This window comes from Moschus berezovskii, chromosome 4 (genome assembly GCF_049115385.1).
Source record: "Moschus berezovskii isolate FMDL1 chromosome 4, NW_MosBer_1.0, whole genome shotgun sequence".
In the NCBI taxonomy this organism is placed as follows: Eukaryota; Metazoa; Chordata; class Mammalia; order Artiodactyla; family Moschidae; genus Moschus; species Moschus berezovskii.
In genome coordinates, this window is record NC_142463.1 from 889,637 (window position 1) to 1,027,049 (window position 137,413).

At 61.3% G+C, this 137,413-nt stretch overlaps 3 protein-coding genes across 10 annotated transcripts; 2 read left to right on the plus strand and 1 right to left on the minus strand.

The window, feature by feature from the left end:
• The first annotated feature begins 5,720 nt into the window (after window positions 1–5,720).
• On the plus strand, window positions 5,721–90,964 carry KIF1A (kinesin family member 1A). Of its 6 annotated transcripts, XM_055402905.2 has the most exons (49): window positions 5,721–5,820; window positions 26,681–26,848; window positions 33,821–33,897; window positions 34,900–35,079; window positions 35,940–36,005; window positions 36,408–36,586; window positions 37,537–37,648; window positions 38,976–39,053; window positions 39,394–39,459; window positions 39,904–39,921; window positions 41,644–41,719; window positions 43,009–43,087; window positions 43,648–43,790; window positions 45,219–45,352; window positions 46,244–46,323; window positions 46,941–47,016; window positions 49,168–49,247; window positions 49,630–49,736; window positions 50,607–50,690; window positions 52,540–52,720; window positions 52,794–52,866; window positions 53,008–53,101; window positions 53,833–53,981; window positions 54,528–54,706; window positions 55,832–55,969; window positions 56,611–56,871; window positions 62,906–63,024; window positions 64,659–64,744; window positions 65,331–65,469; window positions 65,582–65,750; window positions 65,885–65,975; window positions 67,316–67,434; window positions 68,169–68,224; window positions 69,024–69,132; window positions 69,336–69,402; window positions 69,522–69,606; window positions 72,242–72,347; window positions 74,338–74,364; window positions 81,366–81,480; window positions 82,563–82,696; window positions 83,455–83,516; window positions 83,717–83,862; window positions 84,338–84,538; window positions 84,936–85,013; window positions 85,633–85,757; window positions 86,426–86,578; window positions 87,095–87,287; window positions 87,967–88,085; window positions 88,379–90,964. In XM_055402905.2, the coding sequence occupies exons 2-49, from the start codon at window positions 26,743–26,745 to the stop codon at window positions 88,419–88,421; spliced, it is 5,358 nt and encodes a 1,785-aa protein (XP_055258880.1). In that variant the 5' UTR covers window positions 5,721–5,820; window positions 26,681–26,742; the 3' UTR covers window positions 88,422–90,964. The 6 variants fall into 6 exon arrangements, with proteins under 6 accessions (XP_055258880.1, XP_055258882.1, XP_055258881.1 ...); XM_055402907.2 differs by lacking the exon at window positions 56,611–56,871 and having other exon boundaries at window positions 45,141–45,352; XM_055402906.2 differs by lacking the exon at window positions 74,338–74,364.
• Window positions 90,965–106,776: 15,812 nt separating this feature from the next.
• Window positions 106,777–117,538, plus strand: LOC129541608 (aquaporin-12-like). Its single transcript, XM_088834814.1, is given in 6 exon segments — window positions 106,777–107,383; window positions 108,378–108,494; window positions 109,554–109,801; window positions 110,913–111,111; window positions 116,902–117,109; window positions 117,322–117,538. Coding segments are annotated over 6 exon segments (1,596 nt in total).
• A 3,062-nt stretch (window positions 117,539–120,600) lies between these two features.
• GPR35 (G protein-coupled receptor 35) lies at window positions 120,601–129,402 on the minus strand. 3 transcript variants are annotated; one of them, XM_055402589.2, is made up of 2 exons: window positions 129,327–129,402; window positions 120,601–121,926 (listed from the first exon to the last, which is right to left on the minus strand). In XM_055402589.2, exon 2 carries the CDS (start codon window positions 121,914–121,916, stop codon window positions 121,008–121,010), a length of 909 nt encoding a protein of 302 aa, XP_055258564.1. In that variant the 5' UTR covers window positions 121,917–121,926; window positions 129,327–129,402; the 3' UTR covers window positions 120,601–121,007. The 3 variants fall into 3 exon arrangements, with proteins under 3 accessions (XP_055258564.1, XP_055258566.1, XP_055258565.1); XM_055402591.2 differs by lacking the exon at window positions 129,327–129,402 and adding an exon at window positions 127,106–127,365; XM_055402590.2 differs by lacking the exon at window positions 129,327–129,402 and adding an exon at window positions 127,097–127,364.
• Between the last annotated feature and the right edge of the window lie 8,011 nt (window positions 129,403–137,413).

The following is a 137,413-nucleotide window of genomic DNA, read 5'->3' on the forward strand; positions in this document are numbered from 1 at the left end:
GGAAACTGACACACAGGTCACCTTGGGGCCTGGACACGCTGGAGCCAAAGTTGGGAAGAAAACGGTCCTGGCTGGACTGGCAGGATCCTGCCTGGACACCAGCGTTTTGACTTGGAGCAAGTCTTTCCCTTTCTGGCCTCAGTTTCCTCTCACCGACTCAATGGATATGAGTTTGAGCAAGCTCCGGGAGTTGGTGATGGACAGGGAGGCCTGGCGTGCTGCAGTCCACAGGGTCACAAAGAGTCGGACACGACTGAGCGACTGAACTGAACTGAAAATGCAGCTAAGGGCCTCGCGGCGTTGGACCTGGAACCCCACCGCCAGGCAGCTGGAGCCCACAGAGCCCCCCGGCGAACTGGCCTCAGTTCCGCGTCTGGCTCGGTATCCCGAGGGTCCTCTCGTCTCAGGAGCAACAGCATCTGCATCTGCGGGGCTGAACGCTCCGCTCCCGGTGCCAGGCCAGACACGCCCCACCGTTGCTGTGGCAACCGCGTTCCCCTGCGGCACGCAAAGCCCGGAACTCGGCCGCCGGGGTTGCCAAGGCAACCAGACAGCACCTCCAATGGGCGGGCCTCCAGTGGGGCGGGGTCTCGAGGGCCTGGACCGAAAGAACAGCAGATGCTCTGTGGTCCTCGCGGGGCAGAAGGCTTGGGTAGACGAGACCCGGGTTGAGACAGTGCAGCAGTTCAAATTCCACGTGTTCCCTCAAACTCCTCCAGGGCCCCCACCTAGCTGCATAACCGCTCGCCACCCCCCATCCCGCGACTGTGGCTTCTTTTCGGGTAACTTGTCTTTTGACTCCATCCTTCGCTCATTCATTGTCTCTGGTTTCTGCAGATTTGGTCTTTTCTTTCCTATTTGGGATCATACTGAGTCCTCACTGAGCACTTCTATCTACAATCCTGGAAAAGTCTAAGCCAGTACTTCTGCAAATATTGTTTCAATAATCTATTCCTCCTTCTTTCAGGGATCCTTCTCAAGCACAGGTCACAGGCTCGACCTAGCTCCCTGGTTCCCCAACCCCACTACTGACCCTTGACTTTTCTGTTGAGCCATGACTCCGCCTAGATTTTGGTTGCCCGCCAGGCAGTAGCCCCGGCCCAACCCTTTTCTTTCCAACTTTGCTCAGAGGACTCAAGTAGGTTCAGCCCCCGAGGATGACCCGTGTTGGACAGTCGTTTTCCTGACCTTCCATCCTGCCCACAGAGCTCCTTCAGCTGGACCCCTTATCCACCTGACTCACCTGGCCCCCTCTGCACCTGCCCAGTTGCTGTCCAGACGAGACCATCCCTGTCCACTGTGGCAGCTCGCCTCGGTGTAGCCGCCGCCACTGTGTGTAGTTCCCTTTTGGTTGGTGACACCTGGGTTGTTTTTCTTTCCTCTTTGCAAGGACTTGGTTTGTGTACTTTGAATTTCGTGATATATATTTTTTTCTACATTCTTATGAGGCTAAACCATTTAAAATGACTATTTTTCATGATTAAAACTAGTTGAGCAGCAGCAATTTTATGTAACTTAACGTAGTATTTGGATGGACTGGGGTCTTTCTAGGTTTCTCAGCCTTACCGAAGCCTACAGCTTTGATAAGATTTTTAAAACTTAAACAATTTATTGCAGTATTTATTAGCACTGTGAATGGTACCCAAAAAAGTGAGAAATGAAAATGGGTCTTAATGTCTACTCTTAGGTAGTGCCGCTGACCTACAGACATACCTGAGTATGAGAGAGCGCTCGCACTGCACACACAGGAATTTACATGTGAGTGTGTCCTTGGCGTCCCTCCCCAGCGGCAGCCTCCACCACGGCAAGCACTGCGCACAGTGTCCTGTGATTGGTGGGTAGTTAGGCACACTCTCCTGTGCTCCTTTTAAGTAATTTAACAAACACCTTGCTCATCTTTCCACGTCAGCGCATAACTTTTAAGACTCATGCTTTTCAGTACCATCAGAGAAATCACTCCTGTTCAGCCTGATGCATTTAGCCAGTGCCCATGGGTGACCCCCTTGCTGATCTTGTTTCTTGGGGGAAATTTTCATATGTGGATACCGTAGGCAAATTTCTAGCCATGGGATTACTGAATCAAATAGAGGGGCACCTTAGCTGCAGACGCATTCAGGGAAATCACACAGCTGATGCCAAGCACAGCCGCAGTGCGGAGAGCTCATCTCCCCAACCCTCACCACACAAGCGTCACCCAACAGTTTGGACAGTGCACTAGGTCAGAAACAGTATTGCACTGTTTTGGCCTGCGTTTCTTTAAGTAGGATTCTCTCTGCTTATGGAGCAATTTTCTTCCTGTAGTGTCCCTTCATCCCCTCATGGTTCCTGGCCATTTCTCTGGTGGTTACTTACAACTTCTGCTATTAGTTTACATAAGCCTTTTACTCCTTTAGGAAGTTCCTTTCATCATCATATGTTTTGAAATATTTTTCCAGGGTGGGGTTGGTCTCTCGGCTTTGTTTGTGATGTTTGGGCCATGTAGATGTTTGGGTTTTTTTAATTATTGCTTTTATTAATTGATGCTTAATTTTTATGTAGTCCTTCTGTCTTCTTTGGAGCAATCAGCTTATGTATCTTGATTTCTGCACCCCGAGATGCTGAGTGCATCCATTCACACTGCATCCTAGTCTCCTAAAATGTCATTGTTACAGATAAATGTTTACCTCATTGGAAATTTATCTTGATGCTGTGTCAAGGGGGATCCAACTTTATATATTTCCTATATTAGCCTGCACCAGTTATACAAATCAACTACTTTCTTCAAATATTTTGAAATGATGCCTTTATCATAGACTTTTGATCTATTTCCTTTAATACTGTCATCTTTTCAATTATTAGAATTCCATGACATGTTTTAATGCCTAACTGGGCAAACCCTCTTCACTCTTTTTCTAACAGACTTCCTCACTAGTCTCTCACGTTTGCTTTTTCTTTAACTTGAGATTGCAACAAATGCGTAGCTTTCATTTAGAAAAACGGACCTGCCCTCCTAGTGCAGTAGGCAGCGCAGCAGTCTCATAATTTAGGGAAAACTGGACCTTAAGCAATATAATTCTTCCTTTTCAAGAGTATATAATGCTTTTCCATTAATTGATCTCTTTTCATGGATTTTCAAGGTTTTCCTATATACTTTCTTTATCAACAAGAAGCCTGCACATTTCCTGCTATTTCTGGGCATTTGCCTTCCTTGGTACTGTTGTGAGTGGATTTTTCCATTATAAGCTCTACTGGTTATGGTCTGTCTTTATGGAAACTGTTGTCTTCTTGGTGATAATTTTTCTTACCTTTCCATTACCATACTGTTTCCCATAGCTTTTCACTCATCCCTGAAATTTTCTTAGTAGAGAATTACATCATCTGCAAATATTGATAATTTTGTTTCTTTTTTGCTTCAATGTTTTAACCTCTGATACTTCTAAATAAACCAAAGACAACACTGTATATCCCTCTTTAAATGGGAATTCTTTTGCTGCTTCACCATTACAGCTACTGTTTGTACTAGGCTTGCTGTGTGCCCAGCCCCGGACCCAGCACTGCACATATGAATCCTCACCACTGCCTTTTGAGGTTGGCACTGTTCTTATCCCACCTGCAGGAGAGGTGACAGACACAGGTGCTGGTGAACTTGCCTGGAGTCACACAGCTAATGCAGAATGAAGCCAGACACGAATTCTGGCTAGACTCTTATCCTTCAAGACCCTGAAGGGCTGCTTTTCCTCAAGTGAAAGAAGAAGGCATCTTTTCCCCAAAGGGTGTAATTACTTGCTTTTTAACCAAAAAGTGGGTGGCCCTTTGGTCAAAAGCCTTTCAACATCTACTAAAATAATCCTATTTCTTTTTATCCTTTGACTTACTAGAATGGTAGTTTATACTGACGGAGTCCTTAATACTGAACCATCCTTGCATTCCAGAAAATTTAGTCAAGGTATGGGATCGTTTTACTGTTATTTAGATTGCAAGCTGCGTGTGGCTCCCAGTCTCTGAGGGTGGCCTCCTTCCCACAATGCAATGAGGTGAAAGCAAGGAGGTTTGTTATGCTGTGGACATTTCTGATACACGGGTCTGATCGTTTCAAAACCTGTCTGCAGGAAGGAAGAAGAGCAGCAACCTCCAGCCAGAAACATGGAGACTCCTTGACCTTCATTCTGAACCTGTCAAATTTACCTGGTGCAGCCAAATAAATAAATATTTTAAAAATAAATATTCAGATCTGAAGAAAATGAAAACATTGATCATCCAAATTTTGTGAGACCCAGCTAGGGCAGTGCTGGAGAAGGAATTTTGTGTCTTTAAAAAGGTCAGAAATTTAGAAGGTTTACAAAGCTATGGTTTAAAGGTCAAAGCAGTAGATATAAGAATATTCTAAAATCTCAGTGAAATGGATTAATTCCTAGAAACATGCCAGATTTAGCTCAAGAAATAGAACACTTGACCAGAGGGATAAGTATGAAACAGAAGGAACGATTAAAGATTCACCTCCTTGGGGCCCACATAGTTCTGCTGTTTCCACCAAAAATTTGGAAGAACAGTAATTCCTCTTTTGCAGGTAGTTCCAGGAAACAGAGGCTCTCTGAGGCTTCGGAGGGTAGGGTGGTTGTATGTGCCTGCGCCCTCGCCACTTTGAAGGCCCAGGCCCCACGGACGCTGCACGTGGAGGCGAAGCATCTCCCTTACGCGCTGGCTGAGGATTAAATGGTTAATCCAGGAAACCCTTGGGGTAGCGCCTGGCACCTGCTGGATGCCGCAGAGGCTTGGCCCTGGGGATGAAGGGTGCAGGCGCCAGGGGCTGCGTGGGAAGGGGCGGCATGACGTCACCGCAGTTCCGGTGGGCGAGCTGGCCGGAGGCTTTGTCAAAACTGCCCAGCGGTGGGGCTGCGGATGGAGGCCGGTGGCAGGCAGAGATGCCAGTCCGTCCCTGGCGACCTGCTTTCCGGCCTGGGGGCTGACTAAGGCTGGAGTTTGCCGGTGTGGACCGAGGGCCGCCAGCGACTTGGTCTCAGCCAGCTGAGCTGGAGAAACAGGGTGTGGGGACCGGGGCGTGGGGGCCAGGGGATGGTGGGGGTCTCCCTCCGAAGCATGCCGGGAAGAGAGGAGGCCGGCCCGCTGGCCGGACGGTTGCATCATCCCCGCGCTGAGGGCTGTCAGCGATGCTCTGGCCAAACGCCAGGCGCGATCGAAAAACCCACCTGTTACACCTCGGAGTCCGTTTCCCCACACCCCTTACAGCCCCGCGCCCCTCCCCGAGCGAGGAGCCCACCCGGGTTTGTCTCTCCTGGTCGACGCGTTTGTGCTGCCGGCATCGCGGGTGGGGCAGGTGGGGATTTAGTGGTTGCACGCGAAAGGGCTCCGAGCTGGGGAGGGCCAGGCGCGCGGGGCACGCGGGCAAATGCAGGTGGGTGGTCGCGGGGCCTCGGGGTTGCCCCGTGAGCTGGGCTTGCGCTAGAGGAGGGGGCGGCGCGTCCCGGCTGCGCTGCCGGGCCCCCACCTTCCCACCAGGGCGCCGCCCGTCAGCGGTGATGTCACACCCAGGCCCCAGCCCCCTCCGGCCCCAGCCCCCTCCGGCCCCGCGGCGGCCGCGACACCCGTCCCTCTCCCCGCGCGACAAACCAGCTGGCGGCTGGGGCTCGGGCGCCGCGCGCAGCCAACCAGCGCGGCGGGAGGGGCGCGGGGCGGGCCGGGCCGGGGGCCCGCAGCCGTCACGCGGTGCCGCCGTCAGAGCGCCCAGCGCAGCCGGGGAGCAGCAGCCGCTCTGCGCTCGCTCGGGACCCGCGCCCTTGCCGGTGCTCATGCCGCGCCGCCGCCGCCAGTGACGCCGGAGAGGTAGGGCCGCGGCTCGCCGGACCTCCAGGGCCGCATCCCGCACCTGCGTCCAGCGCTCCCCGGGCGGGGAGCTCGCGCCCGGAGCCCTCGGCGCGGCCTCTTCCCTTCGCCCGACCCTCCCCCGTCCCTGCAGAGAACAATGGGGCAAATTCAGGGGTGTCCGCCCTTCTTGCGCAGCGAGCCACGGCCCTCTGGAGAGGCCCTTTGGTTGCGGTCCCGGCTGCGGGGGGACTCTGGTCTGGCGCGGGCGGGGTCGCTGCGGGGAGGGCGCAGGCAGCCGGCAGCATCTCGATAAACCCTCCCCGCTTTCCCGATCTTCCACTCGCCCGGGCTGGAGCCGACACCCGGGATGCGGCCCGGGCTGGGACTGCACCGGCGGGGGAGGGGAGGGATGGAGCAAAGGCGAGAGAGGCGGAAGGGGCGCCCCGGAGGGGGCGCGGCTGGCGCGGCCCGGCCGGAGGGGAGGGTGTCCGGGCGGCGGGGCGCAGGCCGGGGCCCTGGTCCCCGGGGTGGGGGAGGGCGGATGCTGGAACGGAGAGCAAAACCGGCGGGCAGGCGGGAGGGCGGGCAGGCGGGGGATGCGGCGGGAGGGCTGGCCGCCGGCTTGGTGCGCGCCGCCGGGACTGCCCAGCGCTCGGCCCAGGTCGTATCCTCCTCCCAAAAGACCCCTTCTCCCTTCCAGAAAGCCCCACGGTTTGGGAGGGCCCGCCTGCGGACACGACTTGCATCCACGCAGTGGGCGCCCCAGTAACAGGTGTGGCCCGGCGGCAGGAGGGGAGGGGTCTGCGGGACCGCAACGACTCGGCTGGAGGCGCTCTCCGGGCGCCGGGCTCGGGTGACAGGGGCGCCGTCGCGCAGCCCCTTTGGCTCGTCCTTTAAGCCGCCTCCCGCCCTAGCTCTCCCGCAAACCCGGCAGGCTTCTCTCGCGCTCGGGGAGGGGCCCGGACAGCATCCCGGAGGGGAGGGAGGGTCAGCGGTCTGCCCGGCGCCGGGTGGGCGGGGGGACCGCGGGCCGCAGGGCCGGGAGGGGGAGGGAAGGAGGGAATGCCGAGTCATGGGGCCCGCCGGGCGCGGGCGCGTTGCGCGCCCACGTTCCCGGGGATGGGGGATCTCTCGCCGAGACCCGCGGACCCCACCCCAGGCGGCCGCCCCTCCCGGAGATGCCAGCGTTGCTGGGGTAGAAGACCGTTAGGGCAAAGGGCTGGCGGGAGGCGGTGGTGCGGGGAGGCCCGTGCGCGCAGGGCCGTCTGCGTCCTAACCCCGGGGAGTCGCCCGGCGCGCTTCTGCAGCACCGCCGCCTCCGCCCCCCTCACCCGCCCCCGGCTCGCGGGCTGCAAGAGGGGCCTTTACCGGGACGCGTGCCCAGCCCCCTGAGCGAGCCGCTGGGGTCTGGAGTGGGGGCGGGGGCTGTACCTGCGGCGGCCATTTTGCAGGTGTGGTTGGCCACCCGCCCCGGCCGGGGGCGCGGGGCGCGGGGGTCTGGAGTGAGGCGGGGGCGGCGCCGGCAGCGTCTGCAGTGTAGGGTGCAGGGTGCTGCGGGCCGGGTCAAGTCTCAGGTCTGCACTCGACTGCGGTCAAGGCCCAGGAACCTTCTGGGGCTGACCGTTGCAAAGAGACAAGTGACTGGGAGCCGGAGATGGAGTGAACAGGGACGGCCCGCTTCCCGGCTGGGAAGGCTGCTGAGGGGTCGGGTCCCAGCCAGGGCGGGGACTCAGAGCTCATCCGGTGCTGGACCTGGAGCTGAGGGTGATAGAGGGCTGTCCGCGGGGTGTGGCCCACAGGGAGACGGAGCGTCCGGTGTGGAGTCAGGGTCTTGAGGAGGGCTTGCGGGTGCCCGCCACCGGCGCGGCCCCTCCTGCGTGTCCTCCCTTCCGTCCACCCCCGCTGGAGTCGCCCACAGACTGCCCTCCTGCGACCTCCCGCGGGGCCGGCCACACACATCCAGGTGGAGGCTGGTGTGCAGCCAAGCTGGCAGTCACACCGGACACACGGACCCCAGCCACCAACCTTGGCCCCCTTCAGCCCCTGGGTGTCACCGCTGCTGACCCAGGGCTGACCGCATCCTTTGGAAGCAGAGCAAGGAAAAGGGCCCTGCGGAGGTGGGATGGGGTTGGGGGAGGGACCAGGAATGGGGGGACAGACCTGAGTGGGAGGTGGAGATAGGGGTGCCCAGCCTCAGGAGCAGGCCCCTTCAGCTCAAATGGGCCAGCCAAGGCGAGTGAGCAGGGCACGGGTCCTGCTGCCAGGGGGCCAGGAACCTCACCCTGGCCTTTAGTCCTTCAGGCCTGAGACCCTTCGGAGCCTTGAGGGGCCTGGGCCGCCTCCCCTGGGATGGAGAGCGGCTGGCTGGGGTCACCCCCGTGCCCAGTCCCGGGTGCTCCCCAGAGCGCTCTCCAGTCAATATTCTTAGGCCAAAGGCCCGGGCTCCCCACCCCTACCCGGTGTGCCACCTGCACCGCCTCCCCCGCCCCACAACCAGGCTCCCCTTTGAGAACTCAGGGCCATGCCCTCCCCCAAGCTCTCCGCGGCTGGGGTGCCCAGGGACACGGGCAGGCCGCTGGGCTGTCCCCGTCGCTGAGGGGACCCTTCCCACCTGGCGTCACCCGCAGAGGCAGCCCAGGGTAGGGGGAGGGCGAGATGGCAGATGGGGTGACTGGCAGGCCCGTGCTTCCTGCCCCACGTGCTCCAGCAGGTTAGCGTTTGAACTCCGGAGCACCGCCAGGACCCTGGCTTCTGGCCCAGCGGTGACCCCAGGCTCCCCCAGGGCTCCCGGCCTAGCGCCTCCGGGCCTCGGTGAGGGGGCCGCCGCGTTGGAGACGTTGGAGTGGGGAGGGCACACTCAAGGTCAGCGGTCAGCGGAGGCCGAGCCTCCTGAGCCCTCTGCGTTTCCCCCAGCCTCCCTGCGGGCTTTGGCTCCCCCACCCACACCACCTGAGCTGGCTCCCCACCCCTGCCCGGCCCCCTGGCAGCTTCGTAGGTGCCACCGGACGGAGCGGGACACACTGTCCCCTCCTCTCTATCCCTGGGATTTACTCTCCTAATCCCGCTCAGCTCTGGGCCGAGCCCCGCCCCGCCCACGCTCACCCACGCCCCGCCCCTCCGACCACGCCCCGCCCCTCCGACCACGCCCCGCCCCCGCTCCGACCACGCCCGCCCACGCCCCGCCCCCACACGGCTCCTGGGGGCCCGGCCGCCTTTTCTCAGCCATCACTCTGCTCCCCATCGCCCTTGGGCAGACTGGAGACACACTCACAGTCACTTTCACACGATCATACACTCACACACACTCTTCCACACTCACATTCTCACACAAACACCCCTCACACACACACACACAGTCTCGCACTCACACACACGTACTCACACACTCGCTTCCACACTCACATTCTCTCACACAAACACCCCTCACACACACACACTCTCACACACCCCTTCACACACACACTCTCTTCCACACTCACATTCTCTCACACACACACTCACACACACGTACTCACACACTCGCTTCCACACTCACATTCTCTCCCACAAACACCCCTCACACACACACACACAGTCTCGCACTCACACACACGTACTCACACACTCGCTTCCACACTCACATTCTCTCTCTCACAAACACTCTCACACACACTCACATACACACATCCCCTCTCGTTAACTTTGACACCTCTGATACACACACCCATGCACACACACTCCCCACCACTCTCACACACACTCACACACACACAGACTGCAGCCCTTACCTGGCTTGAGCCTCCACACCCGGGGCTCCAGCCGGCTGCAGCCCCTGCCCCGCCCAGCCCTCGTCCTGCCCTGGGAGGGGGCAGGTGTCCGGAGTCCTGTGCCCGCCTCCAGTCCCAGCCCTGCCAGCAATGCTCAGTGGGCTTCAGCTCCCTTCTCCATCTGTCATTAGCTCAAGCCAGGAGGGCGAGGGGCAGGGCTCAACCATCGAGGCCCAAGATCCGTGGGTCCGTGGGGACCATGCTTCTGGGGGCCGTTGTGGGGCTGGAGCACGGGGTTTCTCAGCGGCTCGTGTCACTGCTCCTCATGCCCACCTGCTTCTGGGGCCGCACCCTGGCTGCAGCCCCGCTGCCCGGGAGGGCGGCAGCTCCAGGCTGAGCGGTGCCGGGGCCGGGCCCAGATCGGGGCAGAGCTCAGCACCCCTTGTTACTGAGTGCCTGTGCTTTGTCCTCCCCCACCCCACTTCCCAGTCACCCCGGCTTTCCTGGCATCCTCGGCCCGGAAACCGCCTCCTTCCTGCTGCTCTCTGCGTCCCCTGGGCTGGAGTTCTCTGATGGGCCCCAGAGCGGCTGCTTTCCTGGCTTCCTGTGTTGCTTTTGCTGGAGCACATCCTTGTGTGACTTCCTGAAAAGGGTGGTGAGTCCTTGGCTGCTTGAGAGCGCCTTCGCTCTGTCCGCGTGCTGGGCTGCTGCTCCATCCAGGGCCCTCCTTGTCCGTAACTCGTGCTGAAGGCTTTGTCATCACCACCTGCATCCAGGCGCTCAAGAGAAGTCTTTGTCAGGAACTCACTTCCCTCCCTGGATCTCTTAGCATCCTCTCTTCATCTGTGGGTTCCTGACCAGCCACGTGGGCGGGTTCAGTGTGGTTTTTGTGTTCATTGGTGTTCAGCGGGGCCTTTCAGTGTGGTCTGTGCTCACGGTTGCTCCGCGGGGCCTTTCAGTGTGGTCTGTGCTCACTGGTGCTCCGCGGGGCCTTTCAGTGTGGTCTGTGCTCACGGGTGCTCCGCGGGGCCTTTCAGTGTGGTCTGTGCTCACGGGTGCTCCGCGGGGCCTTTCAGTGTGGTCTGTGCTCACTGGTGCTCCGCGGGGCCTTTCAGTGTGGTCTGTGCTCACTGGTGCTCCGCGGGGCCTTTCACTGTGGTCTGTGCTCACTGGTGCTCCGCGGGGCCTTTCAGTGGAAGGCAGGCTTTATTCTTCCGTCGGTTCACGCCTCTCCCCTCTCACTTTTTCTGTTTTCTTCCGTGAACTCACGCGTTGGTCTTTGGTGTTCTGTCTCCTTTATGTTTTATGTCCTATTTTCTGGACAATTTTTGGACTTCATTTTGGAGTTCTCTGGGGGAATTTTGTGTTTCAGCATCTACAGTTTATCAGTAAGAGCGCCATCTTCCTTGCCTCTGTGAGCTCCCATTTCACAGCACCCTATTCTTGTTTCGAAAATGCAGTGCCTTCTCAAAACACTCTTAAGTTTAGAGAGGTTTATTGTTTGTTTAGTTGTTTTCTCACAGGGCCTGTTTTCTGCCGGTTTATTTTATGCTGAAGCTGTTACTCCCCTCATGCATGTGATAGGCCTTGGCCCATTCATCTTAGGGGCCCTGTTGGGCAGTGGATGTGTTCCCACCGTCTTGCGGGGGGAGTGGGAGTGCCGCTAGCAGGTTTGCTTTAGGTGAAGGGGTGGCAGCTGCGAGCCAAGCTGTGCCGTCAGTGCCAGACTCGGGGGGCTGCAGCCACATGGAGGGCCTCGTGCTTCCTGGGTGTTCTCTCCCATCTCTGCAGAGGACAGCCTGCCGCTGTTTGTGGGTGGGGGCAGGGAGCGGGATGAGGGTCTCCCCACTGGTGTGGAGGTTCTGCAGCAGACTTGCACCCAGGGCCCCTCTTCAGCCTCACTCCCCACTCCTGCCCCCAGCTGGGCCCATGAGCCCCCCCAGAGCCCCCTGCTGTGCTGCACAGGCCCACGCCCCTAATCCTCACAGCAGGAGGAGGAGGGACTATCCTAGCCACCCTGCAGACGGGCCCACAGAGGCGGGCAGGGCTCTGTCCCCAGTGCTGACGTGCTGGGGCTTCACGCTGGGGCCTCAGCGTCAGTTGGATGGACCCCTGACCTGGGGCGTCCCCACCGCCCTGAATTCGGTGTCAGCGTTCTCGGAGCTCCCTTGTTTCCCCTGCTCTCAGCAGTGTGCCAAGGCGTGAGGCTCTGTGGGCTGACCTCACCGTGCACATTTGTCTGCTCCTCTCTGAATCGAGTTGTCGGATTCCCCAGGACGTTTGTCCACTTTCCCGCCTGGACAGCGCTCCAGTGAGACTGAGCGGCCTCCGGCTGGGGGCAGTTAGGTGCCTCTGTTCCCTCCCTGTCACCTCCTGGGCTCACGCACAGCATCTGCAGTTATGCAGCTGCTCTGCAGCCTTACTAGAAGTTGCCCTGTTCTCAAAGTGGTTGAACCAACAAACGTTTCCCCCATGATCCCAAGTTGCTGCTGTTCTATCCTCACAGCAGCTGGGGTTGCAGACATTTTAATGTTCACCTGATGGATGTGCTTTTAAACAACACTTTCTTAATTACTGTTGTGGGTGAGTATCTTGTCCTGTAAGGCGAAATAAGTATCTTGCCTGTTCATTTCTTTTTGCCCATTTTTTCCTTTCGTGTCTCTTTGACTTTGTTCTCTGCATGTTCTGCGTGTGAGTCCTTATTGATCGTATGGCTGGATGGGTGGACTTCTCTTCTCCTTTTAATAGGATTTTGATGCCTGGACTTTTCCTTTTGGCATCTTCCATGGGTTTAGAACCCTTCTTAAAGGTGAGCATGGAGAGAACACGTTTTGTTTTCTTCCGAAACTGTATTATTCACACTTAGGTCTTCAGTCCACGTGGAATGTTTCGGTATAAAAGGGGGTCTCATTGTGTATTTTTCCACGTGACTGGCCAGTTGTCTTAGCCTGTCCAGGCTGCTGTAACAGGACAGAAGCACAGACTGGGGGCTTACAAACCGCAGAGTCTGCTTTCTCACTGTTCTGAGGCTGGGAGTCCAGGATCAGGGCACCAGCGTGGTCAGGGTACAGCACGGCCAGGTTCTGGGGAGAGCCCTCTTCTGGGCTGCAGATGGCTGACTCTGTGTCTTCACAAGGCTGAGAGCAGACAGGAAGCAAGCCCCTTGGAATGTCCTAAGGTCACGAGGCCCCCAAGTGCCCCGCCTCCTAACGCTGTCACACTGAGGGTAGGGTTTCGACATAGGACTTTTGGGGGACACAGGCACTCAGCCCATGACACGTTTTCTCAGCCCCCCTTTCTCTTCTCATCAGTCTGCAGGGCCCCTTCATCTGCGTTAGAAGGCTGGGTGTGCAGCTCTGTTTCTGGTGTCCCTTCTGTCACGGCTGTGGTGACTTATTTGTCCCAGCCACCTTGTGTTACTTCCGTTTTATCCTAAGTCTTCTTATCAGACATGCTGTCTACCTTCTGTGTTTCTTCAAGCTTGCTATTGGTATTTGTAGCATCTTACTCTTTAGAAATTCTTAGAAGCAATCTGTCCAGTTTCACACACACAAAACCCCACCTGATTTTGTTTGAAGTTATATCTGAATGTTTTGATTCATTTGGGTGAAAATACACATTTTCAAGATATTGAAATTTCTTTTTTATGACCAGATTATAGTTCTTCATTTATTCAGATTTTCTATACTATATGACCTGGAGAAGGAAATGGCAACCCACTCCAGTATTCTTGCCTGGAGAACCCCACGCACAGAGGAGCCTGGCGGGCTGCAGTCCACTGGGTTGCAGAGTTGGACTCAACTGAAGGACTTCACTATACTATATGATGTATCCTTTGCTACATTTATTCCCACAAACGTACTTTGTACTTTTGGTTTTTCTCTAAATGGTACCTTAAAAAATACTGTTTAAACTCTTTGTCTCTAGGGCATACCAACATGATTGGTTCCTAGCAATTCTGCTGACCCTTCCCCCTAATTCAAATAATTTGTCTATGGATCCTCTTGATTTCTGTGTAGATAAGCAGATGGTCTGCGTATAATGGCAGTTTGTCTTATTCTGCTCCAGTCCATGTTTGCCACTGTTATTCTGCCTTCCTGCCTTATCACTCCGGCAAGAGCCTCTGCTACAGTGTTAAACAAGAGTGGTGATAGTAGCTTTCCTGAACTTGTTCCTAAATTTAAAGAAAATGTCTGCAGTATTTCAGCGTTAAGTATGCTATTTGGGTAGATTATCAGTAGATACGTATTGTGAGATTGGCTGCCCAGTGGCTCAGTGGTAAGGAACCCATCTGCCACTATAGAAGACCCGAGTTCAGTCCCTGGGTCGGGAAGACCCCCTGAAGGAGGGCATGTCAGCCCACCGCAGTGCCCTTGCCTGGAGGATCCCCTGGGCATGTCAGCCCACCGCAGTGTCCTTGCCTGGAGGATCCCCTGGACAGAGGAGCCCGGCGGCTGCAGTCCGTGGGGCCACGTACCGAGACACAAATGAAGCAACTTAGCACGCACACATTATGAGATTAAAGTTTTCTTTCCTCCTCACGTCACCGAGAGTTTCACCATAAATGGGTTTGAAAATTGTTGAGTCCTTCTTCAGTACCTGTGGAGAGCTGCACCTGACCTGTTTTTCCCTTTAACCTGACATGTGGTGAACTGTCTTAACAGCTGTCCTAACATCGAGCCATTACATCACCACACTGGTACTCCTGAAATAAACCTCTCACATTATCCTTTTTATTTTCTGTTTGACTTTCTTGCTAGATTTTGAACTTTTGTATCTTATGTTCATCAGGGACACTGGTCTAAATCTTAATTTCTTAAATTTTCTTTATCTGACTTGATACCAAGGTCATTTTAGCCTCAGTGAATGAGTCAGGGATATAATCTTTCCCCTTCTGCTTCCCTCTCTTTTTCTTGTTCTGTTACATAGTTTGTATAAGATTGGAAGTATCTGGGTTTTTTTGTATGATGGTAGAACTCCCTTATAAAAGTATCTGAGTCTTCTGATTTTCTTTTGGTGGTTAGAATTTTAAACTATTGAATCTATTTCTTTACTGGCTGTAGGATAATTCAAGCTCCTACTGAATTTTTCTCCTAGTTATAGATCATCTTCTCCTGCAACTTGGCATGTGTGTAGTCATTTTTTAAAATTGAATTTGAGCCATTTCTACATTGTGGAGCATCTGAGTTATGCTTTCTTCTATGAAGAATGTTGGCTTTGTTTTGTTAGGCAGTTAAATTGTTTGAAGACTTATTTGATCCTTCAAGTCCTGGTTTTCAGCTTTTCTAGAATTACTTTAGGGTAGATGTCACTGCAGGGATAGTTAAGCCCACAATAAACTTGTTTTATTTGGGGTCTCTACTGAGTGGCTGGGAATCTGAGATGGAGGGATCAAAAGATTGTATTCTGACTGGTGGAAGCGCAGATGTCTGCTGATTTTGAGCTTTGGGAATTATTCAGTCTACTTTGCCTGGACCACTTGGGCCTGGACTGGGAGTCTACACATTTCCCTCATGGCTCAGCAGTAATAAATCTTCCTGCCAATGCAGGAGATGCAGGTTCAATCCCTGGGTTGGAAAGATCCCCTGGAGAAGGAAATGGCAACCTTCTCCTGGGAAATCCCATGGACAGAGCAGCCTGCCAGGCTACAGTCCATGGGGTTGCAAACAGTCAGACAGGATTAAGGCACTAAACAACAGTAGTAAGACAAGTGAATCCCTAGCAGATTTCTGGAGCTCTGTTACCAGCAATGCTTTCCTTTCCAGACTCTGAACCTCACATTCCAGCTGCGGCCACCCACCCAAACTCTGACTTTCACCTCCTTAACTCATCAGAGTTGCTGAGCTGTTCAAGCGCCCCTGCCAGTGCCTGGGGTCTGTAAATCGCCTCTGGGCAGATCTGGCGATGCTGGGGCTCATCCCCACGTGTTTCCCTCCTCTGGGTGCCTTCCTGTCACGTCTAAAAGCAGTCACTTGCATCCGCTTTGTCCAGCTGGCTAGTTGTCGTCTACAGTGCGGGGCTGAGCGTGGTCCTGACAACTTCATGGCTGGGTGTGGAAGTCTGCCAGTTTTGCTGGTAGTATCTCCGTGATCATTTACGACTGACTTCATTTGTTACTCTGCAGTGGATTTTTCTTTTGTGCACTGGTTGTTTGGATGTTGGGACTTCCCTGGTGGTTCACTGGTTAAGACGGGACGCTTCCACTGCAGGAGGCATCGGTTTGATTCCTGGTTGGTGAACTAAGATCTGGCATGTCTCGTGTCATGGCCAGAAACATTTTTTAAAAAGAAGTTTATTTTTAAAAATTTCTTAACATATAGATTCTTAATGATCTTTTATTGATTTTTTGATTTCATTGTATTCAAATTACATCATCCATTTGATACAGAGTCTACATGGTAAAATATTGTAAATGTTCCCTGTGTTTTAGAAAAGAATGTGTTTCTCTAATTTTTGAGGGCAAGAGAGAGCACATGTGTTCATTAGTTCATGATTATTATGTTCAGATCGTCTCCATCCTTGTTAATTGTGTGCCTGCTTGGTCTATCAGTTAGTGAGAGGTGCATTAAACCTCCTGCCATGATGAATCGGTGAACTGTTCCGTGTGGCATGGCCCCTAACCTTGGTTTTCTGGTTTCATCATTTTGTCTCTTTGGGACCATTCTGGGTAAAATTTTTCCTGACATTTTCCAGTTCATTAATTCCCTGTTCAGTTCCATTTAATTTGCTAATTAATGTCAGTTAAACTTTAAAATTTAAAGGATTACATTTTTTAAAGTTCTGCCTGGCTTACCCCCATATTTTACATTCCTTTTCCATTCCTGCTTATTTCTGTTGATTTATTTTAGGTGCACTTATTTTGTAATCCGAATCTGACAACTGCAACATCTGAGGTTCTTGAGGATCTAGTTCCGGTTTTCTGTACATTTTCCCCCTGACTCTGGTGGTGAATTTCACCTCGGGTGTTGGGTAGTTGTCACCGTGAGCACCCATTTAACTGATCTTCACCTCTGGGAATATTGGGGAGCCTAGTGGAGGAGGCTCTTCTCAGGGAGGGTGTGTGTCTGCTTTTGTGAGATACTTTGGGTGCAAACACCTGAGACTACTCTGAGCTACTGTCTCAACCTTGGGCTTCCCTGATCACACAGGCTCTGTGAATTTTAGACCCAAACCTGCGTGAGGTCAGGTCTGTGGCCTCAAATTCTCAGAAGCACTGGCTTTCTCACCACAAGGAGCTGAGGGCCGTTCAGAACAATTCCCACGTCCCTTGATGGCCAGTGGCTGTCCCCCACTTCCAAAGGATCCGGATTTTTGTGACACTGGGTTCCACTGCTGGCCGCCTGCCTTTGAGGTCACGCCTGCCAGCCCCCACTCAGCAGGGAGACCCGCTTCTCTGCCTCTCTGCTGCTTCCTCTGGGGTGGGCCGGTGGAATGGGCTTCCCACTTCCGTTTCAGCGCCTCTCCTTTCTCCCCTTTTCCAGAATTCCCTTCTTTTATTCTGATGCTTGTTATATATCCCAAATTTCATGGTGATTTCTAACGGGAGGATATCTCACTCACCATACTGCCAGATATGGGAGTCTTTCATTCACCTTTCCCCCCATCCGTTTTGAAATGAAATCTTAATGAGCAAAACCGGTTTTTGTTTTCACGCACTTGGCACTTGCCAACCAAGGTGAGCCAGCTTTCTGTCTCTCCACTTTCCCTGAACCACTTGGTAAGTATTTTAGAAATAGCTTCTAGGTTAAGTATGAACACCATTTAGAAGAGTCAGATATACCTACAAGACCCATGTCGGAAATCGGCAGTTTCCGCTCTCTGTGCCCGACCACTCTCAGCTCCCTGTAGCTGTTTTGTTGCTGCCGTTGCTGTTCAGCTGTGTATTGCTAAATGGCGTGCTCGTTCTGCTCATTTCGGGCCTGTGTTAGAAGTTCTGTGAGTAGAGTTATGCAGAGTTTAGTATTTGGTTCGCCACTTCTGACCTGTCTTGTCTCCCTCCTGAAATGCCAGTGAAAGACCTGCGGTTGCTCAGTCAGAAAGTCATGCCTGGCTCTTTGTGTCTCCGCAGACTGCAGCACAGAAGGCCCCCCTGTCCTCCACCATCTCCTGAGTTTGCCCAGATTCGTGTCCATCGAGTCGTTGATACGATCTAGCCGTCTCATCCTCTGCCACCCGCTTCCCTGTTTGCCTTCAATCTTCCCAGCATCAGAGTCTCCAGTGAGCCAGCTCCTCTCATCAGGCGCTGAAACACTGGAGCTTCAGCTTCACTATCAGTCCTTCCAATGAATATTCAAGGTTAATTTCTTTTAGGATGGACTGGTTGGATCTCCTTGCAGTCCAAGGGACTCTCAAGGGTCTTCTCCAGCACCACAGCTCAAAAGCATCAATTCTTCGGTGCTCAGCCTTCTTTATGGTTGGTTCAGCTCTCACATCTGTACATGACTACTGGAAAAAACCATAGCTTTGGCTACATGGAACTTTGTCAACAAAGGATGTCTCTGCCTTTTAATACGCTGTCTAGAGGTAAACTAGGAAGAACTGTGGACGGAGGTTAACAACATTGTTCAGGAGGCAGTGACCAAAGCCACCCATAAGAAGAAGAAATGTGAGAAGGCAAAATGCTGTCTGCGGAGGCCTTACAAATAGTTGAGAAAAGAAGAGGAGCGAATGCAAAGGAGAGAAGGGAAAGATGTAAGGATCTGAATGCAGAGTTCCAGAGAATAGCAAGGAGAGATAAGAAAGCCTTCTTAAGTGAACAATGCAAAAAAAAAAAAAAAACCAGAGGAAAACAACAGAATAGGAAAGACTCGAGATCTCTCCAAGAGAGTTAGAGACAGCAAGGGAACATTTCATGCAAAGATGGGCTCAATAAAGGGCAGAAACAGTATGCACCTAACAGAAGCAGAAGAAATGAAGAAGAGGTGGCAACAACACACAGAACCGTACAAAAAAGATCTTCACGACCCAGAAAATCACGATGGTGAGATCACTCACCTGGAGCCAGACATCCTGGCGTGTGAGTCAAGTGGGCCTTAGGAAGCATCAGTGCAAACAAGTGGAGGTGATGGAATTCCAGTTGAGCTATTTCAGATCCTGAAAGATGATGCTCTGAAAGTGCTGCACTCAATATGCCAGCAAATGTGGAAAACTCAGCAATGGCCACGGGACTGGAAAAGGTCAGTTTTCATTCCAATCTCAAAGAAAGGCAATGCCAAAGAATGCTCAGACTACCGCACAATTGCACTCATCTCACACGCTAGTAAAGTCATGCTCAAAATTCTCCAAGCCAGGCTTCAACAGTTCTTGAACTGAGAAATTCCAGATGTACAAGCTGGGTTTAGAAAAGGCAGAGGAACCAGAGATCAAATTACCAATATCCGATGGTTCATAGAAAAAGCAAGGGAATTTTAGGAAAACGTCTATTTCTGCTTTAATGACTACACTAAAGTCTTTGACTGTGTGGATCACAACAAATTTGGAAAATTCTTAAAGAGATGGGAATACCAGACCACCTTACCTGCCTCCTGAGAAACCTGTATGCAGGCCAAGAAGCAACAATTAGAACTGGTCATGGAACAATGGACCGGTTCTCAGTTGGGAAAGAAGGACATCAAGGCTGTATAGTGTCACCTTGCTTATTTAATTTCTATGCAGAGTACATCACAGGAAATGCCAGGCTGAATGAATCACAAGCTGGAATCAAGATTGCCAGGAGAAACAGATATGCAGAAGACACCACTCTTATGGCAGAAAGTGAAGAGGAACTAAAGAGCCTCTTGATGAGAGTGGAAGAGGAGAGCGAGAAAGCTGGCTTAGAATTCAACATTCAAGAAACTAAGATCGTGGCATTTGGTCCCATCACTTAATAGCAAATAGATGGAGAAAAAGTGGAACCAGTGACAGATTTTATTTATCTTGGGCTCCGAAATACCACTGAGGATGGTGACTGCAGCCACGAAATTAAAAGACATTTGCTCCTTGAAAGAAAAGCTATAACCAACCTAGATAGCATATTGAAAAGCAGAGACGTTACTTTGCCGACAAAGGTCTGTCAAGTCAAAGCAATGGTTTCTCCAGTACTCATGTAGGGAGGTGAGAGCTGGACCATAAAGAAGGCCGAGCACTGAAGAACCGATGCTTCCTAATTGTGGTGCTGGACAAGACTGAGAGTCCCCTGGACTGCAAAGAGATCAAACCAGTCCATCCTAAAGAAAATCAACCCTGCATATTCATTGGAAGGACTGTTGCTGAAGCTGAAGCTCCAATTCTTTGGCCACCTGATGCAAAGAGCTGACTCACTGGAAAAGACCCTGATTCTGGGAAAGATTGAAGGCAGGAGGAGAAGGGGATGACAGAGGATGAGCCGGTTGGGTGGCATCACCGACTTGATGGACATGAGTTTGAGCGAGCTCTGGAAATCGGTGGAGGACAGGGAAGCCTGGGGTGCTGCAGCCCATGGGTCTCAAGGAGTCGGATACGAGTTAGCAACTGAACAACAGCAACAGTCCTACCTGTGGTTCTGCCCTGCTTTTACAGTCTGTGCCTCTCAGGGTTTTTTAGATCAGGTGCTGGTGTGGTTGCTGAGGCCCCTTCTCCCCGGGGACCTGAACTGTGACCTCTGTCTCCTCGGCACCTGAGGCCATGGGAGAATTCTCATTGATTTCCAGAGGCTTTCTGCTTGAGTTCGAAACTTCCACCCTTCCTGCCTTTGGAATTTGGCAAGTGTCTTAAGGGGAGAACTGACCATTTGTTCCATTTAAGTCTCTGCTTCTTTCTCCTGGGATCTTGGCCTCTTAAGTGTTGTTTGTCTCAACCAAAAAGCTCTGCAGGTTCTCCATCCCTCGGCAACGGCTTTCTGCGTGGGAAGACTCCGGACTCCCAGCCTCGTGCCTGTGACAGGAATGCAAAGCGCTGGGGGAGAATGTGCTGGGGGAGAATGTGCTGGGGAAGTCGTCCCCTGCCCCACAGCAGCCCCATCCCTGGAATCTCCGCCCACCAGTCTGCGTGGCTTCTGTAGCTCCTAGATTCCTTCAAGCAGATTTGAAAACTGTGTGCAGCCCCTCCCATTGTGAACGCCGGGGTGGGCGGGCCGGCGGGGCGGGGGCAGGAGGGAGCAAGCCTCTCCCTCCAGCCAGCGTTCCCCCACCTGGACGCACAAGTCCTCCTTTGTTTTTCCTGTTTGGTGTCTGTGCATGGTCTCCCCTGAGGGCCGTGAGCAGAGGCTCCTGTGTGTTCTTGTCAATGCTTTCCCAGACTAAGATCTAGCTCTTGTCTCTTGAGCCAGTTGTCCAACACCCACCTTGTCCCATCGCGTGACGCGGCTTTATCACTGTTGGGCTTTGGGTCTGTCTGTCTGTGTGTGTCTGTGGCCCAGCTTCATGTTTCCCACTTTCCTCTGTTCTTGCGTCACCACTAGACTTCGAGAACTACTGCAGCTGTAGAGTAAATGCGATAGCTGGTGGGCTGTGCTCCCCGCTTTCTTCTTTGTCAAAACTCTCTTCCAAACTCTTGCCAAATTTCACTGAAAATCCTGTTGGGATGTTTTGCTTATTGGAATTGCACTGAATGAATATAGCTAAATAGGGGAGAACTGAAAATGTTTTATTATCAACTCGAACATCTTTCATGAGCATTTTCTCTGTTTCTAATTATCACCTGTTTCAGGACTTGAGATCCCGTATTCAGAGGACCCAGCCTTTGCTTTTCAGGCATGGGGCCTGTTGCTGAAGGTGTATTGAAATCCTCATCCTAGTTTGCGTTCTCACTAGGAAGTCACCACCCGTTGTACTCTTCCCACCCCAGCCAGAATGTCCTAAGACTTCTCTCAGTTTCAAAAGTGCAAAGATTTCCCCACGTGAGGCAACATGCGTTCTCAGAGAGGTGCGCCCCGCAGTCCACATTGGATGGCCGTCCATGGGCGCAAGAAGGTGCGCGTGTTGGAAAACATCCGTGGTGTGTGGATGGAGGTGCGCTGGTGGCTGGGAGGGGCTGCGGGGGGAACTGGGTGAGTCCAGCCCCCGAGTTCGGCCCCCACCACCCTGGCTTTCACGCATGTCCGGAGCTTCTGGCCTTGGTTGTTGGCCGGCCTGGTGCCTTCTCGTCTCCGTGTAGCCTTGGATGAGCTTTGTCGCCTGAGAGGACAGCCCTGCTCCTGTCCAGCCTTCTCTGGGGAGTCCCGGGGCACCGAGGAGCTGGCCCTGGGGGTTTGCAGGACCGACCCCAGCCCTGGCCGTGCCCTCCCGCCTGTAGAGAGAGGGGCTCCTGGTCTCCGCAGCCCCTCCTGCTCTTGGTCCTGTGTCCACGCAGAGGCGCCCCCCATCCCGGAAGGGGGTCTTTTGGTCAGACCGTCCAGAGGGTGATGATCACAGGGGAAGCTGAAGCAGATCTTTTCAGAAGCGGAGGTGTCACGGACCCTCAGCGTGGGCGGGCCTCAACGAGACCGCAGGCCTCTGCTCTGCTTGGGTGCCTCTGGTGACAGGAGCCTCAGGACGTAACGGGCAACAAGCTCACTTCAGACAGTAGCAGGGGAGCCCCGGCAATTGAATGGCTGAACGACAGCGACGAGGAGGAGCCACCGGAACTCCGGGCTGCCTGTTTGCTGGGGCTCCTGGCCGTCGCTTTCCTTAGCCGGCCCGCTCCCCTTTCCCGGGAGCCCCTCCCCAGCCCCGAGTCTCCGCGGGGGGCAGCGATGGCATGGCCGCTGCCCTGCAGCCCTGGGGAAGGAAAAATTTCCTACTTACTAGAAATCCTTATCAGCTTTCTATTTCATTCCTTCCATATGCCAGGCCTTGTGCTAAGGGATTTATCTACATTTTGTTTTAATAATGCATGAAAAATCATGCATCTTTTTTCCCACTAGGGAAGCTGTTCCTCATTTGGCCTATTCCGAGTGACTCGGCCACGGCCTCTCCCTGCAGCCCTGGGGAAGTCGCTCTGGAGGTCCGGGACCGCAGAGCGCAGTCACTCTGGGGTCAGCCTCCTCATGGTGCAGATGGGCACACTGAGGCCCAGGGACCGAGCCACACAGCTGAGACAAAGGCAGGAGCGGGGCTGGCCCCACCCCCAGGCCTGCACCGAATCGCTGCGATGCGTAGTGACTCCAGCCTGGGCGTTGCCTCAGGACCCCGGGATCTATGGGAGTTAGGACAGGCGGCATGGTGCAGACGTCCGTCCCATTGGTTAGGACAGTCTACCCCACCCTTTCGGTTTGCTGAGTCAATCGCCCCTTTCCTACTTGGAGACCACACCAAGTCGTGGCCGCCAGCGGGAGCCCAGGGGAGGGTACGCACGGACACCCTGCTGTGAATGCCCTTGCCATGTTGGTGACTTAAAGGTCCGGCCAGGCAGGGGTCGTTTTCACTTGCAGAGAGCCCAGCTGGTCACTGCCCCTGTCGCAGGTGAGGACGCATGTGCTGGGCCTCATGCGGGCTGGCGGCTGGACTCGGGCTCCAGGGAGGAGTCACAGGGAGGCTCCCGGCCGGGCTGAGTCCCCTAGGACTGGCCCCCTGTGGCCCCTGATGGCCTGGGGCTGACCGACCCTCTTCCTTCTGCGCTGCGGAGGCTGCCAGGGGGCAGCTCTGGGCACTGGCACCCGGGCACTAGCCTCTGGGCACTGGCCTCCCTTGGGGGCTCCCAGGGCAGGGGCACTGTCAGGGCTCGAGGAGCTCGGGAGGAGGTGAAACAGCTCTGCAGAGGCCAAGGCTCGGGGCACACTTGGTTCCCGTGGATTCTGCCTTTCTGCCACATGGGGCTGAGACTCTGTGTGCCCAGCACCATGGGCTGGCCCCGTGCTGGTGACTGGGCTGCTGTCCACAGGGACACTCGGCCCCGTGTCCGCCGCCTTGGAACCGGGGGTGACACCTCACCACACCCCCCGTCTCCTGGCCTTTCAGGGCCCCGGGCCGCTCCCCTTGGACACACCCGCGCCCTGACTGTGGCCCGTGGGGGAGTGGGCCACAGCCCGCCGTACTGGACAGAGCTCACTTTCCTTGCTGGGTCTCCAGGGCCCCCCTGGGAGGGGGAGGGACGGGAGAAAGCAGGTGCCCTGTGTCAGGTCCTGCCCTCCCCCGGGTTTCCCTCCTGGGAGTCTGGGAGCTGCCCCGTGTTGGGTGGATAGGTGGGTGCCCACGGGCCACCCTCCTAAAGGGGAAGGGTGGGGCATCAGGTGGGCCCCCCGCCACATACAGGCCTTGCTTCTGCCCAGGTCCCCACCTCTTCAGCCTAGAAACCAAGCCCCTCCTGCCTGCCCGCCCACCTTATCCCAGTCTTGGGCACTGCTCCGTCCACTCAGCTCCTGCCTGTGGGCTTCCAGCCCAGGGAGTGTCAGCCCTCCCAAGCTGGCACAGACCTAGCCGGGAGCCTGCCCTGGCCCGCATCCCCAGGAGGACTGCCTGCTCCGTGTGCGTGTGACCCGCAAGTGGCTGTGATGGCCAGCATCACATTCACACCCAGGTGGCAGCGGCCGCACCCCTGTCCCCTTCCTCAGACGTTGGCCCCGAGCTGGGTCTCACCGTGGGTCTTCAAACCTCCGTTTGCTTTCTGGCCCTTCTCTTCTCTTTGTTCTTAAAATATCAGCAAACAACACATTGCGGACGTGGCATCGAGGTCCGTCGGGGCTGGGAGGGTGTCTGTGAGAAGCAGCCCCGCCGTGCCCCCGACCCGGAGTCCCCGTGGCCTGGTTGGTCTGCTCCATTTAGCTCCCCCGGGACAGTCAGCGTGTCTGCACCGTTGCGCCATCAGCGGCGCCTCGGCACTCGCCAACCTCTCCCGTCTTCCTGCCACGCTTCCTGCGTGCTGATGAGTGTAGGGTGCCGTTTACAACAGCAGGACTGGCGAATAGTATCTCCTGCTGCTCGAGTGCACTCTGCTTGTGTGGTTTTTTTTTTTCAATATTTATTAATCTGGCTGAGTCGGGTCTTGGTTGCTGTATGTGGATCTTCCTTTATCATGCGGATCTTTCGTTGGGGCTCACAGAGCCTCTAGTTGTGGCGCTTGGGCTTAGTTGCCATGTGGGGTGTGAGATCTTAGTTCTCTGACCAGGGATCAAACCCTCATCCCCTGCACTGGAAAGCAGATTCTTTCCCTCTGGACCATCAGGGAAGTCCCTATCGTTTCCTTCTTATAGAAGATGTTGTCAGAAAAAACTGACAGCTGATGCCTGGGTTCTGACGGACGCTTCTCTGCATGGGACACCCCTCCGGCCTTGCAGCGCCGTCTGGCCCCTGGGTGGGTCCCCTCCACTGCCCTCTGACTGGGGGTGCCCCCTCCAGGCAGCCCCAGGGCCCTCCTGGGACCCCTTCACCGTCCTCTGGCTGGGACCCCACCCACGTCTTCCTCACGTGTGGAGCACAGGTTCCCGCCTCTTCCAGAGTCTTCCTGGGTCTCCCTTTCACCCTCCCCCTGGCTGTAGTTTGCCTGAGCTCAGAGTTCTAGGCTGAATATTGCTGCTGTTCCTCAGCAATCTGAAAGTGTTTCTTTCTCCAGGGTCCATGAGATGACGGTGCCGTTCTGAGTCTTCCTCCTCTGTGGCCTGTCCTTCTCTCTGGAATCTTCCCTTTAGCCCGGAACTCTTGAAAGTTCACCATTTGCCGTGGTTTCTGACTTTTTATAGCAAGTGGGGTAAGGGAAACCTCTGAATTTGGAAACTCATGACTGGCAGTGCTGGGAAGTTTTCTTGACTTATTTCTTTAATAGTTTCTTTTCATTGATCCTCTTAATTTTATCTCTCTTCTCTCATAGAAAATTACTTAATTTCCAAGCTTTTTGTTTACTTTTAAAGGTTCTGTTTTCATATTCTTAATTTCCAACAACTCTTTCTTACTCATTAAAAGTTCCTGTTAAAAATAGTATGCGTCACTTGCTCCTGGATGAGTAACTTCTCTTTCTGAGAATATGAATTACAAAGTGTTTAAAATTTGTGGTTCAGAAGGTAAAGTGTCTGCCTGCAGTGCAGGAGACCTGGGTTCAACCCTTGGGTTGAGAAGATCCCCTAGAGGAGGGAATGGCAACCCACTTCAGTACTCTTGCCTGGAGAATTCAACGGATGGAGGAGCCTGGTTGGCTACAGTCCATGGGTTTGCAAAGAAGGGTGTGATCCTGCTCAGTCTCCCCTGGCGGCCAGCACACTAGGGGCCCCGAAGCAGGAGCAGGAGGCTGGGGTCCCCCTGCGGCCGTCTCACTGGGCTGTTGACATGCACCCTCCGCTGGTCCTCAGAGCCCCAGGCTGCACAGAGCCTCAGTCTCCCCGAGGGTAGCCTCTGGCCTCCTGCCTGGCGGGGGCAGTGGTGTTGGGGGGCACGTCTCGGCTGTTCACGGGTAGGGGTCTCAGGATCTTCGTTACTCTGCTGGAGCTAGCAGCTGCTGTCACAAAGTAGCACAGACCGAGGGCTTAGACAACAGAAGTGTATTGTCTCTGAGTCTGGAGGCTGCATGTCCCGGTCCAAGGGGTCAGCAGGCTGGTTCCCTCTGAGGCTGTGGGCGAGAACTTTGCCTGCGGTCTCTTGCCTTCAAAAAAAACTATTTCTTGATTTATTTTTGGTTGTGCTGTGTCTTTTTCTGTGTGGGCTTTCCTCTAGTGTGGCAAGCAGGGGTTACACTGACTGCATTGCACGGGCTTCTCTTGTGGCAGAGCACGGTCTCTTGGGCTCGCAAGCTCAGTAGAGGTGGTGCGTCGGCCATGTGGGATCTTCCTGGGCTGGTGATGGAACCCGTGTCTCCTGCACCCCTGAGCCGCCAGCGAAGCCCTGTCTCCTGCCGTTCGGTGGTTTCCGCGCGGTCCTCCGCTGGCCGGCCCCGTCTTTTCTCCCATGGTGCTCCCCCCATGTGTCTCTCTAGGGCGCCTTGGGCAGTCCCACTCAGGCAGCGAACTCCAGAGGCATCTGGATGGAGTCTCTCCGGGCCCTGGAGTGAATTAGCTGCTTCTTGTTAGTCTAACGCTTTCCCACCCCGTTGACTCTCTCTCCTAAAACTCAAGGCATTTCTCGCCCGCAGCTGCCTGCTCCGTCCCTCCTCCTCCTGGACTGGTCATCTGAATGGGTGTCACCGGGGCTGGACCAGAGGGGGTTCCATTGCCAGAAACACCTGCTCCGCCTTTCTGGATACTGTTTCTGACTCACGTCTCCCTTTTCCCCAAGGTGTCTCCCCTGCTTGCCGGGGCTCCCACCGCTGCCAGGAGTGACCCACAGAGGCCGCAGAGATGGCCGGGGCCTCGGTGAAGGTGGCGGTGCGCGTCCGCCCCTTCAACTCCCGGGAGATGAGCCGCGAATCCAAGTGCATCATCCAGATGTCGGGGAGCACCACCAGTGAGTACCGCGCGGCCCCGGGGCCCCCTCGTCCACAGCGTGCATGGTTTCAGGGGCTGCAGGAGCAGAGGCCACACATCGGGTGGCTTCAAACCACAGAAGTACATTCTCTCGCAGTCATGGGAGCCAGAGTTCAAATCCGAGGTGCTGACAAGGCGGGCCTCCGGGTGGCAGTGCGGGAGGAGGACTCTTGCTGCCTCTTGTGGCATCCAGCTTCGGCCACGCCTGCACGCCTGCCCCCCCACACTCTGTCCTCCCGGGGCCGCTGCCCTGCGTCTCTGTGTGGCCTCACACGGACACTGACCACTGGACTTAGGAGCAACCCCGATCCAGTGTGACCTCGTGTCAACAGCTACATACATCTTCAGAGACCCTGTTTCTCCCATTCTGAGGCTCGGGGAGACGTGAATTTGCGGAGGGTACTTTTCAGCCCAAGACACAAGGTTCTTGATTTCTCATCTTGTGTCTGCTCTTTTATTTCTAACAGTAAGTCATCTCAAACCTTTCTGAGCAGTAGGAGCATGGGGTCAACAGGAAGGTGTAGTGAGAGAGGATGGCGGTTCTGAGAGGTCAGCGTGGCCTCCAGGCCCCTCTACTGCACACACCCGGCTGCCGGAGCCGCAGGCTCAGCCCCACACCCCGCGCTCTGGGGCCTCTCCGTTGACTTGGGGCGTGTTGGCAGAACAGTGGACAGAGCGTGTGCCCCCGGGGAGAGGGGACAGGGCGCGTGCCCCCGGGAGAGGGGACAGGGTGCAGGGGTGCATGCTCCCAGGGAGAGGGGAGGGGACACGTGCCCCCGGGAGAGGGGATGGGGCGCATGCCCCCGGGGAGAGGGGACAGAGAGTGTGCTCCGGGAAAGGGGACGGGGCGTGTGCTCCCGGGGAGTGGGGACAGGGCGTGTGCTCCCGGGGAGAGGGGACAGAGAGCGTGCTCCGGAAAAGGGGATGGGGCACGTGCCCCCGGGAGAGGGGACGGGACACGTGCCCCCGGGGAGAGGGGACAGAGAGCGTGCTCCGGAAAAGGGGATGGGGCGCGTGCCCCCAGGAGAGGGGACGGGACGCATGCCCCGGGGAGAGGGGACAGAGAGTGTGCTCCGGGAAAGGGGACAGGGCGCATGCTCCCGGGGAGAGGGGGCAGAGAGCATGCTCCGTGAAAGGGGACGGGCCGTGTGCTCCCGGGGAGTGGGGACAGGGCGTGTGCTCCCGGGAGAGGGGACGGGGCGCGTGCCCCCGGGAACAGGGGACAGAGAGCATGCTCTGTGAAAGGGACGGGCCGTGTGCTCCCGGGGAGTGGGGACGGGACGCATGCCCCTGGGGAGAGGGGACAGGGCGCATGCCCCCGGGGAGAGGGGACAGAGAGTGTGCTCCGGGAAAGGGGACGGGGCGTGTGCTCCCGGGGAGAGGGGACAGGGCGTGTGCTCCCGGGGAGAGGGGACAGGGCATGTACTCCCGGGAGAGGGGACAGGGCGCGTGCTCCCAGGAGAGGGGACAGAGAGTGTGCTCCCGGGGAGAGGGGACAGGGCGTGTGCTTCTGGGGAGCACTCAGCCCCACCCAGACAGAGAAGCAGGGTGTTGCTGACACCTGGAGGCCTCCCGCCCCAACCCCTGGAGCAGGCATCTTTGCTTCTCACACTGGGGACCAGCGGGCTTGTTTGGGGCCGCGGAAGTGGAACCAGTGTTTGGATCACTTCCTGCTGATCAGGAGCCGAGCCCCACGCTTGGTGTCAGGTGGGAATTCTGTCTCCTGGCTGTGTGGTTGGCAGGCTCGGCGGGCGGCTTGCACCTGGAGCTGTGGCCTGCAGCTCTTTGGTGGAACCTGCACCCAGCAGTCCTCAAGTTGTCGGAGAAGCAAGGGGAGCCCTGGAGGTGGGGGTGGGGACAACTTCTGTCGTCCACAGCATGGGAGGAAGGGTCTGCCCCGGGGAGGGGCACTTGGGGCGGATGCTGGCTGCCTCCCGGGGCGGAGGACTGACGATTCGGGCGTGGCTGGGGGTGTCCTATCCTGGGGGTGTCCTGGGACCCCACTGGGCTCTGTAGAAGGGGGTCTGGGTTGTAGAGGCCCCACTAGGAGCCTGTGAGGGGGCACTGTTGAGCACGGCACCCAGGTACATCTGGGGCTCATAGTGACTCTCAAGAATGGTGTTGTCTCCACCGGGTGCCCAGAAGCAGGCCTGAGATGAGGGTTCGGGTGCCGACAGCTTACCTGGGAGGTGGTCCTTGGTCGCACTGTGGGGGCACAGAGGCTGCGAAGGGGCGTTGCTGAGCGGGTAGCCACCGCGGGCAGCAGGAACAGGGCCCCGCTCGCTGGGGCCTGTTAATAAGGGACACACTTCCAGGCGTCCTCTCCAGGAAGCTGGGGTCTTGTCCAGCTGCTGCCCTGACGCAGGCAGAGAGTCTGTCCAGGACCCGGCTCTCTTATATCTCCAGCCTGGCCCTCATGTGGGTGGGGGTCTGTCCAGTCTGGCCCCCTTGAGGCTGGAGGAGGTGTTGCAGCAGGGACCCTATTTCTGTAAGGTCATAGGTAACATTCTGAGGTTCCGGTGGACAGGAATTTGGGGAGGACGCTGTTCAACCCAGGCCAGTGCCTATGGCGGGGTGGACACCTTCAAGGCCAGGCCCTCCAGCCCCGCCAGGCCCCACAGGCCCTCACCCAGCCTGGCCTTCCTGCCTGCAAGGCTGGACCCTGGCTAACTGGGCCTGCTGTGTGTTTCAGGGAATGGACTGCCATTCTGGAAGGTCCATCGGGACCCCCCTGACGGCCTCCTCTGCCCACACAGACCCTGCTGGTTGCACAAAGGCTCTTGTTGACCAGCAGCTCGTGTGCATTCTCAACACCCACGTCCTCAGAGAAGTTGGCCCCACTTGCCATCACTATTCTAGAATGTTCTGGGCTCCAAATAGAGTGAGACTGGGCCTGGGAGACCACAGAAGGGAGCGTGGGTGTGGCCAGGAGGTGGTGACACAGCTGTGGGCCTGTGCATTGGAGGAACGGCTCAGACACGGTGTCAAAGGCGGGGCCCTGGCCAGCAGCCTTGGCGAGGGGCTGGGGGCCTGCTGGCACCGGCCGGCCCCAGGCCAAAATGCCCTGGGCGCTCCCTGCCTTGAGCTGCCTCTCCCTGGGGCCCACCTGTGAGGGTCGAGACAGGCTGTCTACTTGCAGGGGCCACAGGGCCTCCTTTTCTGCCTTGAGCCCCTCAGGGCCAAGGATGCTCCCACAGCACAGGTGGGAAAGGAGGCTGGGTGGGGTCAGGTCAACACCCCCCAGCACTCGGGAGGAGAAGGTGGGGGTTCCTTCACACCCACGTCAGAGGGGACATCACTGAGCCCCAGCCTGCACCAGGCTCCACTCCAGCGTCAGGCCTGGGGAGCAGGACCAAGGCCCCCACTGCCCGGGGAATGACGTTCCCATGGGGACACGGAGATGGAACTAGATGGGTCAGGGACAAGGCCATGGCTGGCGGAGCCTCGCGAGGGCCTTGCTGGGGGCGTGGGGGCGCTGCTGGGCAGGAAGACTCCTGTTACCCGGAGGGCTCTCCTGACACGAGCTGGATGCTGAGAGAAGGTCCCCCAGGCCCCTGACACCGATGTTTCTGTCTCTGTATCAGTGAGGCCAGTTCCTAAATCTCGCTGGTGGTGAGCAGCGGCCTGTCACTGAACTAGCCCCTCACTTGCTCTGGCACACACACGCACACACACACGTACATGCACACATGCACACGTGCGCACACACACACACACACACACACATGCACCCTCTGCCCATTTCCGTGGTGTAAATACTGCCCCCATGTCAGTTCCAAGCCCCCAGGGGTTTACCAACAGACTCACGGAACTCCTCAGCGTTGAGCACATGCTCCTGGAAGGAGTGAAGGCTGCTCCCGGCGTGTGGGGCCTTCAGACTCTGAGAAAGCAGCTCATCGTGGTTCAGCCCCCGCCCTGCTGTTCCCACCCCCACGGCGCCCATCTTTGTGCCCCCGTGTGCCCGCAGCAGGGGCCGAGGTGCTGAGACCCCGACAAGCCCAGGTCCTGGCCCCTCCTCAGAGCCTCAGGAGGAGGAGACACGAGCCTACATGGGAAGCCCCCTCCCTCCACCAGATCGCCTCGGTGCTGGGAGATGGGTGCTGACGTGTCCCCCTGGCCCAGGGAGGTTGCCCTGGTGAGGGCTCAGAGGCGTCAGTGGAGAGCAGGCCTGGGTTGGACCCTGGGGAGGGCCGTCCCCTCTGAAGCCCAAGACCGTCTGTGATGGGGACACCACAGGACCCCAGGGTCAGAACAGGGTGGGGTCTCAGTCACACGTGGACTGTGCCAGCCGGGGGTCAGGTGTCTGCAGGTCCGGAGCCAGAGTAAGTCTGCCCACTGGTTCCCCCGGCGGGCTGTCCTTGAGCCCGCTCCCCACTCTGACCCTGGCAGCGGGCTGTCCCCTGCCCACGCAATGTTCCTTGAGCACGTCTGTGCCCTGTCCCTAGGGGGGCTGGGGGCCCCAGTGCAGGCAGACACCCCAGCGCCCGGACAGCGTCAGCACCTGGGGGGCAGGGGTTGCGGTCGGGAAGGAAAGGGGGCTGGGAGGGTTGGGGTGACAGGGTGGGCTGAGCTGGGGCGCTGGTGGGTGCCGGGGCCTGTGTGCATCGGGGGGGCGCTGTGATTGTCGTTTCCACGGCGCCGGCATTATCTGTGCCGAAGTTCCGGCGGCCGCGTCCCCACGTCCAGCAGGAGTTGAAACCTGGGCAGCTAGGTCTCCTCTCAGCCTGACTCCTGGAGGCGGCATGGATGACGTGACCCCCTTTCGGCTCCAAAGAAAGGGCTGTGATGGTTGGTCACCTGCTCCCTCCTGCCGGCCTCCCCAGGGTGCTGAGTCATCACCAAGAACTCCTCAAACCTGGGGCCTGGGGCCCGAAGCCGGGTCAGCCCTGGGGACCGGGCTTCTGGTAACACCTGGGCCGTGAGCAAGACCTTCTGGAGCACACAGCAGGGGGCCTGCCTGCCGAGCCGGTCAAGGCCAGGGTGGCCAGGGTTGTGGGGCAGGTCCCAGTGTCCCAGGGCTCCAGAGCAGAGTGCTGCAGATGGGGCAGCTTAAACAGCAGGTCCCAAGGCTGTCGAGTCCCCGATCAGGGTGTCACCAGCTGACGTCACGGTGTTCCTTCTGAGGGGAGAAGACTGTTCTCCCACCTCTTTCACCCCGTTCTCTTCCTGTTCAATCACTCAGCTGTCTCCGACTCTCTGTGGCCCCGTGGACGGCAGCACGCCAGGCCTCCCCGTCCTTCACCATCTCCCAGAGCTTGCTCAAATTCATGTCCACTGAGTCGGTGATGCCATCCAGCCATCTCATCCTCTGTTGTCCCCTTCTCCTCCCGCCCTCAATCTTTCCCAGCATCAGGGTCTTTTCCAATGAGTCAGCTCTTCGCATCAAGTGGCCAAAGTATTGGAGCTTCAGCATCAGTCCTTCCAAGGATTTCAGGGTTGATTTCCTTTAGGATTGACTGGCTTGATCTCCTTGGACTCCAGGGGACTCTCAAGAGTCTTATCCAAACCACAGTTTGAAAGCATCAATTCCTTGGCGCTCAGCCTTCTTTATGGCTCTCGCCTCTAGTGGTTTCTGGAGATGCTAGTGTCTCCTGGCCTGGAGAAGCACTGTCCCGGTGTCCACCTCTGATTTCACACGGCCTCCCCCGTGTGTGTGTCTGTGTCACGTTCCCCTTTTATAAGAACAGCAGGCCCGTGGGATCAGGGCCCATCCAACTCCAGTGCCACCTGCTCCTTACCAGTTCCACCTGCCAGGACCCTGACTCCAAGTAAGGTCACATCCCAAGCCCTGGGGTCAGGACTCCATGTGTGGATTCTGAGCGGGGTCAGGACTCAGTGATGTGTGAATTCTGAGGGACGTAACTCCGCCTGCCGCAGGGGTGGAGTCTGCTCCCAGTGAGTTACAGGACACCCAGGGCAGGCTGGCGGGGCAGGGTGTGGGGTCCTGGAGCTCAGGAAGGCGAGGGCCCCAGTCCCCGGCAGCTGAGGAAAGCCGGTCTGAGGGGTGGGCAGCATGGCCCGCATCTCCAGGTATGGGGAGGAGGGTGCCACGCAACTCAGATGGGATGCCGTGGCGGGGAGTGGCCTGGAGCCCTCTCCCCCTGGGACGGCCCGAGTTCCTGGTGGAGGAGAAGCCCCAGGGAGGTGTCTGTCCCTGGCCAGGTGGGCTCTCGGGTTCTTGGGGTCCTCTATCAACACAGGCTTCGGGATTCAGACAGTGTCCCAGGGGCCTCAGTCCCTGCTGCCCGGCCACGGCAGACATGCTGCTGGCCAAGCCCAGGCTTCCGGGAGCCAAGGCCCATCCAGGCTGTGGGAGCCCTGGGGTGCTTCGGCCTTGGGCTGGACACAGGCGTCAGCAGGCCTGCCAGCGGTGTTGCTCGTCGCTTGATGAACTGACGTTTTGTGAGAGCCGCCTCCTGCCGGCCCAGGCATGGCTGGTGGAGGAGGGGAACCTGGGGGGAGCTGAGCAGAAGATAGCCCCATGGCCCCCAAGAGTGGACGTGCAGGCCCCGCAGGAGCAGAATGCGTGGTGTCCCCCAGAGGGACAGCCAGCACGCCCTGGACACGGGCGAGCGCACGGGTGTGCCGGGCCCCAGAAGCAGTGGGGCCGCGGCGGCGACTGACGGTCTCCCGGGCCTCCTAGGGCCCGTGCGTGCAGCACAGACGGGAGAGACCAGGGCTGGGGAGGCGAGCAGTGTGGACCCAAGGGGAGGGGATGGCCATGGGCTTACGTTTCGCCCGGTCCCTGCACGGAGGGACTGCTCTGCACTGCCTTCATGACAGAGGATTATCTGCCTCATCCCTGCCCATTTCTGGGAAGGGCTGGATTTTCTGGGGCTAGAGGCCTCTGAGGACCCTTTCTCCCTGCCCTGGGGTTCCTCTTGGGCATGTCCAGAGTCAGTGTGTCCCTGCAAGGCAGCACTAACCATTATGTCTGTCTCCCTCCCCGCAGCCATCGTTAACCCCAAACAGCCCAAGGAGACGCCCAAAAGCTTCAGCTTCGACTACTCCTACTGGTCACACACCTCGGTAAGCCCAGGGCTGGGGTTCCGGGGGTGCTGGCCAGCTCCGCCCTGCTCGCTGTGTGGCCGTCTGCCAGTCCCTTGACCTCTCTTAGCCCGCGGGGTGAGGGACCCACCCGCTCCCCGCAGGGCCGGTATGGGAGGTATGGGCTGGGTGGAGGCCCGGGGGAGGGGCCTGCTCCCCTCAGTCGCCTTGTGTGTGGAAGGTCATAGCGCAGGTGCCCTGTGCACGGCCCCACTGGGACAGGGACCAAGGGGCTGTCAGCCCACCAGCCTCCCCTCTCCCCAGACGGCCCAGGCTCAGTGTGTGAAGCTGAGCCTGCCCACCTGGCACCGGCCTGCCCACGCCCTCCTTCCACTTCCCCTGGGAGCCTGGGAGGCCTCTGGGCTGTTCACCCCCTGCCTCTTCCATCCTGTCCACACCCAGTCCTGCCATCCTCCAGCCCTCTGCAACCTAGACAGCATCCAGGCCCTCTGCCCCTGGGCCAGGGCCCACATTGGGTCACATCTCTGAGAGCCTGGTCCCACAGCTCCCCATTTCACCTTCCAGCCCCTCCTCTCCCACAGTCAGGGTGACCCCCCCTAAAGAGACCAGTGTCTTCAGGACAGTGTCCAGGAGTGATAGCCCAGCCCACGGGCTCCTACCCTGCCACCTCTCCAGCCCCATCTTGTCACCCCACGGCTGCCACACCAAGCTTGGTTTCAGGCACCACGTCATGTACTCCCGCTTCCCAGCCTTTGCACGTGCTGTTCCCTTTGCTGAAACGCCCTTCCACTCTATCCGGCCCTAGACTGACGGCTCCTCCTACCGCTCCCTCCGGAAGCCGCCCCCCCCAGATTATTTTCCCTCTCCAGGTGTCTTGTGAGGGGGTGGGCGGGCAGGCGTCCTCCATACCGCACTGGCCCTGGCCCCCAGAGGCCCCTGGTGCGATGCGGGCGCTCAGTGAACCTGGCGGGCGGAGGGCTCGGCACCCCAGCCTCCTGCAGCTGCTCCCCTCTCGTCTTGCAGCCGGAAGACATCAACTATGCCTCGCAGAAGCAGGTGTACCGTGACATCGGCGAGGAGATGCTGCAGCACGCCTTCGAAGGCTACAACGTCTGCATCTTCGCCTACGGACAGACTGGAGCCGGCAAGTCCTACACCATGATGGGCAAGCAGGAGAAGGACCAGCAGGGCATCATCCCACAGGCACGCGGCGGGCGGGGCGGGGCCTGGGGCGGGGCCTGCAGAGGGCTGCGCGGATGGGGTGTGGCCTGAGGCTGGGTGGGGCGGGGCGGGGCCTGAAGAAGACTGTGCAGATGGGGTGTGGCCTGAGGCTGGGTGGGGCGGGGCCTGGGGCGGGGCGGGGCCTGAAGTGGGGCAGGGTCTGAAGAAGGCCGTGCAGATGGGGTGTGGTCTGAAGCTGGGTGGGGCGGGGCCTGGGGCGGGGCCTGGGGAGGGTGGAACAGGCCCTCCAGAGAGCAGGGACCAGGAAGGAGGGTGGGGCCTGGGCGGGAAGCAGCATGGGGCAGACTGGCTGTGAAGAGGCTGGAGACCCGGGTCCATGGATGGGGAGTTGCGGGAGCGGCCCGGCCCTGGCCAGCGCCCACAACGGTCACACCCATGACAGGAAGGCTGGGACAACTGCTGGTGGGGGCAGGCTTTCCCGGGGAGAGCTGTGAGGGCTGGTGGTCCAGGCAGGGGGAGGTGCTCAGGACAGGGGGTGCCCGCTAGGCATGTCTCCAAGCCTGAGCTGGTCAGCACTGGACTTGGTCAGGGAGGGGAGAATTTCAGGTGGTCTGCAGCATGGTAGATCCTCTACCGCATGCAGGTGAGGATGGCGGGAGGAGCAGGAGAGGATCAGACGTCAGCCGGGGGGCCCCTGAGTTATCAGAAGACAGTGACTCCTTGGCTGCAGGCCTTCTCGGTGCCTTTAAGGTGGACCATGAGGGTGTGGGAGGGGCTTGGGGAGCAGAATCCTTGCTGGGGTGCAGGAGCCCATTACCTCGAGAAGCAGGACTCTGGGGACAGCCCAGCCTCACGTCTGCCTGTATCCTCTCTCCCGGCAGCTCTGCGAGGACCTCTTCTCCCGCATCAGCGACACCACCAACGATAACATGTCCTACTCCGTGGAGGTAGGTCTCCCCCGGCCCGTCCCTTGGAGCGTGGCTTTTCTGACCTAAAGCCAGTCCCCGCACTGGTCTGTGCCCGTATCTTGTCATTCTCACATGTATGTTGCAAATATGCCCGCCCCACGCTGGACACTGGAAGGGGCAGTGTTATCGCCATGGTGTTTATTGAGCAGCTACTCGGAGCTGCATGGCTTGGGCGGGGCTGTGGGCAAGGTGGCCCCAGTGTGACCTCCTTGGGCCAGCCCCCAGCATGGCCGTGGGTGGGCAGGGCCAGGCAGGTGGGGTGGGCTGATACCTCTACTTACACATTCCAGCAGGGGCCCTGGTCCCAGCGGGTGACTTGGGCACATGGTATACCCAGTTTCCCCCACCTCGGGGGTCCCTGATGTCAACTCTGTCCTGCAGGTCAGCTACATGGAGATTTACTGCGAGCGTGTCCGTGACCTCCTGAACCCCAAGAACAAGGGCAACCTGCGTGTGCGGGAGCATCCGCTGCTGGGTCCCTACGTGGAGGACCTGTCCAAGCTGGCAGTCACCTCCTACAATGACATCCAAGACCTCATGGACTCAGGGAACAAGGCCCGGTGTGTGCGGGTCCCACCCTCCATGCCCCTCCATCACAAGCGCAGCCTCAGGCCTCTCCGAGGGAGCCTGGTCCTTGCGCCTGTTGGTGTCCCCATGAGTTTGTCCAGGGCCCCCATTGGGCTTACGGCCATTTAAGGCACATGCCAGCCTGCGAGGGACCTCCAGCGTGCACAGTGCAGGGGACGCCTTCGCCTACACAGGGTCTGTTCCTCCTCGAGGGTCTGGTGATGGCTGCCCTGGGTGGGGCCAGGCTGTGAGGCCCAGCCCTGCCTGCTCGGGGCATGTGGAGAGGGTTAGCCTCAAGGCACTGCCAGCCACAAGCTATTGGTCTCTGTGGCTGCAATGCCCTGGACCTCCCAGCCCAGGAGGGTCTGCCCTGGTTGTCATGGTAACAGCCACCCATCTACTACCCAGGGGCTCCTGGGAGGGTGAGGAAGACTGCGTCGGTAGCTGACACCCGCACTTGGTTGTGGCCCCGCGGGGGCCTCTCTGTGCAGGGAGCTGTCCGGCAGTGAACCCAGCCTGGGGGCTTCCCCGGGGGCTCTGCAGGTCGGTGGCATTGGGTCCAACACTGGCCTCTGGTCAGGCAGCCTCAGACCTTCTCCTGGAGCAGCTGGCGTGGCATGTGAACCCTCTTTCCCCTCCTGGGGGGCCTTTCCACGTCACTACCCACAGACCACTGCCCCAGGCGTTGAGTGAGCAATAGCTGGGCTCTGCTGAAGCCCTGGAAGCTGAGAGATGCCCCCCTAGTCATGGTGCCCTGAGTGCCAGGCTCGAGCTGGGGGCTGCAGAGCCGCAGTGGACGAGAGTATGGCATGGGCCCTGCCCGAGCTCTGACAGCACGGCCCCGGCGGCCCTCGCATGTCCTTGCCAAGCAGGCTGGCACCACCGGCGGCCCTCACGTCCAGCCGTGGGACGCCGGTGACCGTGTGTGGCTTCGTTTCCCCAGGACGGTGGCAGCCACGAACATGAATGAGACCAGCAGCCGCTCGCACGCCGTCTTCAACATCATCTTCACACAGAAGCGCCACGATGCGGAGACCAACATCACCACAGAGAAAGTGAGCTGTGAGGGCGGGGCGGGGCGGGGCGGCCGGTCAGGCGGGCGAGGAGGCCACGCTGGGCGTCGACCGCAAGGGGCAGGTGGCGCCTTCACGGGGCGCTGACCGTCCACTGCCCAGCTTGGCCTCAGGGAGAGGCAGCCAGGCCTGAGAGGCCCCCTCATCTCGGCCTTGGGTGCCACCTGGGAGTGGACGGGCCTCAGCTGAGGGGCCGGGACCTTAGATGAGCCTCCTGCCAGGCAGTTATCGTGGAACCCACGGGGCCTGGGAAGGGTGTCCCTTGGGCTGCACCGTAGGACAGCCCCGCTGCCCAGGGACGCCTTGGGGCCCTCCCAGGGCGGAGTTGAAGGCCTCAGGTAGAGTGAGCGCCTGTCGCTGGCTGACTGTGGGCCATGGTACAGGCTGGGGGCACCCCCTGACCGTGGGCGCCGGCCTCTGTGAGCACAGAGGAGCGCTTGTGCTGAAAACCCCGCCACGCACCCACCCCAGATGCCTCTCCTACGCGCCCTGGCCTTGTGAGTGGACCAGGACAGGGGCCTCGTCTCCTGGGGCCTTTACCAGACACGCTGACTGAGGGTGCCGGAAGGGGCAGCAGGGCGGGCGCCTTCTGTGGCCCTGACGCTCAGCATACTGTTTTCTCTGGTGGCCCCTACGCCCACGCTGCTATCCAGGCCCTGTTCCCGGGACAGCTCGGCTGCCTCCTGTCGACAGGGTTCTCGCAGGCATCTCCCTGGGGTCGGCAGAGGGGTCCCTCAGTCCCTGATGATACTGCGGTCGCTTCCGCCTGGCCCCATCCTCCGGGGACCTGGGAGGGCGGGAGCACAGAACAGGGCCTGAGCTGGCCAGGCTGCAGGCTGCCTGCCACTCCCGCCCCTCAGGCTCTGGGCACTAGGGGGGTCCTGCCTGGAGCCTCCGCAGACCGAAGGGCGTGGGCCTCTCCCTGGAGCATGTGGCGGCCCGCCCAGCCTGGGCAAGTGCCGGGGTCCCTACCCATTGCTGGATCAGCTGCACCACCACCCCGACAGGGCAGCTGACCAGTGGCGGAGGGGCTCCCGGAACTGGGTTCAAATCTCACTGTACAGTGAACCTGGCCTGTGGAGTGGCTGACAGTGAAGAGCAGCCAGCACGCAGGGGCCAGCAGGGCGCCGGGTGCGGGGTGGGGCGCAGCCTACCCGGGGTGGTGGGCTTGTACGGCAGAGTGGGAAGAGCTGACGGTGGACGACACTGGCCCGGGAGGGTGGGCCCTACAGGCCGTACCCATGGGAGACTGGCCCCTTTGGGCATCGCAGCTCCCACATGTGTGCATGTGACGCCTGTGTCCTCACAGGTGAGCAAAATCAGCCTGGTGGACCTGGCTGGCAGTGAGCGGGCCGACTCCACGGGGGCCAAGGGCACACGCCTGAAGGTAGGGCCACCCCCACGAGGGTCCACACCTGCCACCACCGACTGCCCAGTGGGGCCTGACGCCCGGGTGATCTGAGGAGAAGGGGGCACTGCAGCTCAGGGGAAAATGGACTGACACCCAGTGGGGGCAGCCACAAAGGGTGGCGGGAAGGGGAGTTGATTTCCTACACCACCTTTGGTCCTGCCATCATGGGCTGGGGAGGGCGGGAGGGTTCACAGGCCCCCCAGGCCATGGGGCTGGGCGCTGGGCCTCCATCAGGGCAGCCCAGCTCAGGTTGGGGTCCCACGGGAGCGAGGGGCTCCAAGGCCACCTGACATCCGGCCGTGTCATCCCCGTGCAGGAGGGAGCCAATATCAACAAGTCTCTGACCACCCTGGGCAAGGTCATCTCTGCGCTGGCCGAGATGGTGAGCGGGCCCCGGGTGCTGCCGCCCGGGGGACGGGGCGGGGGTGGGGGATGCTTAGAGTGGCCCCTTGTCCCGGCCCTGTCCGTGCTATGGGGCTGGGCCCACGGGAAAGCCTCAGAGTGTGGGGAGGGAGTCCCTGGCTGGCGGCCTGTGAGACCAGGACATGCCGTCTCCCTCACGCGTCCTGAGGGTGGCCTTGGGCTCCGGGTGCTGACCCTGGGTGCCCCCCAGGCTGCCCGTCAGGAGCTGAGACCCTCGAGTGAGGGCTCGGCCTGCTGGAGGGTGTGGGGTGCAGCGACCTCACATTCTGCTCCATCGGGCTGAGGGCAAAGCAGGGGCTGGCGGCCATGAGGGGCAGCTGTGGGGTGCGGGGGGTGTGGGCAGAGCTGGACCTTCACCCCAGGCCCAGAGCTCTGTCCTCAGACTCTGTCTTTGCTTTTGCAGGATTCTGGGCCCAACAAGGTAAGCAGCACTTCCCCTCTTCTGGGGGAAGGTCTCAGCCTTTGGTGGGGAAGGGGGAGGCCGTGGGAGCCCAGGACACAGCAGCCCTGCCCGGAGCTGGGCTGGGCCCGTGAGCAGAGAGCAGCCTGCGGGTGGGTGAGAGACGGCAGGAGACCAGGAGATCACTGTGAACCAACAGGGACGAGCCTCGTGAAGGACAGGGCTGGGCTGTGAGCGTGACCCGAGTGGGAGCCTCTTGTCGGCATGGCCTGGGGGGCGTCACGGGGGAGGCGGCCCCAGGTCCGGGGCCTGGGGCTCGTGGAGGAGCCGGGAGGGCAGGCAGTGCCATGGAGCAGCTGTGAAGCCCCGAGGCGTGAGCTGGGAAGAGCTTGGTCAGCGTGGGGGGCAGCGGGAGGATGCAGCTTAGGACTGGTGAGGAGGCAGGAGAGGAGCCCCACGGCGTCTGAGAGAGCGGGCCCGGCTGTGCAGGTGCCGAGCGGGTGTGTGTGAGGAGCCGTGGGAGGAGGCTCGAGCCGTGGCGGGGGTCCCGCAGCGGCTGTGAGGGGCTCTGTGAGGGGAGCGGGCAGGGAACGGGACGCTGTGCAGCTCTGAGGAACCGGAGACGCTGCGGGCGCTGGGGGCTGAGGCAGCGTCAGAGGAAGCGTGCGAGGCGCTGTGTGAGGGACGCGCGCGCAGCGTGTGGGAACCGTGGGGCCTAGAGCCGCGTGAGGGATCCCGTGACGAGCCGTGACAAGCTGTTCGGGGAAGCACGAGAAACCGCGTGAGGAGGCGCAGAGCTCGGCATCGCGGGGCGCGCCGGCGGGAGGAGCCGCGGGGAGCCGCGCCACGGGCCGAGGGAGGGGCCGTCAGGCGCCGTGCGCACGTCCAGGAGCTGGGCAGGACGGGTTTGAGCAGCCAGTTGAGGGTCGGCCCTGGACGCAGCAGCGTGGGTGCCTGCAGGTGGTGAGGCCCGAGGGCCCGGCCTGACCTGCTCCCAGCGGCATCGGGAAGCACTGGCTGGGACGTGGTGGGAGGTAGCCATGGGTCAGCTGCGCGCTGGTGAAGACTGGCGGCATCTGGACGCGCCCTCGGGCCGCCATGTAGGGAGCAGCGGGCGGGGGTGGCCGGGTGGCAGCAGGACGAGGGTCAGGGGGACGATGGTCCTGGGGCTGAGGTGCTTGGACAACACAGGCGGAGCAGAGGGAAGAGCCTGTGAGGGAGCTGCCAGCTAGGACGCCTCATGGGGCGACTGCGTGAGCAGGGGGCATTTACTGTGGAAATGAGTCTGACAGAGGCGGCAGAGGTTCACCCTTGAAGGGTGAAGTAGTAGAAACGCAAGGTGCACGTCGAGTCTGTCACCACCAAGTTTGCCAAGGAAAGCCTGCCTGGGCCAAGGAGGAGTTCTGGGGGCTGGGTGCTCTCAAACCCGCTCAGTAACCCTGCCCCACAGCCAGGACTTCCAGGACTCTCTCGGTCCTGCAGGCTCCCCTTGGGGCCTGAAGAGCAGCGGCCCGTGTCGGTGTGGCTCCCAAGGGGCTGGGACAGATACGGGGGAGGCTGAGGAACGTGCTGGCAGGTTCCCGGCTCCAGGCCCAGCGGGGGCGCCCAGGGTCTGGGGGGAGTGGCCGTGAGGGCAGGCCCGGCCCCGAGCCCTGGGCAGCCATCCCGCGTGCCCCGTGCATGCCCCCCCTGATCCCACCTCAGGTGGGCTCGGGGCTGACCTTGGATGTCTGTCCCCTACAGAACAAGAAGAAGAAGAAGACAGACTTCATTCCCTACAGAGACTCGGTGCTGACCTGGCTCCTCCGGGAAAACCTAGGTGAGGACTCGCCCGGCCTGGGATCTGACACCTGCCGGGTGCCACCTTCGCCCCTGCTCCGTCTCAGAGGGCGCCATCCTTCCCTGGTTGAGTGGTGAGCCCGGGGGCTCCTCCCAGGGGACCAGGGCGGTGTCAGCCGTGGGTTTACGCCACCAGGCTGGGGGCAGGTGGCCCTCGGGGCCACAGACCTGCAGCCCCCGTGTTGGTGCCCCGGCTTGGGGCAGTGGCGCCCTGACCATCTCAGGGCCTTGCCTCCCGCCGTCTGTGACCCCTGGGAGCCCTGCTGGCTATCTGGAGCTGCCTTGCTTCCCCGCCCTCCCCTCCAGCTGAGCTCTGAGCCAGTGAGAGGGAGATGGAGCCTGAGACACCCCAACACCCATGTGTTCCACCTAAAATGGCCTTGGGGTCCTCGCTGCCTACACTTATAGCAGGGCGCGGGGGTTGGGGGGACTGATGTCCAGAAGGGTAAGCTGAGTCCTGGGTGGTTGTGGACAACTGGGGCTCTGGGGCCTTCCTTGGCTGCATGGCTACCAAGGGCCGTGACCCTGACCCCCAGAAGCAACCTGGCTGGTCTCTGGCGTGGGCCACATCGGGTGCAGCGCCAGGCAGGTGGGAGACAGGGGGAAAGTGCCCCCCGGGGGGGAATACGAGAGTCACAGGTGTGTGTGTCCCTTCACCTGGCCTCTCCCCCGGGGCCACACCCAGGCCCCATCCCAGGGTGGGCATTGCACTCCTAGTCCTTCATACTGTCAGCTTGCAGTCCCTGGGGGGGCTGCTCCCTGAGAACGCGGCCCTGGGGTCAGTGCGTCCAGAGCCCCAGCGAGGGCAGGGCAAGCAGCAGTCCTGGGGCCACCCCAGCCCTGGCCCAACAGGACCCGCTGCCCAGAGGAGAATGGAGTCAGATGGCTGGCTTCCTCACGCCACGCTGCATCTGGGAGACCCGGGCCGGGAGTCTGATGGGAAATACATCTCAGATGACAGGGACCAAAGTGAAATCTCTGTTGGACAGAAACAGTCCTTATCCACCAGTAAATGCCGTAAAACCTCCACAGCGTGCCTCTTTATCGTAGGGAGGGGGGTGGCTGCTTGTTGTAATGTGACCCCAAACGTGAGAAAAGCAGTTTTATACGTAGAATACAGGCAAGCCAGGTGCCTGGCTCAAGAGGGAGGCCGGCCCCCTGCCGTCTGCTCCCTCCCAGTGGCCTGTTGTGGGGGGCGCCAGGAGGGTGGGGGATGGGATGGTGGGCGGGGCTGACCTTCGGCCGGGACCACTGGGTCTCTTCCCACAGGCGGGAACTCCAGGACCGCGATGGTGGCGGCGCTGAGCCCCGCGGACATCAACTATGACGAGACGCTGAGCACCCTGAGGTGTGTCCCGAGGGGGCTGGGGGGGGCGGGAGCGGACCCTCCAGGCGCCTCCACCGGGGGCCGGCTCTGCTGGGCCCCTTGCTCCCAGTGGCCGGCAGGGCCCTCAGGACTTCACTGGCCTCTTTGTGTGTCCCATCGCTTGTGGCCTCGAGTGGCCCCGGGCCCTCGAAATGAGGCCGGGAGAGCAGTGCTCTGGGCTGAGTGGGTCACCCCGACCATGGAGCCACTGGGAGTCTTTAGTGAACCCCTGGGGACAGGCGTGTCTGTAGGTGCCACTGGCCAGGGTGCTGCTCAGTGGCCTGGCTGGGCGCTCTCGCCTCCTCTCCAGGAACACAGGGCTGGGGTGCAGGTTAGACTGCTCCGTGCACCCCGGGGTCACAGGGCCAAGTGGGAAAGGTTCCCCATGGGGAGAAGATCCCCCCGTCCCGTCCCCTCCTGGGGCCTTGGTTTCCCCGAGTGCTGAGCCCCTGTGGGTCGGTGCCCCCGCAGGTGGGTGTGGGTGGGGCTCCGGGTGCCCCCGGCCGCCAGGTGCACAGCCCCCAGCCCCCCTTGCCCCCCAGGTATGCCGACCGGGCCAAGCAGATCCGCTGCAACGCCGTCATCAATGAGGACCCCAACAACAAGCTGATCCGAGAGCTGAAGGACGAGGTGACGCGGCTGCGGGACCTGCTCTACGCCCAGGGTCTGGGCGACATCGCCGACAGTGAGTGTCTGTGCCCGCCTGTCCCCGCAGGGCGGTGGGGCAGTGGGGCTGCGGCCCAGCTCCTTCCTGGGACCACCGCCCGCCGATGGCGGCCCTTCTGGCCCGAGGCCCAGGCTCTGCGGCGGGTTCTAGGGCTGAGTGGCCTCTGGGTGGGGGGCCAGGGTCCTGGAGGGACCTGGGGGGCTGCGTGTTTGGGTTTGCGGCTGGCCCGAGCAGGCCAGCGACGGCTTTCCTGGAAGCCGCGTGGGCAGGAGGCGCCGGGCCGTCCCCGCGCCCGCCGAGGACCACCGCCCCGCCTGAGGCCTGGCCTGGGACGTGCCCTCTGGAGACAAACCTGCTCTTCTGTTTCTGTCTCTCCCACGCCTGCCCCGTAGCCAGCACTGTGCCCGGAGGACCCAGATGTGTGTATCCCCTGCTCTCTGTGCACCCCGCTTCCTCCGGCCCGCGGGCGTAGGGCAGCACGGGGCGGGCGCACCCCCTCTGAGGCCGTCCCCTCCTTGGGGCTGGAGGACCAGCGTCCTCTCGCTCACGCGCCCTGTGGGCCGTGCTCCTGGCTCACCCCCGTGTCTGCTGGGTGACTAAGGCAACGGGGAGCCCCGGAGCAGCCAAGGCCTCTTGAAGTTGAGCGTGGCTGAGGTCAGGCTCTGACCCCCGTGTTTCTAGAGGCCTGGGAAATGCTGAACATCAGCACAGAGGCCAGGACAGCTTGGTGGCTGGCTCTGTCCCAGCCTCCCCTGACCTTACCCAGCCCAAGCCCCCTCCCTTGGAAATGCCAGGAGTCTGCTGCCAGGCCCCTCTGGCCTGCGTCCCCCACTGGCCCTGGGCAGGAGAGGAGCTTGGTGCCCCCTCCCCACCCAGGAGCTGCAGGCCGCCCTGGCTTCCCAGCACCCCGTGCTGCCCTGCGTTCACGGCCGCTCTGCTGTCTGCTTCTGCCGGGGGGGGCCCGGGCACCCCCTGCCCCAGGGGTGTCACAGCCCCCGCCTCTCAGCCGTGGGGGGTCTCAGAGCAGTGTGTGGGGTGGAGGAGGTCCCACGGCTCACTCTCTGCCAGGGTGCTCAGTGGGGTCGACAGTGCAGCCCGGCCCCCACAGCTCGGGGTCGCAGTGGGCGCGTGGGGTGGTGGAGAGGGTGAGGGTGAGCCTCAGGGCCTGGGTTCAGGGGGCCGCCAGGTGGGGCCGGCAGAGGGCAGTGGGGCTTGGCGAGCCGGTAGGGGAGCAGCGGCCCCAGGCGGGGGCAGCCTTGCATGTGCGCCTGGGCGCCAGCTCCTGGTCCTGCGTGCTGCCGTCTCCCGCCTTTCCCACCTTGGTCCTCTTTTCTCTCCTCCCGTCTGTGTGCCCCGCCTCCCCCATAGGCGTGTCCGACCTTGAGAACAACAACCGCGGCCGCGGCGGGGTGGCGCTGAGCCCAGCCCCTGACAATCTCTTCACAGTGACCAACGCCCTGGTGGGCGTGAGCCCCTCGTCCTCGCTCTCGGCCCTGTCCAGCCGCGCCGCCTCCGTGTCCAGCCTGCACGAGCGCATCTTGTTTGCCCCGGGCAGTGAGGAGGCCATCGAAAGGCTGAAGGTGAGGCAGGGCCGGGCTCGGGCGGCGGGCATGGGGTGCGAGACCCCTCCTCTCGGACGGTCACAGGCAGAGGGTCAGAGGCGGCGTGAGCAGTGCCGGGGGACGCAGCTGCATCCTGGCCCCAGACCCACCGGTGCCCGCCCAGGAGCCCAGTGCTCCCTGTCCAGGATCACGGGGTCCATCTGCTGACCAGGGCGGGCAGGCGTCCCAGGGCCTCTGCGCCCCCTCCCGGGTCTCTGTGCTTGCACCCACCCTGGCATGGCCGCCCACCCCCTGGCTGGCCATAGGCGAGCTGCGTGTAGGGTTCTGGTTACTGGCTTCCTTCAGCAGATGGGTACTCGGTGCCGGCTGTGAGCAGTGGATGGTGAGCCCAGACCATGGAGGGGACAAAGGCCCAGGGGACAGAGCCAGGCTGGCGAGGGGGCGTGCGGTCGCCCCAGGGCATAGGCCCCCTTGTGCTGGGGGACCCAGCGGAGTGTGGGTTCCACCTGTGGTGTGGGATTCCACCAAGGACGTGGGGGTCCCACCGGGGCTGGGGGCCGGGAAGGGAGCGGGGGACAGCGTGGAGATTGGGCGCGTGGTCGGTCTCCCCGCGGTTGGGGGTGCCTGAGCCTCGGCACCAGCGACTCAGCGTCTCGACGTGCACTTGCTTCTCTCCCAGTGTAGTCGGCCCCCCCTCTGTTCTCCATCCACAGGAGACGCGCCTGCTTCACACACGCTGACCCTCAGCCTTTCACCTGCTCTTTCAGACTTCATGCTGCCTAGATGGACCGGAATTGGGGGTCGGATCCTGCACACCTGGCTACTCATCTTCCCTTTGCCTGGCATCCAAGCCTCTGTGCACTGCCTGCCCCCCACCCTGACCTCACTGTTTTCTGTCTTCCTTCCCAGGAGACAGAAAAGATCATTGCCGAGCTCAACGAGACCTGGGAGGAGAAGCTGCGGCGGACGGAAGCCATCCGGATGGAGAGGTGGGCGGTGGGGGCTGAGACCAGGCCATCTGATGGAGAGCTGGGCAGTGGGGGCTGGGACCAGGTCGTCTGATGGAGAGGTGGGTGGTGGGGGCTGGGACCAGGTCGTCTGATGGATAGCTGGGCAGTGGGGGCTGGGACCAGCTGGTCTGATGGAGAGGTGGGCGGTGGGGGCTGGGACCAGGTCGTCTGATGGAGAGGTGGGTGGTGGGGGCTGGGACCAGGCCATCTGATGGAGAGCTGGGCAGTGGGGGCTGGGACCAGGCCATCTGATGGAGAGGTGGGTGGTGGGGGCTGGGACCAGGCCGTCTGATGGAGAGGTGGGCGGTGGGGGCTGGGACCAGGCCATCTGATGGAGAGGTGGGCGGTGGGGGCTGGGACCAGACCACCTGATGGAGAGCTGGGCGGTGGGGGCTGGGACTCTTTGTGCAGCTCTGGGGTCTTGCAGCCAGGAGTGGCCATGTCCAGTGTGGGACATACCTGTCCCCTCTCATCCAGTGACCCCTCGCCTGTCACCAGTGGCCCCACTGACGGGACCAGCCCCTCCAAGGGGCACCTGAACTCACAGACCAGATGAAACCCTCTGTAGGTGCTGACCCCCTCACTCTGTCCCCCAGGGAAGCGCTGCTGGCCGAGATGGGTGTGGCCATGCGGGAGGATGGTGGCACGCTGGGGGTGTTCTCTCCCAAAAAGGTAGGAGCCGACCAGTTCCCTGGGCTGCCTCAGTGTGGACCGAAGGGGGACCTGCAGCCCTCAGCAGCTGTCAACTCCTGGGGGCAGGGAAGCTGGCTCCGGGGACCCGGCCACGCTCACCACAGCCATTCCTTCCCTGTGTGCCCCCCCACCCTGCTCACCACGGGTTGTCTCTGTGGCTGAAGGACATCAGACAGGTCACTTAGCTGCCTGAGGGGTGGGATGTGCCCCTTAGGTTGAGACCAGGTTCCTGAAACAGGGGGAGCCAGCGCCCCCTCAGGAGCCTGCAGGGCTGGGCTGGGGGGCACGAGCCAGGAACCAGCTGTCCTCTTGGAGGTTAGCTAAAGTAAGTCCGGCTGTCCCAGCAGGGGCTCCTCTTCTGCACCTAGCCAGGCTTGCCCGTGGCCCAGGACCTCACATGGAACCAAGCCCCGCCCCCTACCCCATTCCGTAGCTCAGGTGGGGCCGAGCACGAGCACTGGGGAGAAGTCTCTGTGATTCTAGTACACAGACCCACCCACCCCCTTCCCCCACCCCCGCCAAAGACTGCTAGATCCTTAGAGCCCTCAGGAGCTGGGCTTCAAGCCTGGAAGCCTTCCTGGAGGCAGTGGCAGTCCACTCTGGCCCCAGCACAGGATTCCTCAGGCCCTGGCCCTGCCCCTTCTCTAGCGAGGGAGTGCCTGGTTGACTTTTTATCCCACAAAAGGGCTTCTGTGTTTGCCTGTCTTGGAGCTGGCAGCATGTGAAGCCAGTGCTGTGCCCGTGGGGCCCCAAGGGAAGAGGAGAATGGGGCGCCCATGTGAGGGCTCATCCCTCAGAGTGGCTGCTCCCTGGGGATGGGGCCAGGCCCCTCAGGCTGTGTCTGCACCCCGCCCGATAGCCAGGGAGCAGCACGTGCGGAGGCCCAGAGGCAGGAGGGAGGGTGTCTGGGGCCCTGGGCGGGCAGGGGGTGGAGGGGACAGTGGCACCCTGGGGGTGTTTCACATCTGTCCAGATAGGCTTTTAATTTTGTTTGGGATTCATTACCCGTGGCAGGGCACCCTGTCCATGAGAGGGGTGCCCTGTCCCTGGGGGATGGTGCCCTGTCCCTGGAGGGACACCCTGTCCCTGGGGAGATGCTGTTTCCCTGGGGGGGGTGTCTTGTCCCTGGGGGATGCCCTGTCCATGGGAGGATGCCCCATCCCTGGGGGGGTGCCCTGGGAAGTGTGCAGAGCTGGGATGCACATGCCCTTGGGGCACCAGTTGCACAGTCTTTTGGCTTCATTGGTGGCAGAGGGATTTGCTGGTGGCCCAGGCCTGGACACTGCCCAGGAGGGGGCTGGCCCTGGAGAACCCCCCCAGACATCTCCTCTGGAGATGCGCAGGACACCCTTCTAGGAACGGGGTGGCTGGAGATGGTCTGTCCTATGTCTGATGACCAAGTCGCCCTGACCCTGCGCTGATTACTAGGGGGCCCCAGGGGTCTGTAGTGAGGGTGTGGACAGCTGGCCCCAGGGAGCCAGGTGGGCAGCAGGAAGCTGTCCAGCCTCGCCATACTGCAGAGTCCTTGCCAGGACGGGGTGGAAGTCAGGAAGTGTTGGGGCCCAGAGACCCTGAGGGAGAGCAGGGGAGGAGGGGAGGGTGGGGCGGAGTCGCCCAGCTGCTCTTGGCACGGGGTGGGCAGCGCTTAGACAGGGCCGCGGGGGAGGTGCTCCCCTTGGCCGTCACTCGCGCTGTGGTAGAACCCTGGTGAGGACAGGCAGGGGCGTCCGTCCGACCTGGCTGGCTCACAGCCTGTCTGCTCCTCAGCCTCCAGGGCCCGAGCCCGCCTCCTGGCTCCTGGGTCCCCCTGGGACCTCAGCCCCTGGGTTGGGTTTTAGTGGAGGACCAGGCCCAGGCCCCACGAGCCCAGGCTTGCCCTGCACATCCAAGCCCCGCGCGCCCTCCAGTGCTTAGAGCTGGATTCCCAGATCCTCTGGACGTCCAGCGCCCCCGAGTGCTGCCCCCATGGCTCTGTGGTCCCCATCGGAGTCTCCTCCTGTCTTCTCAGCCAGGCTGGGGGACACTGTGTCTTCACGAGGCCAGGCCTAGGGCTGGTGGTCCCAGGGAGAGAGGGCAGCGGGCAGCCAGGGTCAAGCCCTTCCCAAGAGAGGTGACCCCCTGTCTCCCCAGACGCCACATCTGGTCAACCTGAACGAGGACCCGCTCATGTCCGAGTGCCTGCTCTACTACATCAAGGATGGGATCACCAGGTGGGGGTCGGCGGGCGCGCGGAGGGCGGGGCGCGCGGAGGGCGGGGCGCGCGGAGGGGCGGGGCGCAGGGAGGGCGGGGCGCGCGGAGGGCGGGCATGGGGAGGGCGGGGCGCGCGGAGGGCGGGGCGCGCCGAGGGGCGGGGCGCAGGGAGGGGCGCCAAGCCCGGCCCTGCGCTGGTGGCGATGCTGTGGGCCCCTCTAGGCAGTGCGGCTCCCCGCGGCCAGGCGGTGTTGGGGGTGTCCCCTGTGCCCCTATTTGTCTGCTCTCCAGCCGTTCCCTGTAAGGGCTGGACATCCAGGAGGCTGCGGGGGGCGGCGTGGGCCGGTGGGCGGCATCACGGGTGCGCTGGGCCCGCGGTGCTGACGGCCTGCTGCATGCAGGGTGGGCCGGGAGGACGCGGAGAAGCGGCAGGACATTGTTCTGAGTGGGCACTTCATCAAGGAGGAGCACTGTGTCTTCCGGAGCGACTCCCGCGGGGGAAGTGAAGGTACCGTCCCGGCCCGCCCCCAGCCAGTGCTGCTGGCCATCAGTCCCAGGGCAGCCCCTCTCCGGCTTCCTATTCTGTCCTGGGAACCACCCCGATTCTAAAGGTGCTTAGACAGTTGGGCTGGGGACCCGGGGCTCCCTCCTCGGATGGGGGTTTGGTGGGGGCGTTCATGGGCGGGAGGGCACTGAGCCCAGATCAAGGGGACAGCCCAGGCCGCAGCTTCCCATGGGCTGGGAGTGGCCATCTGTCCATGGCCCCGACCGGCCTGTCCTTGGGTCTCCGCTGCCAGTCTTCCTTTTCAGGGAGGTACCTGTTGTCACAGTGGGCATGGCCCCCAAACCCAGTGCACGCATCCTGGTGGGTGTCCGGCCAGCCTCAGGGCTGCAGACCAGTGACCTCTCCGTGATCGGGGCACCTCGGGGTGGTGGCCTTAAGCTGTGTTGAGGACATTGGTTCTCTCAGAATTCTGTCCCCACAGCTCTCCCTGCCCTCGGGGGGTGGACACAAAGCCAGAAGGGACTCTGGGACTCCAGGACCGCCCCTCCTGGAGACCCCGTAGGGCGGGGTGGGTGCCTGGCACAGCCTCCCTGGCTCTGACTTGGGGCCCAAGAGCCTCCCTGCCGGGTGTCACCTCCCTTGCCTGTGAGGGGCTGAGATGCCCCTCCGGCTTCTTTGAGGCCCAATCGAGGTGCCACAGGGAGGAGGCGCCTGGGGGACCAGAGCTGGGTGCCAGGTGCCCAGGTGGGTTGAGCCCCCCCACCCTGAGAGCTTGCTGGCCTTGCACTGAGTCCAGTTGGCTGGACTCAGACAGGGAAACAGCCGGGGTGACGGCCCCCACAGTCCTCCTCTGTGTCCCTTGCTGTCCTGTAGCTGTGGTGACCCTGGAGCCCTGTGAAGGGGCGGACACCTATGTCAACGGCAAGAAAGTCACGGAGCCCAGCATCCTGCGGTCAGGTACAGTGGGGGCGGGGGTCGCCCCACTCCCCATGCCTGTGCACCCCTGCTCCCAGGCTGTGGGGCTGCAGGCACCTGGCCAGCTCGCAGGTGCCCCGGCTGCACTGTAGGGCCGGAGGCGGTGGGGCGAAGGCTGTTGGCCGCAGCGCTGAGGCGGAACTCCACGAGGGGCCCTGGTCCAGAGCCCCGGCGGGACTGGGGCGTGGGCTGCACGACCCCTGCTTCTCGGCCCCCTGGCTGGGCCTCGTGCCCTGGTGTTATAAAACACACAGGAGAAACATGTATGTACACACACACACGTATGTACTGTGTATGTACTGCTGCATCTCTCTGTCCTTACCGAGGGGCTTCTGCCATGGAACTGGCTCGGGAGGTGGTGGGGGCTGGACAGACGGGTCTGCAATCCGCAGGTGGAACTTTCTCCTCAGGGACGTCTCTGTTTAGCTCTTAAGGCCTTTTCTCAAGGGCCGAGGCCCATCACGTCCTGTGGGTGGCCTCCTGTCCTGAGGTCACATGATTGGAGGTACCCCCCAGCTACAGACGTTCCCCCACCTCAGCAACACCTACATCAGTCCCCGAGCTCACTGCTGGGCTCTGCTCCCCGGCCAAGCTGACACATGGACAGACCGTCGAGTGAAACGTGAGATGGACTGTTATGTCACCATGTCTGGGTGACACATGAGACGGACTGTCATAACACCGTGTCTGGGTGACACGAGACAGGCTGTTGTGTCACTGTGTCTGGGTGACTTTGCTGAGAACAAGGGCACTCTCCCTGGCCGAGCTGACACATAAGACAGACCGTCGTGTCACCATGTCTGGTGACTCTGCTGAGAACGAAGGGACTCTCCCTCTGCCCCAGCTGGGGTTGCAGAGGTGACACCCCCAGCCTGACATCCCAACCTCTCTGGCTGCTCCAAACAGCCCTCCCTGCCTTTGTGGTCCTGGCAGCTTTGAGGGGAATCGCACCACACATCCTGGACCCAGGGGCCTCGTGGGGCCGCCCGTGGCCGGTGTCCTCGCTTGGTTGAGCCAGACAAGGGCAGGTCCAGAGAACAGTTTCTGTCTCCCTTGTCACTTCAGGATCAGTGCCCGCAGGCTCAGGGCAGGGCCTGGGCTGGGAAGGGAGTGGAACTCGGGGGCTGGAGGAGGAGTCGCCTGCAGGCTGGGGGCCTCCTGTGGGGAGTGGGACTGAGCCTCGTTTGCAGGCCCCAGAGTAGAGCTGTGATTCCTGGAGAAAGTCAGAAGGAAACTAGGCAGTTCATAGAGATCCCTGCCTCCAGGCAGGACAGTCCTGGGACAGCTGGCACTGCCCTGGGGGCACTTGTGTGCCTGGGAGGGTCCTGCCGACAGGGTGGAGCCTAGCTCTGGAAACAGGCCGGCCCCTGTTCTGCTGCCATCCAGGGGACAGCCGGGAAGGGAAGTGCCTGGCAGAGGGGCCAAGCCCAGCCCTCAGATGGGGGGTGCCACGTCTAGGGCACGGGGCAGGAGGCCAGGCTGGCCTGGGAGTGGCACGTGCTAGGTTGTGGAGAGGATGGGATGGTGGAGATGCCCCACTACTGTTGGCAAACATCACTGCAGCTGGGAGGGGTGGGGCCCAGGGGAGGATCCGGGAGCGTGAGGAGGCGTGTTCAGGTTCTGGTGGGGGAGGAGGCCATCCCGCTGTGGGCGGGTGAGGGGGACGCTGGGCGGAGGAGGCACTGGGCTGGCTCCGGACAACTGGGGGCCCCTCCCCTCCGGGAAGGGTGACGCTGGGACCCCGGGGGGGTTCCTCCCCTTTCCCCTCCCCTTCCCCGAGGCCCCCCAGACCAAAGCTTCTCCACCTCCAGCCTCGGTCCCCGTCCCCCAGGAAACCGCATTATCATGGGCAAGAGCCACGTGTTCCGGTTCAACCACCCGGAGCAGGCGCGGCAGGAGCGCGAGCGCACGCCTTGCGCGGAGACGCCGGCTGAGCCCGTCGACTGGGCCTTCGCCCAGCGCGAGCTGCTGGAGAAGCAGGGCATCGACATGAAGCAGGAGATGGAGCAGAGGTGGGCGTGGCTGCCCCTCCCGGCCCCCCACCGCCGCCGGCCGCCTGCCTGCACTCACCCGCCGCTCTTGCAGGCTCCAGGAGCTGGAGGACCAGTACCGCCGGGAGCGCGAGGAGGCCACCTACCTGCTGGAGCAGCAGCGGCTGGTGAGGCTCCCCCAGTCCGGGTCCCTCTCCCCCAGCCCTTCGCTCAGCCGCGGGAGCTGGCCCTGGGGGAGCCGCGTCCGGCGGGGAGGGCCGCAGGGGGCTGGTCTCCGCGTGGAGCCACAGGCGCGCTTCTGTGCCCAGGACTACGAGAGCAAGCTGGAGGCCCTGCAGAAGCAGATGGACTCCAGGTACTACCCCGAGGTGAACGAAGAGGAGGAGGAGCCGGAGGACGAAGGTGAGGGGTCGTGTCCGGCAGGGGCGGGCGGGGCCGGCCTGGCGCTGGGGAGGGGTCTCCCTGAGGAGACGGGCCTGGGGCACTCCCTGCAGGTCGGCTGGTCCGCTCCTTTGCCCGGCATACCCCGATCTGCAGGCAGGATTCGGGAGGCTGTGCTGCAGCAGGAAGGCACCTGTGCGTGCAGGTGCAGCTCTGGGGGAGGCAGCCTGGAGCATGGGGAAGACGGGGCAGCATCCCGTGCGGGCACCTTGCGTCCACCCGGGCAGTCTTGCCCGAGGGGCGCTACTGCTCCTCCAGGGACAAGGTCTCTGCTCCGTTTGGGAGCGTTTGCTTGGGTGGCCCACCGCTGCCCGAAGCTGCTGGGCGGAGGACTGCCCCGCAGACAGGGTCCACATCCAGCTCGGCCTTGGGCCCGCTGGTTGGCCCCTTGCGCGGATGTGACCTGGACGCCCTTGTCTGGACTCGTCTGCCTGGGTGGAGGGCGGGTGCCAGGCCGCAGCCCGTCCTCCTGCCCTCGCCCCACTGCTGCCCCCAGCCCTCGCTGAGCTCCGGCCTGACCCTCAGGCCCTTGCGCTCACGCCGGGGGTGCGGCGGCCGCTGTGGGGCCCGAGGGCCGCTCCCTGAGGCAGGTCTCCCTGCCCGACCCCTTCCCGAGCGCCCCAGACAGTTGGTGCGACCCTGGGGGCCTGAGCCCCCCACCCCGCATCGACCGGGCCCGCCTCTCCGCACAGTCCAGTGGACCGAGCGGGAGTGCGAGCTGGCGCTGTGGGCCTTCCGGAAGTGGAAGTGGTACCAGTTCACATCGCTGCGGGACCTGCTGTGGGGCAACGCCATCTTCCTTAAGGAGGCCAACGCCATCAGCGTGGAGCTCAAGAAGAAGGTGGGCCGGCCCCGCCATGCCACGCCCACCACGCCCACCACGCCCCCACCATGCCATGCCCCGCCCCGCCAGCCCCACCCACCCCCCGCCGCACCACGCCCATGCCGCCACAGTGATGCCACGCCCCCGCGATGCCACGCCCATGCCACGCCCCCGGCGCGCCCATGCAGCCACGCTGATGCCACGTCCACGCCACACCCCTGTCACGCACGGCACGCTCATGCCGCGCCCCCGCCCCGCCACGCCACGCCCCACGCCCTGCTACGCCACGCCCCCACCATGCCGTCTGCACCTCGAGGGCACTCTTCCCAGCCCAGTGGGACTCCCAGCTGAGCGGCTCTGTCTCCTCACCAGGGGGCAGAACGCCCCTGACCCGTACCCCTAGGAGGGCAGGTGGCTGAAGGGAGGCCAGCACTGACCAAGGGGAGCGCATAGGCAAGCCGGAGAGCGGGGGAAGTGGAGCTTCCTCTCCCCCGCGAGGAGGAGGCTATTCCGGGGCTGGGCTCCGCCTCCAGGGCCGACGGGCGTCATCTTCACCGCCCACAGGTCCAGTTCCAGTTTGTCCTCCTCACGGACACACTCTACTCCCCGCTGCCACCTGACCTGCTGCCCCCGGAGGCCGCCAAAGACCGAGAGACTCGCCCCTTCCCACGCACCATCGTGGCCGTAGAGGTCCAAGATCAGAAGAACGGGGCCACCCACTACTGGACGCTGGAGAAACTCAGGTGCGTGGGAAGCGGAGTGAACGCGGATGTCCGGCGGCTAGTTTTCCTGTTTCGAAAGAAAGTACGCTGGATCCAGGCTTATTAAAGGATCTGTGTTCTGTTCTGCCAAAGCCAGGCTGAAGCTGGAGGAAGGGGCGGGTGAGGTGCTGGGGGGAGAAAGGCAGGGGCTCCTCTCCCCTCTGCCTCCAGGGCCCCACTTGCCCGCCTTGCCGTGAGCGCCTGACTCTTACTGGGTGAAGGTGACTGGGCAGGGTTTTGCCACGGGAGAAAAGTTTACTGTTGCTCAGCTTCCCCTAGAAGGAGGGACACCCGCACGCAAGGGAGGCACAGGGCCGTCGGGGACGAAGAGGGGTCTCACTACAGCCTCTTCAAGGCATTCGTGGGCACACCTGGACAAGGTGAACAGTGAGGACCGGCCGGTCAGAACAGCACTGGAGGCTTGGGGCAGGGGTTGCCTGGTGGCCTGGCCCCGCACCTGGAGATTAGGGCAGGGGAACTGGCTGGTTGAGTGGGCTTGGGCCGGGTAAGGGGTTCTTCACTGTGGGGCAGGGTCTCCGCAGGCAGTGAGGCCGCAGAGGCGTCAGAACACTTTGAGACACAGAAAGTGAAGCACAGACTCACTCACTCCTGCAGCCATGCGCACGCACACGCGGTCCCGCTCACCCTCAGACACGGGCCCACTGGCACACCAGCCATGTGTGTTCACAGGCACACCTGCTCCTTCCCTGTTCTCCGGGCTGTGGCCCCTCCTGGGAGATGAGTGTCCCCCCAGGTCCTTCCTGTTGCACCTGGGCCCCTGAGGGAAATATCCCTCGCGGGTGTTTCTCCCACAGCCTGCTGGTTTTCCAGGGTGATAACTTGGGAAGCGCCTTGTTCCTTGCTCACCGGCTCCCAGGACTCCGTGCCCGAGTCCGGTACCCCCTGCCCTGGCTAGTCCCAGCTCCGTCCTCTGCTGACACCCTGTAGCTGTCACTGGGGTTAAGAGAAGTGTGTGGTGAACGTGTGTTGAACCGCAAGCCCCTTGCTCACGGTCAGCCGGTTCTGAGGACCGGCAAACCCACTTGAGCCGAGGGCCACCCTGAGCAGGACGATCCAGCCAGGCCCACGCTGAGCTCTGGCCCGCAGGCAGCGGCTGGACCTGATGCGGGAGATGTATGACCGGGCGGCCGAGGTGCCTCCCAGCGTCGCCGAGGACTGCGACAACGTGGTGACGGGAGGGGACCCCTTCTACGACCGCTTCCCCTGGTTCCGGTTGGTGGGCAGGTGGGTGTCTCCTCCGCACCGCACTGAGACATTGGGAGGAGCCTGGCGGGTGGCGAGGGCCTGGGCCCTGGCCCTGACCCGAGGCGGGCGCTGGCCCTCCTCCATCCTGAATGCCCCGCCGGGGTCTGAGCTCCCCCGCCCCCATCATCCTCTCCACACACCAGTGGGCCCTGATGGGGAGGGGGTCTCCGCATTGCCACCCACCCCTGCTTCGGGGCCGTAGCCCTCAGCTGACACCTGGCCACGGGTGAGAATGAGGCTTGGTCCGGCCTTCTGGGTCACCGGTGGTGTGAGTGCCCCCAGAGCCCAGAGTCCACGCCTGTTGTTCCCTGCCTCCTGGGCTGGGGGCTGCACCAAGCCCCTGCCCCCCCATGGGCATGGTTTCTGAGGCTTCACCACGGCCACGACCTCAGCTGCACCTGGCCAGGACCACACCTGCCGGGACCTTCCGGAACCTTCCGGGGCTGCACACCATCCCCACGGGCGGGCGTGCGTGCGTGTCCACGCCTGGGGACGGCGCGCCCTGGGCCACCTCGTGTTTGGAGGTGGTGCCTTTGGCGGTCTGTGCGTCGGCCGGGCCGCACGCGACCGCCCCGAGGAGCCGGTGTTAACCTCTTTCTGTCTTGTCGCACTAACCCCAGTTCGGTCGTCTCTGGCTGCAACAGCTACCCTCTTCTCAACACATGCATGAGCGAGCGCATGGCTGCTCTCACCCCCTCCCCCACCTTCTCGAGCCCCGACTCCGACGCCACCGAGCCTGCCGAGGAGCAGAGCGTGGGGGAGGAGGAGGAGGAGGAGGAGGCGGAGGCGGACCTGGAGGACGACGTCTTTCCGGAGCACGTGCTGTGCGACGGCCGGGACCCGTTTTACGACCGGCCCCCCCTGTTCAGTTTAGTAGGAAGGTTGGTGAGGTTGAGGACGGCATGCTGGGAAGGAACCAGCTCTTTTGCTCAGGAGCACTGCTGTGGGCACGGTGGACCACCGCAGGGCGCCGCCCCGGCGCAGGGGCCAGGCAGGGGCTGGCCTCCCCCAGGGAGCGAGTGAGGCCGCAAGAGCGCCCCTGGCCGTCCTGGGGAGGCCCAGCCGGGGAGGGGAGGGGCCCAGTGACAGAAGAGGCAGGACATCCTGGGGCACAGGCTCCACGCAGGGGGCTGTCTCCGCAGAGAGGCCTCCAGAACCCCAGGGGGACCTGTCTCCGCAGAGAGGCCTCCAGAACCTCAGGGGGCCTGTCTCCGAAGAGAGGCCTCCAGAACCCCAGGGGGGCCTGTCTCCGCAGAGAGGCCTCCAGAACCCCAGGGGGGCCTGTCTCCGCAGAGAGGCCTCCAGAACCCCAGGGTGAGCCCCCACCCCCATGCAGGGGCCTCAGGATGTTTGGAAAAGTGGGGGCAGGCATCCTTGCGCCCCCTCGCCCACCAGCCGAGGCAGCTGTTCCTCCCTCTGCTGTTTTCCAAAAGAGACGGAGGGTCCAGGTCTGCTCCCAGTGCCCCCCAGCCACCATCATGGCGAGAGGAGCAGAACCTGGAGGAGGCCGTCGGGGGGCACAGGGGGGATTGAAGGAAGGGCAAAGCCTGGCAGTGGGAGGGCCTCCCTCTGAAGCCCTGGGCAGTCTGGCCTCTCTCCAAGCTAGTCTCCATCTAAGATGGAGAACACCCCATCCGTCCTGACGTTCAGATGTGCCCTTGGCCTTGGGCTGTCCAGGGAGGTGCCCTTTGTGGAGGAGAGGCAGTGATTAAGGGTTCTAGACAGGAGAGAGACCAGGTACAGGAGAGGGCACGGGGCTCGCCTTGCAGGCAGATGGGGCAAGTACAGTCCGTTTGTGTTTTTATCACCATGGGACAGAAGCAAGAAGGGAAGATCTAGAAACCCAGCTGTAGCAGTAGAAACCTCGGCTCACAGGGACTGAATTTACACATTCTGTGTGTCTGTAAAGTTGGAAGACAGCTTTAATGGCAGCCTTTGTAGGAGTCTGGGATTGCTTCCTGGGCTTGGCTGAAGGGAGGTTTTGGAAGTCTTGACCTTGGAGCACCAGTGCTGGAAGCAGTGCCGAGGCTGGTCCCCAGATAACGGGGTTTGTTCTGGGAGCCCTTTGGTGCAGCTGCTGGAGTGGAAGCCTCTCTGGTTCCTCTGGGAAGGAAGCAGGCTCTCTAGAGGGAATTGAGGGTTTATTCTGACTCTGTCTCCCTGAGTGGGGGCTGATGGCCCCCTGGCTCTCTCCTGAGATGCCCCAGCCCAGCTTCCTGCCCCACCGACCCAAGCGAAGGTGTGACCCCCGGGGCTGGCCCCATGCAGGCCTCTCAGAAAGCCCGGCCACAAGGGCCAGGGCAGCCGGGTGTCAGGCAGGTGTGGGGTCACCAGGAGAAATGGGGGTGGGCTCTTGCAGTCTCAGCCAGAAAGAGCTGGGTCCTTCCGACACTCCCCCCCGTGATCTGGGATGTTACGAAACAACCAAAACCAAAGCCGCGCGAGAGGCCAGCTCCCCACGCGGCCGTCTGCGAGGGGCTTCGTTTGGAAACGTCCTGATTTTTCTGGTTTGGCAAGAATTGGCTTTTCCCGCGCAGCAGCTGTGCAGGCCCAGCCCTGAGGAGGACCCATGTGTGGTTCCCTTTATCCTTCTGGTAGCCGCTGGCTCTCTCTCCAAAGCTTAAGCGAAATGGGGGCGCCCACTCTTGCCTCCCTCCGGAAAGGCTTCCGTGGCCCCAGCATGCGTCTGCACCTCACCAATCTCGTGGTTAGCGCTGCCTCCTCCGCTCCCCCACGCTCCGCCCCGGCCCCCTCCGTCTCCGGCGGGTCTCAGCCTGCTTCAAGGTGCCCTCGCTTCTGAGCACAGGGTCCCGGCAGGGGCCTCCCCGAGTCCAGGGTCAGCCTGCGTGCCGCTGTGCTGGGGGTGGGGTGGGCTGGTCCTGGGGTAGGAGGGGTGGGCCTGTGAGCTCAGTCTCCCCCGTGATCCTCCCCGCCTGGACCTTCGCTCTCAGAAAAAGGGTGGGCAGGGGAGCCGCCGAGAGAGGAGGGCGAGGGGCTGACCATCTGGGATGGACGGTCCCAGGGAAGGAGGACAGGTGCCCCCTCCCCAAGTGTAGGATCCAGGACTCTGGGTGGAAAAGCACTGACCCGCCGTGTCCACTCTGTGCCGTCTGGGCTGGTGAGGCTGAGCTCCCAGCCCCCAGTCGGGTGTTCTCTGAGGGCCAAGCCGCCCAGCCAGAATGGTCTCCATCAAGGCATTGGGCCACCGTGTGTGGGTGGGCGTGCCGCAGCCAGCGGGGTCCTCCTGACAGGGCTGGGCTGCTCCGGCCCCTGGGGTGGGGGGCATTGTTGTCTGGTTGGGCGTCTGGAGGGCCCAGCCTCTACCCCTCAGGCCCCACCCTCTCCCGTCCTGGTCAGTTTGGGGGGTCTGGGGTCTTCCTGCCCCCTGCCCTCGAGGCTGGTGCTGCCACCAGGGGCAGGGGCTGCCAGACCTGGGGGGCCCTTCTGGGTGAAGGCAGTGTTACCATCCCGGGGCAAGGGGCAGCAAGGAGGAGAGAGGGTCCCGCCAGGCCGCCGTGCCTTCTGGACACCCTCACCCAGGGCTGCGTCTGACCTGTGTGCGAACTTGCCTGGTGCCCCCAGGAGTGTGGGGACCAGCCCCCCCCACGGCCAGCAGTGAGGTTCAGGGAGGGCGAGCGTGATCCTGGACTCCAGGCGTTTTTTCTCTGGGAAACCCCGATCTCCAACTAGGGGGGCCCTCGAAGCCCCCAGCCCTGCCATTTACCATACCCTAAGCATCTGGGTTTTCTTTCCTTTCTGGCACGAGGAGATCTCGTGAGATCAGGAAAGACTTGATACCTAAGGAACTTTAAGTAAGCCGTGGGGCGATGGCGTGCAGTGTCCACAGCCGGGAGCTGTCCCGGAGCCAGCCTGGGGTCCCGCCCCAGCCGAGCATCTGCCCCCAGCCTTGCTGTTCTCGGGCCTCCGTCTCCACCTGTGAGACAGGGCGCGGAAGCCGTAGCTCGCCAGCCCCAGCACCCCCGCTTGGATCTCTGGCGCTGTGTTTGCTCCCCTAGAAGCATGATGCCCCCAGTCCAGCTGAGGCGTTCCGTTGGGGAGGGAGCCCCAGCGTCCGTGTTGAGATGTGAGTGGAGGGGACCCCAGCCGACTGCCCCGCGGTGCTGGGGGCTCCAGTGCCAGCCCAGGTGGGCCCTCAGGGGCTGTCACGCACGGTCTCCCCTGGAGCTTTTGGTGGCAGGCTGCCAGTGGGGTGCTTTGAGCCTTAGGACTCACGGGGTGCGGCCCCCTTAGATGCGTGGGCCCCATAGCAGGAGGTGCCCCAGGAGACCGCAGGGGGCGTGTGCAGCCCCGGGGCCCTGGGGGAGCGGGGACGCCCGCCTGCCCCGGGCCTGCCGTGACTGGGTCGGCCCGCCGAGTGCTCTGCCTTGGACTGCCTAGGGCCTGGCCTCCGTGGGCTCAGGAGGGAGGAGGGCTGACCTTCCCTTCCCTCATTGCCCCTCGGGGTGGTCCTGGGTCCCCTGCAGGGGGCTGCGAGAGGCCATCAGGGAGCCGGGAGCCAGCGCCTGGGGGGCTGCCCCCGAGCCCTCCAGGAGGCGGCCTGAGCCTAGTGGGCCCCCCTGGCTGGTATCCCTTGGACAGCCTGACACTCTGCCTCAGGAAGGCATCGTGCCCTCACTAGCCCACAGCCCGAGGCAGCGTGCCCTCCCCGTGGGTCCTCCTGTGGGTCCCTGCAGGGTGCAGGGGGTTGGGCAGCCCTCCCCATCCTGCCCCGCCCAGCGCCTGGGGCTCCCGGAAGTCTCCCGGCCCTGCTTTCTGCAGCAGGCTATGCCCAGGGGCAGACAGGGCTGGAGGGCAGCGCTGACAGGGCCCTGCAGCTGGGGGCTGCCCAACCCAGTCCCCTCAGCCCTCTGGGACAGGGAGGGGTGACTGGGCTTCAGGGGAGCAGAGCTGGCTCTGTGCCAGGGTCCTGCCCCTGCTCCTCCCCTTCTGGACCTCATTTCATGGTTGCCCCCAGCTCCCATCCCCAGTTTCCGTCAGACAAGCTGGACCAGGAGCCCAGGTGCCAGGGAGGGGAAGCCCACTCCCCGCGGTGGGTGCTGGGCGATGCCTTCTGCGACTTGGGCAAGGCCTTCCATTCTACGGGCTCCAGCGTCTCCTGCTGGCTTCTGCTTGCCTGTGTGGTGGCGGGGGCAGTGGGCCTTAGTGCCCACGCACCCCCAGTCGGGCAGAGAGCGCACTGAAGGGACGGGCTGGGGGGTGTCCTCAGGCGCTGTGCTGGGGAGGGGGCTTCCGCCTGCCGGGAGGCTGGGGGGCCGGGAGGCCGCAGTGGCAGGCCCTGGGAGGCCGCACCCTGGGGCGCCTGGGGCCCAGCTCAGCCTTTGGGGGCCCAGAAAGCAAAACCAGTCAACAGAGGTTGGGCCTATTGGTAAATTCGGGCCAACGGGGAGAGCTGTGCAGAAAGCGGCCCGGAGGCTGAGATGTGGGTGGCCGTGCACAGAGGGAGCAGACAGACAGGGCCCGTGAGGCCAGAACAGCGCTGGGCCCACGGCAGGGGCTGGGGCTCCTGTCGGATGCAAAGAGTTCGGAGGCCGTGGCAGGTGGGGTCTGCTCGGGTCTCAGGTCCCCTCTGGCAGCCGTGGAGGCCGTGGGGGAAGGGGGAGGCCAGGGCTGATGGGCCGGGCGATGAGTTTCAGAGTGACTCGAGGCAGAGCTGACGGACAAGCGAGGATGGCGTGCAGAGTCCTGACCTCCGGCGGGCGAAGGCCAGCAGTGGCCAGGCTCGGAGCCCACCGGAGAGGGGACGCAGGGCCTGCAGTCAGGGCCCTGGGGGCAGCCCTGCCCCCCGCCTGTGCCCACGGCACATCGAGTGGGGACCCCAGCCTGGATGAGGGGCGGGGTGACGGGCGACGCAGCTTTCCTGTCCCCGAGTGTCCCCACCCCACCCAGGCCAGTGCCCGGGCTCCCAGCTCAGCTTCCCATACCTCCGTCCCCACCTGGGCCCCCTCACCCCCTGCATTTCCTCTTCAGTACCTCCCACCATCCAGGACCACACCCTGAACTCCCCCACCCCCAGAGCTCAGGGTTGCCAGGTCCGTGCCTTTGGGCTGGAGTGAAGGGTAGAGCAGGGCTGGAAACCAGGATGCTCCCTCAAGGAGGGGTCCCTCCCAAGGAGTACACACCTCAAGGAAGGTATGTCCCCAAGGAGGGTGATCCCCCCAATGAGGGGGGTGTCCCCTGCAAGGAGGGTGCCCTGAAAGGAAGGGGGTTGTACTCATGCCACCTGCCCACCCGTGGAGCAGCACAGGCTCCATCCTCCGCTGCCTAGGAGATCTCACAGGTCGACCGGCTCAGGGAGGGGGCACCACGGGGTGATGTGGCCTCTGGCCCGCCTGTCCTGGCACTAGCTAGGTGCACAGCTGAGCTGCCGGGAGAGGGGGCCTCTGGGCCCTGGGGCTGGTGGGGCCGTGCCAGGCAGTGCTGCAGTATCTGGGGCGTCCTCGGGGCTCCGTTCAGCCCTCCTCCCAGGCCCTGACTGACGTCACGGACCTCTCGCCTCTTGTGTTCCTGGAGAGGCTCACAGGGACCTCTGAGCCGTCTTTCGCCATCTGAGGGCCTCTGTGGGGTCCGCAAGTGTCAGGGGCCCCTGGGAAACGGGCAGGGGAGACGGGGGGCATCGGCCCCAGCATGAGGGTCGTAGGTCAGCGAGGCCGTCCCCGGTCATCCTCCTTGAAGCAGGCTGAACCCTCCTCCTCGCTGTCCTCTGCTCAGACCGCCCCCTCACCTCCGCGTCCTCCCGCTCCTGCCCCCGCCCCGCCTGCCCCCGCCTGGCTGCCCGCTCCCTTCTGCTTTGCAGTGTCATGTGCAGTGTCGTGTCGTGAGCCTGCCCTACCACCTCTGCCGCCACCCGGCGCGGTGCCCGGCGGGTGGCTCTGACCGCGGCCTCTCCTCCCCCAGGGCCTTCGTGTACCTCAGCAACCTGCTGTACCCCGTGCCATTGGTGCACCGCGTGGCCGTCGTCAGCGAGAAGGGCGAGGTGAAGGGCTTTCTGCGCGTGGCCGTCCAGGCCATCTCAGGTGCGTGCGGACGGCCTGGGCCGGGTCTGTCTCTCCTCCAGTGGGGCCCCCCGGGCAGGGTGAGGCCTCCACAGGCCTCACGTGGTGGTCTGCGTGCAGCCAGCCTCCTCCATCTCTCCCTGCGAGAGAAGCCCTGCTGCCCAGTGCTCAGCTCGGGCCCCTGGGGCTCTTCCTGGTCGGCTGGGGCCTTCAGGACTGTGTGGGCTGAGCCAGGGGGCTGGCTGAGCCCCCTCTGGCTCAGGGCCCCCACCAGGCAGCCTGCAGAGCAAGCCTGGTGCAGAAGTGCCCCCCCCCAAGCCCCCACTGCAGTCTCAGCCCCAGGACGGGTGTGCAGATTCCAGTCCTCGGTCCCCCAGCCTTCCCGACTCCCCAGCACTCCCCACTTTGGAGCACATGGACACTCAGTTGCTGACCTGTGTCCCCAGAGGCTGTGAGCCCTTCCCCAATGCCAGCCAGCTGGTCCGGCCCCCCACTGAGAGGCAGACGCACCTCACTGCCCAGTCCCCTCCCGGCCGCCCCTCCGGGCTGGGGACAGCCACCCCAAGGAGGGCCTCGGGTTTGCTGGGTTTGCTCCTCTGAAAGTGGGTCCTCTGTGAAGCTTCTTAGAAAGGAGTGTGGAGAGATGCTTGGAGGACAGTGGGGGACCGCTCGGCCAGAGGGTCCCTCTGCTGCGATGGCCAGTATTCCCTTCCCCGCCTCCAGCCCCCGGTGGCTCATCGGGCCTCTTCCTCCCCTCCCTGAGGCTTGGCCCAGGCACCCTGGGTGCAGCTGCAGAGGGCCCAGGCTGGGCCTGGGAGGCACGGAGCGTGAGCAGCACGGGGGGCCTGCTCTCCCACTGGGTGGCCTGTGTAAGCACATTCTGGATGTCTGGACCCCTGTGCCGGGTTCTCGCTTCCCCACAATCCCAAGCACTCTCTCCAGCTCCTCCAGCTGAGGGCCCTGGGGACACGGCTGAGAAGGGGGAGCCTGGGGATGGGCTGGCTTTAGAGCCCTGGGCCCTGGGGCAGCCGGGGTGGACACCTTGGTGGTGGTCACACCCCCACAGGGCCCCACCCGCTGGCATCTGTGAAGTCTCCTGCAGTGGTGTCTAGCCAGAGTGGCTAGAGTTGGGGGCTGGGGGCCTGGAGGGGCCAGAACTGGGGGCCTTCAGGCGGCAGAAGAAGGCTTTGGGTTTTGTCCCAGGCAGTCGGGAGCCCTGCACACCGGGAAGAAGGGGCTGTGAGTATGTGTGGGGTGCTGAGTGTCCAGCTGCGTGACGGGGAGGGGGAAGGGAGTCCAGAGGCTCCTGGGTTCTGCCGCAGCCGCTGAGCCTGGGGGCAGGACTTGGGAGGGCAGAGGTAGCAAGCTTGGCTCTGACAAGGTGGAGTTCATGGTCCCTTCAGAGCGGCTGTGGTCCCTTCAGACGACGTGGCTGCCGCTGGGCCCTGGGGCAGCGGAGGTGGGCGGTCAGGGTGCCTGGGACACGCCCTGGTCATTCAGGGCCGCTTGGCCGTGTCTGGAAGCCGTGTCTGGAAGCCCCCAGGTGGGTCGGAGCCCCACCTGGTTCCCGCGTCCGCCCTGCCAGAGCTCGGCCTGGATGTCCTCTCCCATCTGGAGACAAGCTGGGCCTGACCCTTTGCTCGGTCCTGTTTCAGCCGACGAGGAGGCCCCTGACTACGGCTCTGGCGTCCGCCAGTCAGGAACAGCCAAAATCTCCTTTGACGACCAGCATTTCGAGAAGGTAGTGGTGCAGCCACGGACGCCACCAGACTGGCCTCCAGCCTGGCGGGGCCTGAGGGAAGAGGGAGGACGGCGTCTTCCTGCCCTCGGGCGAGAGGCCTGGGCAGCTGCCTGAACCTCGGTCCTCTGAGGCTTTGGGCCCAGGGCCCCCCAGTCCCTCTCAGAGGGATCTCAGTGCTGGGCCTCACAGGAGGGGCACGGGGCGTCCAGCAGTGCAGGGAGGGCCCTTGGTGGGGGCGATGGGGGCCATGTGGGCAACTGGTGGGGGGCCCGGGCCAGCCCTGAAAGCCGTTAGGAGAGTCTCCCTGCCTCCTGCCCAGGGCAGGTGGGGGAGCAGGGGGCGGAGCCGAGGGCAGGGTCCTGGCTTGGGTGGGCGTGGAGCTGAGGGTGGGGTCCTGGCTGGGGCTGGGGCAGAGCTGAAGCCCAGAGACATGTTCCACCTTCCTTTCCCGCTTCCTAGACTAGCATAGCCCTGAGAACCTGGGGAACGAGGCTTGGGGAGGGGTACACCCACAGCAGGAGCGGGCCTGGGTGGGCGCTCAGGGTCCCCGGCAGCGCTCTGTCCGACCCCGCCCCCACCTGCACAGTTCCAGGCCGAGTCCTGCCCTGGGGCGGGCATGTCCCGCTCAGGGACCTCCCAGGAGGAGCTGCGGATTGTGGAAGGCCAGGGCCAGGCTGCAGACTCCGGGCCCTCAGCCGACGAGGTCAACAACAACACCTGCTCAGGTGGGTCCCCGCGGCCCGCCTCTTGGCCGGCACGCGTGCTGCGGGCCAGTTCCCAAGCCCGGGCTCAGCCCCTCGGGTCCCTCCATGCCCCTCTGCCCTTGGCTCCCAGCAGCGGTGACCCCAGAAGGCCTCCTGGACAGCCCCGAGAAAGCCGCCCTGGACGGGCCCCTGGACGCCGCCCTGGACCACCTCGGCCTGGGCAGCACCTTCACCTTCCGCGTGACCGTCCTGCAGGCGTCCAGCATCTCCGCTGAATACGCCGACATCTTCTGCCAGTTCAAGTGAGCCTCGTACCCAGACTGTGCGGGTGCGCCTTCGCAAGGCGCAGGGGGTCGGGGACACATGGTGGCCCCTGGAGGCTGAGGTGCCCGTGCCCAGGCCCCGCACCCACTGAGCATCTCCTCCCGGTTCGCAGCTTCATCCATCGCCATGACGAAGCCTTCTCTACGGAGCCCCTGAAGAACACGGGGAGGGGGCCCCCGCTCGGCTTCTACCACGTCCAAAATGTACGTCCTCAGGGCCCCCGACCCCCTGCCGTGACCCACCCCTCCCGGGGCCTCGGCTCTGTAGGCCTCCTTGAAACCCTCAAGTTGCTTTCAGTCGGTCATAGCTTCTCCCTCTCCTGAGCACCACCCCCGGGCTGGACATGAGGACACAGGGCCTCGGGTACCAGGTGGGGGCACGTGTGCTCCTGCTGGGCAGTAGGGACTTTGGGGGACTTAAGACTGGGGGTGGGGGAAGCCCAGAGCCCCCGAGGGCCCCTGCAGCCTCCGCCAGATGTGGTTGTGAAGGGTCTGGGGGCCCAGTGAGGCCCCCCTGGCTTGGTTCTGGGGATGAGGTGGGGCAGGGCAGGGCACGTGGAGGGCCACGGGATGCCCAGGCAAAAGCTGGAGAGGCCAGGGAACCCCCAGCCTGGAAGAACTGGCAGACGAGGGGGACACGGTTCAACCTGCAACTCGAGCTAGGCCATCAGGAGAGCAGGGGATTGTCTGCTGTGAGGCAGGGAAGCAGGGTCCTGACCGAAGCCGCTGGGTCATCAGGCCTCGGGGCCCCAGCCGGCCAGTGTGAGTTGGACCTGAGCTGTGGGCGTGCCCTGAGCAGCCACCCCGGCCTGGCTCAGAAGGGCCCTGTGGACTGTGGCCCGTCCTGCCCCTCGGGGATGAGGGCTCGGGTGGTCCCTAAGCCAGGGAGGTGGGGCCGGCTCTGCCAGGGCACTGCGTGGATTCCTTCCCTGGTGGCCCCGCAAGGCCCCTCAGCCTAGGGGCTTCAACCAGGGGCTGCCCACCTCGCAGCCCCGGAGGCTTAAGCCCGAGAGCCTGGTGGGCTTCGCGCTCCCTCTGAGGCCGTGATGAGAACCAGTTGCCACACACTCGTAGACGGCCGCCTTCCCCAGTATCCTCACGTCGTGTCCCGCGCGGGCCTGTGGGGTCCCCAGCGCCTTGTTCTAGCTCGATCGCCTCTGTGGAAACCCCTCTCTAAAGCACATGCTTCAACGCGTGGGATGCAGGTGGGGGGGGGCTGGCGGGAGGAGGGGGATATAGTTCAACCCACCGCGCCGGGCGAGTGGACGAGAGCCTGAGGCGGGTCAGACCGGGAAGCAGAGGCCCGTCCTCCAGCCCTGTGGTCTGAAAGAGCAGCTGGGCGCAGGGGCCCTCAGCCCTTCAGTCCTGTGGGGAGAACCCTTGGGCCGGCCCTCAGTGGCCGGTCCACAGGGTGTGTGGAGGAGCAGGCTGGGCAGACCCAGGTGAGGTCAGCCCCCGGCTCTCTGGTCTGGGCCGGGAGTGCCGGGTGCTCCACGGAGGCCGAGCTCTCCCCTCCCTGACTGTCCGTCCCGCCCCCCGACCAGATTGCAGTGGAGGTGACCAGGTCCTTCATCGAGTACATCAAGAGCCAGCCCCTCGTGTTCGAGGTCTTCGGGCACTACCAGCAGCACCCGTTCCCGCCCCTCTGCAAGGACGTGCTCAGGTCAGCATTCCCGCCCCTCCGCGAGGATGCGCTCGGGTCAGCGGGAAGACCGGGCCGGTCTGCTACAGGGGATCGGAGCTTTTTCCCTCCGGCTGGCAGGCCTGACCTGCGCCCTGGACAGGCGTGGTGTGCTGGCTGTGGAGCCGTGTGCCTCCCCCCTACCCCCCGCGCTGACACCTCCCCGTTTGCGGCCGTACAGGGGGAGGGTCAGAGACGGCCCCGCGGGGCTGAGGAGGGGTCTCAGAGGGTCACTGTCAGAACCTTGGTCGTGTCCCGGGGCCCAGGGAACCCACACGGGGCTGGCAGGGGCAGGTGCAACCCCCTGCTCTGCTCCCGAGTCCTCTGCCCGCCCAGGAGGGACGGGGGCGACTGGCCCTGCTCTCTCCCCTGCCTGGGGCTCTCAGGGTGGGTCCCCCCATGTGTGGGGAGAGCAGCCCACAGGCATTGGGGGTGGTGGGGCCTTTTGTTGCCGCCTCCGGGCGCTCTCTGCGCTGACGTGTGGGACCCAGGGCGAGTGTTAGCAGGGCACGCCGGAGGGACTGATTCCAGGGCTTGCCTGTCCTGGGGACGGGAGGGGCCTGCCTGGATTCCCGGGGCCTCCTGGAGCTTCCTGGGGGGTCTCAGGTTCTAGGGTGCCCCCTCCCTGGCTGGCAGAGGCCAGAGATCAGGTCTTTCCCAGGCCCCGTGGGAGGGGCACCGGCCTCCGGTCACTCTCCCCACCTCTGTCCCCACAGCCCCCTGAGGCCCTCTCGCCGCCACTTCCCACGGGTCATGCCGCTGTCCAAGCCAGGTAAGTGGGGTTCTCCCAGGCACAGGGATGCCTGTGTGGGCCGGCTGCCCTCAGCCGAGTGCAGTCTTGCAGGGGCATCCCTGCCCCCTAGCATTCTGGCACCACCCTGCCTGCCCGCTGGCCCTTTGGGGGCCCCATGAAGTCAGGACTCTGTACCAGAGCCGGGGCCACAGAGGGACATCCGGGAGGCTGCCCAAGGCTTGGGATGAGTGCTGGGGGCTCCCGGGGGGCCGGGCCCTGTGAACTGAACCTGCAGGAAGGACACGGTCTGAGAGGAAAGGCCGGCCCGGAAGCTGCTTCCCGGGGGGAAGACTGGAGGTGGGCAAGCCCGGGAGGTCCCTGGAGGAAGGGCCCTGGGAGGTCAGCCCAAGCCTGGCACCCATAGCGGAGGAGCTGTTGGCAGAGGTGGCTGGGCACACAGGGCACGGAGCCTGTGTGTTGGGAGCGGCCACACGTGTAGGGCAGGGGACCCAGGGCTGGGGCCTCTGTGCTGGAAGCAGGTGCTTGGCGTGGCCGAGGGGTCCTGGGCAGGTCGTGGGGCCTCAGCAGGTGTGGCTCCAGCCACTGCCTGTGCCCAGGTACATGGGGCTGCCCTCCTCCCGCCTGGCATGGGTGAGCCGCAGTCACGCCCGCCCCCTGGGGTGGCAGAGGCCCGTCTGTGTCCCGGGGTGGAGCCTGCCAGTCACTTCCATGGAGGGCGGTGTTCTCGCCACTGCTGGGGGTCTGCTCCCCGCCTCATCTGCGCACCCTCAGCCGCAAACAGTCAGTTTGCACCCGCGTCTCTTCCCTGTCCCCCCAGTGCCGGCCACCAAGCTCAGCACGCTGACACGACCCTGCCCAGGCCCCTGCCACTGCAAGTACGACCTGCTGGTCTACTTCGAGATCTGCGAGCTGGAGGCCAACGGCGAGTGAGTCCCGAGCCCGTGCTGCCAGCGCGGGGCTGGGCGGGGGTCCACGGGATGTATGGGGCTGGGAGGGCCTGGGGCAACGGGTGGTGTTCCCCTGCCCGCTCCGCCCGCGGGGCGGGGCCGGGGTCTGCCGGACTGTCTGTCTGTGCTGTGGGCGCGGGGCGGGGCCGGGCACGCCCTCAGCCCTGCCGCCTCTCTCCCAGCTACATCCCGGCAGTGGTGGACCACCGCGGCGGGATGCCGTGCATGGGGACCTTCCTGCTCCACCAGGTGCGGAGACCTCGCTGCCCCGCCTGCCCCGAGCCCTGCCCCGGCCCCACCCCTGCTCCACCCCGCCCCACCCTGCCAGAGGGCCGGCTGACCTAGTCCTCTCCCCTGGTGCCCGGCAGGGCATCCAGAGACGGATCACCGTGACCCTGCTGCATGAGACGGGCAGCCACATCCGCTGGAAGGAAGTGCGGGAGCTAGTGGTGGGTGAGTGCGGTCGGGCGAGGGGCAGCGCCCCAGACCCGGCCCCCCCCGTTGCTGTGGTTCCGGCCTCGCTCGCCTGCCTCTCTGTGTCTCAGCCCCTCACCCGAAGAGAAGCGCGGACTCGGGTGATTCCAGCCTTCTGTTTAATCACCGCGCTAGCTTGCTAGGGCTGTCGTGAGGAAGTCCCGCACTCCAGATGGCTTGAAACCACAGAAGCTCATCCCGTTGCGTTGTGGATAAGTCCTGTGATGAGGGTGTCAGCAGCTTGAAGCCCCAGGGGAGGTCTTTCCTCCCCCGCTCCAGCTTCTGGTGGTTTGTGGGGAGCCCTTGTGGATGCGTCACCCCAATCCTCTGTCTTCATGGGGCCTGGGTACTTAGATGAGGGCCCACCCAGTCCAGCATGACAGCGTCTCAACTGCTTCCATCTGCCAAGAGCCTGTTTGCACATGAGGTCACGTTCTGGGCCTCTGGGGGTCAGGACCACAGCACATCTCTTTGAGGGGACCCAGTTCAGCTCACAGAGTGCCAGGGGCTTTGATGCTTTCGGTCTGTAACTTCCTGCCATGAACTCTTCTGCCTTGGAAATGTTCCCTTTGCTGACTCTTTGCAAAGAATCTATCTTCCCAGTTGCTGTTCAAAGACAGGAACCACCATCCCATGGACTGCTGTCCGTCCTCAGCATGAAGCTGCCTCCCAACCCCACGGCCCTGGAGCTGAGGGACCTCCGAGGCCTCGCCCCAGGCGTTGCTGTGGCCGTGGGCATCAGCTCCAGGGCAGTGTCCCTGGGGCTGGGGAGTGGCTCTGAGGGTGTAGAAGCAAGGATGTGAGGGGGGCCTGTCGTCCTGCGTCACTAGGTCAGGATCGTAGCCCGCAGGGTTCTGGGGGCCCCAGGACCAACGTTTCATTTTAGCTGTTCCGTGTCTTATTTCCACACAAATCAGAAGAACAGCAGAACAAGTGCATACACCCCTGCTGCAGATGTGGTCTGGGGGAGAGGCCCAGTGATTCCTTTCTGACTTAAGAAAGAAAACGCAGTACTACTTGTTTATTCCTGAAGGAGGCAGAGTGATCAAATTAGCCATCATTATAAGAGTAAGAAGCTCCCCTTGAGGAGGGCACGGCAACCCTCTCCAGTATACTTGCCCAGAGAACCCCATGGACAGAGGAGCCCGGCTGGCTACAGCGCATGGGGTTGCAGAGTTGGACAGGATTGTCTGACTAAGCATATGCACTCAGGCAAGAAGTGGGTAACGGAGGCGCCAGGCGGGAGTCCTGACTCTTGGCAGTTCTGGTGCCTTTTATAGGCAGCGTCACCCCCTTGCCCCCACCACAAGTACAGGCTTCTTAGAAGGCTTTGCTGGAAACAGCCCTGGAAATAGCCCTTGCAAGGAGACATTTTTGACTCAGATAGTATTTCTCTTTTTTAAGTATAAAAAGAGAGGAAACATTTTTTCCTTCTCCTCTTGCTAAGATGTCCTCTTCCAACAAGTGGGAGTGCCTGTGGGTCCCAGGCTGGGTGATTGGAGCCTGTCAGCTGGGGTGGGGAACCTATCTGTGGCTGAGAAGCCAACACTCAGCACTCGGGCAGCGGGAGGACGTCCGCCGATGGGCAGCGCCGTGGGCAGCTGCAGAGCCTGCATGCTGGTGGTGCTGTCACTGTCGCGTCTGGCTCTGCGGCCCCGTGGACTGCAGCACGCCAGGCCTCCCTGTCCCCCACTGTCTCCCAGAGCTTGCTCAAACTCACGTCCATTGAGTCGGTGATGCCATCCACCCGTCTCAGCCTCTGTCGTCCCCTTCTTCTCCTGCCCTCAGTCTTTCCCAGCATCAGGGTCTTTTCCAAAGAGTTGGCTCCTCACATCAGGTGGCCAAAGGTTGGAGCTTCAGCTTCATCATCAGTTCTTCCAGTGAATGATCAGGGTTGATTTCTTTTAGGGTTGACTGGTTTGTTCTCCTTGCTGTCAAAGGGACTCTCAAGAGTCTTGTCCAACACTGGAGTTCAGAAGTATAGATTATTTGGTGCTCAGCCTTCTTTATGGTTCAACTCTCATGTCGGTACTTGACTACTGGGAAAACCATAGCCTTGACCATACAGACCTTCGTCAGCAAAGTGATGTCTGTGCTTTTTAATACTCTGTCTAGGTTTGTCATAACCTTTCTTCCAAGGGGCAAGAGCAAGGGTCTTTCAATTTTGTGGCTGCAGTCACCATCCACAGTGATTTTGGAGCCCAGGAAAATAAAATCTGCAGTTTCCACTTTCCCTCCATCTGTTTGCCATGAAGTGATGGAACCAGTTGCCATGATCTTGAGTTTTCTGAATGCTGAGTTTCAAGCCAGCTTCTTCACTGTGCTCTTCCACCCTCATCAAGAGGCTCTTCAGTTCCTCTTCACTTTCTGCCATTAGGGTGGTGTCACCTGCATGTCTGAGGTTGTTGGTATTTCTCCCGGCAGTCTTGATTCCAGCTGCAGACCCTGCGTGGGCCTCCCCGCCCCACTTGGCGTTGCTCCTGTGGCTGTGTGGGGAGCCCTGTGGCATGCCCTAGTAGCTGGAGGCTCCTGCCCAGGCAGAGGTGGAGAGCGGGGACCTGGCGCCCGCCTGCCCTCCTGGGAAGTGATGTGTGGCCTGGCCCGCTTTCTATAGGTCGCATCCGAAACACCCCGGAAACGGACGAGTCCCTGATCGACCCTAACATCTTGTCGCTCAGCATCCTCTCATCTGGATACATCTGCCCGGCCCAGGACGACCGGTGAGTCCGCTCGGGGTCAGCACTCTTTTGAGGAGGCCTGGGTGTGTTCTCAGCCCCCTACCTGGCCTGCCCGGCTGCACTGGGCCCTGAGCTCTCCAGGCCCTTCTTCCTGGCCCTCCAGGAGGTGGTGCAGGGAGGGGCCCCTGGTGAGCTGTCGCTCGGTCACCTGATGAAGGGGCACGCGGGCGTTGCCAGCAGAGGAGCTGGGTCCTGTTCTCAGGACTCCTGTGGGCGGGAGGCAGCATGGGGCAGTGGGCAGGTGAATGGGCCGGATTTCCCAGCCACGCTGCTGCGGGCACATGTCCCCTTTGGCAGGCATCCTCCCTGCGGCCCAGGGTCCTGGAGGAGCTCAGGGTCGAGCTGGCCAGTGGTCTGGCATCCCGGGGTGGGGGTATGCCCAACGGCATGGCTTGACACACACTCCTCCTCACTGGGTTTCCGGGCTTGGGAGTTTTTGGGGAGAGGCCTCTGGGGGCCAGGCTGGGGTGGACAGCTCACTGCCAGAGCCACCCTCCTGGGGGGACATCGGTAGGCTTGGCTCTGTCTGAGACGCTGCTTTCTGGGGGCGTGGGGACATGGGGAGGGGGCTCCCGAGTCCTGAAGGCTCAACCTGGCCTAAGAGGCAGAAGCCGAGAGCTGACCCCAAGCTCCAGCCATGGGCGTCTCCATGGGTTCCTGTGCCGTGTTTGCAGGAAATGTCTTGAGAGCTGGGTGCGCTGGAGCTGGTGGGGCCCCCTTTGCCAGGGGAGCTGGATCCATAAGGATAAAGGGTTTTGGTCCAGACAGAGCTGGGCTTCCTCGCAGACTCCCCGGAGAGTGGGCAGTGACCCACAGGGGCAGGCGTGGCTCTGTTCCAGCCCTTTCCCGGAACCTTCCGGAGGAAACGCAGCCTGCACTCGTGTCCAGAGGAGGGAGGGTTGGATGAGGATGCTGGGGGGGTGTTCTCTCGAGGGTGGGGGCACCGTGACAGGCAGGCTGGGCTTACGGGAAAGGGGTGCGGCACGTGCGGGTAGGCCCGTCGCCGTGAGGACACACCTTGGGGATGTGGCAGAGGGCCTGGCGCCCTCCGCATGGGTTGCCTGCAGGGACACGGGCCTCTGAGACTGGGACCCGGGGGTGGGGCTGAGGGGACCTGTGTCACCAGGGAGGGCTCTGGAACACCGAGTGCCCCTGGGGACCTGGAGCATGACCTCAGCGTTCCCCCAACCTCTGACCCTCCCTTTATCCTGGCAATGCCTCGATTCTTGGGTTAGAAGGGGCGTGAACCTGGGAGAGGAGGAGGGTGTGGGAACCTCTGGGACCGTGTTTCTGGGCTCCCGTCCTCCGGCCGGCACAGTAGCTGCAGGGCACATTCTCGGGGGCTTAGGGGGATGGGCCTCGGGTCAGTGGGGCTTTAAGGTTCACCCTGCTCCTGGAAGTCAGAGCACTCGCTGGCGGGCCCGGCCTGTGCCCTGGAGACCACGGGACGAGAGACCAGCTCAAGTGCCGGAGGTCAGGGCCCCTGGGGGCCTCAGGAAGCCCCGGACCAGAGTCCCTGCCCGCAGCTGCTTTGGCCCTGCTTGGCTCCCCCTCCTCCTGTCTGGCCCCAGCACAGCCCTGACCCGAGCCCCGTGCCGGGGAGAGTCTCGGGGACCCCCTCAGTGGGCGGCCCCAGGCAGGCTGCGTGTGGAGGCTTGGCTGGCCTCCGAGCAGTCCCCCGAAGGGCCCTCCTGTCCCCTGGACCCCGGCTGATGCGCTCAGAGCTCCGCAGGTGACGGGGCAGGCAGTCTCCCCAGGAGACCAGGCTGGCCTTGGGCCCCGTGCCTTGGCTGCCCACCCGCTTCGCCGTGGCCCCGACCCCCACTCAGGGTCCCCATGCTGTGCGGCCTCCCCGCTCCCGATGGGCCGCCCACCGCGGACGCTCCTCCGAACTGCCCCCCGCCTGCTCTGCTGCCGCTGTCCCCGCCCCGGCCCCCGCCCCCACTAACCTGTGATTGTTTGTGTTTTGCAGGCAGTTTCTTGATTCGGACATGCCTAGGTACCATCCGTGCCCCTGGTTATTTCAGCCTGCCCCCACTCCACAGCCCCGAGACCTCATTCCAGCTTTCGGGCCCCTCCACACTCGCTCACCTCCCCGTCTGTCCCTGCTGTCCTCTCCACCCATTTTACCTCCTTTTTCCTCTCCCCGTCTCACCGCTTCCTCCCCGTCACCCTCCCCACCGTGGCTCCTTTTGATCTTGGCTGCTTCAGTAGACGCTGGCTGGCCTCCCGCTCCCCCCAGCCCTGCCCTGCCCCCCTCGCCCCAGCAGGAGCAGGCGCTGCATGCAGGCTGGCCAGCCCCCTCCCCGCACAGTGAGAGCAAGGGGGTGCACAGTGGGCACAGGACGGGGGTGGACAGGCGTGGCCCAGCCCAGCCCTCCCGGCTCTGCCCCGCCGCCCCGGGTGCGGCCCCTTGCCCAGCCAGGCTCCTGGCCCTTCTGGAAGTGGGTGGGTGGTGAGGGGCGAAGGGCAAGGCTCCGGACTCGCCCGGGTGGTCCCAGGACCAGCCCCTGAGTCACGGGCTCCTGGGCCGGGCACGGAGATCCTTCCCCACCTGGGCTCTGGGCTCAGCAGCAGGGTGCAGGGTCCCGGAGGCCCTGCGGTGGATGGCCTCTCAGTCCCTGTTACGGACCCTATCTCTGAGGCCGCGGTCTGCTCTGGGCCCCTGTGGACTGTGGCCGGAGCTCGGTGCCCTGGGGTCTCTGTTCTGGAAGAGGAGGTGGCAGCAGAAGGCCTCCAGTGAGGACGCCTGGTCCTCGAAGGGGCGTGGGGCGCGGGGCGGTGCCTGCCCCTTCTCAGGGTGGCGCCCAGGGCGGAGGGCGGGTCACCAGCCCAGCTGCTGAGGTCAGGCCTGCTGCAATGTGTTGGGACAGATGGTCACTCTGACTGTGCCCTGGCAGCTCTAGCTGAGGCCCCAAGGGGTGGCCAGCAGGCTGTGGTTCCTGTCAGCCTGTCCCCAGGGCATGCGCACCCGAGGCAGGATCAGGCCCTTCCTGGGGACCGGCGGCTGGCTGTGGCGGGGACTCTGTCAGGGAAGACCTGCGGTGAGGCTGCACTCGAGGAGGGTCACATGCCTGCGGGGCCCAGAGAGCAGGGACCTGCCCCTCTTGGGCAGCCTGGAGGGCTTCCTGGAGGTGGCAACCTGCTGGATGGTCCTGCAAGCAAACTGGGCCCGCCGTGGCGGCTGCAACCTGCAGTCCGCCTGTTCTCAGAGCGCTCTGGGGCTCATCCCCAGAGGGGACCCGACTTTGGGGCTGTTTCCCTGATGAGTCCATCAATACGATCACACAGAGCTGTGGGCGTTTTGTTCCAGTTTGGGTGTCCACAACCAGGCCGGTGTGACAGAGGCATGCTCAGGCTGCAGAAGGGCCTCACCTGCAGATGCATCACAAAATAGAAACCTCCCCGCGGCCACGAGGAGGCGCCGTGGGGGCGGGGGCTCCTACTCAGCAGGGCCTTAGCACCGGCCCCCAGGCTGCAGAAGGGCCTCACCCCAGCTCCCAGGTGCAGAGCTGGGCTCGTGGGCCCCCAGAGGCCTTGGCCTGCAGGAGGAGGCCCGGAGATCTGGGAGGGGCGAGGGGTCAGAGCCCCAAGCCTAGAGCCAGGGCCTGCCTCACACCGCAGGCAACTGCTGTGGTGGGAGCTTCTGGGGACGCGCAGAGGGTCCCATCCTGGATGTCTGGCGTGGGGTGGGGCCTGGGGGCTGCACCAGCTGGCCAGGCTGGCTGTGTGAACATGCTCGGGTGGCAGGGACTTCTGGAGCCTGCGGTCCGTCCCCTCGGTCAGGGACTCTGTGAGGGCTAACTCAGCGTGTTAGGCTAAATGAGATGGATCGGACAAGCTCTAAGGAGGGGCCTTGCACGTGGGGCTTTATCGATGTGTGCAGAGTGGCTATCCTCACTGCGGCCTTGTTCAGGCGCTCAGTCATGTCCGGCTGTTTGAGATCCCATGGACCGCAGCACGCCAGGCTTCCTTGTCCTTCACCACCTCCCAGAGCTTGCTTAAACTCATGTCCATCGAGTCGGTGATACCGTCCAACCATCTCATCCTCTGTCGTCCCCTTCACCCGCCTTCAATCTTTCCCAGCATCAGGGTCTTTTCCAATGAGTCAGTTCTTCACATCAGGTGGCCAAAGTATTGGAGCTTCAGCTTCAGCTTCAGCATCAGTCCTATCAATGAATATTCAAGATTGATTTCCTCTAGGATGGAATGGTTGGATCTCCTTGCAGTCCAAAGGACTCTCTAGAGTCTTAGCATTTAATATGAAATACTCCTAAAGCACAAACCTTCTCAGCAAAGAGCCTAGTTTTTAAAACGCAAACCACACCCGTTTTCCAGAGGAGCACTGCTGAGATGCGGGGGCCCCACTCTCACGTGGGGAGCGAGGTGGCGAGCTGGTGACCCAGCCTGACCCACGAAGAGTGGGTCCGACCTTCCACCTTCCACCCCGTCCATGCATCTTAGCCGGGCTCACTCTCCTGCCCCGGGGCTCCTGGTGCCCAGGCAGAAAGGGGCCATGAGGCCCTCTAAAGTAAGGCGGTGTTGAGGCTAGGGAGGACAGTGGTCCACGGTGACCTTCACCCCTCCACCAGGCACAGGATCGGATTTCTCCAGACAGGTGGCTCAGGTGCCCCAAGGGCTGCCCCAGGCTCCCAGGACAGGCCTGGGTTAGGACCGTGCAGAGTCTCCTCTCAGTCCTGTCTGCTACACCATCGACAGGACCTGACCCCACTCACTCACGAATTCATCCGTCACACGGGACACGACCCCACTCACCCACTCATCACAGAGGGCCCGACCCCACTCACTCACGAATTCATCCGTCACACGGGACACGACCCCACTCACTCACTCATCCATCACACGGGACACGACCCCACTCACTCACTCATCCGTCACACGGGACACGACCCCACTCACTCATTCATCACAGAGGACCCGACCCCACTCACCCACGAATTCATCCGTCACACGGGACCCGACCCCACTCATCCATCACACGGGACCCGACCCCACTCACTCATCCGTCACACAGGACCCGACCCCACTCACTCACTCATCACACGGGACCCGACCCCACTCATTGATCCGTCACGCGGGACCCGACCCCACTCACTCATCCATCACACGGGACCCGACCCCACTCATTGATCCGTCACACGGGACCCGACCCCACTCACTCATCACACGGGACCCGACCCCACTCATTGATCCGTCACATGGGACCTGACCCCCTCTGACTCACCCATGCGTCACACCTGAGCCGTGCTCTGCGATAGTTCCAAAGGGGCATTAAAGACTGAACGGCAGGAGTCTGTCTCCAGGAGGCTCCGAGCCTGGCGAGGAGCTCGCTGTCCCCTCACGCCTCGGTCCTCCCTTCCCTCTGACCCTCTGGTCCGCGCGCTTGCTCTGCATGGCCGGAGACGCCGCTCGGCTGTGTGAAAGGCACATCCAGACAAAGCTGCACCTCTGAGGTTCAGGGCCATTCCCCTGCTCTTAGCCGCGTGGCTGCACCCTGTGATCATGGTCCCCACTGGACCGGAGGGCTGCCCTGGCTGCAGTTCAGGGAGCTCAGAGCACCTTCCCTGAGTTCCTGGGCCACTTCTAAAGGTGACTCTTTGAAGAAACGTACTTCCCAGAGCCTAAGGCGTTTCTGGTTGACACCTCGAGGGAGGGGCTTCATGTGCAGATTCTCAGCAGATCCATTCGCACCAGGTTGCCCACTGTGCCTGCCCGTGGGTGCCCGCAGCTGTGATTCTTGTCACAAGTTTTCTGAATGAGTCCTGTCGGGCCGTCGCAGTAGGGGTGGTGGTCACACTCACAGTGCCCAGGGGGTCATGCTGGGAACCCTGAGATTCTCTTACCTCCCCCCAGGCAGCCCCTGGGCCTCTGAGCACCCCAGAGCCTCCAGCCCCAAGAGGGTGCAGTTCAATTCAGTTCAGTCACTCAATTGTGTCCAACTCCTTGTGACCTCATGGACCGCAGCACGCCAGGCCTCCCTGTCCATCACCAACTCCCAGAGTTTACTCAAACTCATGTCCATTGAATCAGTGATGCCATCCAACCATCTCATCCTCTGTCGTCCCCTTCTCCCACCTTCCATCTTTCCCAGCATCAGGGTCTTTTCAGATGAATCAGTTCTTCGCATCAGGTGGTCAAAATATTGGAGTTTCAGCTTCAGCATCAGTCCTTCCAATGAACACCCAGGACTGATCTCCCTTAGAATGGACTGGTTGGATCTCCTTGCAGTCCAGGGGACTCTCAAGAGTCTTCTCCAGCACCACAGTTCAGAAGCATCAATTCTTCGGTGCTCAGCTTTCTTTATGGTCCAAATCACATCCATACATGACCACTGGGAAAACCATAGCTTTGACTAGACGGACATTTTTTGGCCAAGTAACGTCTCTGCTTTCTAATGTGCTGAGAGGGTGCAGAGGCAGAACTAACAGGTCCCCCTGACACAGACGTGGGAGAATGGAACTCCGTCTAGCAGGACCCCTGCCTGGCTGCAAAGTCATGCTGTTTGAACAAGAAAGGAGACAGAATGTTTTGCAACACGTGACATTTTCTTTGTCAGAATTTTTTTTCAGGTTTTTATTTTTAATCATTTTTATATTTTGGCCCTACAATGTGGCATGTGGTATCTTAGTTCCCTGACCAGGGTCAAACCAGTGTCCCTGCAGTGGAAGCTCAGAGTCTTAACCACCGGACTACCAGGGAAGTCCCAACAAAACTTCCTTCTGAGTCTCCAGGGTTCCCCATGTGGGTCCTTGCTTGTTTGAGCCTCACACTGTCTGTCCCAGAATTGAACCTGGGGTGGTCCTGTCTCCAGGTCCCTGCTGTTTAACCCCTTAGGCCACCAGGCAGGGCCCCTCATCAAGGACCTCCTCTCCGCCTGGAGGGCTCACTTGGGATCAGGAAGTCAGCCGAGCCTCCTGGATGTGGACAGAGGAGTGTGAGGGCTGCAGGGCTGCGCTGATGGGGAGTTTCCGCACGGCCAGGGGCCCTGCCGGAACCCTTGGGGGCGCTGCTGTGGGTGCAGCCTGGGCGCCTGCCCCTTTTCAAGAGGGGTCCAGAGCGTGGCACGTGGCTGGCAGGGCAGACTAGGCCCCGCAGCCTCACCAGGGGAGCGGCTGGGCTGGCCCTACTGTGGCTCAGAGTTTCCCCAGGATGCCTGGGTGCAGAGGGTCCACAGGATGATGGGGCCGAACTGATTGTGAAGCGCCGATTCTCTGCCCTCGAGGCGGCCCCAGCCGGCATCTCTGCTTCCATGGGTGCGAGGGCCCCAGAATCTGCATTCCTGACCAGTTCTCAGTGAAGCAGGTGCTGTGGCTCCAGAGTCCCCATGTTTGGGCCAGCCATCCCCTTTAAAGTGGCACCGGGGCCTGGCTGAGTGTTGCTCAGACAGAGGGGCAGCGCTGTGGGGGTTGGGGGGCCAGCAGTTCCCTGGTGACCTGATGCCTGTCAGGGGTGCGGTCCGTGGGGGCCCCCGCCTTCCAGTCGCCGCCGGTACACCGTGGCTCCCTCTGAGCCCGCTGGGTCTGAGCTTCTTGCCATGTCATTGAGGGGGCATGAGTCAGTGCCTCCAACACCCTGTCCAGCAAGCTCAGGGGACCCCGCGTGACCGCCTGGGTCCCACACGGGCAGGGGCTGCTCTCCCTCCCTGCTGGGGTGGGCAGGGCCCTCGCAGCGGTCGGCAGCCCCATGGGCAGCGTGGTGCAGTGCCCGCCTGCTCCGTGTCAGTCAGCTTGTATGCGGCCGGGTGACGGCGCTCGTTCTGACATGTGGTCTCTTCTGTGTGTGTACGTGTGTCCTGGCCGCCTCCGCCTTTAGCGTTTCGTTTGGAAGTGACTCTAGGTACAGCTCCCTTTTCTCGTCCGCGCCCGCTGGCCCGCCCTCTCCGGTTTTGAGTCTCCCCTCCCCTCTGACGTCCGCCTGGCTCCCCGCCCGCCCTCTGATTCCCCGCTGTCCTCACCTCCTCCCCATGGGTCTGCCTCCGTGACGTGCCCGGCGCTGGCCCTACCCTGTCCCGCTGCTTCTCCCGGGCCCCTGGACTGCGGCGTGGAGACGGGGCGGCCCCTCCGTGGCCTCGCTGCCCTGCCGTCCACACCCCTGGCGGGGCTGGCTGTGCAGGGGCATGTGCGGCGCCCCGCTTGCGCTCACGTGTTCTCTGCCGTGTCTTCGTGGGGATGCTGGGTGGAAACTGGAGAAGCTGGGGCTGCCAGGGCTCACAGAGCGGCCACGCTAGGGCTTGAGGCAAATTCCCAGCTCGTGAGTGATGGTCCTCGACTCTTACGCCGGGACTGAGGCAGGGGTTTAGGATGACTGAGAATGGAGACTGTCGGGTGACAGAAGGCCAGCCAGGAGTGGAGGCCACCCCTTGTCTGGCCCCGGAGGCTGCCCCGAGCTGCCCGCAGCATGGGTTCCTGGCCGCTCGCTCCTGCTCTGGTCGTTACTTTCTGACTTAGACACTGGGGACAGAAAGAAGTCCCTGCCGCCTGCTCTGTGGGGCTGTGCTGTCTAAGGGGGGCCGCCCCGGTTTCCACCCCCAGCATCATCCCCCAGGGCGGTCAGTTGGGGAGGAGATGCCGCAGAGAGCTCTACAGACCCGGCAAGCTCCCTTCGGGTCCAGGGAGAAGCCGCACGTCTCCTTACTCAGGCTCAGAGGTCCCTCGCCTTTCCTCCTGTGATCACAGCCCCTCTCCCCTCCACCCTCCCATTCCCGCCTCGGCTCCAGAACCCTGGACTGAAACCTCCCATCCCCCAGGGTGGCGCTCAGAACCACCCCTGGGCTCCCCCTGGTGGGGCGTCCAGTGCCCCCAGCCCGGCCCGGTCCTGAGTAAGGAGGGGTCTGTCCTCCCTGGACCCCGGCCCCAGCGGCTCGCCCTGCAGGTGGCCCACACGTCCGTCTGTCTCTGTGTGTCCGTCTGCATGTCCGCATCCCCGCTGAGAGCACGCCACGCGCCGTCATCTTTCTGCCTCTTCTCTGCTTCCTTCTAGAACCTTTTACCAGTTTGAGGCTGCGTGGGACAGCTCCATGCACAACTCCCTCCTGCTGAACCGGGTCACCCCTTACCGAGAGAAGATTTACATGACCCTCTCTGCTTATATCGAGGCAAGAAACCTGTGCCCAGGGCCTCCCCCAAAATCACCTGTGCCCCCCAGCCTGAGTTGCCGGCCAGTGGACAGTAAGGTTGCTTGTTAGTCCCACACAACCCCGGTCAACCCTATTGTCTTCTCAGAGGGCTTCTTGAGTCTTTGGGTTAAATCTGTGTACTTTTAAGGGGAATGCTCAGAATTAGTAAGTTCCTCTATCTTTAGTGTGTGGGTTTGTCCTTGGGGTTGCAAGATGGCTGCAGCACCAGCAGACATTGCATGTGTGTTCCAGACAGCACAGGAGCAGAAGCCTCCTTCTCCTCATCCTGGAGTCTCTGGCTGCGACTCCCTTGGAAGCATAGGAGGAGGCTGGGGGTGTGGGCATTTCTCACTGGTGCAGCAGCCAGCGGGGTGGTAGAGACAGAAGTACCCAGCCTCCCTCCCTCCCCGCCCCAGAGTCTAGTTACTGTGGCTGTAACCTGGGGACCAGGGTGACCGCCCCATGGGATGAGGTTTGCTCAGGCTGAGCAAACACTGGTAGGGTATCATCGAAGCAAGACCCCAGGACACGTGCGCTTTGTCAGTTGTCACCCTGGAGCTTCAGGAAAACAAAAGAACTTACTGTTTGAGACAGCAGCTCACTCGTCGTACAGTGATCTCCCATGGCCTTTAGAGTTGACCTGTGGGCGCACAGACAGGGTCTGGTCAGATCTTCACAAACATTTTGGGGAGTGTGTCATCCCAGTTTCATGGTGAGGAGGCTGAGGCCCGTGTCTGGGATGTCGGGGTGTCCTGCAGGGACACCCGGCAACTCCGGCTGGAGTCAGTTCAAGGCAGGGGCAGAGACTCTTACCTGTGTTGGGGCTGCCCCAGGGACGGGGGAGAGGGGAAGGTCTGGGGCTGTGGGCGGTGTGGCTCTTGGGCCTCCCCAAGAAGGAGAGGTCGGGGGGCTGGGTCAGCCCGGGCGAGCCTGCCCTGAACCCAGGGAGGAGAGGCCAGGGGCCTGGGTCTGCCCAGGTGAGCCTGCGTTGAACCCAAGGAGAAGAGGCCGGGGGGCTGGGTCGGCCCGGGTGAGCCTGCGCTGAGCCCCTGACCCCGCAGATGGAGAACTGCACGCAGCCGGCTGTGGTCACCAAGGACTTCTGCATGGTCTTCTACTCGCGCGACGCCAAGCTGCCTGCCTCGCGCTCCATCCGCAACCTGTTCGGTAGTGGGAGCCTGCGGGCCTCGGAGAGGTGAGCCCACCAGAGCACTCTCCTACCTGTCTCGCTTGGACTGCCGGGGGAGGCCTCTGCGCACTTGTTGTGTTGGCGGGTGGGAGAGAGCTGGAGTCCGCCTGCCAGGTGCGGCAGGAAGGCCTGTGTGTCCACTCTGGGGCTCCCGTGGGTGTTCCCGGGTAACCTTCCTCCACAGCGGCTGCAGGGCCGTGTCGCCGGGCGGGGTGAACACTCGGCCCCCGGGGAGGTGCTACCCTGGAAGGCGTGTCCCCAGGGACGTGTGCAGAGACAGGCCTCCCAGCACCTGGGCGGTCGGACCCCAGGCCCAGCATCCTCTCGCACTCTGACCGCTCTCTGCCTTCCTGGGGGAGGGGAGGAAGGCAGTGGAGGGACCCTGCCCCAGGAGTGGGGACACCCAGGGTCCCTGCTGCTCTCCTCCAGTGATGCTTGCACGCCCTGTGTTGTGGGCGGCCGCCCAGGGGCACAGCTGGGAGGAAAGAGCGTGGGGGTCCCAGATGGCTATGACCCTGTGACCCGGTCATCCAGGAGGTCACCTTGGGACCGTGGGTCCCTCTCCATGAGCGGGTTAGTGGGGTGCCCTAGGCAGAATCAGAGGTCCCAAGACGAAGGGAGCCCAGCAGGGGTCCGGGACGGCAGCCCTGACAACACAGCTCCCACTGCCTGGCGTGCGGGCTGTGGGACTCGTGTCCAGAGTGCATGTGATGGTGAACGGGTGCCCGGCCGTTGCCACGTGGGTAACCACGCCCCCCCTACAGCAACCGCGTGACGGGCGTGTACGAGCTGAGCCTGTGCCATGTGGCTGATGCGGGCAGCCCAGGTAGGCGTCTGCCCTGTGTCCTCTGGCCGGGGGTGGGGGGGCACCAGCGGAGATCAGGGAGAAGGGTCCGCGGGGGACACTAGGGTGACCTCGGCTATGCTGCCATGCGGGGAACCCCTCACCCGGAGACCCTGGGGGGCCGGAGGACGGTGGGGGTGGGCGCAGCCCCGCGGGGTAAGCCACGTCTGTGGCCCGTGCAGGCATGCAGCGGCGGCGCCGGCGGGTGCTGGACACGTCCGTGGCCTACGTCCGCGGCGAAGAGAACCTGGCGGGCTGGAGGCCACGCAGCGACAGCCTCATCCTGGACCACCAGTGGGAGCTGGAGAAGCTGAGCCTCCTGCAGGAGGTGAGAGCCGGGCCCCCACGCCCTCCCGGCCGCACTCGCGAGCTTGCCCCCCATCTCAGAGCCTCACGATGGCCCCGGCTTCCGGCGGAACGTTCGCACTTGGTCCAGCCGCAGATGGGGGGCGTGTAGCAGAGACAGAAGGACACCGGGAAGAGAACTGGGAGGCGGCGAGGGCCTTCGGTTGGTCCGGTCAGGACAGCCCGTGTCCAGCAGCGGGCACTGACCGCCGGCCGGGGCAGCAGGTGGACAGGGCGTCGGGTCCACGTCCATCCACACTCGGCCCCGCCCGAGGCGGCGTCCGCGGAGCTTGTCCACCTTCTCGCGCTGGGCCACGGGCAGGTCTGTGGGCTCCACGTTGCCCGCCGCGGCCAGCGGAGTGGCGGGCTCTCCTGGCCCTGCGTGGGGCCAGGAGCTCAGCACAGCTGCACCCTCCCAACCCGGGCGCAGACTGAGGCCGTGCTCGGGCTCCTCACAGGTGGAGAAGACCAGGCACTACCTGCTGCTGCGGGAGAAGCTGGAGACGGCCCAGCGGCCCGGCCCCGAGGCGCCATCCCCCGCCTCCAGCGAGGACTCTGAGGCCCACGGCTCCTCCAGCGCCTCCTCCCCGCTCACGGCTGAGGCCCGGCCGGCATCCCTGGAGGCGCCCAGCGAGAGGCAGCGGGAGCTGGCTGTGAAGGTGGGTGGCCGGCTGGCCTGCAGGCAGGGGACCTGGGAGAACAAGCGTCCCGGAGTCACCTTGACCCATCCCTGCCCCGCCCCACCCACACTGGGACTCAGGGAGTGTCTGCAGTCTCCTCCCCCAGTGGTGACCTGCCCCCGTCCTGAGTACTTACACTGATGGGGAGCTCACCACCTCCCCCAGAGCCGGCCCTTTCTGCCGCTAGGTGGGCCACAGGGAAGACCTTCTGCACTGCATGTGCCCCCACCCCATCCTTTGCCCAGCCACCAGCCTGCCACCTGGGAGAGGTGGGGTGCTGCCCATCTCCTGGGTGTCCGGCGCCTCGGCCAGTCGCCCGCGTCCACATCCAAGCCGGGTGCCGGGGCTCCTGACCAGGCGTTTGCTCTGCCTGCAGTGCTTACGGCTCCTCACCCACTCCTTCAACAGAGAGTACACCCACAGCCACGTCTGCATCAGCGCCAGCGAAGGCAAGGTGGGCATGGGGCGGGGGCGCCCGCGGGGCTGTCGGCGCCGAGAGGGAGCTCAGGTTTTCTTAGGGACATCCTTCTGCCAGCCCAGAGGAATGTCTCTCCGAGCTCAGGGCTGGAGGCCAGGGCCCATGCAGGGCAGGAGTGAGGTGCCCTCCGCTGCCCACTGTCCCCAGTAGCAGCCCCGTCCGACCTGGCCTCAGCCCACTGCCCCTGTCCTGGGCGAGTCCAGCCCCTCCTTGGCTGCCGTCCTCACCTGGGGGCCCATCGGGGCCGGCAGCCTCGGGCCTGCCCCCCAGCTCCTGTGCTGCCCTGCACGGAGCCTCCGGGGGTGTCCTGCCTGTGCCCTCACTTGGCCTTGCGGGCAGCCTGCCCTCTGCCCTCTCGCTGGCCTCTCCCCCTGCCCAGAGCTCCTCTGGCTGTGGCCGTGGGGCTATACGTGCTGACGTCGGGGCTCAGAGGCTACGCCTTTCTCGGTCCTCGCCCAGGGGTCCTCCGGCTCCCCTGAGGCAGAGCCCGAAGCCCTGGGTGGGGTGGGCAGGAGGGTCCGGCCTGCAGTTGGGGTGGGGGGTGTCCCCCCACGGGGGCCCCACACTGGCCCAGAGAACACTGTCTTCTCCACAGCTCTCCGAGATGTCGGTCACGCTGTTGCGGGACCCATCCATGTCCCCACTAGGGGCCGCCACACTCACCCCCTCCTCCACCTGCCCCTCCCTGGTCGAGGGCCGGTACGGGGCCGCTGACCTGAGGTGGGTGCGCGCCGGGCCTGCACGAGTGGACGGCAGCTGGCGGGGGGCAGGGGCGGGACAGCTCGAGGCACCGGCGTCTGGGGGCACCCACGCAGCCTGTCCCGGGGCCACTTTCTGCTAAAGCGTAAATTTAAAATACGCTCTTCTGTGAGGCTGGGAACAGGTCAAAACCCTCAACGAGAGCCCTTTCCAGTGGCCAATGGAACAGTGGGAGAAGCGGTGACAAAGCAGAGACTCGGGGCCGTTTGGGTCCGCCGACGTCTGCTGGCATGGGGGCCCCTGCTGACACCAGTCGTGTCTGACCGCCAGATCTTGTAGCTCCTTGGGGTCTCTTTCCTCTGACTGAGAAGGGCGTGAAGCCCTCTGGGCCCCATCCTGAGACAGGCCGCCTTAGCTAGCACGTCGGCCCCTCAGGCTGGGCTGCAGACCACCCATACCCTCCATGCAGATGGTCCCTGAGGAAGCCGAGTGATCCTCGGTCTAACCTTAGAGAAGAGAAGGGGAGCCGCTTTCCCGGGGTGGGGGTGGGGGGCCAGGGCGCCCCTGGGGAAGGAGCCAGTGGCACGCGGACCCAGGTGGGTGCCCTGGCGGCCCCAGGGGGAGGTGCTGGCTCTGGGGAGCCCGCCAAGGTCCCCGGGCACTACAGCGGTCTCACTCTGCTCCCCCAGGACCTCACAGCCCTGCTCCCGGCCGGCCAGCCCGGAGCCTGAGACCCTACATGAGGTGGAGGCCAAGAAGCCCCCCTCCCCTGCCCGGGCGGCAGAAGCCGACAAGGAGCCCCAGCGCCTGCTGGTGCCTGACATCCAGGAAATCCGCGTCAGGTGTGTGGGGGCCCCGCCCAGCCGGCTCCTGAGGACCACCCCCCTGCCCCCCCCGCCGACCTGGGGCAGTGCTGGGGGCAAGCAGACCACCCCCGCCGACCTGGGGCAGTGCTGGGGGCAAGCAGACCACCCCCGCCGACCTGGGGCAGTGCTGGGGGCAAGCAGACCACCCCCGCCGACCTGGGGCAGTGCTGGGGGCAAGCAGACCACCCCCGCCGACCTGGGGCAGTGCTGGGGGCAAGCAGACCACCCCTGCCCCGATATGGGGCAGGGGCAGCTCTGTGCTGTAGTCAGGAGACCAGTCCCCCCCCAGACCTAGGACAGGGGTGGAAAACAAGCTGACACAGAGGACAGGAGGGTGGCCCAGAGCCTGGACCCGGGCCGGCCCGGTGGGAGGCTGTGGACCCGGCCGACCCGGTGGGAGGCTGTGGACATGGCGGGGCCAGTGGGAGGCTGCAGGGGTGGGGCCGGTGGGAGGCTGCCGAGAGGTAATTTTGATATGTCCCCGCCCTGCAGCCCCATCGTCTCCAAGAAGGGCTACCTGCACTTCCTGGAGCCACACACGGCCGGCTGGGCCAAGCGCTTCGTGGTGGTGCGGCGGCCCTACGCCTACATGTACAACAGTGACAGGGACGCCGTGGAGCGGTTCGTGCTCAACCTGTCCACCGCCCAGGTGGAGTACAGCGAGGACCAGCAGGCCATGCTCAAGGTGCGCCGCAGCCGTGGGCTCTCACCACCTGGCCGGACGCCCCGGGTGGGGGTGTCGGGCTCAGCCTCTCGCGCTCCAGAGTCCCTCTGCCCACCCGTGGGGCGTGCCGTCCTGGTGACGACCGGCAGTGAGGGGTGGGTTGAGCATTGGTCCCAAGGACGCCCCATCTGATGGCTAAGGACACAGCTCCTCCTCTAGAGACACCCTCAGAGGGCATCAGGAGCCCTGCAGGCACAGCAGGGCTGCCTCCTGCCCCGCCCTGGCCCCTCCGAGCAGGCGGCGCCTGGGCCTGTGTGTGAGGAGCTCTGAGTCCTCCCGGCTGGGGGCCGGGGTTCCCCGAGGTGGGGGGTGTCGGCTCAGCCTGACCCCCACACCCACCCTGCTGAGGGCTCCGGCTTGAGAGAAGAGGCGGGATTAACGACCCCAAGCACACAGCTGAGCCGGGGGCCCAGGAAGGGGACCCTGGAGACATGGAACAGGGACAAGTCCGCCGGGGTGTGGTCACGGGTCGAGAGGGTGCAGGGTGTCCCGCCTGCAGGTGCGTCTGGACGGGAGGTCAGGACGGGCCTGACCCTCCCACGGGTCCCCTTCTCCAACACCCTCCCCTGACCCCTGAGGAGCACGGCCGCCCGGGCTGAGCCGGGAAGCCTGGCGCCCCTCACGGCGGCCCCCTCTGCAGACCCCCAACACGTTTGCGGTGTGCACGGAGCACCGGGGCATCTTGCTGCAGGCCAGCAGCGACAAGGACATGCACGACTGGCTGTACGCCTTCAACCCCTTGCTGGCCGGGACCATACGGTACGGCCGCCCGCGGAGGGCCCCGCGCGCGCCCCGCGTGGGGGTCCCCGAGGCCGCCAGAGCTCACAGTCGGCCGGTGGGAGGTGGCCTCGATGTCGGGACCGCCAGCCCCGGAGGGCGACGTTTGAAAGCAGGCTGTGGGGGCGGGGGTCTGCTCCCACCGAGTCCCAGGGGCAGGAGGCAGAGGGTGCGTCTCCCAGGCAGTTGGGGAGGCAGGGGTGTGCCCGCGATGCCCCTCACGCCAGCCTGCAGGCGCCCACAGCCCCCTGACCACCGCTCCTCTCGGCCCACAGGTCCAAGCTGTCCAGAAGGAGGTCTGCCCAGATGCGGGTCTGAGCCCAGCCACCCGCAGGCCCGGCCCCGCCTCCCATCATCGTCACCACCTGTCAGCACCGCCAGCCCCGCCGGGGACGTGCCACACGACCTGTCCCAGCGGAGGCCGCACATGTCGTGCTTTCTTTCTGCAGGAGGCGCCGGAAAGGCGGGGGGCAGGAGTCGCGGAGCATCGCCGCCGTTCTCATATTTTTTTAAGCATAGACAGACTTATAATTAATATACACTAGTTAGTGACGTTGAGAGAGTCCCTTCAGACGTTAATGATAAGACTGTGTTCTATTTATAAGTATTTATTTCTAATGCCTTCACGTAGCCCTGTAGGATTCAGACGGACCCGCACCCTTGTTCCCACACACACCTCCCAAGCCTCTCGAGGACAGACGGGTCGAGGCGGACCCCCGGAAGCCCTGCCCCAGCCGGAGCTGAGGCCTGTCCCCATGCACGCAGGGCTGGCCTGGTCCCGGGGCTTGTGTGTGTGTGCGAGTGCGCGTGTGTGTCAGGGGCGGGACACCTGAAGGCCGAGCAGCACAGGTGTGTTCCTTCCAGCAGGAGTAGGACGTGTGTCTCACCTGGACAGCAGCCCCTGAGCCATGACCATCGGGGGACGCTGGCAGCACGTCCCTGGGAGCGCGTGGGGGGGGCTGGGTCTACGAGTGGTCCGGGCGGCGAGGGACTGTGGGCCGTGTGGGCAGGCACGGGGTGAGCCCAGGTCGCCATGGGGAGGAAGCCGTGGGCCCCTCTTTTACCAGGAGAGGAGTGTTGGGGGGGGTCCTGGTGGGGAGACTCCAGGCGGCCGGGGCGGGTGGCCAGTGCCAGCGCTGGGTCACCCGTCTTCCAGGCGCCTCTTATTGTGTCCGAGGGTGTCGCTGGGTCCAGTTCCGGCCTCTTGTGACAATGCCTGTCTCGTCCGCTCTGCACACTCTGTGCCCAAGGGTCACCCGGGACCGCGCAGAGTCACCCGGGACCGCGCAGCGTCGCCCGGGCTGAGGGTCTGCTTGGGGAACCCACCGGCCCAGAGTCTTCGAGGAGCTCTTCCTCCTTCTAGAGATACGGCCGGCCCCTCTTCAGCTCAGGGGAGAGCGGCCACAGCACAAGGCCCGTCCACTCCACGGTGCCCGAGGCCCGTCCACTCCACGGTGCCTGGAGCGGGTGGCAGAGGTTGAGGCCTAGACTAGGATAGGACTGAACTCTGTCCGGAAACCGGGGGCCCGAGCCCCCCCCGGGGCCCCTGGAGGCCAAGAGCAGAAAACAGGCTGACGGCCGCTCCGGAACCATCACTGAGCCGGCCTTCGGGCAGGGGAAGGACGCGGGGGTGAGCTCTGGAGGTCAGTCCCGAGCGCCCCGCTGTCCTGCGGGGAGACTGGGGCACAGGGCCCGGGCCATGGCCCCTCAGGTCAGCCAGCCTGAGGCCGCGGCCTCGCCAGGGTCCGAGGCCCTGTCTGGGGGTAGGGTGCCTGGGGCCAGCCAGCCTGCAGAGCCCCTGCCGCGCGGGGTGGGCCTGAGGCACTCACCTGCGTCCAGGGCCCCCACGGCCACGGGGGCCCCCAGGGCCGCTACGTCCAGGTCTCCTGCCGTCCCGGTGGGGACTTGGCACTCAGGGTGTCCCCTGCCCATCACCACCTCCTCTCGGCCTGGGCCCAAGAACTCCGTGTGTGCGTCGGGAAAGCCGCTCTCCTGGGCCGGGTGCTGTGGGAGCAGCAGAGATAATCCAGGACCCTGTCCCATCTGTTACACGGGGGGCTGGTCTGGAGGCCCTCGGGGTCCCCAGGGGTTGGCCGCAGGCGGGGAGGTCAGGTGTGGGGTCGAGCTATGTCCCTGCGGGGAGGGAAGGATGCCGGAAGCCACCTCTCTCAGACAGGTTTTGTTTTGGCACTTGAGGCTGCTCAGGCTGCAGCTGCCGTGAGTTTGGGGGTGGCCCCGCATCCCCTCCAGGGAGGGGGCACGCCTCCCGTGGCGGCCCTGGGCGGCGCCCTGGGAGGGAGAGTCTGGGTCCCAGTGACCGGGCCGGGGGCCAGGGGCGGGTGTTGAGAGACTTGTCAGCTTCAAGGCCTCTGTGCTCTGAGTGACTGTTCGTAAGAAGCCAACGTTTCCTTCTCTGACAACACGCGCACGCACACACACAGCAGGGTGACTGCGGTGATCTCCCATCAGTCCTGACCCCCCTCGGCGCCTCTGGGCCGGATGAGGCAAGACCCCAAGGTGGGTCCCTGAACGTCACCGAAGTTACAGCCCGCACGGGGCTGCCATGCCTGTCCCCGTCAGCTCTCCCCAGTGCGGGGACCCCAGAGGCCCCCTCCCTCACCCCCTGGGACAGACACGCAGCTGCAGCTTCTCCCCAGACCCGGGCCCCCTGCGTTCAGCCGGCCCCCAAGTCCCCCGTGGCTTGTACATACATGCTTGTGTGGCCCCTGCCCCATGACTGCCATCCTGATGTAACGACTAGTTCCCTGGTGTCCTGAGCCCGAGTGTTAGGCTCTCTTCCTGTCCTCTGTGCGTGCGCTTAAGCTCTGTCCAATTAAAGAATAAAATGGCTCTTTATGCAACCCAGGCCCGCGTGTCCCTGCTCAGCTTTCTTCATGCGTTGGTCTGTTTGCTGGGGCCTTAAGTAGCCACAGGGCCAGCTGTCCAGCACTGTCTGGAGGGAGCACGCGCCTCCCAGTGGCCAGGCAGAGAGCAGGGAGAGCCTTGAGGGGTGGGAGGTGCCAGAGGGTGTTTATCGTGGGAGCATGCACCTGCTTCCCTCAGCACTGGCTGCACCTGTCTCAGCGGCTCCAGGTGCCCTTGGGTACGCCAGCCCTGCACTACCAGCCTCACGCCCAGGCAACTTCCAAGTCCTTTCACGTGGTCAGCGTTGCTGCTGCTGCTAAGTCACTTCAGTCGTGTCCGACTCTGTGTAACCCCATAGACGGCAGCCCACTAGGCTCCTCTGTCCCTGGGATTCTCCAGGCAAGAATACTGGAGTGGGTTGCCATTTCCTTCTCCAATGCATGAAAGTGAAAAGTGAAAGTGAAGTCGCTCAGTCGTGCCCGACTCTTAGCGTCCCCATGGACTGCAGCCTACCAGGCTCCTCTGTCCATGGGATTTTCCAGGCAAGAGTACTGGAGTGGGTTGCCATTGCCTTCTCCGTGGTCAGCGTTACCTCATACTAAAACCAGACAAAGATGTTCCATTGAAACCATAGACCAATGCCCTTCAACACAGAAACAAATACCTTCCGTAACATTTCACTGAGGGCATGGCAGCTCACTCGAGTGCTCTTGCCTGGAGAATCCCACGGACACAGGAGCCTGGCAGGCTACAGCCTATGGGGTCACAGAGAGTCGGACACGACTGAAGGGACGTAGCATGCAACGCACACTCCATCTCACCAAGTTGAATGGAGGGGCACATAGAAAGGCCAGTACTCATGACCTAGTTGGGTTTATCCTGGGAACGCAAGCTCGGCTCAAGAGCTAATCATTCTGATTCACTAAATTAAGCTAACAAAGGAGAAATCACATTATCATCTCTATAGACACAGAAAAAGCATTTGATGAAAATCCAATATCCATTGCTCATCAAAACTTGAAATAGAAGATAACTTCCTTAACGTGGAAAAGTGTGTCCACACGAAGTCTATAGCTAACATCGTGCGTGTGTGTGCCTGTGTGTGTTCATGTGTGTGCGTGCGTGTGTGCATGTGTGTGCCTGTGCGTGTGTGTTCATGTGTGTGCCTCTGCGTGTGTGCATGCATGTATGTGTGTGTGTGCCTGTGCGTGTGTGTTCATGTGTGTGCCTGTGCGTGTGTGCATGCATGTGTGTGTGTGCCTGTGCGTGTGTGTTCATGTGTGTGCGTGTGTGTGTGTGCGCGCGCATGCTCAGTCACTTCAGTCGTGTCCGACTCTGTGACCCCATGCACTGCAGCCCATCAGGCTCTTCTGTCCGTAGGATTCTCCAGGCAAGAACACTGGAGTGGGATGCCATGCCCTCCTCCAGGGGATCTTCCCAACCCAGGGATTGAACCCAGGTCTCTTATGTCTCCTGCACTGGTGAGCACAATCTTTACCACTAGTGCCACCTGGGAAGCCCAAGCTAGCATCATGCCTAACAGCAAAAAATGAAGACTTAACGCTTAAGATTGGGCACAAGACATGAGTGCCCTCTCTCATCACCCTTATTCAACAAGGTAATGGAGCTCCTAACCAGGGCAGTAAGGCCCAATGAAGAAAGAAAAAGTGCACAGATCAGAACAGAAGAATGGCACAAAAGGCAGAAAGTTCTAAAGGAACAAACCAAACATCTGCTGTAGTTAATGCATGAGTTAACCACGGCTGCAGAACTCAACGTTAATAGACAAGCACTCGTTCCATGTACGTTTATTAAAGTGCAGTTGACTGTTTCAGGTGTGCACCAATGTGCCCCTGTTATATATGCATATTCTTTTTCAGATTCTTTTCCATTATATGTTACCACAAGCTACAGAATTACAAACACATATGTTATTTTTATATACTAGCAATAAACTGTTAAAACTTTGAATTTAGAAAACAGCACCGTTTATACTGGTGGCTTCCCTGGTGGCTCAGATGGTGAAGAATCCACCTACAATGCAAATTCCTGGGTTGGGAAGGTCCCCTGAAGAAGGAAATGGCTACACGCTCCAGTGTTCTTGCCTGAAGAATCCTGTGGACAGAGCCTGGCGGGCTACAGTTCACGGGGTCGCAGAGAGTCAGACACAACTGAGCAACTAAGCACACATTTATAATAGCAGCAAAAACGTGAACTGCATGTGCCTAAACCTGACAAAATAAATGCAAAATCGATGTGCCAAAAACCATGAAACACTGATGAGCTTGAAGCAAAGACCTAAGTGAAACGAGTTATATTCATAATTAGATGATTCAACATTTATGAAGATGTCATCTCTCCCCAAATTGACTTTTAAATTCAACGTGATCTCAATCAAAATTCCTGTAGATATCAAGCACCTGATTCTACAAGTTATGTGAAAAGTAAAGGCACTAGAATACCTGACACAAATTTGGCACAGAAAGTTAGAAAAGTCAGTGTCCACTGTGACCTACAAAGCTACGGGGATCAGGACAGTGTGGTGTTTTTTAATTGGAGTTCAGTTGCTTTACGATTCTGTGTTGGTTTCTGCTGTACAGCAGTGAATCAGCCATGTGCACACACACACCCTCTTGGCCTCCCCCCATCCCACGGCCACCACCCCATCCTTCTAAGGGCATCGCTGAGCGCCGAGCTGGGCTCCCTGGGCTGCCCCGCAGCTTCCCGCAGCCGTCTGTCTCACACCGGGGGTGTGTGTCTGTCGGCCCTGGTCTCTCGGTCCGCTGCACACTCCACGTCCTCCCCCGCGGCCACACACCTGTTCCCTGCGTCTGCATCTCTGCTCCTGACCCGCAGAAATGTGCATTGTGCCATTTTTCTAGATTCCAGGACGGTGTGCATTGGTGAAGGAACAGACACACAGATCGGTGCAACAGGTGAGAGAATCCCAGAAGTGGACACACACACACATGCACGCGTGTAAGCAGCGTCACACACACACACGCGTGTGAGCAGCGTCACAGACACAAACGAGTGTAAGCAGTGTCACACACACAAGCGTGTAAGCAGCGTCACAGACACACGTGTGTACGCAGTGTAAAACACACACATGTAAGCAGCATCACACACACGCGTGTAAGCAGCATCACACACGCGTGTAAGCAGCGTCACACACACGTGTAAGCAGCGTCACACACGCGTGTAAGCAGTGTCACATGCACACGCACGCGTGTGAGCAGCATCACAGACACAAACGAGTGTAAGCAGTGTCACACACACGCGTGTAAGCAGTGTCACACGCATGCGTGTAAGCAGCGTCACAGACACACGTGTGTACGCAGTGTAAAACACACATGTAAGCAGCATCACACACGTGTGTAAGCAGCATCACACACGCACGCATGTAAGCAGCGTCACACACACAAGCGTGTAAGCAGCGTCACAGACACATGCGTGTAAGCAGTGTCACACACACAAGCGTGTAAGCAGCGTCACACACACATGCGTGTAAGCAGCGTCACACACGTGTGTAAGCAGCGTCACACACACATGCGTGTAAGCAGCGTCACACACACAAGCGTGTAAGCAGCGTCACACACACATGCGTGTAAGCAGCGTCACAGACACATGCGTGTAAGCAGCGTCACGCACACAAGCGTGTAAGCAGCGTCACACACGTGTGTAAGCAGCGTCACACACACTTGCGTGTAAGCAGCGTCACGCACACAAGCGTGTAAGCAGCGTCACGCACACATGCGTGTAAGCAGCGTCACGCACACAAGCGTGTAAGCAGCATCACGCACACAAGCGTGTAAGCAGCGTCACAGACACACGCGTGTAAGCAGCGTCACAGACACACGTGTGTACGCAGTGTAAAACACACACATGTAAGCAGCATCACACACGTGTGTAAGCAGCATCACACACGCACGCATGTAAGCAGCGTCACACACACAAGCGTGTAAGCAGCGTCACAGACACATGCGTGTAAGCAGCGTCACACACACAAGCGTGTAAGCAGCGTCACAGACACATGCGTGTAAGCAGCGTCACACACACAAGCGTGTAAGCAGCGTCACAGACACATGCGTGTAAGCAGCGTCACACACACATGCGTGTAAGCAGCGTCACACACGTGTGTAAGCAGCGTCACACACACATGCGTGTAAGCAGCGTCACACACACAAGCGTGTAAGCAGCGTCACACACACATGCGTGTAAGCAGCGTCACAGACACATGCGTGTAAGCAGCGTCACGCACACAAGCGTGTAAGCAGCGTCACGCACGTGTGTAAGCAGCGTCACACACACTTGCGTGTAAGCAGCGTCACGCACACATGCGTGTAAGCAGCGTCACGCACACAAGCGTGTAAGCAGCGTCACGCACACAAGCGTGTAAGCAGCGTCACGCACACATGCGTGTAAGCAGCGTCACGCACACAAGCGTGTAAGCAGCGTCACACACATGCGTGTAAGCAGCGTCACACACACAAGCGTGTAAGCAGCGTCACACACACATGCGTGTAAGCAGCGTCACAGACACAAGCGTGTAAGCAGCGTCACAGACACATGCGTGTAAGCAGCGTCACACACGCACGCGTGTAAGCAGCATCACACACACAAGCGTGTAAGCAGCGTCACAGACACAAACGAGTGTGAGCAGCTGACACTGTTTACAGGATGCGAAAGCGATCGATGGAGAAAGGATAGGCTTTTCAACAAGTTATGTTGGAAGAGATGGACTCAGATACGTCTTCTGAAATGAATAAACAACACCTTATACAAAAAGTAACTCAAAATGTTATGTAAAATCTAAATCTCTAAAATTTCCAGAATAAAATAATATTACAAGGAAACCTTCAGGATACAAAGCTAGGCATGGTGTTGTTGGACATGACACCAAAAGCTCTATTCACAAAGAAAGAAATGCAAGGTTGAACTTTACGACAGTGAAGAAGCTTTCGCTCTGTGAGGAAAAGTGAAAAGATGAGCTCCAGATAAGGAGAAGATGTTCACAAATCATTCCTCTGGCCCAGGGCTTGTCTCCAGAATACATTAAGAATCCTCCAAAGTCTCTAATAGGAAAGAAAACAACCCAACTTAAACATGATAAACAATGGCCCTACTCACATACTTAAAGGGCTGAAATCAAAGACAAACCAAAAGTTGACAATATCAAGTGCTGGTGAGAAGAAGCAGCTGGAACGCTCCACTGTTTGTGAAACTGCAAGAGCTGCAGCCACTCTGGACATGGGTTTGGGACTTTCTTAGAAGGTTAAGTGTACACTTTCATACAACTCACCAGTCCCACTGCTGGGCATCTACCCCAGAGAAATGAAACACCGTGCCTTAGAGAAATGGGTGCACAGATGTCTAAAGCAACCACTTATCGTTGCCCCCATGTGGGGCAGCGTGGAATCAAAGTTAAAAGCCGCTGGCCTGCCTGTGCACCAGCAGCAAACAGCTGGAATTTGAAATTTTAAAATCACCATTTAGAGTAGTGCCAAAAAAAAAAGAGAGAGAGAGAGAGAAACAAGGTTTTAAAAAAAATAGGTACAAATTAAACAAAATATTGGAGATGGACAGGGAGGCCTGGCGTGCTGTGATTCATGGGGTCGCAAAGAGTCGGTCACGACTGAGTGACTGAACTGAACTGAACTGAACTGAAACAAAATATGCTCAGGATCTGATGTAGAAAACAACAAAATTCTGATGAATCAATGGTGTAAGTGAATAGACATTCTGTGTTCACTGACTGCAAGACTCGCTGCTCCGGAGACGTGAGCTTTGCTGGTTGGCCCTATAGACTCAGTAGGGCTCCCCAGGTGGTGCTAGCGGTGAGGAACCTGCTTGCCAATGCAGGTTCAATCGCAGGGTTGGGAAAATCCCCTGGAGGGGGGCACGGCAACCCACTGTAGAATACTTGCCTCCCAAAGACAGAAAAGCCTGGCAGGCTACAGTCCGTAGGTTTGCAAAGAGTGGGACACGATTGGAGCGACTTAGAACACACACAGACTCAATGCCTCCCCATTCACGCTGCCGGGGCGCCAGTCAGATGTTGACAAACTGAATCCAAACTGTGTATGTCAAGGCCAAAGACCCGGAAGAGCCAACGCAGTACTGAGGAAGAGCAAATGTGCGGGACTCATGCCGCCCAGCTGCGAGACTCACCATAAGCTTTCAGCACGCAGGACAGGGGCTTCCCTGCTGCTCCGGCAGCTAAGATTCACCCTCCCAGTGTTGGGGTCCCAGGCTCTGTCCATGGTCGGGGAACGAGACCCCACATGCCATAACTAAGAGTTTGCATGCTGCAACTAAGATTGAAGATCCACGTGCCACAATTAAAGAAATAAAAACAAATGCTTAAAGAATCAAGACAGTGTGATGCTGGTGAACGAGCCGACAAGTTGGTCAAAGGAACGGGAGCACCCAGAAATAGACGCACACAGAGTCCGCAGATTTTGACAGAGGAACACAGGCTGTTCAAGCACAACAGGACAATCCTCTCAGCAAATGGGGCTGGATCAAAGGGATGCCCACGAGCAAAAGGCATTTTAAAGAATCTGGTCACAGATCTTACACTTCTCACGAACATTCAGACGCTAAGTCAAAATGGATCTTGGACCTAAGTGCAAACACAAAACTAACACTTCTACAAGTACTTACCACTGTTAAGAAATGACCAGGACCTGGGCTTCCCGGGTGCCTCAGACGGTAGAGAAAGGAGCGTCACTCGCTCAGTCGTGTCCGGCTCTCTGTGACCCCACGGACGGGGTCTCAGCAGGCTCCTCCATTCATGGGATTCTCTAGGCAAGAATACTGGAGCGAGTGGCCATTTCCTTCTCCAGATCTTCCCAACCCAGGGATTGAACCTGGGTCTCCTGCGGTGGGAGCAGACTCTACCATCTGAGCCAGAATCCGCCTGCAATGCAGGAGTTCCGGGTTCAATCCCTGGGTCAGGAAGCTCTCCTGGAGGAGGACACAGCAATCCACTTCAGTGTTCTTGCCTGGAGAATCCCACGGACAGAGGAGCCTGGAGGGCTACAGTCCATGGGGTCGCAAAGAGTCGGACATGACTGAGCAGCTAAGCACAGCATACCAGGACCTGGGAGAAAATACTTGGAAAACAATTACAGGACAAAGGACTTGTCGTTAGGACATTTGAAAAATGATTGTAACTCAATAATGAAAAAGACACACAACTCAGTAAAAACCAAAAAACATTTGAATGACCAATAAGTAGGCTCCTGACAATGTGGCTCACGTCACCTATCATCAGGGGAATGCAGCCTCCCACTGCAGACAGAGCCGACGCCAGGAGGAGAGACTGGGGGGTCTTCACAGCGTCGCATCTGTGGGCACCCAGTGCCTCCTACCTTGCTCCTACTGTGGTTGCTGAGTCGCTCAGTCATGTCCGACCCCATGGACTGCAGCCCACCAGGCCTCCCTGTCCATCACCAACTCCCAGAGTCCACCCAAACCCATGTCCATCGAGTCGGTGATGCCATCCAACCATCTCATCCTCTGTCGTCCCCTTCTCCTCCTGCCTTCAATCTTTCCCAGCATCAGGGTCTTCTCAAATGAGTTAGCTCTTTGCATCAGGTGACCAGAGTATTGGAGTTTCAGCTTCAGCCTCAGTCCTTCCAATAAACACCCAGGACTGATCTATAGGAAGGACTGGTTGGATCTCCTTGCAGTCCAGGGTACTCTCAAGAGTCTTCTCCAGCACCACAGTTCAAAAGCATCAATTCTTTAGTGCTCAGCTTTCTTCACAGTCCAACTCTCACATCCATACATGACCACGGGAAAAACCATAGCCTTGACTAGACGGACCTTTGTCAGCAAAGTGATTTTTGCTTTTTAATAGGCTGTCTAGGCCTTGGAGCACGGAATGAAGCAGGGCAAAGGCTAATAGAGTTTTGTCAAGAGAAAGCACTGGTCATAGCAAACACCCTCTTCCAACAACACAAGAGAAGACTCTACACATGGACATCACCAGATGGTCAACACCGAAATCAGATTGATTATATTCTTTGCAAGCAAAGATGGAGAAGCTCTATACAGTTAGCAAAAACAAGACCAGGAGCTGACTGTGGCTCAGATCATGAACTCCTTATTGCCAAATTCAGACTTAAATTGAAGAAAGTAGGGAAAACCACTAGACCATTCAGATATGACCTAAATAAAATCCCTTATGATTACACAGTGAAAGTAAGAAATAGATTTAAGGGACTAGATCTGATAGATAGAGTGCCTGATGAACTCTGGATGGAGGTTCGTGACATTGTACAGGAGACAGGGACCAAGACCATCCCCATGGAAAAGAAATGCAGAAGAGCGAAATGGCTGCCTGAGGAGGCCTTACAAATAGCTGTGAAAAGAAGGGAAGCGAAAAGCAAAGGAGAAAAGGAAAGATATAAGCATCTGAATGCAGAGTTCCAAAGAATAGCAAGGAGAGATAAGAAAGACTTCCTCAGTGATCAATGCAAAGAAATAGAGGAAAACAACAGAATAGGAAAAACAAGAGATCTCTTCAAGAAAATTAGAGATTCCAAGGGAAGATTACATGCAAAGATGGGCTCGATAAAGGACAGAAATGGTATCGACCTAACAGAAGCAGAAGATATTAAGAAGAGGTGGCAAGAATACACAGAAGAACTGTACAAAAAAGATCTTCATGACCAAGATAGTCACGATAACATGCTCACTGACCTAGAGCCAGACATCTTGGAATGTGAAGTCAAGTGGGCCTTAGAAAGCATCACTACGAATAAAGCTAGTGGAGGTGATGGAATTCCAGTTGAGCTATTTCAAGTCTTGAAAGATGAGGCTGTGAAAGTGCTGCACTCAATATGCCAGCAAATTTTGAAAACTCCGCCATGGCCACAGGACTGGAAGAGGTCAGTCTTCATTCCAATCCCAAAGAAAGGCAATGCCAAAGAATGCTCAAACTACCGCACAATTGCATTCATCTCACACACTAGTAAAGTCATGCTCAAAATTCTCCAAGCCAGGCTTCAGCAATATGTGAACCGTGAACTCCCAGATGTTCAAGCAGGTTTTAGAAAAGGCAGAGGCACCAGAGATCAAATTGCCAACATCCACTGGATCATGGAGAAAGCAAGAGAGTTCCAGAAAAACATCTATTTCTGCTTCATTGACTATGCCAAAGCTTTTGACTGTGTGGATCACAATAAACTGTGGGACATTCTGAAAAAGATGGGAATCCCAGACCACCTGACCTGCCTCTTGAGAAACCTGTATGCAGGTCAGGAAGCAACAGTCAGAACTGGACATGGAACAACAGACTGGTTCCAAATAGGAAAAGGAATACGTCAAGGTTGTATATTGTCACCTTGCTTATTTAACTTATATGCAGAGTACATCATGAGGAACACTGGGCTGGAAGAAGCACAAGCTGGAATCAAGATTGCTGGGAGAAATATCAATAACCTCAAATATGCAGATGACACTACCCTTATGGCAGAAAGTGAAGAGGAACTAAAAAGCCTCTTGATGAAAGTGAAAGAGGAGAGTGAAAAGGTTGGCTTGAAGCTCAACATTCAGAAAACAAAGATCATGGCATCTGGTCCCATCACTTTATGGGAAATAGATGGGGAAACAGTGGAAACAGTGTCAGACTTTATTTTTTTGGGCTCCAAAATCACTGCAGATGCTGATTGCAGCCATGAAATTAAAAGACGCTTACTCTTCGGAAGGAAAGTTATGACCAACCTTGATAGTACATTAAAAAGCAGAGACATTACTTTGCCAACAAAGGTCCGTCTAGTCGAGGCTATGGTTTTTCCAGTGGTCATGTATGGATGTGAGAGTTGGACTGTGAAGAGCTGATCACTGAAGAATTGATGCTTTTGAACTATGGTGTTAGAGAAGACTCTTGAGAGTCCCTTGTACCGCAAGGAGATCCAACCAGTCCATTCTAAAGGAGATCAATCCTGGGTGCTCATTGGAAAGACTGATGCTAAAACTGAAACTGCAATACTTTGGCCACCTCATGCGACGAGTTGACTCACTGGAAAAGACTCTGATGCTAGGAAAGGTTGGGGGCGGGAGGAGAAGGGGACGACAGAGAATGAGATGGCTGGATGGCATCACCGACTCTGTGGACATGAGTTTGAGTGAACTCCGGGAGTTGGTGATGGACAGGGAGGCCTGGCCTTCTGTGATTCATGGATCGCAGAGAGTCGGACACGACTGAGCGACTGAACTGAACTGAACTAGGTTGGTCATAGCTTTCCTTCCAAGGAGCAAGCTTCTTTTAATTTCGTGGCTGCAGTCACCATCTGCAGTGATTTTGGAGCCCCCCAAAATAATCTGCCACTGTTTCCACCTTTTCTCCATCTACTTGCCTTGAAGTGATGGGACCGGATGCCATGATCTTAGCTTTTTGAATGATGAGCTTTAAGCCAGCTTTTTCACTCTCCTCTTTCACCCTCATCAAGAAGCTCTTAAGTTCTTCACTTTCTGCCGTTAGGATGGTCCTGAGAACATAAATACTACAACCGCCCTGTGGGAAGTAGCAACAGAGCCTCACAGAATTACGTATTGTCCTGCCCTGTGATTTAGAAAGATTCTTTAGCTACTTACCACCCCGCCAAACCCAGAAACATTTGTCTACAAGGACTTATATGAGCATACTGAGAGCAGCTCTATTTGTAGGAAAAAATGGAAGAAAACCTAAACGCTTGTTCACTATCAGGAAGATGGATTAACAAGTTGTGGTTCAGCCATGAAATGGAATTCCATTCAGGATTAAGCAGGAGCAAAACTCTGACACTGGAAACAAAACCTGCCCACCTCCCTGCCGGCCCCCAGTGCAGACGCAGGGCAGATGCAGGACTCGGGTCACAGGGAGGTCCCTGAGCCTCTAATGAGGCAAAGCAGGAAGCCGGACGCCTCTGATTAGGGGCGGGATCCGCTGGAAGGGGCAGGACTGTCTGAGCGGGGTAAAGGCGTGGGTGACCCGCGTCTGTGCGTGTGTCTCACGGGTGAGAGTTCACTCTCAAGATGGGTGTGCTGCACACCATTTATGTTTTATCTAAAAATAAGAAGTATCCAGAAATACAGCCAGTTCAGGCTGATGACTCAGTGTGGATTACCATCCAACTCCAGGCGGGATGTCTGCTGGTCGGGTGTTCTGTGTGTTCCCACCGGGCAGACCCCGGCTGCCTGGAGACCAGGCCCCGTGGGGGAGCCGTGAGTGACCAACGGGTAAGGCGGAGGCCCAGGGCTCCAAGGTGGACGGGAGGTCCTGCAGGACCTCTGTGTGAGCCGGAGGGAAACCCGGGGTCCACGAAGACAGTTGATAATCTGTAACAGGAAGAGAGTTTTACTGAACCCAAACTGAAGACTATCAGGACAGAGCTTCCAGATTACTCCGAGGGAGTGCTCCAGAGCAGTTCTATAACTCCTCGTCGGGACAGAGAACATCAAACAAGTCAGGGTTGTGTCCCTTCATACCCGCCCGGCTCCTCTGTCCGCGGGATTCTCCAGGCAAGTGTACTGGAGCGGGCTGCTGTGCCCTCCTCCGGGGGATCTTCCCAACCCAGGGATCAAACTCTTGTCTCTTGCCTCTCCTGCTAGTGCCTCCTGGGAAGCCCCATATCCCTTCAAGTTTTCAAGAAACACAGCCGCACGCACTACACAGCGGGTCAGTCTGTCCTCGGCACCTGAGAGGAAGTCTTATTGTTAAAGAAGGGCCAGGAAGGGAAGCATTTAACCTTTGTTTTCAATTGGGACATCCTTTGTTTTCAGTTCAGTTCAGTTGCTCAGTTGTGTCCAACTCTGCAAAGTCATAGACCGCAGCACGCCAGGCCTCCCTGTCCATCACCAACTCCCGGAGCTTGCTCAGACCCATGTCCGCGGAGTCGGTGATGCCATCCAACCAGCTCATCCTCTGTTTGTATTTATCTATTTTTGGTTGTGCTGGGCCTTCGCTGCCGCCCAGGCTGCTCTCCAGTCACCATGTTCAGGCTCCCCGTTGGGGTGACTCCTCTTGCCATGGACCGCGGGCTCTAGAGCACACAGGCTTCAGCAGCTGTGGCTCCGGGCCCGAGAGTGCAGGCTCAGCAGCCGTGGAGCACGGGCCTGGTTGCTCCGAGACACAGGGATCAAACCCGCGTCTCCTGTATCGGCAGGTGAATTCTTTACCACTGAGCCGCCAGGGAAGCCCCAGACATTCTTTCCTTCTGGTCGGTGCGCCCTTTTCTTTAATAATTAAAGCAGATGTACACTGTGTCTTTGCTGGGCCACGTTGTTGGCATCAAGTTCAAGTTAACTCGGGGCGACATGTGTGCGTGTAGAGCTGATTCACTGTGCTGTCCAGTAGAAATTAGCATTGTAAAGCAACTGCACTCCAAAAAAAGTCAATTTTAAGACAAGTTAACTCAGGGAAAAGCCAGAATGGCCTCCCGGCGCCTCAGTCCATGGGCGTTTCTTTTACCACTGGCTTCAGTACACCAGGTCGCTCTGTGTCCAAAAGGCTCCCTGCTCCTTGGAGAGGGTGGGGCCTGGCAGAAGGGAAAGACACACCAGGCTGGAGTCTGGGGGCGTGTCCGCCTCCTGGGTGAGGTTGGGGCCCTGAGGACCTTCCTGCTGGGTTAGTCTCACCCCTCTCCTGGGGCGTGGAGGTGGGGAGACGGGGGCACCAGACGCCTTCCCACCCCCATGAGAGTTCTGAACCCAAGGTCGTCTGCCAGGACAGCCAAAACAGTAATCTCCTGTCCCTAAGCTGCAGGTCTCTGCCCCCCGCCTCCCCCGCCCAGGCCTGGGCTCTGGAGGGGCAAGAGCTGGGTGGGGAAAAAGCGTCAGATGGACCAGTGAGGGGGCGGGGATGGGAGCATCAGATGTCAGGGCCCCTCTGCATAGCAGGAGTGCTTGTGGGGGCAGAACAGAAGCCTCAACTGGTCTCGAGCCCCTCCATTAGAAGTGCAGTGACCTGCTCAGGAGACGCGTCCCCAGCTGGGGCGCCGTCAGGAGCAGGGCGTCGGGTGTGGAAACCAGCGCTGCTGCAGGAGGCAGGTTCGCGTGGGCATGGCCAGCGGCGAAGGTGGCCAGGCCCGGCCCTCAGCCTCCCACGCACAGCACCCCGCAGCCCCAGGCCCGGCTGAGTGCCTCGGGAGGAAACTAACCCTGATTTGGAGGGCAGTTCTTTCATCCCGGTGGCTCAACTGGTAAAGACTCCACCCGCAATGCGGGAGACCTGGGTTCAGGAAATCCCCTGGAGAAGGGAAAGGCTACCCACTCCAGTATTCCGGCCTGGAGAATTCCATGGACTGTATAGTCCACGGGGTCACTCAGAGTCAGACATAACTGAGGGGCTTTCACTTTCATCTTTGGAGTCAAGCCCCTGGGAAGGAGGGAGGGGCGGCGGGGATGTGAGGGACAGAGCAGCAGGGGTGCAGGGCTGGGGGCCTCCAGGTGGGCTTGAGGGGGCGTCACATGGACACCTTCCCTGGCAGCGGTGGCAGCCGTGAGGCCTCTGCCTGCAGAGACCCTGGCTCCTGGGCTCAGGGCCCCCTCCCCCTTCTGCAGGGGCAGGCTGGGGCCAGCCGCCTGTCTCCCGGGGGCCCCTGCCCAGTGACCCCTCTGCCGCCCTGCGCCCGCTGCCTTGGCCCCTGCGGGGTGTGGCTGTGTTCTGGAGACCTTGACATTGACCTTCAGCAGCAGTGCCCCCGGGCCCTGGCTCAGCCCCCCTCCCCCGGAAGCCTCCTCCGCAGCCGGCTCCCACTCTCTGCACCAGCTCAGGCCTGCGGGGCAGGGGCGCAGTGCATCCTCAGGGCCCCCTGCCCGGCTCGGGCCTCCTCCACGTCCTCTGAACCTCACTCAGCCCGTCCCCTCAGCCTGGAGTGACCGCTGGGCCTGGGGTGGCCTGACAGATGCAGTGCCCCTGCTCCTTCAGGTCCTGAGGTCACCGCGGAGCATCCGTGACCACGACCCGGGCCGTGTGTCCTTGCAGCTTGGCTGGTGTCCAGCAGAGCCAAGGACTGAGCACCGGATTTCCGGTCCCTCTGACTTTGGAGCCAGGGCCCATCAATGTCCTCGGGCCAGGCACTCACCTGGACTCGAGTGGGGTGTTCACAGGGGACCCCACTTGCCTGGATCGGGCCCTCTCCTCCAAGTTCACCATGTGCTGGGGCCTGCAGGAAGCCCCCGCAGCCTCCAAGCAGCCGTTTTGCTCAAGACTAACTCAGAGCTTTCCTAGAAACGCAGGTCATGTGCCCACCCTCCAGGCAGAAGATCCAGGGCAGTAAGTCCCCTTCTTGGCAACCTTCAAGCTGCGAGCTTTCAGAGGTGCAGACATCCGTTCCGTCAGCGTCAGGCGTGAGCCAAGCAGCAGCCCACCCTCCGTCTCCTGGTGCTGACGGTCCTTCAGCTCCACCGCCGCCCCTCCTCCCTCTCCTCCAGTCAGGAATGCTTCTTGCTGTTCACTGCATGCCAGCCCGTGTGCCAGCCCCTGTGTGCCAGCCCATGTGCCAGCTGCTGTGTGCCAGCCCGTGTGCCATCCGCTGTGTGCCAGCCCGTGTGCCAGCCCCTGAGTGCCATCCGCTGTGTGCCAGCCCATGTGCCAGCCCCTGAGTGCCATCCGCTGTGTGCCAGCCCCTGAGTGCCATCCGCTGGGTGCCAGCCCGTGTGCCAGCCCCTGAGTGCCATCCGCTGGGTGCCAGCCCGTGTGCCAGCCCCTGAGTGCCATCCGCTGGGTGCCAGCCCGTGTGCCAGCCCCTGAGTGCCATCCACTGTGTGCCAGCCCATGTGCCAGCCCCTGAGTGCCATCCGCTGTGTGCCAGCCCGTGTGCCAGCCCCTGAGTGTCATCCGCTGTGTGCCAGCCCGTGTGCCAGCCCCTGAGTGCCATCCGCTGTGTGCCAGCCCATGTGCCAGCCCCTGAGTGCCATCCACTGGGTGCCAGCCCATGTGCCAGCCCCTGAGTACCATCCGCTGTGTGCCAGCCCGTGTGCCAGCCCCTGAGTGCCATCCGCTGGGTGCCAGCCCGTGTGCCAGCTGTTGGTACGTACTACTGTTCTTTTCAAGGTACTGTGTGTACTGTAAGGTTGAACATGTTTTTGTTTATTTGTTTTTATGTATTATTTGTGTGAAGAGTATTATGAAGGGCTGCCCTGATAGCTCTGTTGGTGAAGAGTCCACCTGCAATGCAGGAGACCCCAGTTCAATTCCTGGGTCGGGAAGATCCGCTGGAGAAGGGGAAGGCTGCCCACCGCAGTGTTCTGGCCTGGAGAATTTCCTGGACTGTATGGTGTGTATATATAGACTGTATATTTGAGTAGAGTATGTTAAGCCTATCGCAATACAGAGCTGTGTAGCCATTGTGTGGACTCACTAACGCTCTCGGAACGGAACCTGTTCGCGTGTAGGGGACTTACTGTATGAGGTGAGGTGGATCTGTCTCTGCAGGCTCAGCTTCCAAGGTGCCCAGTGCGGATCCGCCAGGGCGCCCCCTGCTCCCTGTGCGGGGCTCCTGGCCCAGCACACAGCTGTCCTCCTGAGGGAACTGGTGCCCGGAGACCCTTCCCCGGGCGGAGACAGGCACAGGCGCCCGCCAGGAGCTGCCCGGTGGAGCCAGGGGCCCAGGCTGAGTCACAGAGCCCCAGCGGCTTTGAGGAGCAGCGACCGGAGTGGCTGAGGGGGCCGTGTGTCCCCGGAGGACACCCGACTGAGGGGCGGGCCAGGAGGCACTGGGGCGGCGCAGGTGTGAGGCTCCCACGGCCCCGGCCCCGCCCGACACGTCAGCCCAGGCGCCCGCCAGCCCGTCCTGCCGGAGCCTCCAGCCCGATGGCCGGTCTGAATGTGTCCCTCTGCTTCTTCCTCGCCACCTTCGCCCTCTGCCAGGCGGCCAGGAGGGCGGCCAAGGCCCTGCTCCCCGGGGGCTCCTACGCCCACTTTGCCCGGGAGGCAGCGGGCGCAGCCCAGCTGGGGGCCTGCTGCCTGGAGATGCGGATGCTGGTGGAGCTCGGGCCCTGGGTGGGGGGCTTCGGCCCCGACCTGCTGCTGACCCTGGTCTTCCTACTGCTCCTGGTGCACGGGGCCACCCTGGACGGGGCCTCGGCCAACCCCACGGTGTCCCTGCAGCGTTTCCTTCTGGCCGAGGCCTCTCTGCCCGGCACGCTGCTGGAGCTGGCAGCGCAGGCACTGGGCGTGCAGGTGGCTGGCACCCTGACGCGGCTCTACTGGGCCTGGGGGCTCAGCGACCTGCATGTGCTACAGAGCCTCATGGACCCGCACTGCAGCTCGGCGCTGCGCACAGCCGTGCCCCATGGTGCCCTGCTCGAGGGCTCCTGTGCCTTCCTGCTGCACCTGGCGCTCCTCCGCCTCCAGGGCAGCCGCGCCGTCCACAGGGCGCCGGCCGTGGCCCTGCTGCTCACCGCCGCGGCCAGCACAGGTGAGACCGGCCAGCCACCCTGGGGCTGCGTGGCCGTCCAGGAGAGGGGCTGCAGGTCGGCATGGGGCCACGGGGCCTGGGGTGGTCACTGCCTGGGCACCTGCTGGGCGGTGGTGGCCAGCTAGGCAGGACTCAACACACTGGGCAGGGACCTGACCCCAGTGGGGCAGTCCTTCCCGGCTGGGTCTGTCTGCACCCTGAGCTGTTCCTGTTCATCCCGGGAGGCTGACGCCTGAGGCAGACGGGGTGGGGGGGCTGGGGAGGGGGACTGCTGCTTCTTCAGGGCCCAGGCTCTCGGCCACCCCTCCTGGAGGCCCAGGGCTGCTGTTTCCTCCTCACCCCATGCCCACTGCCTGCTGGGCCCACCTGTCACTGCGAGGCAGCCCCCCAGCCTCTCCCCTCCTCCCTCCTCCCCGGTCTGGGGTCTGCCCCGCCCACCGACCCCTGCCGAGCCTCCTGACCAAGCTCGTGTGGGTCCCTGAGCCCCCATGGAAGCCGCCCTGGCTTCCCCCAGGTGCAGGCCCGGCTCTGGCCCTGCGCAGGGGGCCCCTGCCCTCCGGTCCTGTCGGAGGGCCAGGGGCTGGGGAAGGCTGGCGCTGCCGCGTGTGGCCCCGCGGGCGCCACGCCCCTCTCCGCTGCAGCTTCTTTGTTCGGCCACGTCCGTCTCCTCCTCGCTGTCCCCGTCTCTCCCCCTGTGTCTCCCCATCTCTTTGTCGCTACGATGCCCTCCCGCGGGCGTGAGGTGTGCAGAAAAGGGCTGGGGAGCCGAGTCCACACAGGGGTGAGAGGTCGGGAGACCCTCCTGTCCGGCTGCTGCCTGACCGCTGACCTCTGGGCAGCCCACCTCCCGGTATCCCGTGCACAGGCGGGTGGAGCTGGGCCACACTCCCCCTAGCCCCCAGGCCTCCCAGGAGGCCAGTCTGCGGGATGGGCAGTGGGTCCGGCGGGAAGGCGGCGCAGGTAGGCCAGGACGGATGTCTGCTCTTCCCCGCAGCTGGGCCCCTGACGTCCGCCTTCCTGAACCCCGCGTTGGCCGCCTCGGTCACCTTCCACTGCTCAGGGCACAGCCTGCTGGAGTACATCCAGGTGTACTGGCTGGGACCTCTGACAGGTGAGGGGCGCCAGCAGTCCCGGGGGTGAGGGCAGGCTGGCCCAGGCTGTCCTCTGGGAACAGGGGTGGCCCACAGGGTGTCCAGCTTGCTGGCCGGGGTTGAGGCAGGGGCTGCTCCAGGGGCCTCCCCCAGGGTCCCCGGGGGGGTCCTCGCAGGGAAGCTAGAGACACGGACATTTGGAATAGAGCATTTTGGCCCCAACCCACGCGGGCGCCAGCTGGACGGGGTGGGGCTGTCCTTCGGAGCTCTCAGCCAGCCTGGGAACCACAGCAAAGCGAAGGCTGGGGACAGCGGGGCCGCTCACCCGTCCCTAGGTGGGCGCAGGAAGCCGGGCGCCGGGCCTCGCTCTCTCTGTGGCTGCAGCCTCCCCGCCCCCCTGGGCATCTGGGACTTGCGGGCGCATCGGTCCCATCCCAGCCAGTCCTCCCTGTCCACTGCATGTCCCCCGAGAAGGACACCAGTCACATGGGGTTGGGGTCCACTCCGCTCCAGGGAGGCCTCATCTTACACCCGCCAAGACCCTAGTTCAGGTGAAGTCCTGCTGTGAGATCGGGGGCACCGGTCCAGCCTCTGACCCCAGAGCCGCCATGGTGACACTGGAGCCATCAGGACCCCCTTGGGGGCTGTGAGGGGTGGAGGCGGGGGGCCAGGACGCATGTGCACATGCCGGCTCGGTTCAGGCAGGGGGCCTCCCACCCTCAGGGGACGAGAGGCGGCCAGGTGTGGGTCCAGGGTCCCCCGCTCCCGAAGCTCCGGGCAGAACCTGGGGGCGAGGGGTCGGCCAGGCCCCACCCCCAGCCCCTCGGTCTCACCTCCACGCTCGCCACCCCGTGGACGACACGCTAGTGTCGGGAGGCGGCCCCGGGGGGAAGGGCACACGGCTCCCTGTCCCCACAGACCTCCGGGGGCTGGCCCCCAGGGGAGCGGACGCCGGCAGGAGCCGAGCCGGGGCGAGACCCATCTGCAGGCCCCTGACCGCAGAGGGTGTGGGGCACAGTGTTGGGCGGGCTCGGGCCCTGGGAGCCCCTGGCCTCCGTGTGACCCTCGCTCTCCCGCAGGCATGCTCCTGGCTGTCCTGCTGTATCACGGCCACCTCCCTCGCCTTTTCCAGAGGAACCTGCTCTACAGTCAGAAGAGCAAGTACCGGGTCCCCAGAGGGAGGCCTGTCCCGGGGCCTCGAGGCAGCCAGACGCCTGAAGAGGGGAGCAGAGGACGGGAGCCCCGGTAGCAGGGGGCAGCCACTGAGTTCCAGCCGCGAGGGCTCCGTCCCGACCGTGGCTGGACCCAGGGGCTCCCTGAGCTGAGGGTGGGGGACAGACCTCCAGCCCCTTCTCCCCAGAAACCACGTCAATAAACCGTCCATGAGACCTGCCGTGTCCCCGGGCCCGCGCAGGGCGGGCAGGGTGAGGCAGGGGCTCCCTGGTGCCCCGTCGCCACAGCTGTTGCTCAGTCACGCCCGACTCTCCGTGACCCCATGGACCGCAGCACGCCAGGCCTCCCTGTCCATCACCAACTCCCGGAGTCCACCCGAACCCGTGTCCATTGAGTCGGTGATGCCGCCGAACCGTCTCTTCCCCTGTCGTCCCCTTCTCTTCCTGCCCTCAATCTTTCCCAGCCAGAATCAAAGGTAAGACCTAGGAGGAGAGGCCACGGTCCAGGGTGAGCACACCCGGCCTTGAGGAGACCACGGGTGGACTGTCCCACTGCCAGTGACTGGCCGGCCTGGACACAGCCCAGTGGCTCCCACACCAGGACCTGCTGGGGATGGTCAGGGTGGTGGCTGGAGCCCGCGGCTGTAGGGGACATGGGACACCCATCCCCACCATCCCCCAGCACCCTGCCGCCCTGAAGGCCCTCATGGCCAGGCACACACAGCGGGGCCATCACTGCAGACCCCGGGTTCCCCCAGGCTGGGAGGAGCCCCCAGCCATTTTCTCACCAAAGACCAGAGCTCACCTGGAATCTCCCACCCCCAGAGAACACAGCCCCTCAGCTGGGGATTCCTGCAGCCCTGTCCAGAGAGCGAGGCTGGTCAGGACCGCAGCCCAGGGCCCCACCCTCTCCTCAGGACAAGAGGAAGAAGCCAAGCAGAGGCCCTGGGTGAGCCCACACACCGAGGGGATGCTGCGTGGAGGCAGTGCCTGCCTGCACCAGCTTCTGGTGCAGGGGGCAGAGAAGGGAGAATCCCCCCCTTCCTATGGCTGCCCCCCTTCAAGACCCACCCCCACCCGCCTGGGCAGCAAGGCTGCTCTCTGGGGGCTCCGGTCTCCTCTCCACCCTGCAGTGGCCGCCTGGGATGGGCAGCGGGCCTGGGTCTCTGAAGGTCCCCCCCGGGAGAGAGCAGCTTCTAGAGAGATGCAGGGGTGGTGGTGTGATGGGGCGCCTCCCCAGGGGGTTCCTGGTGCCCCGTCCCCCAGGGGGTCAGCACTGGGAGGACGGTCATTGCAGCAGCCGCAGGGGTGAGAGGTTGTCCCCCTGGGCAGACAGAGGGGTCCTCGCTGGCAGCACCAGGACCGCTGGGGCAGCCGCTCAGCTGTCCCCACAGAAAGGCCCTACAGCCCCTGCACAAGGGCTTCCAGGACAGGGGCCCCAGGCACTCAGACAGGGACCTGTTCAGTGAGTGGGTTCAAGAAAAGCACAAACGTGGGCGCTGCAATACATGACAGCAGTGGGTTATTAGAATTATTCCAGGAGTTTAGAATCTCTTTTGAAAAACGTCCACATTGCAAACCAAAATCCACAGGCTTGGGAACAAAAATTAAATTTAAGGAACGTGATATTACACAGAAAGGAACACAACGTTCATATGAAGCTTCGGTGAACTAGTTACTACACGGACGGCCACTTAAAATTCACGTTTCAATAAAATTGAAGATAGAATGACAAGAGTTCACAAAGAGCTACCTGAAACTACATGCAAATCACGGATCAGTTTCTTCATGGTCTCCAAACACTATAGGAAATATGAAAGTGACACTGCAAAGACTTACATTTAAATTCAAACTTTCACAAAACTAATCTGCATGAAGGGTTACATCTCTTCAGGAGAATTGCTCTGAAAGAATTTCTGTTCAGTCACGAAGCTGTGTCCAACTCTTTACGACTCAATAGACTGCAGCATGCCAGGCTTCCCCATCTTTCACCATCTCCCTGAGTTTGCCCAAACTCATGTCCACTGAATCAGTGATGCCATCCAGCCATCTCATCCTCTGTTGTCCTCTTCTCCTCCTGCCCTCAATCTTCCCCAGCATCAGGGTCTTTTCCAATGAATTTGCTCTTTGCATCAAGTGGCCAAGGTATTGGAACTTCAGCCTCAACATCAGTCCTTCCAATGAATATTCAGGGTTGGCTTCCTTTAGGATGGACTGATTTGATCACCTTGCTGTCCAAGGGACTCTCAAGAGTCTTCTCCAGAGTCTTCTCTTCTGAAACAATCATCAGCTCTAAATGTCCTAGAACTTAGATTTCAAAACAATTAGAAAGTATCCCCATCCTCTCACAGCCTATTCACACTCTGAACAGTCCCAGCAATGGTTCCATCAGCAGAAAGATCCTTCTCGGAGTTGAAAATCATCAGAAATGATCGCAATCCTATGTTTGTTCAGAGTGACTGAAACTGCTTTCAGCTCGATTAATGGAAGATGAAGTTGCCAAATGTATACATTTTAATTCACTAATTAATTTGCAGGAAAGGGAGACAGGAAAATTGGACAATCAATCAAAATCTCTTGTGAATGAAGTATAGTAAGTCCCCTACTGCAAGCAGGTTCTAAGCCCAACAAAGCTAGCCTAGGTACACAGCTAACGCAGGCTGCTGTATGGTAGTAGTAGGGCTTCCCTTGGGGTCAGATAGTAAAGAATCCGCCCATCACCTGGCTACAGGTGAGAGGGGCCGGCCTCCCCTGAGCTCCCAGGGGCAGCCCTGGGACATCTCTGCACCCCTTTCTCTCTGAAGGCAGGGAGTGATCAGGGTGGTGTTGGGAGGGGCTCTTGGACGGCTCTGCTGGGGGGCGCTCTGGTGGGTGGGGCCTCCCTTCCTCCACCTGTGGCTTCCTGGGCTGCAGACGCCATGGCCCCGCATCCAGGTTGGCTCCAGAAGGGGCTCTCGTCTTTGGACCGCTGCCCCCTCCCTCACCCCGGCCCACCCCTCACCCGTGCCAGCTGCCGCGACAGAGGGGTCCTCTGGGGAGGAGTCTGTGTCTGCAGAGAAGACCCCAGAGCAGCCCCACCCCAGCAGCGCTGCAGCCCCTGGAGCTGGTTCCTCCAGCATTTCTAGGAGAAACAGCTGCTTCTGGAGCTGAGGCTGGAGAGGCTCGGGGTGACCCTGGAGCATCCTCCTCCCGCCCTCCCCCCAAAACACACCCGCACTGGCGGGAGTGTGTCGGGAAGACAACCACGCAGCCGACACGGCTCCTCAGTGGCTGAGACTGGGACAGGCTGGGCAGCAACAGCAGCAAACTCCTCGCAGAAGACAAACGTCAGGTCACCGAAGGGGAGGGGTTGGGGCTTGGGGTTAACGTTCTCACACTGCTGTGCATAAAAGAGACGACAAGAAGGCCCTGCCGTCGAGCTCGGGGAGCTCTACTCCACATTCTGTGCTGCCGCCACGTCGCTTCAGTCGTGTCCGACTCTGTGCGACCCCATAGACGGCAGCCCACCAGGCACCCCCGTCCCTGGGATTCTCCAGACAAGAACACTGGAGTGGGTTGCCATTTCCTTCTCCAGTACATGAAAGTGAAAAGTGAAAGTGAAGTCGCAGTCATGTCCAACTCTTAGCGACCCCATGGACTGCAGCCCACCAGGCTCCGCCGTCCATGGGATTTCCCAGGCAAGAGCACTGGAGTGGGGTGCCATTGCCTTCTCCATATTCTGAGATAACCTAAATGGGAGAAGAAGCTGAGAAAGAGCGGATGTGTGTGTGTAGAGCTGAGCGCTTGCGTCTCCCACCAGACCCACAGGCCGAGGCCAGAGTCAGCGTCCGCTCCTGGCGGGACCCGTTTGCAGTCTGTGGGGCTAGGGGATGTCGGTCTGACTTGTCAGCCTTGTAGGGTCCTCCCCTGGGGAGCCTGCCCTCAGCCGTCCGGGTGCAGGAGGCCGTGTCTGGACTTGGCCATCTCTGCGTGGCTGCAGAGCCCCCATGCCCACTCACGCCGTGAGCCTGGGGGGTCACCTTACCCTGCAGAGTCCCCTGCACCTGTCCTGTTCATGGACATACCCGGGAGACACACCTATCCTGTTGATGGATGTACCTGGGAGACGCACCTGTCCAGTTCATGAACATACATGGGAGAACGCACCTGTCCTGTTCATGGACATACCTCGGGAGCATGCACCTGTATAAATAGGTAAATAAAATTCCCATCTCATTCAGGAACTCCTCTGGTCACTGACCTCCCCACTGGAGGGTCTGTGGCATCACATGGGATGTTCCGTAATTACTCTGTGTCTCTGGGTTGGGGAGGGGTCTCCGTCAAACCTGATGCCGGCTAGTGGGCCAGCCCTCTCCAACGGAAATGCTCCAGTCCAGCACCCCAGCGGTGACCACTGTGGGGCGCTCACTGACTTCTGCCCTAAGGTTCTTCCTGGGCTCCACAGAGGGGAATCGTTCCTGTCGCTCTATAGTTCAATTTATCCTTCCTGCGCTCCAGCCTCTCACGGGACATAGTGAACCTGGAGATCCCTTTTGTCCATCAGGCATCCTATATGCCTTCATATTAATGACGTCTGTGGGCTGGACCACCTCACCCACCCCATTTGGAATGTTCCATCAACATCAGCTGAAGGGTGCGTTTCCAGGCCTCCTGTTGTACAGGATTAGGTAGGGGACTCACCCCCAGTCACACACAGAACGTCTTCCCAGAATACGTTCAGCCACAGCACGTGCAAACACTGCCCATGAAGTCTGTTCACACTTGACAATCTTCGTCCAAACTCTCACCCCAGTCTCATCAGCTCTTGCCTTCCTGCCTCCTCTAGGCTAGCGCTCGCTTCTGTTGGGGTGTCACCCACAGCTGTTGGAAATGCAGGGCAAGCTTCTGAAGATTCAGGGCCAAGACACATGCTTTTCTCCACTAAAGGAGTTTTGATTTTCTCTCAGGAGGTAAGTGCTTCAGTATTATTCCATTTGTGGGAAGAGTAATTACAGTATCTTGTTGCAAACAAGGGCAATAAAATAATGCAGGCCCACAGCAAGAATTCTGTCTTCTAAAATCATTTTGATGTTTTTCTCTTTCGGCTTTATTGCTGTCATTTAAGTGATCAAATGACATCTCAAATGCAGACCTGATAGAATTATAATTCTTAGGGTAATGAAAGAGGAGAGTTGGCTTAAAACTCAACATTCAGAAAACTAAGATCATGGCATCCAGTCCCATCACTTCACGGAAAATAGATGGAGAAACAATGAAAACAATGACAGACTTTCTTTCCTGGGCTCCAAAATCACTGCAGATGGTGACCGCAGCCATGAACTCAGAAGACGCTTGTTCCTTGAAAGAAAATCTATGACACACCTAGACAGTGTATTATAAAGCAGAGACATCACTTTGCCAACAAAGGTCCGTCTAGTCAAAGCTATGTTTTTTCCAGTGGTCATGTATGGATGTGAGAGTTGGACCATAAAGAAGGCTGAGTGCCAAGGAATTGATGCTTTTCAACTGTGATGCTGGAGAAGTTCTTCAGCATTGGCAGACAGGTTCTTTGCCACTAGCTCCACCTGGGAAGCCCACTGGCAATGATATTAGGTCACAAATAGAGGGACCGAGGCCAGCAGTGTCTGGACCTACAGGGCCGTGCAGCAAGTCCAGGGAACGAGATAGGAGGAAAGCTGAAAGCCACTGCCGAGTCGTTCAGGGGAAGAGTGCAGACAGGACAGGCCCTTCCCTACCCTCTGCTTGAAGGGGGGTCCTCAGAGTTTCATGTCTGAAAAGCAGTGCCTGAGGAAGGCCACCCTGACCCCCATCATTCCCAGCCAGGGAGTCACTCTCAGGAGTCCCAGCCATGCCCCAAAGGTGGGGATACAACTCAGGCTCCTGCAGGCCCTGCCAGGGATGGGGCAGCTCCCCAGCCTCTGGGCCCCTGTGGTCTCCAGGGGTGGGAATCTAGCTGGGAAATAAGACCAGACTCCGAGGGTATGGGTTCAATACTCGAATGAGCCTGGAGCTCACCTCTATGTAATGTTAGGGGTCACCCTGGACCCGAGGATCCCAGGATACAGGCGGGAACACTGCGGCCCAGGAGGAAGCCAGGCAGCCGGAACACAGGATCATTCTCTGCACTGTGGGACAGCGGGCGACTGTACAGGGAGGTCGGTGCCTGCAGGCCCTGGCACGCTGGGCCATGGCAGGCTGGGGACAGGGCCGCTGAAGGGTAACAGTCAGAGGTGGTGGGAGAGGAAAGGACGGACAGGCGCTCCTGCTCCTGGGAGGGCAGGGGCCCAGGTCGCAGGTTTGTTTCTCCTGAGGGACACGTCTCTGGAGAAGGCAGGAAGGGGCAACTCACGATCAGAGTGGTCCTCACGCGGGGGCTTAGAAGCTCCTAACGGACGCCAGCACCAGTGATGCTGACCAGGTCCTGGGCGCACGCTGGGCCATCACCTCAGTCAGATCCCTTGCTCTGGTCACAGTGTCTGTGTCCAAACTTCCAGAGTTGGAATCCTAGCCTAGCCCAGCTGGATGTGATGATCTCAGGAGGTGACGAGGTCACAAGTGCGGAGCCCTCAGGAGAGGGATGGGTGCCCTTGGGAAAGAGGTGCTAGGGGGCTCCCGCATCCCTTCCACCTGGGAGGACCCAGCAGCAGACAGTGGTCTGTGAACCACGAAGCAGCCGTGCTGGCACCTGGACCAGGCGGGTACCCGGAGGTCCACTTCCTGCCTCGGGACCTGCCGTTTGGAAGCCACCCCGCTTGGTGTTTTAACAGTCCCCCTCCCAGACGGGGCAGTCCTGCACCCAGGACCCGGGCAGGTGGGACGACCCCCCGACCCCCGACCTGAGCTGCCCGTGTGCCCTGGCTGGGCCTCTGCCGAGCAGGATGCTTTCACCCTGTGCTGGGTCACAGTGAGAATTCACATTCCCTCCGTAAATTAACTGAAACTTCAATCACAGCTGGACACAGCTGCGTGGTGAGAGGCAGGTGCGCTGGGAGGCCAAGCCCGGGCCTCCGCCCCCTCCCCGCCAGCGCGGAGCCGCCCCCTTCTTCTGGAGCCTGAATGTCTCTGCGGAGGGGAGGGTGGGACCAATCAACCCCAGCCCCACCGAGAGAGAACCTCCCGGGAAAGAAGCTCTGGGGCGGGGCCTAATCCTGGGCGTGGCCTAAGGGGCGGGGTCTGCTCCTGGGTGGGATCCTAGGGGCGGGGCTTATTCCTGGGCGGGGCCTAAGGGGTGGGGCCCGCTCCTGGGTGGGACTAGCGCAGAGGCGGGGCGAAGTGGGCGGCTCGCGAGGCCCTCGCGCCGCCGCCCCGGGGCTCCGACCTTGCCGGTCCTCTAGGGCTGGCCTGTCCAGCCTGTCCCTGCCACATGCCGGACACCGGGCCGGGCGCAGCAAGCTGTGCAGCGCCGAGCACAGTGGCCCCGGCCTCCGCCCTCGCGTGCGAGGCGCAGTGCGAGGCGGGGCTGGGTCAGGGGTGTCCTTGAGACAGGACACGGCGTGACCCCTCGGGCAGCCCGCCCGGTTCTCCAGAGAGCACCCGCCTGCTGACAGGATCACAGCTGCATCCGCCTACTTGCTGCCGCGTCTCCCTGCTTCCTTCTCACACGCCTCCACACCGGAACCCGAGCACCCTCTCTGTTGGAGGCCCTCTTGCTTCCTCCTTAGCCACTCTCCGCTAGAGTGTCCCTCGGAGTCCCGTCGTCACCCCTTGTCACGTTCGGAGTCCCCATCCTGGCCCACACCTGCCACTGCTGTCCTGACGCCCCCCGTGCCACCCTGGCCTTGGTCATGTCCCCTCTGGACCCCCCAGAGCGGCTCCCTGTCCTGACCCTCATCCAGCGTCTAGCCTGCAGCGCACGGCAGGGCCCACGTGCAGGGCGCCTCCCGCCCCTCTGATGCACACCCTTCCCCACCTTCAGAGCAGCCGCTTCTCAGCCCTGCCATCTTATATGACCCACTTCCCAGCCTCTCTCCTTTCCATTCATCCGTGGGGGACCCCAGAGTGCAGCCCTCTGAGGCTCTGGGTGCACATTTCAGGGTCCAGTGCCAGGCACAGGGCAGGTTTTATCTGTACATGCTGATAAACAAGTCAGCTCCAGGGGCTTGTGTCCACCCTCAGGATGCAGCCTCGGAGCTGGTCAAGAGGCTCTAGCCAGCTCCCTGCACGGACGGCAGCTCTGTGGTCTGACACCCAGCCCCCCACTGCCTCCTGAGCCCCAGCGTTGCCTCCAGGGGGCAGTGGTCTCTGGACCTGGTGGGAAGGCCTGGCCTCCAGCACCTGATTCCCCAAGGGGACCAGCCCTGAAAGGTGACTCTGGGGACCTCAGAGGCAGGGGTGAGGACAGAGCAGGCCAATGAGCCCGCCCTCCTCCAGTGAATGTGCCACCAGCCTGAGCTCCGGGCCTCGTCTGTCCCTGGGCCTCTGTGAGGGGAGGTGCCCACAGCCAGCAGCACACATCCTCCCAGAGTCAGAACTGGGCCTCTGTGGCTGAGGGCAGAGGGCGGCACCAGCTGGGGAGGGTGGCTGGACCGGCAGTGCCGGGATGCTTTTCAGCGCACACAGAGTGCGCTGGGGCGGGGAGGGTCTGGACCTCCTGGGTCACTTGCAGCTCAAGGTTGTCTTCCAAGGCGGTGCCCCACTTCAGGAGTCCTGAGGGACCGGTGGTCAGGATTGAACCTGGTGGGGCAGACATTGTACTCTGCAGTTTCTGGGTTTGGCGGCATGGAGGGCCAGGGCCCCACCTCCTCCTGCTGGCCAACTGCCGCTCTGGCCAGCAGAGGGCCCCAAGAGGAAATGGGGGCAGGGGCTGTGGCCGTGCTCTTGGCCTGCTGAGAAGCTCTGTGCTTGAGCCACAGACAGGATGGATGCGCTTGATCTCCCTGGCACCAGAGGCAAGGGCACTGATGCCACCAGCAGCCTTGGCCACATAAACAGCTTCTCTAGTGGGCCATCCGAAGCGCTCCTGTGCCTGGCCCCAGAACAGCATGCCTGGTGCTAGCGGAGCGGGGATGGTAGGCCTGTGCCTCCTGGCAGGAGGAGATCCTAGGGCTAGGCCATGGGTGGGGCACCTGCACGGGCAGAGAGGGGTTCCCACCAGCCGCGCTGACCGCCGTGCCGGTCCAGGACCCTGCTGCACTGTGTCACAGCCAGGACGTCGATCTCCCTCAGGTCAGGGCTGGTGGCCCGGCAGGAAGGTGGGGCCTGGGGCTCAGCCCTGCCCGAGGCCTGTCTGCCCTCATTCTGCCCAAACAAATCTCCTTGTGTGTCCTGGGATGCTGAGGTGGGGCCTGGTCGCCTGAGGCTGTCAGGAGCAGCCGCCCTGCTGCCCTGGCCCAGCACGAGCCCCCAGGTGGTCTCCTGCCTGGACTTCACAGTGCGGGTTTGTGTTGGTGCTGATCCAGCCACTCAGTTCCCCACCAGGCCCTCTGACCCCGGTGGAGTGGGCGCGTCCTGAGATCCATGGAGGTCTGGGCGTGGCAGTGTCCCAGAGCTTCCTCTCAAGGCGCGCTGACAACGCACCTGCTCCTGCAGATGTTGGCCTAGTGGACGCTCTGCAGCAAGCCTTGCCAGGGGCCCTCCCAGCCCGACTGCCTTACCTCTCAGGCAGGATGCGGCCGGCTCAGCAGCAGTGGGCGGCGGCCGCCGCCTGGTTGACCACAGGTCACAGGTGTCTGTCCACCTACGCCAGTCACAGCAGACGCAGAGCCACAGGGAGGCAGACGGAGGCACTGGTCACCGCCTGTGACAGGACATCGCTGCCCATGCTGCGGCCACTGTGGCCATTCCCCAGGCGGCAGCCACAGACACCGAGGTCGGCAGCCTGGGAGGGGGTGGGACAATGTGGAAGCCTCAGGGGGCTCAGGGCCCAGGCACCTTGCTGGGTGGACTTCACCTGGACCACAGCGGGAGGCTGCTCTCCCCTCACCCCACCTTCCGCTCCCCCTCCCCCTCCATCTTCCTCTCCCCCTCCCCAACTTCAGGTGCCAGCCTGGGGCTCCCACAAAACTTGGGTCAGGGTGCCTCCTCCCCTCACCTCAGGGGTTCCACCAAGGGCCCCGCCAGAGTGAACCTGCCCCCTCCCCTGCCCGGTGGGATGGGGGCCCCAGCCCTGGAGCAGTGGCACCTGCCAGGCAGGGGGTCTGTGGGGGCCTTGTCTGAGCCTCTCCACCCAAGGCTTCAGCAGATCAGCTCAGGACCTTCGGCGGCCCACCCCTCCAGCCCTTACCCCATCTGCCCCAGACCGCGTGACTCCTGGAGGCCCCTCCTCCGGTGGCCCTGGGTGTGGGGCCCAGCCTCCTGTGGCCGGAAGAGCTGGTCCTGGTCCTTCCTTGAGAACCCCTGACCTCCACCCGCTCTCGGGGACCCTCTGAGGGGCCAGAAGGGGCGCCAGGCTGGCTCCTGGGAGTCCCGCGAGGCAGGGGAGCAGGAGGGGCCTGGGCCTGGGGGGAGCAGACTGAGCCGTCGTCCGTCTGTCAGCCTCTCTGCCCTCGTGCCCACCCCCGTGTCCTGGGCGGCCGCCTCTGTCCGCCTGTGCTGACCCTCTTCCTCGCTCGCCTGCCCCTGTCACTGTCCCCTGTCCTCCACTCCCCGCTCTCTCGCGCCTGTTCTCTCCTGCTTTCTCCAGCTCTGTTTCTCGGTCCGCAGCAGCTCCTAGCACCCGGGCCGAGGCCCCAGATGGCTCCTGGGGCTCCTCCACCTCTGGCCTTGTAGACGCCCATGTCACCTGCCAACACAGAAGTTGACTGTCCCCCACCTCTCCCTCCACCTGGACTTGGGGCTCAGGACCAGCTGCCCACACTCGGGCCTGGGCCAGACCTGGGACCAACAGGGCAGCTGAGGATCAGCCCTCCCTGGCGGCAGCCCCCTAGATGATGGGGAGTGGGCCAGGGTGGGAAGCAGCTGGCAGGGCCCGTGGAAAGCCCCCAAGTGGAAAGCCCTAGAAAGCCACCTGGAAGACGCCCCAGGTGCTCCACCTCCCACTACGCGGCTGTGGGTGGTTCAGAGCCCCAGTGGAGAGCTTTATTCTGGCCCCTGTGGGGCAGTAGCAGAAGACTGGCCATCAGAGCCTCAGGCACCCGGCAGACGCCCCCCTGCCAGTGTCCCAGGTGTGCCAGGCTCTGGACGCAGTGGGGTCCCTGGGCTTGGCCCCACTCAGGCCCGAGCCCTCCTATCCTCATCCTTGTCCCTCTTCTGCCCCAGGGATGCGGGTGTTGCCTCCCCAGGCTCCATGCCCAGGTTGTCCTGCTGAGTTAAACCTCCTCAGAGTGCCCACAGCCCACGGCCCACAGCGAGTTCAGGGCAGATCGTGGGGCTCCTTGTCTCTGGTAACGGGTCCCCCCAGCAGGGGAGCCCATGGCTCATCCCCTAGGTCAGGGTCACAGTCAGAGTGTCTTTGCTCTTGCGGGCCTTGGCTCTGGGGGATGTGGTTGACACAGACGCCTCCTGGAACTCCTTGGCCATGAAGTAGTAGCAGATGGCGTCCAGGCAGCAGTTGGCATCTGAGAGTCTGCTAGTGATCTGGATGGCCATTTTAATGGCACAAGTCTGCAGGCCCAGGGCCACGCGCACGGTCAGCACCACGTGCAAGGGCAGGAAGCAGACCACGAAGACGGCCAGGTTCGCCAGGACCATGCGAGAGGCTTTCCGCGAGGCATCTGCCTGGCCCGGGTTAGCCTCGGGCCTCTGGGCCAGGGCGGTCACCACCTGCAGGGAGCAGAAGACCAGCACGGCCAGCGGCAGGTAGAAGCCCAGCAGTGAGAAGACCCCGGTGTAGGTGTTCCGCCCGGAGCGGACGACAAAGCAGAAGCCGCCGTCCTGCACGTCCAGGAACCAGCGGAACACCAGGGAGCCAAGGACCACCGCCCACAGCGCGGCGCACACGGCCACGGCCCGGCTGGGGGAGCGGAGACCGCGGGAGCGCAGCGGGTGCCGCACGGCCACGTAGCGGTCCACAGCGATGGCCATGACCAGGCTGATGCTCATGTATCTATTGAGCAGGTAGACGGCCTGGGAGAGCTGGCAGAGCGGCGTGTCCTTGGAGGTCCCCTTCTGGAAGTACAAGAAGAAGGGCAGGGCGCAGAGCAGGCAGAGGTCGGCCATGGCCAGGTTGGCCATGTAGATGCGGGTCTCTGTCCACCGCGGCAGGCGCCAGCACAGCACCCACAGCGCAAGGCCGTTGAGCAGCAGGCCGAGCGCCAGGAGCCCGACCATGTAGGTGAACAAGACTCGCTCGGCCACTGGGGGCTCCCAGGAGCTGCAGTTGCTGCTGTTCATGATCCCGGGGCTGCAGAGGGGGAGCAGGGTGTAAGGTAGGTAGGCCACTGGGGGTAGCCCGGCCTCCCCCACCTCAAGAACCCCAAGTTCACCTGCCCAAGGAAGAGACCCCAAGAAGCCCCGAGGCACCCTCCAGGCCACCTGTGGGAACCAAGGCTTTCAGAGGCCCATGGGCCTGAGATGGATCGGGGAGCCAGCCCGGGGCTGGACCCAGGTCCCTGTGCCAGAGCCTGCTGGCTGCTGGGCAGAGAGGAGAGTGGGAGCGCACGGTCCACCCCAGCCCCAGCCACGCTGGCTCCACCTGCTCTCAGGACAGGGGCCCAGGGGTGGCCAGCCTCGCCCCAGCCCAGTGCCATTCTCACCAGGGGGGCTCAGAGGCAACTGCAAGACAGGGACCCCAGGAGCCCGGAGTCTGAAAGCAGGTAGACTGAGGGGCCTGTGGGGTCCCGGGTGACTCACTGCCCCTCCACGTCCTCCGCAAACCTGGCTGCAGGAGGCACCCGCGTCCGACGCACTCCTGCACCTCAGTAGGGCGGGCATCTCCTGATCGGGCCCTTCCCGGCTTCTGCAGCCCGGGGCAGCAGGGGCCACGGCTCAGCCCTCAGAGAAGTCCAGCCCCCCTCCCCTTCCTGTGCTGTGCCCTCTTGCTGACGGGATGGTGGGTGGGTGCTCCGGTTCCCAGCCTCCCTCCCTGCTCTCCTCTGAGGACCTCCCCAGCTGCCCTCAGGCCCATCTAGACTGGCCTGATGCCCCATCTGGTTCAAGAGTCCCCTTGAGTTCCCCGTGGTCAGGGCCGCCCTGTGGTTCTGGTGGCCTTGGGGTGTTGCTGGATGACCTCCACCCTGTCATCATCAGAAGCTCCTACCCGGCCTACCCTCCACACCGCTCACTCCCCTGCACATGCTCCGTGACAGCCCCGGACAGCCAGGACCAGCTCACCAGGGTGGAATGGCCTTGCTCAGGGTCTGCCGTCCCTGGTGTGGCAGCTGGTGCAGAGGTCAGCCTCTGGGTGCACCCTGAGCTGGGCGGCACCCAGAGGTGTGGGACCATGGAGCACGCCTGTGTGAGAGGCAGGCACCCTCCGGACCCCCTCCCAGCCCCCACCTTGGTTCCTCTGGCTGGAGGAGCCTGGAGGGGTGCGGGAGCGGCCTTCCTCCACCAAGAGCACCAGGCCCCCTGGGGTTCCCTGACCTTCAGACGAGGTTGAGAAGGGGGTTCAGTCCGTCGGGGTGGGGAGCACCACAGCCAGGCGGGGTGGAGTCTGCTCCCCTGCCCCCTCACACACAGGAAGGGAAGAAACACCTTATCAGGCTCACGGGTGCCGGGGGTGGAAGCGGGGCGCGCATTTCCTGAGCCACGGTCCCCCTGGGAGCGTCCAGGCCACAGTCCATTAGGAGAGCTGGCACACAGACGCAGCGAGTAGGAGCGGAAATATTCCACCCAGTTATCCCGTTGAATCCCTTCTGAATTTTAAGTGCCCATCTGCCAGCAGTTCAAGTTTCACAGTTGCTTTCATGAATGTGAAACTTCTCTCCTCATGTTTGAAGGATTCTGCTTGTTCGTGTCTTGTTCTGTGACCCCAGGCCCATGCAGGCAGGCTCCCCAGACTACAGAAGCCACTGGGACAACCGCTAGGGTCCTCCCTGCCTGCCTGCCTGCCTGCCCGTGGCCCAGAACCCTCAAGCCTGCTGGGGGCACCCAGTGATTTTGCCACACACGCACCTCCGGGGAGTCTCCCCACCCAGGCTGGGTCCAGGACAGCCCCTCGCTACTCTGGGCAGCAAGGCCTGCAGCAGCAGATGGTCACCCGAAGCCCAGGGCGCTGCCCGGGACGGCAGGAGGAGGCAGGCTTGCCCCTCACTGCGTGCCCTCCACTCGGACGGCTGTCTTGGGGCTGCTGTGTCCTACTCCACACTCGTGGGTGTACACTTTCAGTGCAGCCTCGTGTGGCCCAGTATTTGGAGAGAGAAAGTTAATAATCTAGCTGCCGTCTTTACGTTTTCCCTGTTATAATAACTGCTAACCATCAGGGAGAAGGGCACCAACGCTGCAAGACTATCAGGGTGCAAGCAAAACTTGGAGGAAATGCCCTATTCATGGGGCCTCTCCCTGGGGGTGAAAAAGGTTTGGGGGCTCAACTCCCAAGGTCCATTAGAAGCCATGGCAACCCACTCAGGTCCTGCCTGCCGCGGGTGAGAGCACGGGGCCCCTGGACAGGGGTGGGGGGCGGCCTGGGCTCAGAGCGCTCAGCTGCGGGGGCACCGCCACTTCCTGCTGGGGGAGGTGGCCCCGAGCAGGGGTCAGCACCCGAGAGGATCTGCTTCCTGCTCCCACAGCGGTGGCAGGTCAGTCCACTCCCCCAACAGGGTGGGAAGCCACCCTCGCTGCGGCAGAGGTGCGTTTGTCAGTCCCATGCCCTAAGTGGGCTCTGGGGCAGAGAGTAGAGTGCTGATCCCCATTGTCCAGGTGCCGAGGAGTTCTCTGGAGCTGGACCCCAACTTAAAAATAGCCCAGGAGCTGGGACGAATTTCACAAAACCACATTCGCTGTGCTAGGGCCCCCATCACACCCCTTGCCTTCTAGCTTCAGACGCTGGTCTCAGCCCATGAGAGACTTCAGAGACTCGAATGAAGGGGGACCAAGCCCCAGGAGTCACCATAAGTTCCTCTGCGTTGCGGCCCAAGTGACGTCCCGGCCAGACCGTCAGCCCCGCCAGTGACGCCCCGGCCAGACCAGCAGCCCCGCCAGTGACGCCCCAGTGCCGGACCAGCAGCCCCATGAGGCTGCCACTACAGGTTACCTGCTGAGGTTCAGAACCCCGGCAGTCTTCACCTGCTGTGAGACCCCCTCACCCTCACCTTGAGACACCCCCAACCTCACCCTCTGAGACCCCTCAGCCTCACCCTCTAAGACCCCTCACCCTCAGAGACACCTCACCCTCCGAGACCCCTGACCCTCTGAGACCCTTCACCCTCAGAGACCCCTCACCCTCTGAGACCCCCTCACCCTCTGAGACCCCTCACCTTCTGAAACCCCTCAGCCTCACCCTCTGAGACCCCTCACCCTCTGAGACTCCTCACCCTCTGAGACCCCCTCACCCTCTGAGACCCCTCACCCTCAGAGACCCCTCACCCTCTGAGACCCCCTCACCCTCACCCTCTGAGACCCCATCACCCTCTGAGACCCCATCACCCTCTGAGACCCCTCACCTTCACCCTCTGAGACCCCGTCACCCTCTGAGACCCCTCACCCTCTGAGACCCCATCACCCTCTGAGACCCCTCACCCTCACCCTCTGAGACCCCGTCACCCTCTGAGACCCCTCACCCTCAGAGACCCCTCACCCTCTGAGACCCCCTCACCCTCACCCTCTGAGACCCCCTCACCCTCACCCTCTGAGACAACCTCACCCTCACCCTCTGAGACACCCTCACCCTCTGAGACCCCTCACCCTCTGAGACCCCTCACCCTCTGAGACACCCTCACCCTCTGAGACCCCTCACCCTCTGAGACCCCTCACCCTCTGAGACAACCTCACCCTCTGAGACAACCTCACCCTCACCCTCTGAGACCCCACACCCTCTGAGACCCCTCACCCTCTGAGACCCCCTCACCCTCACCCTCTGAGACCCCATCACCCTCTGAGACAACCTCACCCTCTGAGACACCCTCACCCTCTGAGACCCCTCACCCTCTGAGACACCCTCACCCTCTGAGACAACCTCACCCTCTGAGACAACCTCACCCTCACCCTCTGAGACCCCACACCCTCTGAGACCCCTCACCCTCTGAGACCCCCTCACCCTCACCCTCTGAGACCCCATCACCCTCTGAGACAACCTCACCCTCTGAGACACCCTCACCCTCTGAGACCCCTCACCCTCTGAGACACCCTCACCCTCTGAGACACCCTCACCCTCTGAGACCCCTCACCCTCTGAGACAACCTCACCCTCACCCTCTGAGACCCCTCACCCTCTGAGACCCCTCACCCTCACCCTCTGAGACCCCTCACCCTCTGAGACCCCTCACCCTCACCCTCTGAGACACCCTCACCCTCTGAGACCCCTCACCCTCTGAGACCCTCACCCTCACCCTCTGAGACACCCTCACCCTCTGAGACCCCTCACCCTCTGAGACCCCTCACCCTCACCCTCTGAGACACCCTCACCCTCTGAGACCCCTCACCCTCTGAGACCCTCACCCTCACCCTCTGAGACACCCTCACCCTCTGAGACCCCTCACCCTCTGAGACCCCTCACCCTCACCCTCTGAGACACCCTCACCCTCTGAGACCCCTCACCCTCTGAGACCCTCACCCTCACCCTCTGAGACACCCTCACCCTCTGAGACCCCTCACCCTCTGAGACCCCTCACCCTCACCCTCTGAGACACCCTCACCCTCTGAGACCCCTCACCCTCTGAGACCCTCACCCTCACCCTCTGAGACACCCTCACCCTCTGAGACCCCTCACCCTCTGAGACCCCTCACCCTCACCCTCTGAGACACCCTCACCCTCTGAGACCCCTCACCCTCTGAGACCCTCACCCTCACCCTCTGAGACACCCTCACCCTCTGAGACCCCTCACCCTCTGAGACCCCTCACCCTCACCCTCTGAGACACCCTCACCCTCTGAGACCCCTCACCCTCTGAGACCCTCACCCTCACCCTCTGAGACACCCTCACCCTCTGAGACCCCTCACCCTCTGAGACCCCCCACCCTCTGAGACCCCTCACCCTCTGAGACCCCCTCACCCTCTGAGACCCCTCACCCTCTGAGACCCCCCACCCTCTGAGACCCCTCACCCTCTGAGACCCCCTCACCCTCTGAGACCCCTCACCCTCACCCTCTGAGACCCCCTCACCCTCTGAGACCCCTCACCCTCACCCTCTGAGACCCCTCACCCTCACCCTCTGAGACCCCTCACCCTCTGAGACCCCTCACCCTCACCCTCTGAGACCCCTCACCCTCACCCTCTGAGACCCCTTACCCTCTGAGACCCCTCACCCTCTGAGACCCCTCACCCTCACCCTCTGAGACCCCTCACCCTCTGAGACCCCGTCACCCTCTGAGACCCCTCACCCTCACCCTCTGAGACCCCTCACCCTCTGAGACAGCCTCACCCTCACCCTCTGAGACCCCTCACCCTCTGAGACCCCCGGCCCCTGAGGGCGCTGACCTAACTCACTGGTTCCCTCCTGAGCTGCTGATGCTTTGACAGGTCCTGCCGAAGGCCTGGTAGGGAAGCAGGGCTGGGTGAGCCGGGCCCCAACACTTTCCTGACCACACCCCTCCTTAAAGCCGGCAGCCAGTGGGCGGGCTGACAACAGTGACAGCGTGTGGGGCTCCCCACCGCCTGTGCCGGCCCAGACCGGGGCTGCCTAGGGGATTCCTGGGAGAGGAAGTGCGGTGCCAGCGGCCGCCTCTGCTGACGCCCCACAGAAGCAGTGATCTTTCTGGAGACAGTGGAGCTGGAGGTCCAGACCTCCCACGGTGCAGAAGCACCTTCCCCGTCATCTCCCGGGTGGGGCCCCCGTGTCTGCGGTCAGTGTCCCCACCACCCCCGCATCCTGGCAGGAAGCCCCTGCACCTTCGCACGCACAGCACCCATGCTCCTGGTGGGCTTCCTGCTTCTCTGCTCCAGTGCCCGACTCCCCCCGCCCCTCCACCAGCTAGCCTCCTCACCACCCCTCCTCAGAAGCTGTCCTTCCAGACCACCCCCTCCCCATCTAGAATGTTCTCTCCGTGGCTCCTCCAGGCCCTCCTGGAGTTCTGTTCCCTCCCCTCTGAGCTCAGGGTCCCAGATCCTGCTCAAAGGGACCGCTTTGCCCTTCCTCTGCACCTGAGGGCAGCACCTTGTCCCCTCGGCTTGGGCCGTCTGCACCTGACCTCAGCACCTCTCCCTGCATGGACTGTGAGGGGCTGGGGCCAGTTCGACCCCACTCTGCCTGTTTCTACAGGCAGAACCTGGGGCTCCATGAAGGAGACTAGCTGGCCCCCTGACTCAGGAACCAGGGACCCTGCCCTGAGGAGGGGCCTGGGCTCACCCTGCGGACCAGGGTCCCCCTGTGGGCCCCTCCCCTGCCGGCCCCCTCTCTCTAACTGTCCCCTCCCCCGCAGCCCCCAGCCTCCGCAGCCCTCCGCGCCCCTACGTACCCTGGCATTCTGCCATAGCATTTCTCCTGAAGTTTCCCGTGTCCTTGTCCTGGGCTGTGGCTGGCACCCCATCTGCTCCTGCACAGAGCAGGGCCTCAACAAGTCCCATTCACAGGTCAGCAGGGCCCAACAGGAGAATCCAACTGGGTGGCCAGCGCCCAAGAACAAGCAGAGTCTTGGCCCAGAGAAGGCGCATGTAAACATGAGTGGCCGCAGCCCGGAGTGGGGTGCAGCCCCCCTGTCGGCCTACCCCACAGCCCTTCCCTCTGCTGGCCCTGCGGCCGACTCACCATCCCCCTACCGTGGACGGAGGCAGGGCTGGGTCCTTTCCCCTGGGTCCACTGGGTTCCCGGGGGTCCAAGAGGGCTGCCCATACCAGGCCGGCTTCAGAGTCCAGGCCAGACCCATTCCTGCTGCTGGGCCGGCTCAGAACCCTAAGGCACCCTCCGCAGAGCAAGGCGGGCCAAGGCCCCGTGGCCCCGCTGCTGCTCCCAGCTCAGGCTCAGACAGAGCTCCGTCTCCGAGGCCCCCCACCCTCATGGCTCAGCGCCCCTGGTCCCAGCACCCGCCTCTCCTGTCTCACACCTGCCAGAAAGCCTGCATGGCAGCCTGTCGGGGGGCAGGGGTCCAAGTGAGGGACTGAAGGCGGGGGATCCTCCTGCCCCCGGGTCCTGTCCCTTCACCCCTTGGAATAGTTGGAGTTTGAGAGAAAAGACTGCTGGCCACGCTGCAGCGGGGGGACACGCTTCTGAGATTGGAGGTTGGCATCACTGCCCTGTCCAGATGAAACCTCTTCCAGGGAAGTGCCCGGGACGCAGAGTCGCTCCCAAGGAGGCTGTCGCGTGTGCCCAGGGTCCCCATCCCCATCCCCACTGTCGCCCCGGGAACCTCGCTGCCTCCGGACCGCCTGTCCTCCACCACCCCCACTCCCGGCCTCCTCAGCTGGGGTGGGAGTGATGTCCCCACCATCGGGGGCCAGGAGGGAACAAAGGCCTGAGAGCAGGGGACTCAGGACCGGCCCAGAACGAGGGGAAGGACCCTGAGGACACCCAGGTGGGTGTCCCGAGCCGCGCACGGCGGCCAGCGGCCGAGGGCCCGACCCCAGGGCTCTGTGACTGTGCCCACTCTGGTCTGCCCCCTTCCATGCCCACCCTAGCCGCCTCACTCGTGGGCACCATGCCGGACACGTCTGGCAGGGCGTTGGGCAGATGGCCCAGGGGGACGCACCCGGCACAGGGGGAGCCTACACTCACCTCGTGGGGTTCACGGAGGTCAGGACCGGGAGGCTTCCCGAAGGAGGCAGCCCTGAAGCTGGACCTGGGAGGTGGGCGGAGCGGAGTGGGGCGGGGCTTCCTGGAAGATGGGCGGGCGGGAGCCGCTGCGCCTCCGCGCTGCAAGGGGAGGCTGCAGGCGGGGCGGCCGGCCTCGCTTTCACAATCTGGGCGCAGCTGCGCGGAGGGGAGCAGCGCTGTCTGCGGGGAGACGTGGCCACTGGTGTGGGCGCGGGGGCTCCCGTCACCGCCCGCCCCAGCCTGAGGCAAAGGAGCCCTGGTCCCACCACACGCCTTTGTCTAACACTGCTTCTTCGTTCTTCCTGGACCGTGCCTTATTTCTGGTGTTATTGCACGGGAGGACAGTTTACCCTGCTTACTGACCGCGGGCCCTTAGATGTAGGGGTCGGGGTGGGGGCAGCACCTCCCCTTGCCTTGCCCAGCCCCAGCCCTGCCCCAGGCACCTGGGGGAGGGGACCGAGGGCACCCCGGGGCCGGGCCTCTGGGCCCTGGGCTCAGCCTTCTGTGGCTTCCAGCACTTTCTGTTCCCCTCTTCTCAAAAGCGGGTCTGGGAAACACCCCACCACCACCACTGGTCTGGCCCCAAACCGGCCTGGGGCCTGTCATTTGCGCACTGTCACTGTCATGGGCAAGGCAGGGGTGACTATGGGACACCACGCGGCGGGGGAGGAGGACTGGGGACACCCGGGAAACGGGGGGGAGGGGGGGAGGGCACTCTGCTGGGGGAGGGGCAGGAGAGGCGTGGCTCTGCAGGCCGTCCCACCACGGGCCTCACAACTGCCCCGACCCCGGGCTCACCGCTCACCCCTGGGGAATGGGGACTGTCCTCCTCCTAACCCCATTCTGGGCTCACCGCTCACCCCTGGGGGGCCATCCTCCCCCGCAATTCACAGGAAAATGAGGCCCCATCTTGAGGAAACACTGTTGAACTCCACCCAGACCTGAAGACTGCAGGCCCTGTTCAACTGGGCGGTCTGCTCTTCCCTACCCCCCACCCCAATCTGTCCAGAGGCCCTGGGCTCAGGTGTCGCCTGAGCCACCAGACCGGCCTCAGGGCCCCAGAGGAAGGCAAGAGAGGGAGGGCACTGGACCCTTCCTGGCCAGGCTGCTCGCTCGCCCCTCCTCCCTGGGGTCTGCCCACTGCGGCCGCTCCACCTCCAGGTGTGTCTCTCTGGGTGTCTGGGCCCCCCGCCTCCATTAGCTGTTTCTTCTTGGATTCTCACCCTCCATCTTCCTGCAGGCCTGTCCCTCGTGAAGGGACAGTTGGATGAGCCCAGCTCTGCCCCCAGCCCCCGAGGGATCCCACAGGCCTGGACTGCTGAGAACCACCTGGGAACGGCATCCTCTGTGAGTGGACAGTGGGGATCGGCCAGCGTGGGCAGGGGCCAGGGGCCGGTTTCTGCCCTCGGGCCCATCACCGGGCCTTGGCTGGACTCCTGCCTGCTGGGCGCTCGCTCAGGAGTCACCGGCTAAGGTGGCACAGGGGCCAGGACTCTGCCGTAAGACCAGGCTGCCTTGGTCCTCGTGGGGCAGGGGGCCTGGGCTTCTCCGCACTAGACCCCCTACTTCCACATACAGTTGAGCTTTTCTATAAAAATGGGGAAGTGGCGTGCAGTGGGGAAGGGTCTGCAGCGGGTGGGCAGTGAGCTGGCCCCTCAGCCCCGGCTCTTTGGCATGAGACACTCTCCACTCGAGACTTGTCCTGTGCGAGGCTCCCCCTGCCGCCACCGCAGGCCCTCGGATGTGACCTGTGACTCATCTCCGCGCACTGACCACCGGCTTGTCAGACTGGGAACTGCCGCGGAAGCGCTTGAAAGGCAGGGAGAGCCAAGGCCCCGACCCAACCCTCGGGGGTGGAGGGCAGGGGATGGGCACACAGCCCCAGCGGCTCTGCCACCCGCCTTCTCCGGTGCGAAGTGCCGGGCGCCAGGGACCCTGCTTCCCGCCCCTGGCCCCACCCGGCTTGGGGCAGGGACACCCACGGCTGCCAGCGGCCCTGCCAGGAACCCTCCAGCCCCTGCAGCAGCCGTCTCCGGCACTCCAGGAAGCGCTCCGTGGCCTTGCCTGCTCATCCCCCGCACCCTCCACCCCGGCCCTGTGTCCTTGGCTCAGCACCTGTGGCTGAGCGGGGCGCAGGCTGGTGGCCAGACAGCAGTGCTTGCGGAGCTCCCAGCAGCCCACCCTCGGGGCCCGGCTGTGCCCGGGGCGGGGGACAGGCCGCCCACTGTCGCCACACAGACTCCTGTTCCCGCTCCAGGGATGGAGTCCAGGGGACACAGCCAGGCCCAGGGGAGCAGCTGGGCTTGGAAACGCTGAGGAGGATGCCGCGGCCTCTGGCTTGCACTGTCCTCTGGGCCCTCCTGCCGGCGAGCCCATGAGGGACAGGTGCTGAGGGGCCCAGACCAGTGCCCCAGACGCCCTCCAGGCTTTGGACTGATGCTCTGTCTGTGACTGCCACTCAGGCCAGGGGCCCGGTGGCCAAAGGGCACGTGTCCAGGGCACGCACTCCCACTCCGGCGCCTGGGGTGGGCAGCCCTGCTGTCTGGCCCTCACGGGGCCCCTGAGCTCTCACTGCATGCTTCCCGAGTCCCCCCAACCCCTGTGCTCCCAGACAGACCCCTCAGCCCTACTGTCCTCTGCAGCCCCTTCCACAGCCCTTCGCCCCGGGACCCTAGGGTGCCCGACAGAGGCCAAGTCATGCATGTCCAGTCCTTTCCCAGCTGCGGGGCCTGCCCCAGGGAGAGAAACCGCACAACTGGGGCCCCTGAGGGGTTGTGAGGGGCCCCTGAGACATTGTGAGGCTCTGCTGGCCTGGCCCGGCTGCCCCCAGGGCCATCTCCGGGTCCCCCTTGGGGAGTAGTTGGGCCTGAGAGGTGGACCTGTCTTCCTGGCCCACAGAGTCGGACGCACGGGCCAGGCAGGGTCCCCGGGCTTCCCATGCCTGGTCCTGACACCCCACCCTGCCAAGAGTAGTATTACTTAGGGATCAGGGCCAGGGGCAGCTCCCCTCCTGCAAACCCCCTCAGACACCACGGGCAGGCAGAGCCCAGGCAGGGACGCGTGAGCACTGCCCTGCCTTCCGGGCCTGGCTGGGCTGGGGGCAGGGGTGCCCAGTGTCTTACGGGGCCTCCTCCAGGGTGGCTGCTGGGCTGCCTGCTCTGCCTCCTGCTCCGAACCCTGGGACCCTCCCTGCCCCCCACAGAGGTGAGGAGCTGGTACGGCTGGCCGCAGGTTCCTGCCTCCTCTGGGGCCTCCTTCCCCTTTCTCTGCCCGGGGTTTGTCTGCCTGGAAGGACCACTGCCCCACACCAGCCCCCCTCCTGGGGACATCGCCTCCCTGCAGCCTCCTGCCACCAGCGCCCGCCTGGCCTCAGGCCTCCCTTCCCAGCAGAGATGGCCATCTGGGCCCGCCCCAGGCAGCCCCTGCCCACTCTCTGCCCCGCTTCCTCTCCAGGCACCCACTCCCTGCAGGGGCCCCTGCAGCCCGACAGCGGCTCCCAGGCCCTGCTTCCCGGTGGCAACCTCAGGCTGAGGAGTCTGGTGGGCAGAGGCCAGCGTGTGCCCCATGTACATCATCCTCACCTTGAAGTCACACCCAGGTTCAGAGCACCCCGGGGCTCTGTCTCTCCATGAGGGCGTCCTCCATCCCCAAGGGCAGGCTGCCTCCAGCTCAGGCTGGTACGAGCCAGTCTGTCTGGGGGGAGCCCAACTTGATCAGCACCCCAGTGACGCTGAGGCAGGAGGCCCTCTGGAGGGTGGGCAAGATGCCGACTGGTAGAGCGACAGCCGGATGGTTCACAGAGAAGGAGACATACATGGCTCGAAAGAAGGCCCCCAGCGCACAGGGCGCGGCAGCCACCCTCTCCCGTCAGGTGGGCCAGAGCCAAGTCTGACAACCATCCGTGGGGGAGGACACCCTCGGACACTCTCCTCTAACCTCTAACCCCCGGAGGGGCACTGGGCAGCATCCAGCTGGGCCCTTTGGCCCTGTAACCCCACCTCTGGGGATCTCTGCCACGGATGGACGGCGGAACTAGGGAGGAGGTACTGGAGAGGCTGACCCTGCGGGGCTGTGGGGCAGCGACAGCCTGGGCCCCGCTCCGACATCTGTCCACGGGCCCGGGTGGCCTGGAGTCTGTCCTATCCCAGCACGCATAACTGGGCAGCTGCAAAGGGCAGAGGAATGTCTCTGCGCACGAGTATATGGTCAGCTCCTGGATATACGGCTAAGGAAAAAAAGGATGTTGATGCTCATGTATTCGTGTAGGAGCAGAAGGCTATATTTTTACAGTTGAACGAATAAGGCATAACATTTGCTTAAAATTAAATGGACACCTACAGGGATGAGGCAGAAAAGAGGTGAGGGGAGAGAGGGATCGAAACTCAACTTCGGTGAATATGTTTTGTCTGTAGATTTGGCTTTGGAACCAGGTAAATATTTATCCAATTACGAAATTATATTATATTTTAAAAGGGATTCTTGAACTTGAAAGCTAGGTGAAGACAATTAATTTGCAAGATCAGTTGGTAGCATAATCCTACCAAATTCTTCCAAGTGATTTTAAAATCCAGGATTTTGATTGTATATCCATATAGCCTGAGGACAGAGAGAATGGCCAAAACGTTCCATTGTCTGTAATCACCTTCCAAATATTTTAAAAACACTGTTTTGCCTGTACGTCTGTGTAACTCAATGATTTTTGTAAAAGTGCATCTTAAATTGTTTTCAGTAATCATGTTCTTGACAGTAATATGAGGTTTTAATTTTGAGACTGTTGTGCTGTGGGATAAGCAAGTGAATAATTGTGTCGGGCATTGTTGAGACTTCCGCTGTAGGATAAAGGTGTATCATCAATAAAACTTCGTAAAAACCAAGCAGATCTGGGGCTTCCCTGGTGGCCTAGTGGCAGAGAGTCCACCTGCCAGTGGGTTCAATCCCCGATCTGGGAGGATCCCAGATGCGCAGCCAAGCCTGTGTGCCTCACCTATTGAGCCTGATCTCTAGAGCCACATCTCCCGAAGCCCACGCACCCCAAGGAAACAAAAATCTACTGAGAAAAGAAGCAAAGCTAGCAGACCTGAATGTGAGTGAAGAGTATCAGTTTGTAAAGCTTCTTGGTTCTGATTGCTGATAAGGCTTAGAAACCAACACGCCTAACAGCCAGATTGTGGTCTCTGGCTAGCGTTTCTCATGAAGAGGAAGGGGGCCTGCAGAAAGAAGTAGATGCTTTTAGGTCTGGGTTGGGGAACAGATAAGATGCACCCAGAATGGTTTTTTATACCGGAGAGCAAAGCAGATCAAGGTGGTCAGCCAAAATCAAAGGGACTCGAGAGCCAAAGCAAGCTCACTCCCAGTGGCCAAAGACAGGATCATCTAATATCCATAAGGAGAATACTTTTTAAGAGATTGCAACACGGTGTTTACATCCATCAATTTTCAACTGTACTTAAAAAGAAAAAAAAGTTGTTTCATGAAGTGGTCCTGCCAAACCTCCAAAATCACACCTGAACCTGATCTAAGCTCTGGAGTTGGTCACCCGTGACAGGAGCTGCAGCGGGCACAGAACACAGTTGGTGACACCCCAGGGGTGCCCACAGTGAGCCCTGGTCTGGGGGCTGCTCTCCACGGCCAGGCCCTGAAGGCAAAGTCAAGAGGGGAGGTGAAGGGAGGTGGGGGAGGGCAGACTGGGAGTTTGGGGTTAGCAGATGTAAACTCTTGTAACCGGACTGACAAGCAGGAAGGTCTTACTGTAGAACACAGGGAACTATTTTGGGTATTCTGTGGTAAAACATAATGGAAAAGAACATGCAAAAGACTCTATATACATATATATGTATACACACACACATGCTGGGAATGATTGGGGGCAGGAGGAGAAGGGGACGACAGAGGACGAGATGGCTGGATGGCATCACCCACTCAGTGGACATGGGTTTGAGTAGGCTCTGGGAGTTGGCGATGGACAGGGAGGCCTGGCGGGCTGCAGTCCGTGGGGTCGCGGAGAGTCGGCCATGACTTAGTGGCGGAACAACAACACGCATCCATGTGTGTGTGTGTGGCCGAATCACTTTCTGTAGACCAGAAATTGACACAGATTGTAAACCTGCTGTGAGAAAAAAGGAGCGAAAATGCGAGTCTCTCAGGCGTGTGTGAACCCTTCGCGACCTCATGGACTGTTGCTCACCAGGCCCCTCTGGCCATGGGGTTCTCCAGGCAAGAATACTGGAGTGGGTGCCGTGCCCTTCTCCAGGGGATCTTCCTGACCCAGAGATCAAGCCTGGGTCTCCCGTGTTGCAGGCGGATTCTTAACCGTCTAGGACACCAGGGAAGCCCACACTACACTTCAATTTCTTAACCAAAGGGGAGGTGAGGAGATGGGGGACACTTGGTGGCGCGCCCGTCAGGAGACGACATGGACTTGGGGCCTGCCGAGCTGCTAGCGGCCAGGCAGTCAGGATGCTGCGTGACGCGTCGGTTCACAATCCAGCTCGTATCCACTTGGCGCAAGGGCACAGACAAGAGCGGCAGGAAGGGCAGGGCTTCTCGGCGCTGCACTCTGCCCCGTGGGACTGTGGGTGAGTCAGACAACACGGGGGGATCTTCCCTACTGAGGAGCCCCCCCAGGGCGTGGACCTTGAGTGTGGGGGCCTGAGGGGACAGCCTGAGACAGGAAGTAGCGTTAGAGTGGAAGCACCTCAACCAGGTCCCCCCAAGGAGGCCTCGATGGCGACGCCCGATGCCTGGGCTGGGAAGGCAGGGGCGTGAAGAGCGCGGCCCCGCTGGGCAGGGCTGACTGCACTCTCCAAGAAGCTGGTGGGCGAGGCCTCGCCACCACACACGGGATTCAGGATTCGGGCCTGCAGCCAGAACCCTCAGATCCCAGTGCATCCAGATGAACAGTTTTAAAGGTGCACGCTACAGTGGGGACTGTGAACACTGGCTGCTGGCCTGATTCAGGTGGTGACGACCTCGCAGTGTGTATTTTAAAGCCCTCATCTTTCATTTACGCTGAAGTTTTGGTAGATGACCTGATATGATGTGTGGTTTTTGTTTTAAAACCTCCCCACTGTTGAGTGAGGTCAGATAAAACTGTGTAAGTTGTTTGATCACTGTTGAAGCTGGGGGTGGCGGGCACTTGGAGTTCATCATAGCCTTCTGTTATGAACATTATGTCTACTGGAGATTTTCCAAAATAAAAAGTTTTTAAAAAGATGGCCAGCACCCCACTGAAAACTCACAGACAGTATGGAAAGTACTTTGGGGACTTTTGACTCCAAAGTGGCGTAGGGGACGGGGTTCTCTCAGCAGTCCTAAAAATAAGAAATCCCTGAGCGTCAGAGGCTTGAGCAGAGGGAAACCCTGGGCCAACCTGTGCCCGGAAGAGGACTCCTGCCCAAGAGAGTGGACGGGCTGTCTGATCAGGGGGTCGGGGGCAGGGTTGATGGGGGAGCTGCACTTGGCTGACTTTCAGATGTGGTTGGTGCATACAACCCCCACGACCTGTCCACGTGTGTGTGCGGCCTGTTCAGGTTGCTCTAAGGGACCTGGGAGACAGTCCTTTCCAGTGGACATTCATGACTGGCATACTGTCCCCATTCTAGGCTCCAGACAGGTATACACGGTGCCTTTGGGAGCTCCGGGGCACAGTGGCCAGGATCCACATTGGCCAAGTCACAATGTCCATCTGTACCAAGGTGCAGAACAAGGAGTGTGTAATTGAAGCCCTCCAGAGGGCCAAGTTCAAGTTTTTCCTGCCAGAAGGTCCACATCTCCAAGGAGTGGGTATTGACTAAGTTTAATGTGGATGAATTTGAAGACATGGTGGCAGAAAAGCAGCTCATCTAAAGATGGCCACGATTAGATCCCTAATCATGGCTCCTGGGACAAACGGCAGGCCCTGCACTCATGAGAGCCTTGGCTTGGCCCCCTCCTTACTCACTCCCACCAGTAAATCAACTTTCCTGTCCAAAAAAAAGAATGAAGGAGGACGTGCCACTTAGATCCACAGACATTAGAATAATAGAGGAAAGTTATTAATAACTTTATGC

Bases quoted from the DNA above. Each gene is read 5' to 3' on its own strand.
- KIF1A (XM_055402905.2), top strand. From the start codon at position 26,743: ATGGCCGGGGCCTCGGTGAAGGTGGCGGTGCGCGTCCGCCCCTTCAAC. The intron at 49,737-50,606 runs GTACCGTCCCGG...GCTGTCCTGTAG, and splicing joins CTCCCGCGGGGGAAGTGAAG to CTGTGGTGACCCTGGAGCCC. The intron at 50,691-52,539 runs GTACAGTGGGGG...CCCGTCCCCCAG, and splicing joins GCCCAGCATCCTGCGGTCAG to GAAACCGCATTATCATGGGC.
- GPR35 (XM_055402589.2), bottom strand. From the start codon at position 121,916: ATGAACAGCAGCAACTGCAGCTCCTGGGAGCCCCCAGTGGCCGAGCGA.